Below are 144179 nucleotides of genomic sequence, written 5' to 3'. Positions count from 1 at the left end.
TATTCATTTTTCCACTTTTAGAGCTAGATATCATTCGTCACACCATTCAGAAGTTCTATCCTAGGTGTCACGTATCCTTCTACAGTCATCCGACGACGACATTTTGCTGTACACTACAAAACAGACACAGATCGTTGCCCACTCAACCCACCAGGCTATTTCGGTATAAAGAGACACATTGTTGGGGAACCATATTTTTGTCTCCGACAAACACTAGCTATCCAGGATAACGTTCTGAGTTGTATAATCTAAAAATTCTTTAAGCCACTCACACATGTGACCTATACTATAAGCTCGGATTTTCGTTAGCTACCTGCAGTGTAGCACTATGTCAAGATATGTGAGAGATCTTCAAAATCTAGGTGTTTGGTATCTGCCCGTTGCCCTCATCCATGGACCGCAGGAAAATTTATAATATTCGAACCTAGAATATGCCCCAGAATTCTGCAGGAAACGGACATTAAGGATATTGATCTATAATTTTGTGGGTCCAGCCTTTACCGTTCTTAAATTCGAAATTAACTTGCAGTGTTTTTCCATTCGCTTGAGGTTTTCTGCTGAGCTAGAGAATCACGATAAATGTAAACTAAGTAAGGGTTCAAAACCGAACTGGGATTCCATCTGCACCTGGAGACTTAAATGTTTTCATTTACTTAAGTTGCGTGTTGCCGAATGGTTCTAGGCGCTACAATTGGAACCGCGCGACCGCTACGTCGCAGGTTCGAATCCTGCCTCGGGCATCGATGTGTTTGATGTCCTTAGGTAAGTTAGGTTTAAGTACTTCTCAGTTCTGGGGGACTTATGACCTCAGATGTTAAGTCCCATAGTGCTCAGAGCCATTTCAACCATTTTGAACTGAAGTTGCCTTCCAATACCTGGGATGCTTGTTTTTAAGTCCTCCATATGGGAATTTGTGTAGCAGTCGAACTATGATAAGTATGTATGATCCTCCTGATGTTGCATGTATTACAAGACTGTATGCCTCAGGATGAACCCTTTATGTTACTAAATGGTTCATAATCAGTGAAAAACCAAAAATTAGTTTCCGGAACATAATAATTATAAAGGGGAACGAATAATTTCTTTCGCTGTTGTAAGATATTAGCCTTTTCCCTGCGGTTTTAACTGTATGTGCGATTCACATATGTGTTGAACATACTTCCTCCTCCACCTTTGTGTCCACCTCTTCTTTCCTGTGTCAGTCCATCGCACCCTCCCCGCTCTGCCTCCTCCCCTTGCTCTCTGTCTTTGACCTCCTCCTTCACTTCTCTTGGTCCATTTCCTCTACTCTCTCTTTCTTACAATGTATTCCTCCCACTCACTCTGACCATATTCTCCTCACTCTCTTTTTCCATCTCCACTTCCTCCTTTTCCTTTCGCACCTGCCCTACAGCCCTGTACACCTTTCACCTGCCTCATGCATCTTCCTCTTCTCCTCTATCTGTCCATTCCTTCTTCCCCACACTCTCTCCATCCCTCTCCTCTGTCCATCTCAACCTGTCCCCAGGCTTGCTCTTCGGCACTTGTAGTCCTTGCAATATCTCTCAATGAAGCAGGGCAATACTGCTTCCACAAAACAACTGTCATGCAGGGCATCATACATATTGGGGCCAAGAATACAGTTTTTTGCACCTGACATTAGGTTGCACAGCAAAGCAGTTTCATTTGGCAGTGCGATACTGATACCACACAATATGCATGCTGTGTAGGGCAGCCTATAGGCCACAAGCTGGAAAAAACACCTTCTGCTGGTATCATCGTTCGGTTGCTACACAAGTTCCCATATGTAGGACACAAAAAAAGCATCCCTGGCGTTGGGAAGCAACTTAAGTAAATGAGGTTATAAACCCCTCTGTGCTGATACTCATGAGGCCTACTATTTCTGTACCAAATTGTACTGAAATCGATCCATGGGTTTGGGTGCAGATCCCACATTTTCACAAATACACCTCACTGTCTGACTTAAAGACATGATTGTCTAATTTAATGCTTTGAGACCTCATTCCATACCAGCTAGAAAACGCTGTACTGTAGTATGATATGCAATATAACAAGCCTTTGTTTGTTCTACTGTACTAATATCAGCACAGTTCAGTGTGTGATCTTCAGTCTGATGACTGGATTGATGTAACTCTCCAGGATACTCTATTCTGCTCTAGTTCCTTCATCTCTGTGTAATTATTCCACCCTAGCCCCATTTGAATCTGCTTATTGTAAGCAAGACTTGGTCTCTCTCGACAGTTTTTACCCGCAAATTCGCCTCCAACTGACGTTGCCTTGCTGCTTCTGGATGTGCGATTCTTTCTTTTAGTCAAATTGTGTCGCAAATATCTTTTGTTCCCAGTTAGACTCAGATATAGATTACCTATCCAGTATACCATTCTGGTCATCAGTATTCTTCTGTAGCATCTCGGTTAGAAAGCTCGTCTTGTGAGGGGAATGGGGAGTCACTGGCCAGAAGAGGCGGCATTGGGCTGTACCATGTCTCAGAGCGCCGATCGGCGCACCTCGTTAGCGGCATGAGTCGCAGATGAGTGGCATCAGGAAGCGCTGCCAGCCGCCTGTTAGTTTAGTGCGTCAGCCGCTGAGACAATGGCGTAATTAACATGGCGCGAGTGACAGGCCGCGGCGGTTGCGGCTGCGGCTGAGGCGCTGGCATGCCTGCGTGAGCCGAGGGTGCAGGTGGCCCGGCGCTCACGGCTCCGCGCCTGACAGTCCGCCTGGGCGTATGCTCTTCACTCTGGCAATGAGAGCCATGCGATTGCGAGAGCACTGTTAGTAACCAAATGATGACTCTTCAGTGACTTAACCGGACAAACTTGTTGAATTCATTATTCTTCTACACTCTCCAGTCACATTAACGTGACTATCTGTCAAAAGTTTAAACAACCATCGTTCCCGGTACGGACGATTGCGAGACCTGCCAGAAGAGAGTTGCTTGGAAGTGCCTAAGGGGATGAGGAGCCATGCCAACCCCAGTACAATTGCCAGCTGCGCTAGGTATCCCAGTTGAGGATCCATGGCGCGAACAGCCCGATCGAGGTGAGTGCACATATTCTCTATTTCACTAAAATCCGGGAAGTTTGGTGGTCAGGGGAGTACGGTAAACTCTTTCTGGGGTTCTTCGAACCACACACTTGCACTACGAGCAGTGTGACACTTTGCATTGTCCTACTGGTACATGCCGACATGCTGAGGAAAAACAAACAGCATGGCTACCAAGGATAGATGCGTGTGTTGATATATTGCACCCTCTAGAAGGACAGTATCACCCGAGGAGTGCCACAAAACATTCCTCAGATCATAACGCTAGCTCCTTGTTCGCTTTCAGACATTTCAGGCAGTACACGCCTGCGACGATTTGCTCTGTGGAGCATAAAACGTGATTCATCTGAAAACGCCACCTGGTGCCACTCAGCTGACGTCCACTTGCTGTATCGACGTGCAAATTCCAGCCTCCGTCGCCGATGAACAGCAGTCGCATGGCTGCATGAGCCTGGAGCATACTGCAGAGGACCATACGCAGCAATGTTCGCTGAACGGTCGTTGAGGAGACACTGTTAGTAGCCACTTGGTTCATCTGGGCGACCAGTTGCTAAGCAGTTGCACATCTATTCTCCTGTAGACATCCCTGCAGCCATTGATGACAGGGGTGATCGACGGCTGTAGGGATGTCTACGGGAGAATAGAGGCTGAGCAACAGGTCACCCAGATGAACCAAGTTGCTACTAACAGTGTCTCCTCACCCGTGTCATCTGTGGTCCTTGGTAAACCACAGTTGCCTTGGAGCCGAATTTAGATGGTGCCATTTTGCCATGCTCGGTATGCTTTAACCATGGCGGCAGACACAGTATTTAAAAACTTATCTGTTTCGAAAATTCTTGCAACTTTGACTCCAAAGCCAATGGTCATGCCCATTTGGACGTCAGACAAGTGGCTCCGTTTCAGCCTAACAACGACTGCATTGTTCTCTGCGTTTCGCCGATGTGCTTTATATTCCTTCCACTGCCCCAAGGCGCTTTATATTCCTTCCACTGCTAGTGCTGCCACCTGCCGCCTGTGAGAGGTTCTTGCATGTTGACGTCAAACATACACAGTGGTCATGTTAACGCCAATAGATCGTACGTTACTAATGCACACGTCTGTGGAATGTTACTTCCACAGAGTGCCACTAGTATAACATGTCGCTGGCTGGCGTTTCAGACATATTTGATGTCACTGGCTGTACCGAGAAAGCTCTGGTGACAAAGATTGGTTGCTACCCTACTAAACAACATTTAGGGGGCAAACCAGAGAGGAAGGCTTGCAGGATACCCTCTCTAACCCCAGCCATCTGCTGCGCCTTCACCGTTGTGTCCCCCCTACCCTCCACCTCTAAACCCTTCATCTCCTTTCCCAAGGTGGCTTCCGTCGACTCCCCCTCCCGGATGATGCCCTATCTCCCTCCATTTATCCATCCTATCAACTCTGATCCTCACCTCCCACTCCCTTCCTCTGTCCTTTTCCCGGGCTCCCTCTCCCCCACTTCTATTCTGTTTTTTCCCCGCCTACCCTCTCTCTGCCTCCCTTCCCTCCCCCGAGTCCTTTTGCATTCCCCTCTCCTGTATTTCCCCACTCCCTCTCGTGTCTGCCCTGCCCTCCTTATGAGTTCGCTCCCTCTGTCGGCTCCTCCCCATGCCACTTCGTTTTCGCTCTTCTTCCCCCCTTTTTCCCCCTCATTTGTCCAGGTCACCCCACCCCACTCTGCCCTGTGCTGTGGTGTGTCATCTTCGTGCCAACTTTTTAGTGCAGTGTTTTAAGTGAGTGTTAAGTGTTGTGTGTCTTTTCCGAAGTGTTTCAAGCTGTCGCTGGGTGTGATTTTTATATATCTTGTGAACAAAAACCAGATTGTCACCGTATGTTTTTAATTGTCTGTCTACTATTTTACCTATCTGCTTCCTGTGTATTTTATTAGCATCGCTAACCCTTTGTTTTATGTTTTAACTTCCACAATTTTCCGCCATTTTACAATTTAAGTCACCGTTTTCATCGCCTGCTTTTATTATTTATTATCTTCTTTCTGTTTGTAAAATTTTCCGCCATTTTACAATTTAAGTCACCGTTTTCATCGCCTGCTTTTATTATTTATTATCTTCTTTCTGTTTGAAAAATTTTGTAGGCAGAAGAGCGGCGTACTAAGCTGCTGCGAGCCCGCCCCCTTCGGGGGGAATCGAAACACAATAAGGGAAAAAAAAAAGAAAAACTGCGGGATAATGAAGACTGAGAGTTCATCCTAACTACTAAACTTCGCCAGAACAGGCCATGGAGGCCCAACGCCACTGACAGGCTGCCGTGTCATCCTCAGCCCACAGGCGTCACTGGATGTGGATATGGAGGGGCATGTGGTCAGCTCACTGCTCTCCCGGCCGTATGTCAGTTTACAAGACCGGAGCCGCTACTTCTCAATCAAGTAGCTCCTCAGTTTGCCTCACAAGGGATGAGTGCACCCTGCTTGCGAAACCGCGCTCGGCACACCGGATGGTCACCAATACAAGTGCTAGTCCAGCCCAATAGCGCTTAACTTTGGTGATCTGACGGGAACCGGTGGGACCACTGCAGCAAGGCAGTTTGCTATATAAATAAAGGCCGTTACCACTGCGAAAGGCCGTTGGCGAGAGTTCGTCCTGAACCTAAATAAACGTAACGTACTGGACATAAATGTTTGAAGAGATTCATTTATTACACTGTAGCTGACATATTCGCCGAAGAAGAATTCTGCAACTGTGCTGCTATTTTTTTAAAATTGTATGTCATTTATTTTCCGTCTCAGTTGTACACACTTTATCGTTTAGTTTCGATCACATGCGTTGATCCTCAAAACTAGATCCAAAGTAAAATTAAATACGTACATTCAGCTACAAAAGGCGATCAAAAAATTGCCATGCAAAGACCGTACATTCTACAATCGGTACGCCAATTAGGCAAAATCGCCGACGCCTACGACCGAAGATACCCGTTTCGTAAAACATCGTGTCCTACTACATGAAGATGTCCGTTACTCCCTGCTGCACATCGTCGTCTGACAGGATGCCATCAAAGTTTTAATTAAGGGACCGAAGACGTGAAAATCGCATGGAGAGAGTAATACAATAGGCAGCATATTCACTGTACGCTGGCTGCGTACCAACTACTAATGTTAACGAACAAGACTATTAATTTATTATTTATACTATTAACAAACCAGATGATACATCCTAAGCTTTTTTTCATTTTTAAGAAGGAATAGAATCAACTAGCACAAAGAACTTTTCTAGATTTTTATTTTCTAAGAAATGTCTTGGCACCATCAGAGAGTAAATCCCGTCCGAATATATCCTCTTGCGGAGTACTCTCCATCAACGACACCAGAGGAAAGTCCTTAACTAATCCTCAAAGAGATCTGATATAATCAAGAAGAATCAGCATTTAGCGACTATACCTGGCTGTGAAAATAATCACTGTGGGCAAGATTCGCAACTTGATGGGGTGGAGGGATTTGCATTTCAGATACTTTTATGCTGTCTGGGACTGTATTTCGCACTCATCTCACTAGCGGCTCCTTTGTGGACCCAAGTTTCCTGGTATGTTGTTGCTCGACCTACCGTATTCTTTCAGCAATATCAGTTTGTGCTATTAATTATTATATACCCTGTAGGTTTATTTTGTGAAGCTGAGCACATTTTTCTTCTTTTTTCACTCTCCTCATATATAAACTGAAGTTCCCGACGATTAGCTCAGTTCTTGTTGATGATTACGGTAAAGTGTATTCAATGGCAAACAATCGTCCGAAGCATTCACTGTTGCGCGAATTTTTTGAAGTCAGAATTGCAGTCAATCAGCTCGTGCAAAGGCTGAGTGCAACATTTTGTAGGGAATTATCAGATAGCCTAAGTCATAGGTAAATCAGTTGGTTAGCTCTCTTTTGATTCACTGACATTATACTGACAGAATGCAGTTTCCAAAGGAGGACGCGTAAAGAATACTAAAATCCATTCTAGAACACTGTTTTGGTATGTGGGACTAAGACTAATATGGGATATTGAACTTATATAAAAGGGGCGGTGAAAAATGTTCCGTATGAAGGCCGTGCAGTCCAGAATCGTTATGCTAGTCAGACAAAATTGCCATGAGCATTGAGGTCATCATCCCACCGACGCACAAGGTTGAAAGTACCCGTTTTGTAAAACACTGCGTCTTGCTGCATGAAGAAGTCCTTAACTGCCTGCTGCAAACGTCGATCCATCAAGGCCTATTTTAAGCGACTGAGACGTGATAACAGCAAGGCGAGAGATCAGGACTAAGAGTAGGTTTATCACGAAGCTCGGCGCACCATTGCACAACGGTCGTTTTAAACTGGCTTGGCTCCCCCATAAACATTCTTCATTCTGCAGTGGGTGTCTACCTGTGTTAGTCCTACGGCAGCCAAGAACAGAATGAAACCACGCTCGTCCTGTTTGGAAGTCACTGCTAATAAAGTTGCCATAGTTCACTTTTCCGCATTATCACTTGAAAGTTGAAAGATACGAATGTCACACTAATTCCTTGCCTAAACGTCGGTGCTTATATACCCAAGTCGGATTCATGCTACTTCACAAGTAAATTGCGGCAGTGCCATCAAACGAAGACATTTTGATTGGCTTGTACAAAAGGACAGTACATTAATTATTACCGTGCAAGGTGGAGCATATTGTAAAATGACCTTTTTTTATAATAATATCAATATTTATATATGTGTTTGGGGAGAGAGAGAGAGATTGATTTTTGATTGAGATTTTTACTTTAAGTCGTAACTGGTACCTGAATTTTGGTTGGTGCCTGCTTGAATGATCAGCTTCTGCCCCAGTTGTTGACGTATTGCAATTTGGAGGAAGTTATTGTTCTTCAAGGTTTAAAATACGACTCTGTTAGTTACTTGGCCGTATTGCGGATAGCTTTGAGCCCAAGTTTTCGTAGCTTTTCATACCTGAGGGACCACTGCTGTAAGTAAGTAAGACCAAACAGCAATCTGCTTTTCGTGAGAAAAGGAGATTGCTTAGACACACAAACTTCCTTCAAACTACACGTCCTGCTACATCAAAATTGGTCAGTGGAGTTCAGCACCATACTATTGTACAAGAACATAATCCAATTACTGTAATTCAGAAATTATGAGAGATTGTTACTTATTGAATGAAAACTACAGAGAATGCATTTCTTTTCCTGTATTTTAGTGAACTTTGTCCACTTACAATTCATTCGATTGATAGACGGCAACGACAATGTTCACCTCCTTTTCCAAAAACAAGATATTTCTATTCTTCACTTCCAGAAAATTTGTATACATAAATGTTTGGCAACTCTTACACATACTTCACTCGGTTTTATCACTAAAATATAAATTTTCATTAAATGTAACAATACGTTCTGAGCGACGGCCAAGCAACACATCCTCTTTCCACAAGATACAGATTAATAGTCTTTTTTTTTATAAAATAAATTGTCTTTTTTTTTAGAGTCCATACTCGAAGATTCTCTAATACTATCGTTGCGGGGTTGCGGGGATTGTGCGCTAAAGAGTTTCTTGCTGTCCAGCTGCGCTTCACTTCACTTCAAGTACTTTTTGAATCACATTTAAATTTACGGTATTTACATACTACTGAGCTTCTCAGAATAAAATCAGCCACAAGTTAGTTAAAGAAAAAAAAAGCAGTGAGGCACACATAACATTAAAATATGTTTGTTATAACACATGTCATGCTACAGTAGAACATCCCAGACTGAATAATTATTGCAATTGTCGAATGCACGGTTTAATAGATTTTGTGACCAGAGGATGGTGTGAAACTAACCGAAATCCATACTCACAAGTAGAATAGTAAGTACAGCTGTACGTAATATAAAGGCCAGTCACATCAATGAGCACATGTCAAAGGCCAAAGTAACCACCTTATCCAGAACGGACTGCTGCCAGACGTGTAGGTAGAGAGTCAGTGAGGTTTTGGAAGGTACCGATTCCAATGACGTGGCCAGCTGAGCCAGGTTTCTGGGTTCGGGATCCAAGAAACGAATATTCCGATCGAGGTGGTCCCAAAGATTCTCTATTGGATATAAATTCTGGGACTTTGGTGGCCAAGGGGATGAGGTAAATTCATTCTGGTGCTCACGTAGACGGTGAGCTGTCCTGTTGACAGATACCACTGTGATGAAGAAAAACAAAGTGTATGTAGGGTTAGAGGTGGTCCCCAAGGGTAGGCGCATACCTTTGTTGACCCATTGTGGCTTTAAGACCGTAACGCTCCAGCCGGGACCCGTCCGACGATTGTTGCAAGGTGTTTCACACCGCACATGTCAACGGCCATCTGTCCGATGGAGCATAAAGCCTTATTCATCTAAAAAGGCCACCTGTCACAATTCAGTGGACGTTCAGCTGCGGTATTCGTGTCCAGATTCTATACTCCACCGCCGATGAACAGCTGTCAGAATGCGTACAGAAACCAGGCCCTACTGCGGAAGCCCATAAGCAGCAACGTTCACTGAACGGCCGTTGAGGAGACACTGTAGATAGCCTCTTCTTTCATGTGGGCAGCCAGCTGCCCAACACTCGCGCTGTAGTTCGCCCTGCACACATCTCCATAGCCGTGGTTCATCCCTGTCATCTGTTGCCTGTGGTGCGCTACACCTACCTCGGCGCTGGTTTTGGATAGCTTTTTCTGCCAGTGTTTCTTTATTTGTTATAACGAAATGGTCACGGATCGTAAGATATGGAGCGTTAGTTAAACTTTTTGAAGTATTTCTTTCCTCAATTTTGTGACGAATTCTGCTGTTTGGTATCTTTTTTTTAATTTATTGGCTTTCAGTACGCGCCTTTATAGCCATCTCAACAGTGGAAACCTGATTCCCTAGGGTCATGCTGTACCCTTGTACGAAGATACTTAGACTTATTGTCATATGAAGACCTGCAGGCGACTTCCGTGTAGTTATGACAATACGAACGTAAGGACAACACAACACCCACTCTCCGTGTAGAGAAAATCTCTGATCCGTACCCCTTCCGTTAGTAATCTACCTTGCTGTCCCGCAGCTATCGAAGCGGACTTTTCAGATAGTTTCTCTGTAGAAGGATCTATGGTCGGGCTTCAAATTAAAGGCTCTTAAACGACTGACAGAGCCACAGCTTGTGCTTGGCTCTTTGTCAGATGAAACAGTGGCATTCAGTCCCACCGCCATGATTTATTTCCAGCCTGGAGGCCATCGACACAATTGCCTCCACTCGATGTACCGTACTTGTGTCTGCATAGCAAAAAGGAAGGAATGAATATCAGAGTTCAGCGTCTTACCTACCAACAGATATAAACGATGTGACTGTTCATGTTCCAAAAATGCATCACAAAAATGGACACAATTAACACATGTAGGCAAAACAATACGGGTAAATTTAAGTAATACGGTCTATTGAATCAAACATCATTTTAAAATGGAATTTAAGTTTCCTTGGAAAGTTCTTTAATCTCGTTTAATCTTATGAACTGACGGAAAAAAATCGTAACACCAAAAAATAATTACCACTTCGGCTGCAGTGTGTATCAAACTGATACACAAGGTGACTTCCCTGCCAGGCCATGTGTATCAAATTGATACACGCATTCCAGGCCGTGTGTATAAATCGCATGAGCAGATACAATGATTTCGAATTGATGTATAGTTGTCCTGGCCTTTTAAAGAGGCCGTGAACGTTTAGTTTTGAATTTCGTTGACGGATGGTGTCAAAGTCGACTCATTGGGTTTACAGCCTCTGGTTACACTCGCGATAACCCGCACGAAAACCTTGCTAGATGTTATTTGTGATTGAACTCATGTTTCCTCGAAGATTTGAGCTTGTTTTCTTGTGAGGTAGTGACAATGTCTGTCACGGAATCAATTGCTGGTTGGTTGGACAAGGAAAGCGAATTCAGATGATCCTGGATACTCTCCTGAGAGTTCCGATCGTGATTCCGACGATTCCGTTGGAGGCGGACCGAAAAAATGAAAAAGAACAACTGTTGGAGAATCAGCAACTGTGCCTCAAAGAGATGTCTTCGGAGTTACTTAGCATGAGTATGAATGATTTTACCACAACCTGTAATTAGGGAATTGCTGGTAATGTGAAGACGAAAGTGACTGGAAGATGCGATGAACTGGATTGTTACCGATTGCTTTTTGATGATGAAGTTCTGGAAACTATTGTGGCCGAGATGAATCATTATGCTGAGCAACGAATAACTGACAGTATAGTCAATGAAAAGTGTACAGGATACGGCAGAGTACAGATATAGGTAGAAAAAATAAGAAAGAAAATCGGCTTTTTTTTAATTCGTTCTGTAAATTGATTTGGATCAAAAACCTGCACTACACAAATATTGGTCGAAGGATACACAAAAATGAAGTGAGTAAAGTTTAATCCTGCAACAGGCCTGATACGCTTTTGAATGTGCTACATTTTTCGTACAATTCTGATACAAACAACGGCAGACTGTACAAAATTTCACAATTGGTTGATCTACTAAACGATAAATTTCCAGAAGTGTATTGTCCTAGCGAGAAAGTGCGTATTCATGAAATTGTGGTGCCGTTTAAAGGAAGCCTGGGGTTTCGCGAGTGTATTCTGGGGAAACGTCGTAAATATGGGCTCAAGCTATTCAATCTGTGTTCGTGGAAGCTATTCCTGGCATTTGAAAGTGTATGCTGGAAGGCAGACTGCCCCCGCAGGACAGAACATGCCCCCGAGTGTAGTGACGGAACTGACAGGTCCATTGTTGAATGCCGGACGTACTCTGTACGTCAACAATTATTATACAAGCGTCGCCCTAGACTATAAGTTGAACGAACAAAAGTTACTATAGGAAAATGGAAGAACAGGAGAGATATCTTGTATCCGATCACTAAAGACGATCCAGAAGTGGTAGCAACTCGAGAAGAGGAGCAATCACAAAACCGTCCACAATTTTGGAATATCATAAGGCATAATCCTTCTTAGACGTGTCAGATCAAATAGTATTTTTTGCCTCCCCTTCACGAAGAGGAGTGGAGTGGTACTGGAAGACTGCACTTGAGCTCCTCAAAACACGACAGTTGCCAATGCTCATGGTATCTGCAAGCAAGTAATTGACAAAAACGTACATGTAACTGAATTTGGAGAGATAGCTGCACTAGCACTGATAACACTGAAAACCCGAAAGATGTACTAGGCTCATCAGGGACATCGAGTTCACGGAACCCTGTGTTGCAAGAAACTGGTGGCAAGAGAAACAGGTGCACATATGTTACCGACAATACTCTCACAAATTTGGACGCCCTGAAGCTATGAAGAAATCAAAGCCAGTCATCACAAACGGTAAGGGCTGCCCGTAAGAAAAGTTCATGCACTTGGACTGTTTTTTCGTTATTCGCACATTTAAAGTAATTCTAATACGTAGTTACATTTGCTGTGAATCTATAAGCCACCCTGATGAGTTAATAAATATTCTACATTTATACAAGTTTTGCTTTATTCTTCAAAGAAATAAACGTCATTTGTCCGGAGTGCTGAAACGAGTCTTGATCCCTTATTAAAGGTTGTGCATAACTCCCATACACTTAGCGTAGTAGGTACGCTACTGAAGAAATCAACTTCACAGGCCAAGTGTCTAACAATTACACACACCTGAAAATGTCCTAGACCTGGTACATAACCTTGGGTGTTTCCGGTCCGGCAGCCAAAGTGTTAATATAGAATAATGAAATTTCGGGACTACATATGTGTAGGTAACATATATAAGTAATCAACATCGCAAGATCACATGTTAATGTAAGTGCGAGATAAGCCATTGCAAATGTGAAATCCTGGTACATTAATAACCAGTGTAGCCGCCAGAATGTTGACTGCACGCATGCAGACGTGCATGTATTGTATTCTGCAGGTGCCGGTTGTCAGTTTGTGAGATGGAGTTCCATTTCTGTTGCATTTGCTCAGTCAATACTGAGGTGATTAATGCTAGTTATTGATGGTGCCGAGACTGTCGTCCGATGATGTCCCACGTGTGCTCGACTGGGGACAGATCTGGTGTTCGAGCAGACCAAGGCAACGTGTCGTCATTCCGTAGACCACGTTGGACTGCAACTGTGAGATTCCGTGCTTGATACCATGAAGAGGAAGCATATCTACTCAGCCCACAGAAATTCTAGGAGCTTGAAAGAATCGTCGTAATAGACTGCTAAAAACAGAATGACATAATTAAATCTAGACCTATAGATGTACGAATGCTGTTTCGATCTTCAGTAAATTTCCCAGAACATGCTGCAGCATATGCTCTTGTTCTACAAGAGCCTGTTGTTGGTTGTGCAACGAGCTGTATAAATGAACAGGTACTGCAGCATCCCCAGAGAATTCCACAGTGTGAACATCCTTGCCGATGCTCAGGGTCTCTATGATGATGAGCGTAGACAGTTTATACACTGAAGAGTCAAAGAAACTAGCACACCTGCCTAACATCGTGTAGAGCCCCCACGAGCGCAGAGAAGTGGCGGAACACTACGTGGCATGGATGATGATGACGATGATGATGTTTGGTTTGTGGGGCTCTCAACTGCGAAGTTATCAGCACCCGTACAGTTTCCCAACCTTTGCTCAGTCCAATGTCGCCACTTTCATGAATGATAATGAAACGATGAAGACAACACAGACACCCAGTCATCTCGAGACAGGTGAAAATCCCTGATTCCGTCGGGAATCGAACACGCGACTCCATGCTCAGGAAGCGAGAACGCAACCGCGAGACCACGAGCTGCGGACTTACGTAGAATGGACTCGACTAATGTCTGACGTAGTGGTGAAGGTAACTGACACCATAAATCATGCACGGCTGTCCATAAACCCGTAGAAGTACGGGGGAGTGGAATCTCTTCTGAACAGCAAGTTGCAAGACATCCCAGATACACTCAAACGGAAATGTTTAAACTCAGAAGAGTAGAGCCACTTTGCAGCAATTTTGGACGAGTGGCGTGTCGCATTGTCCTTCTGGAATTGCCCAAGTCTGTCGGAAGCCACAATGGACATGAATGGATGCATGAGATAGCAATGAAATTCTGACCTTTAGCTGCTTACAGGCGTTGATAAATATCAACGGGGACATGTCCGAAAGAACAGATACCATCTTCTTATAGATAAGGCTTACCGGCCAATGATCTTCTTCAGTGCGGATGCACTCACATTGCCCGAACTCTTACAGGAAACGGTGGACTGACTGCCGTGAGTAATGAGTATAGTGGGCAGGGGCATTACAAATGTAGTGTGTGGACAGTAAGTTGGAAGTGTGGGTCTCGCGGAAAGCATGCCAGAGACAAATCCCTGCAGTAGCCCTATCCTCTGTGTCCTCAGTGGCTCAGTAGGATAGAGCGTCTGTCATGTAAGCAGCAGATCCCGAGTTCGAATCACGGTTGAGGCACACATTTTCAAATGTCTCCGTTGATATTTATCAAGGCCTGTAAGCAGCTAAAGGTCTGAATTTCATGTAATTTCATTCTTCTAGAGCTGCAAGATCACCAATGGTATCTGTTCTATCGGATATGTCCGAAAGAACAGATACCATATTCATATATGAATGGATGCTGGTGATAAGACGTGTGTGTCACCTGTTTGAGTCGTATCTAGATGTATCAGGGGTCCCATATCACTCGAACTGCACGCGCCCCACACCATTACAGAGCCTCCACCAGCTTGAACAGTCTCCTGCTACCATGTAGGGTCCAGGGATACATGAGGTCGTCTCCGTACCCGTACACGTCCGTCTGTTCGATACAATTTGAAACGAGACTCTACCGACCAGGCAACAGGTTTCCAGTCATCAACAGTCAAATGTCGGTGTTGACAGGCCCAGCAAGGCTAAAGCTATGTGTCCTGCAGTTGTCAAGAGTACACGAGTGCACCTTCGACTCCGAAAGCCCATATCAATGATGTTTTGTTGAATGGTTCGCACCACCATTGAAATCTACAGCAATTTGTGGAAAAGGCGCACTTCTGTCATGTGCTCTTCAGCCGTCGTTGGTCCCGTTCTAGTAGGATCATTTCCCGGCGGCAACAGTGTCAGAGATTTGACATTTTACCGGATTCCTGATATTCACGGTACACTCGTGAAATGGTCCCACTTCACCGCTGCCTCGGGGATGCTGTGTCCCATCGCTCGAGCGCCGACTATATCACCACGTTCAAACTCGCTTAAATCTTGGCAACCTGCCATTGTAGCAGCAGTAACCGATGTAACAACTTCGCCAGACACATGTTGTCTTATACAGGTGTCCCCGTCCGCAGCGCCGTATTCTGTCTGTTTACATATCTCTGTAATGGAATACGGATGCCTATACCAGTTTCTTTGGATCTTCAGTGTATATTTCTCAACGATCTCAGGTAGGACACTGACCTGATTTTTCTCTCAGCCGAAATCAGCCAAGTGCTCAGCAAGAAAGTGAGCGTTATACCCGAGTAAATGATGAAAGAAAACGGGTATCTTTCTGGGTAAATTATACTTCAAGTTGCATGTGTTATGGTTGGCACCAAGGAACTTCTTCGTAAGCTGATAGTGGTCCCTACGCGGAATTTTCGTTTTTCTGTCTAACGGCATCCCACAAACATGGCAGTCAACCGTGTTATTGTACAAACCTTCACTCTCCTTCGATCTGGTCGCGGCAACGTTGTCGCTGTAAGACCTATCAACCTCGCATGAAAGTTTTTCGAGCTCAGTGAGAAGCTAAACCGCAGGCTTCTCCCCGACATAAGGTATGTAGCGGTGAAGACTCGAATCAAGCGACGATACAATTTGGAAAAGAGAAACATATGGTATGTCTTTTCTGTGAAGGTATCGGTGGCACTGTGGGGTCACGTTCACATGAGCAAGGGGGCATTCAAAGTCGGTGTACACAAACAACCAGCTTCGCTCCTGATTGTGAGATTTCTTAAACTTCATGAATTTGTTTCCCTGAGGAGGCATAGCACCCACTGGGTGCACGTAAGCGCAGTCAGCTTGATGTTCTGCTAAACACTCGCTTGTCGAAAAGGGATTGAAGCACCTTGGGCTAATATGCTTTTTATGTTTATGTTTACTTAATTGAGAGAATTGAAGTGGGGACATGTCTTTGATTCGAACATAATGACAGTTGCGTTCCTCAATATTTTCCTGATCGGAGAACAGCAGCATGTTTACCTGCATCTGACGCTCACCGGTAAATTATAAGAAATGAAGCTACTGATGACTATATGTTCGTGCTGCTTATGTGACTTGCGTTTCTCCTACACGTAAACATTAAACGATATTTCAGTATTCTGTGCTTCAAATTTAGATATATCCTCGAGTTTAACGGGGATCTCGATACCGTCAAAGCTATATCATCGACGAATGTCAAGGTATCTATCATACCGTGATGTGCGTTCGGGATGTACACTGTAATTTTTCTCGCAAGCCAGGACTGACCATGCAAAATAATAGCTCTGCTTTTTATTTTGGACCCACGCGGGGTAGCCGCGCAGTCTAGGGCGCTTTGTCCGGGTTCGCCGGTTCACGCGGCTTCCCCCGTCGGAGGTTCGAGTCCTCCCTCGGGCATTGGTGTGTGTTGTCCTTAGCGTAAGATAGTTTAAGTTAGATTAAGCGGTGAGTAAGCTTAGGGTCTGATGACCTCAGCTGTTTGGTTCCATATGCCCACAGGATCTTACCACAAATTTCCAATTTGTTTATTCATTTTGGACGTTAATGCATGCCCCCTTGGCTGCTGTATCTGTAGGAAGTTCTGTATAGCTTGAACCTCCATTTACAGGATCATAAACATGCATTTGGATGTCAAGATGTAGTATTCGGCTGAGTGCTTTAGCTAACCCTCTAAATTCCACCCAGTCATTGATGTGCTCCGCATTATCGCACCATAATCCCGAAGGCCCATCAGTACCAGAAACAAGTTTGAGGGGTGTGTGTAGGTAGAGATGCGGGAGGGGAGGGGGGGAGGACAGCTCGATAGACAGCACAGAGCGCATTTAATAGCGGGATAACGCAAATCATTAACAGCCTTGAGGAGCTCCGTTTCTAGAACAGGAAGGCACACTTTGAGAAACCCTACAGGGTCAGGGTACACACTTGCTGGATTCTAGATCCTAGTGAACGGTATTCGTTCCTCAAAGGCTTCCGAAATCACCAAGTATTCTACACTGAAGCGTCAAAGAAACTGGTAGGCATGCGTATTCAAATACAGAGATATGTAAACAGACAGAATACGGCGCTGCGGACGGCAGCGCCTATATAAGACGACAAGTGTCTGGTGCAGTTGTTAGATCGATTACTGCTGCTGCAGTGGCAGGTTATCAATATTTAAGTGAGTTTGAACGTGGTGTTATAGTCGGTGCATGAGCGATGGGACACGGTATCCCCGAGGTAGCGATGAAGTGGGGATTTTCCCGTACGACCATTTCACGAGTGTACCGTGAATATCAAAACATGGTTCAAATGGCTCTGAGCACTATGGGACTTAACATCTGTGGTCATCAGTCCCCTAGAACTTAGAACTACTTAAACCTAACTAACCTAAGGACATCACACACATCCATGCCCGAGGCAGGATTCGAACCTACGACCGTCACGCGACGGTCACGCGGTTCCAGACTGAAGCGCCTAGAACCGCACGGCCACAATGGCCGGCACCGTGAATATCAGGAATCCAGTAAAACATCAAATCTCCAACATCGTTGCGTCCGGAAAAGATCTTACAAGAACAGGACCAGCGACGACTGAAGATAATCGTTCAACATCACAGAATTGGAACCCTTCCGCAAATTGCTGTAGATTTTAATGCTGGACCATCAACAAGTGTCAGCTTGCGAACCATTCAACAAAAGATCATCGATATGGGCTTTCGGAGCCGAAGGACCACTCGTGTATCCTTGATGGCTTGCACGACACAAAGCTTTAGCCTCGCCTGGGCCCTTGAACGCCGACGTTGGGCGTCTCGTTTCAGATTGTATTGAGCGGATGGAGGTGTGGGTACGGAGGCAACCTCATGAAGCCATGGACCCTGCATGTCAGCAGGGGACTGTTCATGCTGGTGGAGGCTCTATAACGCTGTGGGGCGTGTGCAGTGGTGTGATATGGGACCACTGTTACGTCTAGATGCATCTCTAACAGATGACACGTACGTAAGCATCCTGTCTGATCACCTGCATCTATTCATGTCCACTGTGCATTCCGGCGGACTTGGGCAATTACAGCAGGACAATGCGACACCCCACACGTCCAGAATTGCTACAGAGTGACTCCACGAACACTGTTCTGAGTCTGAACATTATTGAGCATATATGTGATGCCTTGCAATGTGCTGTTCAGAAGAGATCTCCACCACCTCGTCCTTTTACGGATTTATGGATAGCCCTGCAGGATTCATGGCGTTAGTTCCCTCCAGCACTACTTCAAACTTTAGTCGAGTCCATGCCACGTCGTGTTGGGGCACTTCCGCGTGCTCGCAGAAGCCCTACAAGTAATTAGGCAGGTGTACCAGTTTCTTTGGCTCTTCAGTGTACTTTCTTCGTCACAATACTGTGAATATACGTATATGCTGATATTAGACTTTCATCAAATACGTAAAATATGTTGCATATTCTTTATTGTTGTTGTAGGTTATTTCGGAGAGCTGGAGGTTTTGATGCCATCCGCATCACAGTTATCATGTATGCACATATTCGTTCGTCAAATTTTATTCTGAGTTTTGTGCGTGTACGTTTTTTATATTAAATCAATATATTGCTGTTGTCTGTGATTTCGGTGACCTCGATCGATCGATCCACAGCGGCTGAGCAGGAGATCTCTTATGAACAGCATGTTGCAAGGCATTCCAGATATGCTCAATCGTAGAAAACGTCCGGTAACCTACTTTTTCTTCAACTCACCAAACCTACTGATCCATTAGCCCCATTCCGGCGGTCAGCAAGATCTCAGAATCCAGCCACTCCCTACGCAGCCACCTAAGCTATCACCTACCGCTTTTAATCAACCACTGTGGATTCCATCCTAAGTTCTACTCTGACAAACAGCTTACACCACTTACTCGACAACTATAATCTGCTAACTGTGTGTTTCTTGATCTACATTTGAAACTACAAACAAGGAATAGCAGTTATCACTGAAGCAACTGGTTTTTGGTTATACCAAGTATTTTCGTCTCCACTTTCACCTGACTGTTAATACCACTCAAAATAACCGGTTTAGCCGGCCAACGTGACCGAGCGGTTTTAGGTGTTACAGTCTGGAACCACGCGACCGCTACGGTCGCAAGTTCGAATCCTGCCTCGGGCATGGATGTGTGTGATGTCCTTAGGTTAGTTAGGTTTAAGTAGTTCTAAGTTCTAGAGGACTGGTGACCTGAGAAGTTAAGTCCCATAGTGCTCAGAGCCATTTGAGCCATAACCGGTTTATGAAACAACCGATGTTCGGATTTTTATTGCTATTAAAAACCTAACTCCGTCCGTACAAGCCTTGAATGGCCCAACGAAAGGTAACGACAGGCCGCCGTGTCATCCTCAGCCCACAGGCGTCCCTGGATGCGGATTTGGAGGGGCATGTTGTCAGCACACCGCTCTTCCACCATATGTCAGTTTACGAGACGGGAGCCGCTACTTCTCAGTTCAGTAGCTCCTCAATTTGCCTCACAGGGACTGAGTGCATCCTGCTTGGCAACAGCTCTAGGCAGACTGGGTGGTCACCCATCCAAGTGCTATCCCAGACCGACAGCGCTTAACTTCGGTGATCTGACAGCAACCGGTGGTACCACTGTGGCAAGGCCGTTGGATTTATTGCTATCACTTCCAGTAATAAACGTAGACTTTGAAGAAAGACCGAAAAATATTGCGTACACAACGTACACGCCTAATAGTCCAAGCCGCACAGCAACAGATACATTACTGCGTCTGCCATGTTGTATCGATTCTTACGTCATGTATTTGTTGCTACTTAAGAAATGTTGGAGGTATGTGCTGATCACTTTTCCCCATTTCTATTATATCCAATATTTTAACACTGCTGCTATAGTAAATTGAGATGCCGGTATTTTTTACTCGGTTATTAGTAAAAATGAAAAAAAGGCATGTTATAATCGAGAAGTACCGGTTATTCGGAACTAAAGTACCGATGTCGGTTTTAACAGGTCGGTTTTTCCCCCAACCTACTTAAAACTTGCACTTATCCAATAAACTATTTTCTCGTTACTGCATCATTTCTGTCCAACCATCAATCCTACGAATCATAAATTCCTGCCTCTTCCATCCAACCATAGATATGCCGGAAGACACTGTCCTCTCTCCACTATTATATATTTCTTATACTGCCGATATGCCTAAATCTCCTCTTCCTGTCATCCTTCTCTAGTACACCATCTTCTTGACACCCTCTCCATAGCGAATTCCAACTACCTCTTCATCAAAACTAATTTACCTTCTGGCACTACCAGTGGCTACTCACAGTCAACCTTTCCAATACGCAGGTAATAATTAGAGGGCGAGCCACTCCTTGCATGCACACCCATGACTTCTGCTTCTGTGTTTACAACTGTCCCATCTCATTAACTTCGTTTCCCCTCTATCCAACATCTGGTCGGGTTGGGGTATCAATGGTTCTTCGCCACTTTACTCTGTCTCGCCACCATTCTTCTCCCGCAATTTGGTTTCATAGCCTGTTTCTCCTCCTTAAACTCATCTTTATTTTATTAGTCCATCTTGTTTTCGGTCTTCCTCCTGGGCTCTTGCCCTCAATCTTGAACTCCATGATTCTTCTTGGTATTCTTCCCTCTCCCATCCTCTTCACATGCCCAAACCATTTTAATCTATTCTATTCAATTTTCTCTGTCAACATCTCCTCTCCAATTTCTTTCAAATGTTCATATGTGTGTGAACTTTTATTGGGCTTAACTGCTAAGGTCATCAGTCCCTAAGATTACACACTACTTAACCTGAATTATCCTAAGGACAAACACACACACCCATGCCCGAGGGAGGACTCGAACCTCCGCCGGGACCAGCCGCACAGTCCATGACTGCAGCGCCAATTTCTTTCCAAACATCTTCATTTTTCGCTCTGTCTCCCCTCGTCTTCCCTAGAATACATCTCAGAAACTTCATTTCACTGGATTATATCCTACTTTCCTCTCTTCTAGTCATAGTCCAAGTCTCTGAGCCGTAAATTAGTATGGGTGTGAAGTAAGTCTTGTATAGCACCAGCTTGCACCTCATTGGCACTTCCCTTCCCCACACCAAGCCCCTCACACACTGGTAAAATGTACTACTCTGTTGTATTCTTTTGCTAATTTCTTTCTCCAAACGATCATTCCACATTAATACACTTCCCAAATATTTAAAGTTGACCACTATTTCAATATCCCGTCCTTTAATATGAATTTCTCCCCTGCCCTCTCTATCCCCTCTGGTTACCACCATGCTCTTGCTTTTCTCCACACTACATTTTATTCCATATTTCTCGACCTTATTATTTAGGATGTCTGTGTGTTTTGGTACTTTCTTACTGCTTGTTCCCCACACCACAATATCATCAGCAAATAGCTTCATCCCCCTTCCTCTATGGGCTTCTTTCGTCTCTTTGGCTATTTCCTCCATCACCATTATAAATAGTTGTGGTGCCTGAATGACGTCATGTGTTTGCTTTACAACTCCCTTTCTCTTCAAGGTTTCCCATACCTTTTCCTTGGGAACACTGTCATATGCTTTCACTATATCGAGAAATGTCATCACCAGATCTTTCCCATACTACTAATGTCTTTCCATCAACTGTCTCATACTAAAGATTGGGTCCACTGATGATCTACCATGAAGAAAGTCATAATGCTCCTCTTCTAACTGCCCTTCCGTTTTTTCTCTCACTCTTCTTTCCAGAATCCTCACCATTATTTTTGCTACTTGGAATGTGAGTGTGATAACTCGACAGTTGTCACATACCTTCCTGTCACTCTTCTTGAAAACTGGGATTATTATTCCCTTTCCTCATTCTTCAGGTACACATTTTTGGGTCCAAATGCATCTTATTAGTCTACATGGCCACTGTAGCCCAACTGGTCCAGCTGTCGTTATCATCTCCACAGTTCTTTCATCTATTCCTGGTGCCTTTCTTGTTTTCATTTTTCTCAGAGCAAGTTCCACTTCTAACACGTTATATCCTCTTCTTCTTCCAAACCCTTGCCCCCCTGCCGTATTTCTATTCCCTTTCCATTGCCGTCCTTCACATTCAGTAATTTATCAAAGTACTCTTTCCATCTTCTCCTTATCTCCTCTGGTTGGATTAATAGCTCTCCTCTTTCCCCTTTCATTAGCTGTGTGTGTGGTTTTTCCTTCTCATCTCATTAGCTAACACAGTGAAATATCCGACTTACAGCAACTGTAAACCAATGTGATAACCACACTTACTAAACATCCAACAAAAAGCCCACAATAGATTAAAACAAAGAAAACTACTAACTGGTCAAACGTGGGGATTGCTTTTACTCAGCATTCTTCACACCTACAAAAATTTAAACGTACGATTCGTCTCTTTAACTGATGTCGCCTGGATTTACATTTCATCAAAATTTTGCAACTCCCTCCAAATTCTCGATTGTCATATACTCTGTCTCGTCTTTCGTGTCCGTCTACAACTTTCCATCAGCATCCTCTATGAACATTAACTTTCCTCTCTTCGCTCTCATTCCCACGCTGGACATCTTCAGTGTTCCTGCGCTTCCCCTGCGCTTCCCTAATCATTAAGCCTAGTACTCTGCAGCAGCTGCAACAATAGGGTACCCTCCACATCCATTCCCAAGAACATAATACGTTTCTCCCACATGACATGAAATCCGCCCAGGGATTTTATACATCGTTCCTACATTAACAGCATGTCAGGTCTGCTCTCTGCATCCTTCCACCCACTTTCCTTCTGCCCCTCGTTAACGCTTGGTTCTATGTTCTCCTTCATAATCCCTCACACTTTCCAAAACACTCCTCCAACAACACATTACTGTACCCCCACTTTTTTTTCCCCCTTTAAGAACAAATTGGGAGGAATAAATAAACTGGTTTCTCCTCCCAGTAAACAAAAATGAGTCTCCTTCGTCTTGTTGGCGAAGAAGCAATCTTTTGGAACAAAAAAAGTTTCTCAAAGCCAAAATCAAATTTCTTTTTCCTTTAAGAACAAATTGTGAGGAATAAATAAGGAAAAGTTTTTTTTAAAGAAAACAAAGACTCCGATTATACTGGTTTCTCCTTCCAGTAAACAAAAATGAGTCTCCTTCGTCTTGTTGGCGAAGAAGCAATCCTTTGGAACAAAAAAAAATTTTTTTCTTTTTTTTTTTTTCAAAGCCAAAATCAAATTTCTTTTTCCTTTAAGAACAAACTATGAGGAAGAAATAAGGAAAAGCTTTTTAAGTCGTCATGCGACTTGTAGTTAAAGTCTAGTTCTTACAGGAGCTCCTGAAGTGTATCCGCCTACAGCATTCCAGCTCGTCCAAAAGTGTCTTCTCATGGCGTAGGCGTGAGTTCTGGGTAGCAGATCTACTCAGTTCGGTTCGTTTTATACAGCTTTCAGCTTCTCAGGGCTTGGACGTTCCAGCTACTAGGTGGGTCATCGAAAGTGCTCCGTAAGAAATTAGAAAAATATTGTTTATAGCGTGGGTTGCGTATCAGGACGCAGTGACGTTCGTTGAGATAAGTCCAGTATCCTATCGTAGACCTGTCGCCTGAAGTAAAAAGATAGCGGATCGTGTGGCCACAGATCCAATTCACAGAGTTAGTTTTGGCGGAGGGATAGAAAGTCTTATCGGGGTAAAAAAGCATGTGGACGTCGATCTGAGCCGGTGTCTGGCGAGTAAGAAACGCCAAAATTCGCCGCGCAAGTGTCCAGACGTCTAGCGCTGTGCCACAGTGGAACCGGTGGACATCCGTGTCATCCACGCCACAGTGGGTGCAGACGGATGAATCGGCGAGATGGATGCGGTGCAGACGATCTCGGTTAACTTGTTTGCCATTCACGGTGATGTACCACGCTGATTGAACGTCTGATTCGAGAAAACGCGCATGGATCGCCTTCCATATGTGTCGCCACACGTACTGTGGATACTTACGTTCGATGGGGTTGGACGGGCGGCACTGCTGTAACAATTCGGAGACTGTTTTCGTAAGGTACAAACGTGGAAGTGGTAAGGACCGGTAGATATAACTGAACTCCAGGAAAAATCGTTGGATGTAATAAAAGGGGGTTGGAATGGTCGATATCAGTACTGGGGCGGACAAGGAGGCCGGTGCAAAGTTGTGAAGCAGGAGGCTAGTAAGGCCCTGCGGGCAACGATGTCAAAGTTTGAGTTGGGAGCTGACGTATAGTGCCTTGACACGAGTCGGCACGTGGATGAGTCCCACCCCGCCACGATCTCGTGGCAGTGCAAGGGATTCATACTGCACCTTGAATAACATCCCCGAACTGACGAAGGAGTCGAAAGCCATCAACAGTCGTCGCGCCAGGAGATTTGGGACTGGTAGTACTTGAGCCACGTGTGGTATACGGGAAGCATGATACATGTTCACGTATTGCGCGCGTTGGGTAACGTCGAGAGCTCGTAGCCGGTGATCTGCGAGATTTGCTCTGATTGTCTGTAGCAAGCGTCTACCATTGATAGCCGCTGAGCGGCGCAGGTCTGCTGTGAAATCAAGTCCAAGACACCGTATGGTGGCGGCGACACTAAGGGGGACAGCGTATCTCTCCGGCAAACCCTCACCAATGAGCAGGACCTTGGATTTTGACACGTTGAGGCAGCTCCCCGACGCTTCGTCGTAAGTCGCCACCCATGTCAGTGCTGCTCGTACTTCATCTTCACTGCGCAGATATAGTACTATGTCGTCTGCGTAGGCTGTACAATAAAAACGGTGGCCTTGCACAGCCATGCTTTCCAAACGTTGGCGCATGCCCTGGAGCAGAGGTTCCAAGGCGAAAGCATACAAAATCGTGGAAAGAGGGCATCCTTGCCGTACAGATCGTGCGATGACCAGGGACGGTGTAAGACGACCATTGTACATGATTTTAGAGGTTGCACTACTCAACAGGCGCATAACCACTGTTACAAAACCATATGCTGAAGAACGGTCCGTAAATAGAAGTGGTCAACACGGTCGAAAGCCTGGCTAAAGTCCAGTGAAGCCAAGGCTCCAGGGAGACGCTGATGATGCGCTAATGCTATCATGTCTCTGTAACGGCAAAGGGCCGTATGGATGTTGTTGTCGCCTCCTAGGGAAGTCTGGTCGCAGGATGTGACGTAACGTGCGACCTTCTTGAGTCGCGATGCCAGTAGCCGTGTGAATATTTTCATGTCGCTGTTGAGCCAAGTAATTGGTCGATAGTCCTGGACCCTCGATAACCCGCGCGGTTTATGTACGGGGATAATAATTCCTTCTAGAAAGGCGCTCGGGACCACTGTCATCGGTGATATCAGCTCTTGTGCGATTGCCGTCCACGTGGAAGCCAACAAATACTGAAAACTTTTATAAAATTCGATGGGTATACCGTCAGGTCCAGGAGACCTGTTATCGGAACCCGCCTTGATAGCATCTACCACTTCATCTGTGGTTACGTCGTCTTGGAGGTCATGCACAGCATCCTCCGGAAGAGTGTTCGTAGTGAGCTGAGCCACTTCTGTGATCAGTGCTGCAGAATGCGGTACGGCTGCGTAGAGCCCGGCAAAATGAGCATGGAGAGCACGACCGATGCTTTGTTGGGTGTCGTGCCGGCGCCCTTCCACATCAGTGAGGACTTGGATCAGAGCTCGTCGTCGTCGTTGTCTTTCCTGAAGGAGGTGGTACATCGACGGACGTTCTTGAGGGATTCGATTAGAAGCTCGAGAACGGACTACAGTGCCTTCCAAGTTACGCCGCATGATCAAGGAGATTTGCGCCTTCGTGCGATGGACCATCGACTGCCGGGCTGGCGAGAAAGGCATCGCCGCACAGTCACGTAGAATGGTGTAGGAGAAGTGCAGGGTATTAGTTTGCCACGCCTTTAATTCCTTCCCAAAACTCATCAGAGTCTTCCTGAGGGTCGGCTTTGCACAGGAGAGCCACCATGATAAAGTGGAGTCATAGGCTTCTCGACGATAGTGGCAGCGTGCCCACGCTTCTTCGACCATACGGCGACAGTCTGAGGAGGTCAGGTGAGCGACATTGAGTTTCCACAGACCACGACTATGCCACACTTGCTGTCGGGCGAGAGTGACGTCACAGAGGTATGCATAATGGTCTGAAAAGGCCAAGGGCCAGACTTCCGCATGACGTGTGCCATCAGCAAGGGAGCGGGTAACGTAGATGCGATCTATGCGGCTTGACGAGTGAGAGGTGTAGAATGTATAGCCCGGTTGAATTCCGTGGAGCTTCTTCCATGTGTCAACAAGTCGGAGACGGTCGATGACCACTGAGAGAGATGCACAAGGGGAATGTCGCGGGAGTTGGTCCGCGGGCTCTTGTGTCGAGTTAAAATCCCCACCGAGTACCAAATCGCCCTGCGGACCGGTGAAGAGGGGTGTGACGCTTTCGGCAAAAAAAGTTTGTCGGTCATGACGGCGGCCAGTGCCGGACGGAGCGTAGATATTAATAATACGCACGCCGAACAGTGTGAGGGCCATACCTAGCGCAGTGGGGAGGTAGATGACGTCCTCTGCAGGGAGTCCGTCGCGTAGCAGGATGGCGACGCCGCTACCGGCATCGGATGCGGGGGAAACATGGGCGTTGTATCCGGTGGGAACTAGGAAGTCAGCCACAAACACCTCTTGTAAGAGTGCTATATCCACATCCGCAGAGCAAATAGTGTCTCTCAACATGGCCAGTTTACGGGGGGCACGAATGGTGGCAAGATTCATCGTGGCGATACGATATTGCTGCGTGCGGCCATCCTCAGTATGTGCAGAACGTGCGGTGGAAGTAGCCGGCAGGTGGAGACCCGCCGGTGGTCCCGCAGTGGTGATAATTACTGGCGGGGCGCCAGCCCCAGTGTCGCCGAGGTGGACTCCTGTGCAGACACGCTGGCAGTCTGTTCGGCCCAGGAAGCTGACGACGTGGACATGTGACGGTCACGTACTTCCGGAACGGGTGTTGTGGATTCCGCAACATGAGTGGCAGGGGGACCGCCGTCATCATTCGTTGACAACGGCGAGGACACGTCCCTGGCTGGGAGAGTAGGCGTCACAGGAGGGGCTCCTGTTGCTGCCACATCGCGTGACTGGACACAATGTGGGAGATCACCGTCAGACATCAGGTCGACATCTTGTGGGGCCGTCTGAGAAAGGGCGTCATCGGAAGGCGTTCGTCGTCGTTTCCTGTGTTTGCGAGGCGACCGCTGTTTTCTGATGTGGCCTTCTGAATCAGAATGTGGTCGCCCGTCGTCTGACGCCGAACCCGTCTGGACAAAGGCAGACGTCGGCACGACACCGAGGTCGACGTCCATGGTTCCAACAGGAACATCGGTTTCGGTCTGCAAACCGGACGGTCCTGAAGCGAGCACTGGAGGTGACGCCGTGCTTGTGTCCTCGGCGCGTTGTGCTGCGGCGGGTGGCGTTGACGATGCTGCTGGCGCAATCGAGATTGGTACGACGGGGTCCTGTGCAACCTTGGCGTAGGTGATGGGTAAGGACGTGACCGTCGAAGCCTGGGTCTCTTCACGTAACGGCGTCTGTATTAAACGGCGGTGTAAGCATTCGGAACGTACATGTCCCTCCTGGCCACATCCTGCGCACGTTCGTGGCTGTCCATCATACATGACGATGGCCCTCACACCGCCAATCAGCAGGTACGATGGGACATGTTTCGTCAGCTCAATTTTTATTTGCCTGACGCCATTTAATACGGGGTAGGTCGTAAATGTTTGCCACTTCTCCGCGACGTGACCCAAGACGGTGCCATATGGTTGGAAAGCGGCAATGACCACATCCTGAGGCACCTCGAACGGGAGTTCAAACACCCGCAATGTCCGGAGACCGAATCCAGCATGGGCGACTGTCACAGCACCCATATGTCCATCCGAGTGTTTAAATTTTAGTCCGGTGGCATGACGGTGAATTATGTCATTGCAAATTTCCTCCGTCGACATCTTGATGTAGACAACACTTCCAGTGATGAAAAAATGTATGCCGATTACGTCCTGGGGGTTCAAACGTAGATCCTCACGTATGAACTGTTCGACTTCGAAAGCTCTGGGTCGTGGATGTTCGGCCTGAAACGTTACTTTGATCGTTGCACGGCGGTACGAGTGCGCCATGGTGTACGTTAGTACTGGACTCGATAGACACAAACACCGCGACGCGGAAGTAAACACCGCCGAGAGCGGAGCGTCACACGGCGCGCGGAGCAGCTCCGCACGCTAGCACGGCTGCGAGCCGACGACTAAAGCAAATGCTCCTTTTTGTAAAAGCTAAGCTTAAGTTACTCTGTTCGAAGTATATCCGCATTTTTGAGTACTTTTAATAAAGATGAACTTTTTTACATTTTTTAAAATTACACGTCTATACGTTATTAATACTGAAGAGCTCCACCGCACTGCTGCCAGCTGAAATGAAACCCTTCTCTAACTGCTTTATTAATAATAGTTATTGGTTATTGCATTTATAGAGGCGTTCCTGCCAGTGTTGCACTATGAATGACCATTGACACGGAACATTTCAAAAAATATTTAAAAACCCTTATCTTCTGCTTCACTGTCTAGGGGACGACTAGGTGTCATATTCATCTTATTAACGGTCAAAGGTTTCCATTGTTTACGCAGATTGAAAGCTGTGTCTTACAGTCTGCTTTGTATTTCCTTTAAAAATATCGCTTAAACGAATAAAAAAAGAAAAGACAGGTGCTACAACTCTCAGAACAAAATCAATTAAAACCAACTATTGAACACATTGCGCTAAAGAACAGGAACATGAAATGCACTGTCTTGCATTGACTAAAAAGAATGCCTTTGCGCGACATTACAAAGGCCATTATTTGCTCGAGAACATTCAAGAAAATTACGAAGTTTTAATTGCGTCTTTTATTTATCAAAGCGTAACTTACAGTGAAGTTACATATTTCGTAGAACAGGAAATTAAAATCTATCCAGCATGCACTGTTTTCATTTAAACGAGTACAAGTTTTTGATTTGTACATTCTCCAATTTTTTTGGTTCTTTTACATAGCGATTTTTCGATTTTTTTCAGTCAATGTCAAAAGCACTGCTTAGTTTCAACATGGAAACCAAAATCTTCAGTGTGTGGTACAAATTTTTGAAGGGCTGATTTTCAGTAACGTATCTGAAATGTCGTGTATGTGTAGGTGGCTTGCTGCAAATAATAGATAGTACTTAACGGAAATGTTCAGCACTGAGCACTGACTAATCTCTCGAAAAATATCTCAGTTTATCTACTATTGTTTTTGATTAAGTAATTAATGAAATGACAAAATTCAGGTAACACTGGCTTCATCGACGTGCTGTGTATGTTAATAACATAAAAGAAGTGGTTCTGTTGCATCCGATACAGTTTAGATAAACGAATTTGGCCGAAAGTGTCGTGAAATACATAACAAAGTGTATTGAAAAGCAGATATGAAATAGAAATTCTTCCAATCCATATGTGGCATACAGCAAACCACTGCTTAACAGTATTGGTTAAAAACACTCTTGGTTGCAATTTTTGTTTTTTGTTTTTCGACTACGCGTTTCTCCTCATTTAGGCATCTTCAGGTTATCTTAATTTGGTATTTCTTAGAAGGATCCTGTAGCCTTTTGGCTGCACTGACTAAAGGATGCTTCTAAGAAATACCAATTTAAGATAACCTGAAGTTGCCTAAATAAGGCGAAACGCGTAGTTGAAAAATAAAGAACTAAAATGGCAACCAAGACTGTTTTTAGCCCTTTGGCTACACCGACTAAAGGATCCTTCTAAGAAATACCAAATTAAGATAACCTGAAGATGCCTAAATAAGGCGAAACGCGTAGTTGAAAAATAAAGAACTAAAATTGCAACCAAGACTGTTTTTAACCAATACAAATTTGAAATGCGGTATCGCACGCTTCATCTGTGACAATTAATGTCTTTCAGGCGAGGGAATGAAATACCAGTAAGTAAAAAAGAAAGGTCTGCGTAAGATTTCCTCAGTAATACCGTGTGTTAGACTGACAACTTTTCAAAAAGTCTGTTGCCAGCTTCCACGGATCAGTAGAGAAAGTCTTACATATTAGCCAACGAGGCCAGTTACGTAGATTAATGGGAATTTACGTGGAAAAGAATGAGTAATTGTGCTTGTGCAAATCGTCAAAGCCTAATACAAGTAGATTGTGAACGGTGATCGCAGTTGCGATAGCGAATAAAGCAGACTGCGTATTGGAAAAGCACTTAATGAGTACATTGGACGGTTTAGACGTCGATAACGCGTCGGCGCGTCTTGTCGCCGGGTCTGAGGCTCCGGAACGCCGTCCGCCGACAAGGAGGCGTCGCCGATGGCGGAGAGATGAGGCCCAGCAGCCGGCGCGGAAAGGCGGGTCCGTGCGCTGTTTCCGCGTCTCCGGTCAGGCGTCGATAGCCATCTGAGGCGGCAGGTAGGCAGGCAGGCAGGCCGCAGTGCGCCTGCGCGCAACGCCCACCGCTGCCGGCGAGTTCCCATCACGCGACGTCGGCCGCCGCCGCCAACAACAAGAGGTGAACTCGTGTCGCCGCCGCTAAATACCTCGCTAATGAACACGGGCCACCGTGCGATACCTCTCCGCGCTGCTAGCGGTGCTAACAAGACAACTGCGCGGCTAATTAAAAAAGGAACGAGACGAAGGAGGTGAATTCCTCACTCCCTCTCTCTCTCTCTCTCTCTCTCTTTCTCCCCTCTCTTCCGAGGAGAGAGAAAAAAATATTTGTACGGCGACAAGTGGCTGGCGCAACGCCATTTATCAGCGTTGATGAGCGCTCCCCGGAGAGAGAGCTGTGATTGCACGCGGGCGGAGCGCCGTACAATACTCGGCGCCGGCTGCTGCTTCTGGCTGCCGCCTCTCCTCTTCCTCCGCCTCCTCCGTCCTCCGTCCCGCCGGCGGACGGTATTCGCAAATGAGAAACAAGAGTCGGTCTGCGCGGTGATGGACGCGCCGCCATCCATCTGGAGTCGTCTAAAGCGGCGCAGTGGGCGGCTGTAGTATCTTAATTGATCGGCATCTGCGTCGCCGCTCGTTGGCCGCCCCTTGTCTGCCGCCTTCGCTTCTCCGGGAGCGCCGCTGATGGATGCCGAGGCAGAACGGGTGCAGGCGCGGCCCCTGGCCGCGCGACGGACGGCGACCAATTTGTAAAAGCGCCCCCTTCCCCCCTACCCCCCTGGCCGACCGCCGGCGCGCCGTTTCATTCCTGCGGGCGGATTAGTAATTACGGGCCAGGCAGCGGGCTTTATCCAGCGCGGGGTGTACCTGCCGCGTCGGCCACTTCGTCATCTGGTCTCACACCGAGGTGCCATCTCGACTGATGAGCTGCCGCGGCCGTTTCTTGGCCGTGGGAATGTCGGGTGGGCCCGCCTTCGCTGCCAACGGCGCGCTGAAAGTGAGCAGTCAACCAGACGACTATTAATTAGGCTTCAGAACTGCAAAGCAGTAGGAGTAACTACTTCCTAAAGCCAAGCACGCATAAATATTTCTTTATTTACAACAACCGACTTCGACAGGCTCTGCTGTGATCTTCAGGTCTTCAAAAAAGTTGTTAAAAATCCCGTTCATTCCGAGTTTATAAAAAAACTTTTTGGAGATCTAAAGGTATCAGGAAGTCTGTTTAAACCGGTTGTTGTAAATAAACAAGTATTTATGCGATCTTGGCTGTAGAAAGTTTCTGCCACGTAAAACAGATGGCTCCTTCTGACTTTTCGGCATGAGAGAGTTAAAGCATTGGGAATAGACAGAAGTTAAGGCTGAGTTATGGACTGAGCCATGGCGCCCGATTTATCGCCGACGCTTGTGGCGAATGAGATGCCACAAGGTGGCATCGTCTATGGTTATCATATAAGGAGAAGACGGGAGATGGAGTTGCGTGGGTATAGAGATGCGCATTAGCAGGTGGTGCTCTCCAGCGACGGAGCTATTAGACAGTTAACAAAAAATGGTTCAAATGGCTCTGAGCACTATTGGACTTCTGAGGTCATCAGTCTCCTAGAACTAAGAACTATTTAACCTAACTAACCTAAGGACATCACACACATCCATGCCCGAGGCAGGATTCGAACCTGCAACCGTAGCGGTCGCGCGGTTCCAGACTCTAGCGCCTAGAACCGCTCGGCCACCCCGGCGGGGTGAGTTAACAAGTGGTAGTGCTTTGCTCTGCAAGCATTATGAGAACGGTGTTCCCGAAAAGAATGCTCATCTTGCAAAATTCCCTTGTGGTTACTTATTGTAGCGCGTCACATCTTTAAGAGCTACTATTTTAGATTTAACTAAGTGGAAAATAATGTTGATAATGCGAAATCCCGACAATATGTATAGTTCTCAAAGTAGAGAGTTTGCATAAAAACTTAATCTGATCGACGCTATCTGAATGGAACAATAATTTTTCGACTGATTTAATGTAATTGAAAGTATATACCTGAACTCTGTTTGATTCCTTATAACTTAATGTAAGTGAAGGTACCACATACAAACACTGATAAATACTCAAATTTATTCGTGAACACATCTACTACACTGAAGAGACAATGAAACTGGTACACATCCTTAATATCGCGTAGGGCCGCCGCGAGTACGCAGAACTGCCGCAACACGACGTGCCATGGACTCGACTAATGTCTGATGTAGTGCTGGAGTGAACCGATACCGTGAATCCTGCAAAGCTGTCCATAAATCCGTAAGAGTGCAAGGCAATGGAGATCTCATCTGAACAGCACATCGCAAGGCATCCCAGATATGCTCCATAATGTATTTGTCTGAGAAGTCTAGGGGACAGTGGTGGTGTTCAAACTCAGAAGAGTTTTCCTGGCGACACTCTGTAGCATATAGCATGTAGGGTGTCGCACTGTCCTGATGGAATTGTACAAGTCCGTGGGAATGCACCATGGACATGAATTAATGCAGGTGACCAAACAGGATGCTTAAGTACGTGCCACCTGTCAGAGTCGTATCTAGACGTATCAGAGGTTCCCTGTCACGCCAACTGAACACGCCCCTCACAATTACAGAGCCTCCACGATCTTGAACAGTCCCCTGCTGACATGTAGGGTCCATGGATTCATGAGGTTGTCTCCAAACCCGTACACGTCCAACCGCTCGATACAATTTAAAACGAGACTAATCCGACTGGGCAAAACGTTTGCAGTCATCAACAGTCCAATGTCGTTGTTGAAGGACCAAGGAGAGCCGTAAAGCTTTGTGTCATACAGTCATCGCGGGTACACGAGCGGGCCTTCGCCTTCGAAAGCCCATACCGATGATGTTTCGCCGAATGGTTCGCACGCTGACACTTGTTGAGGACCCAGCACTGAAATCTGCAGCAATTTGCGGAAGGGTTGCACTTCTGTCACGCTGAACGATTCTCTTCAGTCGTCGTTGGTCCCATTCTTGGAGGATTTTTTTCCTTCCGCAGCGCAGTGCAGCGGAGATTTGAAGCTTTACCGAATTCCTGATACTCACGGTACACTTGTCAAATGGTCGTATAGGAAAATCCCCCTTCATCGCTACTTCAGAGATGCTGTGTCCCATCGCTCGTGCGCCGACTATAGCTCCTCGTTCAAACTAACTTATATCTTGATAATCTGCCATTGTTGCAGCAGCAACCGATGCTACAACGACACGAGACGCTTGTTGTCTTATATAGGGTGGTCCATTGATAGTGACCGGGCCAAATATCTCGCAAAATATGCATCAAACGAAAAAACTACAAAGAACGAAACTCGTTCAGCTTGAAGGGGGAAACCAGATGGCGCTATGGTTGGCCCACTAGATGGCGCTGCCATAGCTCAGACGGATATCAACTGCGTTTTTTTAAAATAGGAACCCCCACTTCTTATTACACATTCGTGTAGTATGTAAAGAAATATGAATGTTTTAGTCGGACCACTTTTTTCGCTTTCAGATACATGGCGCTGTAATAGTCACAAACGTATAAGTACGTAGTATCAGCCGCGAGGGATTAACCGAGCGGTCAAAGGCGCTGCAGTCATGGACTGTGCGGCTGGTCCCGGCGGAGGTTCGAGTGCTCCTTCGGGCATGGGTGTGTGTGTTTGTCCTTAGGATAATTTAGGTTAAGTAGTGTGTAAGCTGAGGGACTGATGACCTTAGCAGTTCAGTCCCATAAGATTTCACACACATCCGAACGTAGTATCACGTAACATTTCGCCAGTGCGGACGGTGTTTGTTTCGTGATACATTACCCGTGTTAAAACGGACCGTTTATCAGTTGCGGAAAAGGTCGATATTGTCTTGATGTGTGGCTATTGTGATCAAAATGCCCAACGGGCGTGTGCTATGTATGCTGCTCGGTATCCTGGACAACATCATCCAAGTGTCCGGACCGTTCGTCGGATAGTTACGTTATTTAAGGAAACAGGAAGTGTTGAGCCACATGTGAAACGTCAACCACGACTTGCGACGAATGACGATGCTCAAGTACGTGTTTTAGCTGCTGTCGCAGCTAATCCGCACATCAGTAGCAGACAAACTGCGCGAGAATCAGGAATCTCAAAAACGTCGATGTTGAGAATGCTACATCAACATCTGTTGCAACCGTACCATATTTCTATGCACCAGGAATTGCATGGCGACGACTTTGAACGTAGTGTACAGTTCTGCCACTGGGCACAAGAGAAATTACGGTACGATGACAGATTTTTTGCACGCGTTGTATTTAGCGAAGAAGCGTCATTCACCAACAGCAGTAACATAAACCGGCATAATATGCACTATTGGGCAACGGAAAATCCACGATGGCTGCGAGAAGTGGAACATCAGCGACCTTGACGGGGTAATGTATGGAGCGGGATTATGGGAGGAAGGATAATTGCCCCCCATTTTATCGATGGTAATCTAAATGGTGCAATGTATGCTGATTTCCTACGTAATGTTCTACCGATGTTACTACAAGATGTTTCACTGCATGACAGAATGGCGATGTACTTGCAATATGATGGTTGACCGCCACATAACTCGCGTGCGGTTGAAGCGGTATTGAATAGCATATTTCATGACAGGTGGATTGGTCGTCGAAGTACCATACCATGGCCTGCACGTTCACCGGATCTGACGTCCCTGGATTTCTTTCTGTGGGGAGAGTTGAAGGATATTTGCTATCGTGGTCCACCGACAACACCTGACAACATGCGTCAGCGCAATGTCAATGCATGTGCGAACATTACGGAAGGCGAACTACTCGCTGTTGAGAGGAATGTCGTTACACGTATTGTCAAATGCATTGAGGTTGATGGATATCATTTTGAGCATTTATTGCATTAATGTGGTATTTACAGATAATCACGCTGTAACGGGATGCGTTCTCAGAAATGATAAGTTCACAAAGGTACATGTATCACATTGGGACAACCGAAATAAAATGTTCAAACGTACCTACGTTCTGTATTTTAATTTAAAAAACATACCTGTTAGCAACTGTTCGTCTAAAATTGTGAGCCATATGATAGTGACTATTACAGCGCCATCTGTCACAAAGTGAAAAAAGTGGTCCCACTAAAACATTCATATTTCTTTACGTACTACACGAATATGCAATAAAAAATAGGGGTTCCTATTTAAAAATACGCAGTTGATATCCGTTTGACCTATGGCAGCGCCATCTAGCGGGCCAGCCATAGCGCCATCTGGTTTCTCCCTTCAAGCTAGACAAGTTTCGTTCTTTGTAGTTTTTTCGTTTGACGCTTATTTCGTGAGATATTTGGCCCGGTTACCATCAATGGACCACCCTGTATAGTCGTTGCCGATCGCAGCGCCGTATTCTACCTATTTATATACCTCTGTATTTGAAAAAGCATACCTATACCAGTTTCCGTGGCGCTGGAATTTCTAACAACATAAGATTCAGCTACGAAAACTGTGAAAGTTCTGCTTATTGAAATACAGGTGGAAGATTAAGTGGGTAGCAGTGTTCCTCCCACATCTATGAATTTACTACTTGTCCACTTGATAGGTTATGCTCTAGTAAATTACAGTGGTAAATGAAATCTATATAATGCTGTAAATTCCTGAGCGAAGAAGTGACTGGTAGTTGGTAAGTATTCACATTCAATGCAAGTGCGGTGAACCTGAGTCAGGAGATCGCCTTGGACCATGAAATCGAATTGAGCTACTCTGCTTGTACTGTGAATTACGCTTACTGTAAATATGACTGTGGTACGCCGATATATACGCTGCAGATATGATGGCTTCATAGTGAAGTCTATGTCGTCATCGTCCTGTCGCATCTCGTAGATGTTGCAGGCTCAACCGTGATCCAGCACCAAATCGAACCGCCCTCAATTGCTACCATAGCCGGATTTGATACAGGCAACCCGCTGGCCAAAGCGCAAGTCGATGCGGACACCTCCGTCTCGTAAACCGTACTCGATGCACACACCTCCGTCTCCTAACCCCAAGCCAATGTAGACATCTCGATGTCCAAACCCCTAGTCGATGCGAACACCTCCGCGATCAAACCCGCAGTGTCTGGCACGAACTCAAGTCTTGCTAATTTCTTCCCGCCAAACAATGCCAGGTACCAATTTCAAAATTAAGAAGCACTGCGGTCCAATCGCGAGGTTTCCCTGCAACTAGAGAATCTCGCGAAAGTAACGCGTCTCTTCAGTCGCCAAATCACAAAAGAAGAATCTCTCCTACTACCAAATACACTGACTTCATTGCTGCGCTCCTAACGTCACTATGCTAATCGACGTTTTTCCGCAAACGCTGTTAGCCTCGCAACTGAGAACCTGGGAAATTAAAAAAGATCCACTACGGGGCTAGACTTTGATTCCTGTAGCCCACGCTTTCTACAAGTATAAATGTTTTTCTTCAAACATGGTCCTCGAAACACCCCGACTCCTGCTCTCGGCACCACACTGCTCTCCAACTAGACACTAGGCTGTGGTGTTGTACAGATGACCAGAAGCTTGCCACCCTTGGGGCGGCCAGGCCGGCCTCAGTTCTAAGAAACCACCAACTAAATCGCTGATGTCTGCTCCTAGCCGGTAGCATTTCGTAGTGGTATTCCCTGCTCGCTCGTCACAAACCCAATGCACTGTATATTCATGTGCCCACCACAAACATTCACAAACGACTGAGCCTGTCACCATTACAATAAAGAAAAGAAATTAAAATCACCTAAAGCGTCGTACTGCCCATCACTGTGATTGCATATCATCAACAAAAGTTCTCATTCCGATCTGCCCTGTTGTCAGTCTTTGAATTACAAAATCACACTCTCATTTTTACGAAAAATGTTATGGCGTAAAGTCAAGCGTGCCTCCAGTCCTAAACAAAAGATCACAGAGGGCTGTGAAGAAGAGGTCAGTCAATTTCACGCTGACCGACCCTTCTCCAAGACGACAACGCGACAGCAGCGCCCTACGAAGAGGACGTAAGAGCCGCGCCGAATGGTCGCGGGCCTTTCTACAGCTGCATCAAGATTAAGCACTTCAAGACCAGCGGCTTAGGAACTGTATATAGTGAAGAGATTTCTTATTTGCTCGTCGCCCTTCGCTTGCAACACTTCTGTGATATTGTCAAAGTTAAGCATTGTCAATTATTCATTTCGTAATAAAACTCTTTAATACTATTTGCTTGAATTACTGTCTAGCAATCCGAGAAAGCGGGTTTCCTAGACACCCAACATTTGACAAGTAGTCAGGATTCAACATTGATGACTGGTATTGCAAAGAACCCAGTGCCTGATGGCTACGGATTTTCTTTTGTGTTTTGCTGGCGCCTTAATTCTACTTTGACTTTATCGTTGCAGGGGTACGTTTACATGCTTTAACAGTACCTCTTATAGTGTTTTTTGCTGATCAGTGTTTTCAGGTGGGCGTTGCAGAATTTTTCTTTGCTTTTGTACTTACTTTTTGGTGCTTGCCTTGTCTGTTTATTACATTTATCTCTTCCAAAATCAACAACCCACCTCTCCCACACCCTTCTCAGGTAGCTCAACTGCAAGCGATAGATGCAACGCAGCTAACACAGATGTTTCAGTTTCAGACTCAGCAAACTGATCGCTGCTAAATACGGTACAGCAGCTACTGACCACTCAAGCTACTAACGCAGCATTAACGACAACTACTGTAGCTCTGAGTGCCGTACCACCTTTCCGCCAGTTTAATGCACAAGAGGAATGGCTCGAGAGGTTGCAACAGTTTGAAGATGATGTAATTGCTCACAACGTACCAGGTACTGTGAAAATACGTTACTTTCTGTCAACAGTAGAAAGTGTAGTGTTTCGCCTCTTTCAGAAATTATTCCCTAACTCAACTCCGAGTGAACTTTCCTACGATCGGGTTGTAGTTTCACTAACTATTATGACTAACAAGTGAATGTGGTAGCAGCTCTGTTACCAATTATCTAGCCGGCCGCGGTGGCCGTGCGGTTCTGGCGCTGCAGTCCGGAACCGCTGGGCTGCTACGGTCGCAGGTTCGAATCCTGCCTCGGGCACGGACGTGTGTGTCGTCCTTAGGTTAGTTAGGTTTAAGTAGTTCTAACTTCTAGAGAACTGATGACATCAGAAGTTAAGTCCCATAGTGCCCAGAGCCATTTGAACCAGCCAAACAGGCAAACGGAATTAAATCATGCCCTCGATGCTATTCACGGCACAAACACAGTGTTACACTTGCGTCAAGAAAGGTCACATACAACCCGTATATTTGCAATGAAACAAAAAGAGGAATTCTGCCCACTCACAAAAACCTAATTACAAGGCCCATTTAATCAATGCAGTGTATTCAAAGCCTGCTGAAGGCATTAGCAAAACTAGCAAGCGAACACTTTCTTCAGTGCTACAGCAGTCCAAAAAACCTTTTGTTCATTTGCATCTCAGTGGAGAACGTGTGAAATTTCAGTTGGACACAAGTGCCTCTGCTACATTGCTGAATCGTAACACATATGAACTGTTAGGCTCCTCACACCTGTCTAAAAGTAGGACACACCTGACGGCATATAAAGGACAAGACATCCCCATTCTTGGAAAATTTACGTGGCCTGCCCTGTATCACTCACATACGCGAACTGTAACATTCACTATGCTCCATTCACGTGATTGTGAGAACATATTTCGTCTTCATTCATCTGATTTGTTTGGCTTTAAAATTCACGACAATCTTTTGTCAGTGACAGCATTCAGTCCCAAAGACAGTGTAGCTAGCTTGCTGAAAGAATTCCCTGAATTCTTTTCTGAAGGTTTGGATATGGCTCACAATTTTGTTGCACATCTTACTATGACAGACAATGCTCAACCGAAATTTTACAGGCCCAGAACTGTTCCAATTGCATTATGGGACAAAGTTACTGCTGAGATTAAAACATTGCAAGATAGCGGAGTTATTGCGCCCATATCAGCTAGTCAATGGGCAAGTCCAGTGGTTTTTCTCCCCAAACCTTCAGTTAGAATTCGCCTCTTTGTTGACTTTCAGTCTACAGTCAACCCACTAAATGTGATTGATGCTTATCCAATGCCACACCTAGAGGATCTCATGGACAGATTAGATGCTGGTCGCTTCTTTGCGCCAGACCAAAGGCCGTATGGTGGGGTACAACTGGAAGCCTGACGTCCCCTGCAGCCACATCTTGAAGTCCCTCAGAGCAAAATGGTTCAAATGGCTCTGAGCACTATGGGACTCAACTGCTGTGGTCATAAGTCCCCTAGAACTTAGAACTACTTAAACCTAACTAACCTAAGGACATCACACACATCCATGCCCGAGGCAGGATTCGAACCTGCGACCGTAGCGGTCGTGCGATTCCAGACTGTAGCACCTTTAACCGTTCGGCCACTCCGGCTGGCTTCCCTCAGAGCATCCACGCTCCTGCCACCCCCGACGTTGTCGAGCCCGCTATACGACGATGGTCCGTTGCTTTGTGGTGGGAGGGGGGGGGGGGAGGGGGGAGGAATGTTTCGAAGTGAAGTCAAGCGCCGGCACGCCAGTCCGAAACCAGAGAGCACATAGGGCTGTGAAGAAGACGTCAGCCAATTCCACGCTGACCAACCCCTCTCCAGGACGACAACGCGACGGCAGCGCCCTCTATGTGAAGAGGACATGAGCGCCGCGCCGACTGGTCGCGGCCCACTTGTACCGCTGCATCAAGATTAGGCACTTCAGAACCAGCAATTTTTGAACTGTATATACTTATGTCTTATTGTCTAAGTTAATTATTATCATTGATTCATTTCGTAATAAAACTCTTTCATACGATTTGCCTGAATTGTTGTCTAACGGTTCGAGAAAGCCATGCAGTATTACCTGCCCCATTTTAAGCTGTGTTTCTGGGTTTGGGCTAGTGCATGACAGGACAGTGCTCCATGGACTGCAGTTGATAGCCAGCTGTAAGCAAGAGGGCTGCCTCCTGTCAAGGAGCGTGAATTCCTTGGGACGGATTGCTACCCAGTGTCACGGCGGAAGGACTGACGTCTACAGTGATGTATCTGGGAAAAACCTTTGCGAAAACGACATGGCAGTTGAGCAGTATATTCAAACCTACACTTAGTCATGCTGAGGTTCCTACGCTGGTGTTGGTTGGTTGGTTGTTTGGGGAAGGAGACCAGACAGCGTGGTCATCGGTCTCATCGGTTTAGGGAAGGAAGTCGGCCGTGCCCTTTCAAAGGAACCATCCCGGCATTTGCCTGGAGTGATTTAGGAAAATCACGGAAAACCTAAATCGACATATTATCCGTTTCACCTAGAGAAATTACCAGCCTATATCATCGTGGTTCCCAGTCTATCGTATGGTATTTTATTTATTAAGGGTTCACTGAGAGCGCATTGTAATCTAAGCTGTACTGAGAGTAATGTGTAACATCAAGAAAGTGTGTCCTCTACATTGCACGTAGACAAGCGTTGCTGTGTAGTGCTGACCCATATGACAGGCGAATACTGTTACCATTAAGCTACGGTTACGTACTTCTTTGTATCTGGCCTTAAATTTCCTGAGCCATTGAAAAACTATTTCAAGCAAAATATTTTAAACTTTGTGGCTCATTCAGCTGTGGCCGTTGTGTAATAATTTAAAGTTTCTCTTCAAGTTTTCAGTACTTACGTCTGTTATTTTATTGTACATCTGAGTCACCTGTATTTATTATGCTTTTTTGTGTTACAGGTAGCTTATTTATTGTATCATTAAAGTCTTGAAACTATAAGTGGTTATGTGGAGGCCGTGGCGCACGCTATAGTAAACAAAGGTGGTTCGTTGTAACCCCATTGCCACTGGGGTATTCACATTGTACAGTAGAGCTTGCATAGCCACAGGTTCTGGAAATAGCAGTTATAGACCATCTATATTGTTTTCATTAAAGAACGTTTTTAAGCATCGAAGATTCATGCATCATCATTGAGTTTCAAGAGTTTTAATTGGCTGCCGAATTTCTTTAAATAACTTAGATTTTTTAATAGTGAGTGTCCGCCTGCTTAGCTGAATACGCTGGCACGGTAGCTGAGCGTGTTTGGTCAGAGAGCTGGTTGGTCTCTGTAATAAAAAGACTGAGTGAAGGAATCGACAGCGAACTTCCACGGATGTCATGTGACGTCCGTTACGACCAAATAGAATAAAAATCGTCGTAACATGTTTGCCTAACCTGCAGCAAGCCTCGGTTTGATCCCCGGTCGGTTTGGAGATTTTCTATCGTCGTGGATTGGATGTTCTGTTGTCTTCATTACCATTTCATCCAGTCGTCCAATGTGACGTCCCTTAGGTAAGAGTTGCAACTCGGCGGCCGCACTTCCCCGGATGGGGCGTTATAGCCATCAATGCCACAAAACCACTTTTTTTCCTTTACAATGAGTTTAATAACTGCTTTTGGTTGATGTTAATTAAATTCATTTTAATCAAAATTATTATTTTCTGATATACATTGTGGACTTGGTGTGTTGAAACTGTGTGTGCCGGCCGCTGTGGCCGAGCGGTTCTACGCGCTTCGGTCCGGAACCGCACTGCTGCTGCGGTCGCAGGTTCGAATCCAGCCTCGGGCATGGATGTGTGTGATATCCTTAGGTTAGTTAGGTTTAAGTAGTTCTAAGTCTAGGGGACTGATGACCTCAGATGTTAGGTCCCATAGTGCTTAGAGCCACTTGAACAATTTTTCTTAGAGACGTTATGGAGGCTATCGAAGTATACAGGGAGTAAGTCGACTACAGTCAGGAAAACGAAACGTGGACATTCAAGGTAATCTTCGCCATACACTGTTCAGTAGTTTGCATACGATTTACATGGAAGTAGATATATAGGTACAATTTAAAATATCTATAACAATAATAAATAAAAGACAAAACGAAATCTTTAATATTATAAGGTTCTGCCAACGCAAATTTTATTGCAGTTGGTCGAGCAATGAAGCAAGAGACCGAAACTTCACGATCGAAAAAAGCGATATAGGGAAGTACAAAGTTTATTAATTACAAAAATAATGAATATTTCAGGTCTGTTGAGTGGTTTTCGATGGATACTGGGAACCATTACGATAGAGGACCATCCGAAAAGCAGTAGCAGTTAAGGCAATGGAGAACAACGATTTAACTGAGTAACCATGAGCAAGGTGGAGAGTTGTTGTTGTACGATCTCACAGAAGTGGAGCGTGCAGATTGTTTCCTTGGAGGAAATAAGGGAGATTAAAGTCTGCAATGAGGTGAGGGGGACAGACTTCTTTCGGAGGAAAAAATCCACCGTGTCGTTATCAACAGACTCATCTCAACACTGGGCAGAACGGTGGCCGGCCGGGACTGGACCTTTCTTGGAGATGTCTGGTCCAGTTTCAGAGAGACATAAGTGTTGATGGGATGAGAAGATGCTACATCAGTGATAACCATCACTCCCTTGCTCTATTATGACTGCAGACGCTGGGTGTCGTTTACAGGAGCCAGTAAGTACATTCATTTCGCTAATTCTCCTGATAGAGAAACCAATCATACGTAGCAACAGCGACACTACTCTTACGCCTTCTTTACGATACATCTTGCCGACTTAAGCCGGGCGTAAATGTTTCATCTAAACAGTGTGCCGTTATAAAATGGTTCAAATGGCTCTGAGCACTATGGGACTTAACTTCTGAGGTCATCAGTCCCCTGGAACTTAGAACTACTGAAACCTCCCGCACCCGGGTTCCCGGGTTCGATTCCCGGCGGGGTCAGGGATTTTCTCTGCCTCGTGATGACTGGGTGTTGTGTGATGTCCTTAGGTTAGCTACATTTAAGTAGTTGTAAGTTCTAGGGGACTGATGACCATATATGTTAAGTCCCATAGTGCTCAGAGCCATTTGAACCAACTACTGAAACCCAACTAACCTAAGGACATCACACACATCCATGCCCGAAGCAGGATTCGAACCTGCGACCGTAGCGGTCGCGCAGTTCCAGGCTGTAGCGCCTAGAACCACTCGGCGTGCCGTTATAAGATAGGGCCCTGGAAGTACAACCGTATGCATTGGTAATTTTCCTTACCTTAAGGACGATGCTGACTGAAGATGGCTATATTTTGCTTTGGCTAATTAAATCAGAAAAAATTTACGTATATTAGTATTTAAACCATCGATAAGTATTAATTTTCCAAACTGTATAAATCTTCTGACATGAATTTCTCCTTCTGTTACGGAAGATGAAGTACATCTCAGCAAGCGAATACTGCGGTCGTTTCTAGGATATGATAGATTCTTTCTTTCATTTCTCCTGAATACGTGCAAGTTGCGTTGACAATATTATGTACCAGGCGATCTGAAAGTTCCCGTTTGAAGGACGTTGCTGCATCGTATAGGCAGCCTAGCGCGACTACGATGCGAGTGTGTAAGCACCAACATGTAGACAAGCGATTAGTGAGACGTTCGTTTCTTCCGAAGTGCGGACGGTAAATGCGTGAATGTGAATTATGGCGATGTTAGAATCAAATGTGTCCAAAGAGGATCAACGTGCTGTTACTCTTTCCTTGGCCGCTAAACGACAAACACCGACGTCTCCCCATCTGACTCCCACGATCTCTGTATCTTAAAAACGACCTTGAAGGGTTGACAATTTCTGTCAGTCGAGGATGTGCACCAGGAAGTTACAGACATTTTTTTTTATACAGCAGGACACGGTGTTTTTGGGTAAGGTGGGGCTTTACAACTGTCAAGTAATTGTGGAACTTCACTGTAGATGACCATCAGCTGTTTATTTTTGTGCCCAATGCTACCGGTTTCGATCAGTAGTGCTGTGTCTTCCGAGCAAGACAAGGCCAGGTAAAAGTGCCGCGGGCGGCGCTGAAGATGAAGATACCGACTTCGCCTCGGCCACTTGCTGGCCGAGTACAATCCGCCAATGACCGAACGACAACTTACAGAAGCCTACTCGGAAGATAGAAGAGCAACACTAGCCCACTTGGTTATAGATCATTGCCCGGGGCTGCCTTAGAAAGCGAACGTTGTTTAGTGAACTATAACTGAACGCACAGATGTAAATTGCATTTGCTTTGCACTGTGAAGTTCACGTACGGTTAATTCCACTTAGCCATTGAGGGCCTTTTTTGTGTTATATTACATGCAGTGTTGCAGACTTCATTATTCGACAAACCACAAAAATAAATAAATCTTTTTAAATCTTTTGTGTGACTTCGTTACTGAACTGATGGAGTGCTGTAGAACTTTCGTTCTCCTACCCTGTTACCTGATCCTGGGGCATAGCTGTGTAATAGTGGCAAGGAGAAACTGTCTTCGATCGACTGACTTTATTGACTAAAAAAGTCATCAGAAGATCAAAACAAACTGCAAGACTATTTAGAAAAGATATCTGAATGGTGCGAAAAGTGGCAGTTGACCCTAAATAACGAAAAGTGTGAGGTCATCCACATGAGTGCTAAGAAGAACTCGTTAAACATCGGTTACACGGTAAATCAGTCTAATCTGAAAGCCGTAAATTCAACTAAATACCTAGGTATTACAATTACGAACAACTTAGATTGGATGGAACACATAGAAAATGTGTGGGGAAGGCTAACCAAAGACTGCGCTTTATTGGAAGTGTAACAAACCCGCTAAGGTCCTGTTTTAAAATACTGCTGCGCGGTGTGGGATCCTTACCAGATAGGACTGACGGAGTACATCGAAAAAGTTCAAAGAAAGGCAGCACGTTTTGTATTATAGCGAAATATGGGAGAGAGTGTCACAGAAATGATACAGGATATGGGCTGGAAATCATTAAAAGAAAGGTGTTTTTCGTTGCGACGGAATCTTCTCACGAAATTCCAATCACCAACTTCCTCCTCCAAATGCGAAAATATTTTGTCGACACCGACCTACATAGGGAGGAGCGATCACCACGATAAAATAAGGGAAATCAGAGCTCGTACTGAAAGATATAGGTGTTCATTCTTTCCGCGTGCTATACGAGACTGGAATAATAGAAAATTGTGAAAGTGGTTCGATGAACCCTCTGCCAGGCACTTGAATGTGATTTGCAGCGTATCCATGTGAATGTAGATGTCTTAGCGGTGTACTGCTCCAGAAGCCGTTTCACTAACTCACAAACTCGGGCTACCGTAATAAGAGAGGCATCTCGGCCTCCAACGTAGTAGCGACGAGGCCTTCACAAAACTGGCGACGAGGGTTTACAAAAAGGAGACAATTATGAAGGCAAAGCGAAGAGTAACCAGCTTGCCGCTACTGCATCGACGTTCTTTACTTCAAATATTGTAATGACAAGCTGGTTACGCATTGCTTCGACTTCATAATGGTCTACTGATCGGAACCGGTGGCACTGAGCATAAAAATAAACGGCTGATGGTCATCTACAATGGAGTTTCACAGGGTGTTTCATCAAAAGAGTATCTTCAACCTCGTACGTCGGTCGTGACCGCGGCAGTTTTGCCAGATAGGTATACAGGTACTGGACTGTATGGCCTTCGAACGGAAACAATAATTTATAACAGAAGAAACGTTAAACAAGGACTGGTGAACAATACTGAAATTATTGGGAAATCAGTTGACTCGAACACAAAGCTTAGGGGTCAGTGAACTAATCTTGTATACACTAAACCATTTTAATTCTGCTTACTAAATGATGTTATGCTCCTGCCATTCTGATATATTGTCAAATCGATGTCGTTAGTAGCCCAGACATTAATCTCTGTTGGAGTATTCACCAGAGAGGTGAACAGTAATTGTTACGGCCGCAGTAGTTTATTCCCTGAAGGCGATCTTCATGCTATTATTCTCACATCAGCCGACGCTAATAAGGAGGCGTCCTGTTCCTTGAGTGGTTCTTTATAAAGGTGAAAGCACCTCGGAGCGGCCACAGCAGACGGCTGTAGAGCCAAGAGCGCCCCCAACACCTCCACCTAATTTTTTAAATCGGGAACAGGGATGGCTAAGGGAGCAGTTACCCTTCTGTTTACAATCATCACCGAACTGTTCCGAAGTTATTTCATTTTTTTTCCCGCTTCGTTGCAACCCCTTCCCACCCTTCCCCTGCTGCAAATGAAAAATGATCCAATCTACTTGTAATGTCTCTTTCTCGACGCTTTGCCGCCTCCCGTGACTCGGAAAACGACTCGACAAATGAGGCGAATGCAGGTGGTGGGAGTGCGGAAAATTACGGGCGACCGAACAGGTCGTCGGTGTTGCGCCGCAGTCGCAGTCGGCGCGGTAATTGGGATCCCTGACGGATGCCAGGGCAATCTGTCATGGCGGCGGGGACGGCGGCGACGCCAGCGCTGAGTCATGACCAGCGCGGGAATCCGGGCCCCTTCCGGTCCGCGGCGGCTCCGTGAGCGGTCAACAGAAACTGGTCCAGACTTCGCTTGTAGAAGATGAGTATAAAAATGAATATAAAACAGTCTTGACCGGTATCGAATATTTATTTGCAATGGATACCGGTCTCGATAATAATGTGACCATTATCAGAACATTTATACCACGACGGTAACGCGATGGCGATGAACAGAGCACGTGTTTTCTCTCCAAGGATGTCAACTGCTCAACAGTATAACATTAATCTGATTGTAGTCCAGCCAACATACGAAAACCTAGGGCAATAACCGTGTATTCGTAAAATTTTTATGTTAGGAGCAGGGAATATAATGATGTTTTTTTTCCTTTTTGAGTCATCAGTCTTCTGACTCGTTTGATACGGTCCGCCACGAATTTCTCTTCTGTACCAGCCTCGTCATCTCAGAGTAGCACTTGCAACATTGTAACCTCCCAACAGAAAAATTCCGTAACCTCCCAATAGTAAAAATAATATATCATTCACATTTAGTATAACATACAAATAATAAATTCCGTAACCTACCAATAATACAATGTGACTAACCTCTCAATAAAACTGCAGCTTACTTATAACCTTTCAATAATTAACTGACTGTGAATCTAAACTGGTAAATTTGGACGTCAGCAGTGATGCGTCATGGCCCTGAAAGACCATACTGACTAAACTGAAAAATCTTACCTCATTAAAGTCGCCGGATAATGCGTATATATCTGCTCCTATAAGAAATTTTTCTGACACAGCCCAGTGCAATGCTGGCCGATAGACTTTCCATGTATAAAAAGAAACGACCGATTTTTCTTTACAGTAATTGGGATGACCATGGATTGGAGAAATTAGCAAATTCTTTAAATTGAGATGAATGATTGTCAAAAGTTAATTTTCATAAGAAATATTATTATTAAGAATTTTTTACGTGGGACTTGATATAACAATAGTACATATGCACGAGGCTGCTTTTACCTTATACTATAATGCTCAGGCACCGCCATCGCTCCCCACGACCGGCCCAGCAAACTCCATATACACGACAGCTCGCTACTCCTTACTCCTACTACTACACAGTTCGTACTGCATACAACACTGCTCTTTGGTCTGAGATTCTCTTATAGCTTACATATCGCAGGCAGCGCGTGAGCAATCCATCGAAAATACATCTGCTCGAGTGCGCTAGCAACAAATTCCTTAGTCATGGACCTCTTACAACATACATCGCCAATTATTTGTTGAATGTATTCCAGTCCGTGTCTTCCTCTACAGTTTTTACCCTCTACAGCTCCCTGCTCCACCAGGGAAGTTATTCTTCTTGTCAGTATTTTCCACAAATTCCTTTACTCTCCGATTCTGTGCAGAACCATCTCATTCCTTACCTTATCGCTCCACCTAATTTTGAACATTCGTCTGTAACTCCAGATCTCAAACTACTCTATTTTATTTTTTCTCCGGTTTCTTCATAATCCCTCCTTCACTAACAAGTAATTCTGTGCTCCAAACTTACAGTCTCAGAAATTTCTTCCTCAAATTAAGACCTATGTTTGATACTAGTAGATTTCTCTTGGCCAGGGATCCCCTTTTTGTAGTGCTAGTCTCACTTTGATGACCTCCCTGCTCCGTCCATCTTGGTTATTGTGCTACCTAGGTAGCTGTTATCCTTAACTTCATCTACTTCGTGACAGTCAGTTCTGATGTAAAGTTTCCCGCTGACTTCATTTGGGCTACTTCTCATTACTTTCGTCTCTCTTCGATTTACTCTCAATCCACATTCTATACTGATTACATTCTTCATTCAGCAGGTCACGTAATTCAAGAAATGCTGAGGGGTACAGCCTATCAGCAAAACGAACATCGGCCAGCAATCGTGTCGAGGGAAGTTACCTTTCCTGGAAGAACACTACGGCAGCAGTACAGGATGAGTCAATCTCCTCTTTAGCAGTGAATAACAGCGGTCAGGGATTTACGTGTATTCTTTTCATGTACCTTTCTTGCGTTAGTATCATTAGCAACTCATATCTGTGTTCCATGTACCAAAGCAGTTAGTGGGAACCCCATCTCCGCCGGGTGCGTCTGAGCACAGCGTCGCCAGTGCGGAGGTTCGGCACAATTTTGTGAAACATCTCGTAGTCGCTTCCTGTAACGTAGTGCGGGTAGACAGTGTGGGTACTGACCTGCTTTCTTTTTACCTTGCAAATCCATGAAGCTGAGAAGTGCATGACCACAGTATTGCGACCCAGGTACCTCACGCATCTACCCTGCATCCCCCCTCCATCCACTCGGTTACACCCTCAGAATACACTTTATCACTTAATACGTCTCTACCGCACTGAAATGTGGTACGCACGATTCATATTTGTTGTAATCCACCTGACTTAAAACTAAACGGTAGTTTTATACCATTACACCACTTCAGTAATCTACGATTTGTAAGTAGGCAGCTTAGGTTCTTATGTTGGTGACGCCATGTGGCGCTCTGTATTAAAATTGCTGATTGCGCTGTGTGCAGTCTGTGGCTAGTTGCACTCATTGTTGAATTATTCGCTAGTGTAGCGTTGGGCGTTGGACGTGAATAGCCCGTAGCGTTGGGCAGTTGGAGGTGAGGCGCCAGCAATGGTGGATGTGGGGAGAGAGACGCCAGAGTTTCGAGATGGTAATATGAGCTGACAATCTGAACGTGTGTCCGTCAAGAAAAGGAAATTTGTCAGAACATATGTCAAGAATATATATATATATATATATATATATATATATATATATATATATATATACTACTGGCCATTAAAATTGCTACACCAAGAAGAAATACAGATGATAAACGGGTATTCATTGGACAAATATATTATACTAGAACTGACATGTGATTACATTTTCACGCAATTTGGGTGCATAGATCCTGAGAAATCAGTACCCAGAACAACCACCTCTGGCCGTAATAACGGCCTTGATACGCCTGGGCATTGACTCAAACAGAGCTTGGATGGCGTGTACAGGTACAGCTGCCCATGCAGGTTGAACACGATACCACAGTTCATCAAGAGTAGTGACTGGCGTATTGTGACGAGCCAGTTGCTCGGCCACCAGTGACCAGACGTTTTCATTTGGTGACAGATCTGGAGAAAGTGCTAGCCAGGGCAACAGTCGAACATTTTCTGTATCCAGAAAGTCCCGCACAGGACCTGCAACATGCAGTCGTGCATTATCCTGCTGAAATGTAGGGTTTCGCAGGGATCGAATGAAGGGTAGACACACGGGTCGTAACATATCTGAAATGTAACGTCCACTGTTCAAAGTGGCGTCAATGTGAACAAGAGGTGACCGAGACGTGTAACCAATGGCAACCCATACCATCACGCCGGGTGATACGCCAGTATGGCGATGACGAATACACGCTTCCAGTGTTCGTTCTCCACGATGTCCCCAAATACGGATGCGACCATCATGTTGCTGTAAATAGAACATGGATTCATCCGAAAAAATGACGTTTTGCCATTCGTGCGCCTAGGTTTGTCGTTGAGTACACCATCCATCGCAGGCGCTCCTGTCTATGATGCAGCGTCGAGGGTAACTGCAGCCACAGTCTCCGAGCTGATAGTCCGTGCTGCTGCAAACGTCGTCGAACTGTTCGTGCAGATGGTTCTTGTCTTGCAAACGTCCCCATCTGTTGACTCAGGGATCGAGACGTGGCTGCACGATCCGTTACAGCCATGCGGATAAGATGCCTGTCATCTCGACTGCTAGTGATGCGAGACCGTTGGGATCCAGCACGGCGTTCCGTATTATCCTCCTGAACCCACCGATTCCACATTCTGCTAACAGTCATTGGATTTCGACCAACGCGATTAGCAATGTCCCGATACGATAAACGACAATCGCGATAGGCTACAATCCGACCTTTATCAAAGTAGGAAACGTGATGTTACGCATTTCTCCTCCTTACACGAGGCATCACAACAACGTTTCACCAGGCAACGGCGGTGAACTGCTGTTTGTGTGTGATAAATCGATTGGAAACTTTCCTCATGTCAGCACATTGTAGGTGTCGCCACCGGCGTCAACCTTGAGTGAACGCCCTGAAAAGCTAATCATTTGCATATCACAGCATGTTCTTCCTGTCGGTCAAACTTCGCGTCTGTAGCACGTCACTTTCGTGGCGTAGCAATTTTAATGGCCAGTAGTGTAATTTGCTAACTATATGCGTATCAGTAGTTAGTGGCTTCAGTAGTTAGAATCTTCTATTTAGCTGGCAGTATTGGAACTCGCGGTATTCCAGTAGTTCCAGTAACGAAGATTTTGGTGCGGTAAGTGATTCATGAAGGATAGGTTATTGTTAGTCAGGCCTATCCTTTTGTAGGGATTATTAAAAGTCAGATTGCGTTGCGCTAAAATATTGTGTCACTTTAGAAAAGATTAGAAAAAGTAAAGAGAAAACAGTCTGAGTACGTTCAGTTTTACTCAGCTGTTTCTGTATCAAATAACGTAGAAGTTTACCAGCAGAGTTATTCTTTACATTCAAATGGGAAGTTTCAGATTTTTCCATCTCCTGCAACGCCAAACTATTAATCCTAGAGAAAAAGTTAATTGAACCTTTTTGTAGGAAAACTAGTGTGAATTAATTGTGTCTGAGAAGTATTTTCACCAGAAGCTGCAGTTTTTAAATTATATATTTGTTTGTACTTTTCGCGATCAAATAATAACCCTAAGAATATTTCATGTCTCTATTGTTATTTCATTCCTTACATCACTCTGATTAAATTATTTAATTCCTTTTGCAAGGCAGTAGCACCTGGTACTCATAAGACTAGCATTGCTGATTACAGAAATATCTTGGTGCTTTTAATCGATCGATAGCTCAGGTCGAACTACTTCTGTTCCGATCAATTAATTCAAATATCGAGCATTTCTTAGCATAGTGACTTTTCAGATTACGGAAAGTAAGTTTGCCTCGAGGTTCCCAGGCCAACCGCTGTTTCCACCTCTTGCTATTAAGCTCCGTGACAACGTTACATTACTAGGTCACAATCAATATACCATTTCAGATGCCAAAAGAATCTCCGTTCAGTTACGTATGCGTGTCTGTAACGAATCATTCCTGTGGACAGTCAGATCGCGTAATAGTATTAATTCCCTTGTATTTTATTCACACTGCATAGAATGCCACTTTAATTAGGGCAATTTCAAGTGGAATGTTAATGTCCATTTTTCTCTATTGAAGAATCCAGTACATGACAGCATACATAGTAATAGATTAATGGTCTCGTTCCCAACTATGTAAATGGCAGGTCGAGACATGTTATTGTTGCTCTCTTGACGATTGCGCTTTCCTCACATGTGACATGCAAATTGGCAGCACCGAAAAAAAAAAAAAAAAAGAACGCGCGAGCCTCAGTTTTCGGCAGTTAGGGTGCACCTAGATATACGTGGGGGTTTGAAAAGTGTGGTAAAAAAAGCAAGAAAAAATGTTTATTCGCAAATAACTCAACTTATTTCTCGACATAGTCTCGTTTGAGGGATATACGAGTAAACATGGTACCGCGATCCTCCAGCTATTTCGTCCATCGGAAAAATAGATCTGTCAAACTCTGCAATATATTCGTTGTTGCAAATATCCTTGTTTCATGAAAATTTCGTCCCAGCAAACCAAAGTTTCGACTTAGGGAATAGGAAGAAGTATTTCGACGCTAAATTTGGCGAATAGGATGGATGAAGAGCCAATTCAAAGCCCAATTCATGCACTTGCTCTGAGCACTATGGGGCTTAATATCTGAGGTCATCAGTCCCCTAGAACTTAGAACTACTTAAACCTAACTAACCTAAGGACATCACACACATCCATGACCGAGGCAGGATTCTAACCTGCGACCGTAGCGGTCGCGCGGTCTATTGCCGATGAATGGGATGCTGCATTATCTTCTTGAAACTTCACTTTCTTGTGTGCCAGCTTTGGTCCTTTTTCAGCCAACGCAAGTTCCGAACGATCCAACAATGATGCATAACAGATTTCAGTTGCGGTTCAGCCTTTTTCCAAGTAATCTATGAGGTTTAGTTCTTGGGAATCCCCTCCAAAAAAAGCAGTGGCCCTCACATCACCAAATGACAAAATAGCTGTTATCTTCTCCAGTGCACTCTCACCAGCCTTTGTTAATTGTTTTAACTGTCGTTTTCACCCTGATTTGTACTGACGGATCCAGGTCCTATTAACAGCTCACAACCGGCGCACAAAGTCTTGCAGATTTGCGATTAAATATCACCAGACATTGTAATGAAATGTTGTACCGGATGCGATTTTGATCAACTGTGAGCAATCGTGTCGCCCACCTCGTCCACAGATTCTTCATATCCCATTCTCTGCGTAGAATATTATGCACTCGCTCACTTGAGATGCTTACAGTCTCTGGAGTCTCACGAATTTTTATTCGGCGTTCTTACGTTGCCGTGTCATTGTTTTTATCAATGGTTTCCAATGCGGTGACCCCACTTACAAAGTCCGAGCTTTCTCCGTCTTCGTTGGTTGTCCGACCACGTTCAGATTTATTAATCTACGAAGTAAAGGACCTTCAATGGCGGTGAAGAGTCCGCGCAAACTTCATCCATTTCTGTTTTGATTCGTGCGGCAGTCCAACCCTTCAAATGAAAATGTTTAATAGCAGCACGAAACTTGGTTTTCATGAATTTCAATCGCAGTCAAGACACTGACCAATTCAGACGGCTATCAGCTGTAGATCGTACACTGTAGATTGTTGAAACTCTTTATATGCTCGTTGGAATAACCAAGCTTACCAACCAACAAAAATGTTTCATTCTTCAAAAAAATTTACCAGACTTTTGAAACCAATGTATATTAGGTGCAGTGATTACCACATACGTCATTTCAAGGGAAGCTGATGAGCCACGATTACGTCCCAACACAAACCTAGTAGCCAAGCGTCATCTAATAGAACATTAAGGTGACACATATTGGCGACACTAAACCCAGAATGTCACAGAAGGTTGTACTAATTCGCAACCAGTTTAGTTGCTATCATGTTTAATATTTATGACTGCCGTTTGAGGCAAGGAAAGCACATCATTTGTTGTGTTCACAACAGCGTTTTTCGATTCCAACCGCGACGTCTTCATGTAAATATCCTTATGTATTAAGGCTGCAGCTTTGGGGAACTGCTACTTGCGAGTGGTAACCAGTTTCCTGAAACTGGCCAATAACAGAAAGGAGTTGCAAGCAAGACCGAAAGAAAGGCGTTTGAGAAGATACAGAGTCGTCTTCTTGTTCTAAAATAATTGCGAAGTTCCATTTACGAGAACGTATTCCATAGGAATCTTGTAAATCTCGGCCGTCATTCAAGTAAAGAGCGAGGTGAATAAAGCCTTGAGTGATATAGGCTATAACGGTGGAACGTCACAGGCGAAGTAGTAACCCCATTAGTTGATAGGTTAGGGCCGATTACTAAAATGTCATTAAGCGATGGTGCGACTTCTTCAAGAGTGGATCATCAATAACAACTATCCATTTTGTGGTTTTCATTCTTTATTGACTAAGTGATGTGGCAGATAAAAGGTATCAGAATACGCATAAGAAGGAACTAACCCAACGTGGTCTAGTCAGATTATTGTCACATCTGAGCGCCGTAACTGTGTCTTAGCTAGAAGTTCTTAGGTGATGGCCTCGAATGGCACTAAACGTCTTTCTGCATTTCGAAAGTTATTAGAAAGAACGAAAGTCGACTTACGTGGGAGACACACTCCCCATTGCACATCTTGCATTGGACTTTCTCGTGTTCATTGAAGATATCTGTTCAGAACTAATACCTATTGATTCCAGATCCCAGAAACCGATATCATCAGTTGGCTCTTATGATACGCGTTTGATAAGGTTAACAGCACAGTAGTTGCTGAAATTTTTGGTCATCTCTGGTACGTACCCAGACTAACGTCGAGGAAAATAAGACTACAGACGGAAATACTGAAATGGACGATGCGTAGTGAACAATTCGCCAGTGTTGTCGACTTCTGTACGTATGTGAAAGGGAAGGTCTGCAGTTTTGTGAACAGGGGTGGCTGGTGAGAAATGTGAACGTCAAAGACGTTGACTCTAGTATGCTCGCAATTCCATATACTTCTTAAGTTCAGGCGAACAAGTCTGGGTGATTCGGCTGTGGGTACTGTAGGCTCAAATTCGTCTATTGTCAGGGCAACGACTGTCAGTCACTTGTATACAGAGACTAGTATTCAAATTTGGACTGGCTGCCAGCGTCCAGAATGCAGTATGTAAGTTTCCCATCGCCAATGGGTCGTGTAACATAAATGTGTCCTGTCTGCAGGTGTATGCGGGTGGGGTATTTACAGTGTCCGCTGAGCTAAACCCGAATGCGCGTTCTACAACACCTACATGTCTTGCAGTCACACATAGATTAGTAATGGCCGCCTTTACAGAACGAGCAAAAAACTCGGCCTCTGCTCATGCAATTTTTAAAACTATGGACATTCTTCAGGCAATGGAAATAAAGGGTGAGACACTCCTGCACCTCTTGCACGGTTTGATATGCCGGAGCTCAATGATTACATTGTGCGTAGAACACGCAATATTGTTCTCACATCCGTTTGCCACTGGGTTCATAACAATTTTGATTAGACTGCTTATAATGAGCTGTAACGGAAAGTAGCACGTTTGAGTATGTATTTAGTTCTTCGCAGACCTCCTGATCGATGGACATTCTGTTCGCGTTTTCCACTAGACACACAATTAATTTTAAAACATCTGCTGTAGAAAGTTAAGCCTTTTTAATTGAATTACATTCAGCGGAGACAGACTCCCACTGGGAATGCGTACAATATCTCCAGAGCTAAGACTCTGCCGGGGCATTGAGATCCCTCTCCCCCCCCCCCCCCCCTAATGATTTAGTGCCTGTATTCTTTGGTTACGTTCTAAGAATGTTACATTATGATTTTGCAGAGATACGAATTGAATAGATATAGTTGCTTGAAAATAATTTACGTGCGCCTTAATAATTCTCTTACTGTCTCTGTATTGTTACCGCAGTCGAGATGACAGGCATCTTATCCGCATGGCTGTAACGGATCGTGCAGCCACATCTCGATCCCTGAGTCAACAGATGGGAACGTTTGCAGGACAAGAACCATATGCACGAACTGTTCGACGACGTTTGCAGGAGCATGGACTATCAGCTCGGAGACCATGGCTGCGGTTACCCTTGACGCTGCATCACAGATAGGAGCGCCTGCGATGGTGTACTCATCGACGAACCTGGGTGCACGAATGGCAAAACGTCATTTTTCGGATGAATTCAGTTTCTGTTTACAGCATCATGATGGTCGCACCCGTGTTTGGCGAAATCGCGATGAACGCACATTGGAAGCGTGTATTCGTCATCGTCATACTGGCGTATCACCCGGCGTGGTGGTATGGGGTGCCATTGGTTACACTTCTCGTTCACCTCTTGTTCGCATTGACCCCACTTTGAACAGTGGACGTTACATTTCAGATGTGTTACGACCCGTGGCTCTACCCTTCATTCGATCCCAGCGAAACCCTAACCGCACACTGCAGGTCCTGTACGGGCCCTTCAGGATATAGAAAATGTTCGACTGCTGCCCTGGCCAGCACATTCTCCAGATCTCTCACCAACTGAAAACGTCTAGTCAAAGGTGACCCAGCAACTTGCTCGTCACAATACGCCAGTCACTACTCTTGATGAACTGCGGTATCATGTTGAAGCTGCATGGGCAGCTGTACCTGTACACGCCATCCAAGCTCTGTTTGGCTCAATGCTCAGGCGTATCAAGGCCGTTATTACGGCCAGAGCTGGTTGTTCTGGGTACTGATTTCTCAGGATCTATGCACCCAAATTGTGTGAAAATGTAATCACATGTCAGTTCTAGTATAATAAATTTGTCCAATGAATACCCGTTTATCATCTGCATTTCTTCTTGGTGTAGCAATTTCAATGGCCAGTAGTGTATAACGGCTTCGTACCGTTCGTTCAGTTTCGTCGAAAACTCTTACAATTGACAGTGGAATAATGCTTGTGACCTCAGAAATTTTTCTGTTCATACCACCATCTTCCTCAAGTGCTACATTCCTGCAAATTTCACACGAAAGTGCTTCTTGATGCACAGAACAACGAATCCCGTCTGTCTATCGCTGTAATTTTTCGCTCTAGTATCGTGTCACAACAAATCTGCAGTACACATGGCTCACGTTAAATTCTAATCCCTCTGCTTTATCATTCCCATCAGTTTTAAACACTTGTGTCGGCAGCTCGCTACATTGCCCCTTTTTGTGCAAACAGTCGCTGCATCTGTCAACATCCTCCGTACCATTAACAAAAAGCGAAAGGTATATAACGCAGAAACTCGATTCTGCCGAACTGTAGCAAATTGTGCAGACCGGAAAAAGTCACGCCGCCGTACTAAATGGAATGTCGGACTATACCGAGTACTTCCGGGAAGGAACCAGAGAAACCAATAAAGGCCTTGGCCCGCATGAGACCCACGCGAAGTTTGGCAGGCCGTCGCCGGCCCTGGACGACATCATTCATACGTGAAGTTGAGTTGGGTTCAGAGAGTTTCCTTTCGATACCGTACGACACGATGAAAACGGCACACTTTGCATCAATATAATCCTCACGTACAAGAATACCAGAACTGTAATCCTCCTCCGACAAAAGATCATGCATTTCATCGTTCAGTAGTAAAAGGTCATTTGTAAGAAGATTGTATAAGAACTACGATACATACAGAAGATACATTTATAGCTTGATGGAACATATCTCAAAGTTTATAACTTACAGTACAAGCGCTCAAAATGGTCAACATTTGTGACGCAGCAAATCTCCATACGGGAAGAAAAGCACTTGTGTGGCATTCAGTGACGTATCTGCTGCTGATACGACAAACAGCACACTTTGAATATCTTTTCATTAGGATGCCTATCTGCAGGGGCAAACACATTTTATGGGTCAGTACGATGAGTATGATATGTTTACATATTGCTACATGCCTGGGTCCCAATGGTGTGCTCTGCAGCAACGCCACAGCATGTACTTCGAATCGAAATTTGGAGAGACGCTCTACCCTGTGAGTTTTCTGCACAGTCTTCTTCTGAAACACTGGAGGCACTTACGAATATCCCCGTATAACAACTGACTGTGCGTCCTCCAAACGAGCCTTGTAGTATCTGTATTCAGAGAGTGGTGTCTTGGCTGTTCCTCGGACTATCAGGCGGTCTATGGTGCGTGGAGACCACGTTCCTCTGACGTCCCAATCCACGATGGCAGCAAACCCCGTAGCTCCCTCTAAATGACGCCCTCAAGCTGCACAGTCCTCCCATCAACCTCTCAACATATCAAAATCCTAGGTGGACGTACTAACTTGATTGTTCTAGTGCGAAATTAAAATAAAAATACAAGATGACGGAAGTAGCCCATTTGTGCCTTGCGCCCCTTCCCCCTCTCCAGCCTCTCACAGTAAACTATTAAAATGAGGCAATCAATCAGAATTTAGCTGCAAGTTTTTGGTACGAAGTTCAAACATATGCGTTATTTCCGAAACCTTTACTTGAAAGTGAAAGATACTTGTGTAAAACTGCACATAATTCAGTTACTTGAACAGCATATAAATGACGTCAAGTCGAAAGAGATGCATCATCAACGACAAAAATACGTAAATTTCACTTGAACGGCGCCAAAGAGAAAGGAATTTATATAAAATAGCGTAAGATATTTCCCTCTGATTTGCACACATGTCCTCGAACCCGCGCGCAGTCGCACACGCACACGCACACACACACACACACACACACACACACACACACACACACATACAAACACACACACACACACAGAGAGAGAGAGAGACACGTGAATTTGACGCTTTTATTAGAACTATTCTCTTTAACATTTTTTTCAGTGTGAAGAGATGTATACAAGTGAAAAATTTTAATAAACATTTTTGGAACAGTGATCAAAAATTTTAAAATTTTTCTTTTTAAAATTCAGTCTTGATCACCCCACGTATGTTACGAGAACATAGGTGACCGGTTTCAGTCATATCACCAGTTGACTTCACAGCAGCTGAGAAGAGTGCTACACCTACCATCTTCGAAGGATGTCATAGGTCTTATGATGGTCATGTGATATGACCGAAACCGGTCACCAATTTTCTTGTAACATACGTGGTGTGATCAAGACTGAATTTTAAAAAGAAAAAGTATAAATAACTAAAATACTGTTCCAGCACAAAATTTTCTCTCTCTCTTTGCAGTATGTTACAGGAGGGAGAACTGGGGGATGGGTGAATCAAAACAAAAGACACTTTCACTATGAACAGATATGTTCAGAGTTTCAGTTGTGCAATGTTCTCACTTTCAATGTTTTACATTTATCACACATTTATGATAATGATGCTACACATTATTGAACAGCAGTAATACGCATTCGTATTGGTGTGATAAGTATACTTCCAACTACCCACTTTCAAAGCCAGTCCAATATTATAGTGACTCCAAGCTAGAACATTAACTTTGTGTTGCAGTACGAAATGCTTATCTTCTGCTGATAACGGCAAATCGCAACACAGTGAAAACTACATGACACTTCGATTAAATAGCAAACTGAACATAAGATGTCTGCCATTATCCCAATCACGGATGACTGTCATTACCCCAAATGCATGGTGGACACTATTTGGGCTGGCCTTTGTGGCCGAGCGGTTCTAGGCGCTTCAGTGTGGAACCGGGCTGCCGCTACGGTCGCAGGTTCGAATCCTGCCTCGGGCGTGGATGTGTGTGATGTCCTTAGCTTAGTTAGGTCTAAGTAGTTCTAAGTCTAGGGGACTGATGACCTCAGATGTTGAGTCCCATAGTGCTTAGAGCCATTTAAACCATTTGATATTATTTGGGTAATGAGGATTAGTTGAGACAAAGTCGATATTCCTCTCAGAATGAAAGTATGCTCATGACGACTGGGTGAATTATGACAAATAGATGGTACACTATCTGATCAAAAGTATACGACCTCCTGTTAGTAGACATTGTGTATGTCCACATTTCGCCTTCATGGCTGCGTGAATTCTACTGGAGACGTTTTCAATGAGGTGTATGAATATCTCTGGAGGATTGGAAACCCGCTTTTTCTCAAAAGCAGAAATCTAAGAAGGCAGAGATGTTGGATATTGGGTTCTGAAGCCAAGTCGATATTATAATTCATTCCAAAGGTGTTCCATTGGTTTCAGGTCTGGATCCTAGACACGCCGATCCATTTGAGCAATGCTGCTTTCCAGAAACCATCGCCTCCAAATGCTCTTTTATTAGTGGGTTTACCTTTATAAAGACACAGTCATTGTCTCCGGATTGTTCCTCTACTACTGTGGGCAGCAAACGAAGCTGTAAAGTGAGTTCATATCGTTACGTATTTAGCGTTTCTTAAGCGACAAGGACTGACTCATCACATAGAAAAGCCAAAACAACCTTCTGTGAAATTAAAGGAACGGTAGTAACATTAGGAGTGCAATGGGAATTCTGTTGTTAAATGAAGATGACAGAGAGAGAGAGAGAGAGAGAGAGAGAGAGAGAGGGAGAGAGGGAGGGAGAGAGAGAGAGAGAGAGAAAGAGAGAGAGAGAGAGAGAGAGAGAGAGAGAGAGCAGATAGGAGCAATGAATACACACATCAAAAAAAGTTACGCATAACCCCTGTTCCCAAAACTCCTGAAGATAGACGTTGATTGTGGATATTGTATCACAGACACAGTGCCTTTAACTGTTCTGAGATGTCGCTAAACCCGCCCAAAGACGTAAACAACCATGCATGAACAGCGCCTATTAGACATAGGGGGACAGACAGCCGATCAGTTCCAGTCACTCCACCAGGATGGACGTACAGGGTTCGTGTTGTCTGTAGTTTAAACATGCCTACAAGGTCAATACCGCAGTTGGATCGCGTTCGCATTGTTATTTTGTGCCAGGAAAAGCTCTCAGCACAAGAAGTGTCCAGGCGTCTCGGAGTGAACCGAAGCGATGCAGTTTGGACATGGAGGAGATACAGAGAGACAGCAACTGTCGATGACATGTCTCGCTCAGGCCGCCCAAGGGCTACTACTGCAGTGGATGATCGCTACATACGGACTATGACTCGGAGGAATCCTGACAACAACGCCACCATGTTGAATAACGCTTTTCGTGCAGCCACAAGGGGTCGTTTTACGACTCAAACTGTGCGCAATAGGCTGCATGATGCGCAGCTTCACTCCCGACGTCCGTGGCGACGTCCATCTCTACAACCACGACGCCATGCAGCGCGGTACGGATGGGCCCAACAACATGCCGAATGGACCACTCAGGATTGTTATCATTTCACCGATGTGTGTCCCACATGCCTTCAACCAGACAATCGTCGGGGCCGTGTTCCGAGGCAACGCCTTAGACACACTGTCCAGCGAGTGCAGCAAGGTGGAAGTTCCCTGCTGTTTTGGGGTGGCATTATGTGTGGGCCAACGTATGCAGCTGGTGGTCATGGAAGGCGCCATAACGGCTGTACGATACGTGAATGCCATCTTCCGACCGATAGTGCAACCATACCGGCAACATACTGGGTAGGCATTCGTCTTCGTGGATGACAATTCGCAACCGCATGGTGCACATCTTGTAAATGACTTCCTTCAGGCTAACGACATCGCTCGACTAGAGTGGCCAGCATGTTCTCCAGACATGAACCCTATCGAACATTCCTGGGATGGATTGAAAAGGACTGTTTATAGAAGAAATAGAGCGTGCAGCATTAGAATCAGAATTTAGCTTTGGAAGACTTAAGATGAAGTAAGGCAGAAGTGATAAGTAACATTCCATCATAATTCCTAGAGGAATTTGGGGAAGTGGAAACAAATCGATTATTCACGTTGGTGTATACAATATATTTGTCCGATGAATACCCGTTAATCATCTGCATTTCTTCTTGGTGTAGCAATTATAATGGCCAGTAATGTACTTTCTACCAACAGTGCTAGTTTAGTAAGTTTCGCATGAGAAATTCTGTGAAGTATGGAAGATAGGAAGCGAGGTAATGGCAGAAGTATAGCTGTGAGGACGGACCGTGAGTCGTATTTGTGTAGTTCACTCCAGCGTCACGAGTTCGAGTCTCGGTCCGGCACAGAGTTTCGATTAGCCAGGAACTTTACTTAGATTTTAATTATCTATGTTAAACTGCATGTGTTGCTAAATGAGAGGCCACTGTGGAATCAGGTTGAACGCCGCTGGCCATAAAATAGCAGGGAGTCCGCCCACAGTGCTATTTGAAGAATCGTTATTCACGTCCTTGTGTGGCGAGAAAAGTGAGGCAGGTAAAATCGACCAGAGCTGTGGTTTTTGAGCGGTTGTGAGAAAAGTAAGCAACATGGGCCCCAAGTTTCTGACATGTGCAGGACAACAGAATTTATTTTTAACAAGCCGTGTCCATGGGTTGTGTGCCGTGTAACAATCAGTTCCGTAAGGAGTGCTGTTATGGAGGGAAAGAGCATGAAGTCGAGCTTCACCAGAAAAACTGCGATATTAAGATAACGTCTTAAAAAGCGGAATGAGAAGAGAAAGTAGGAACTTCTTTGTCGTGCATGAGACGGTGACACTCGACAGTGATGCCAAATTCAACGTTTAATGAAACGTTAAGGCCGCTGCTATTGGTTCGTATAAATAATCTAGAAGTGGGAATAATAGGTGCGACTGTGCTTACATACATCCAACCATATTTGCCATAGTACGAAGGTAGGCAAAGAGAGGGAGTAAAGCATAGACATATTTGAGTTCCTAGACCAACAGGGTTTTATCTGGTTCACTACATAAAACTCGAGTAGTTGAAGGAGGCCAGTGTCTTGTAAAACAACATGTTACTGGTCGGCACTAACGAGAATTAGTATTCTGTCAATTAAAATTACGCAATGCCTAAAATCTCAGAGCTCAAGGTTTTCCACGAGAGAGGCACTTTGCAGATAGTTACTTCACTTTCAGATTTCATCTTCTTCACAGCCAGGCTTCTTAGAAAATTCTTACTATCCAGGATGAAAGACTCACAGAGCAAGGCTAAGTTTTAGTAAGTACTTTCAGTAATTCAACTCTTCATTTCGCAGACTTATTTGTAGGTAGAATTTCAACATGCTTTCTAATCTGGCAAAAGATGCACATGCACATCTTTCTGAAATACTAACCCCTGGGAGTCACGGTACATGCTGCGAAAATGTAAATGTTTTATTCGCATACACATTAACTTTGAATAACCACTGCAGATACTTTATCTGAGTTTGTGAGGACACTACTTCATTGATTTAAGTTATTGTTTAAATTAATTTCTTGTGAAATCTGATTGCTTATGAGTAATAAATTGAGTACATTGAGATCATTGTTTGATTTAGCAGTGAGATGGATTCCTTAATCATTGATCTGACGAGTGATAATTTACTTAAATCGGATATTACAGGACTAAATTAGGTATAAGCTTATATCAACAACATTCGACTTAGGCAGCTTGAGGAGGGTTTAAATGTCTCATGATTTGTTTCTCAGTTGACATCTAGCGACTAGACCACGTCCTAAGCATCCAGAACAGCTCGTTCTGTTGTTACTTCTTCACAGGAAACATAAAATGGCTCTGAGCACTATGGGACTTAACTTCTGAGGTCATCAGTCCCCTAGAACTTAGAACTACTTAAACCTAACTAACCTAAGGACATCACACACATCCATGCCCGAGGCAGGATTCGAACCTGCAACCGTAGCGATGGCGCGGTTCCACACTGTAGCGCCTAGAACCGCTCGGCCACTTCGGCCGGCGGAAACATAATATTCTCCGCCTTCTCTTACAATGGCGGGTTTGCCTCTCATAAGTTTTGCATTACACACGGGCTTGGGTAATTTTGATCACATAGTGTACATACTTTACTGAAATTACGAAACCTACACCTTGCTGTATTACCTACCCAACTTTGTTTGCAGAACATAATGCAGTAAATCATTATAATTTTATATGTGTGCTTTGTCTATTCCTTTGGACATGTCTGAAAGAAAAGACATCACATACATATACAATTAAGAGCCAAAGAAACTGTTACACCTGACTAATACCGTGTAGGGCCCCCGCAAGCAAGCAGAAGTGTCGCAGAACGACGTGGAATGGACTTGCCTAATATCTGAAGAAGTGCTGGAGGGTATTGACACCATGAATTTGGCATGGTTGCCCATAAATCCGTAAGAGTACGAGGGGAGGGGGAGGGGAGGGAGATCTCCTCTGACCAGCACGTTGCAAGGCATCACAGATATGCTCAATAATGTTCATGTCTGGGGTGATTGGTGGGCACCGGAAAAGTTTTAACTCAGAAGAGTATTCCTGTAGCCAGTCTGTCTCAATTCTGGAGATGTGAATGTCGCATTGTCCTGCTAGAATTGCCCAAGACCGTCGGAATGAACAATGGACATGAATGGATGCTGGTGATCAGACAGGATGCTAACGTACGTGTCACCTGTCAGAGTCGTATCTAGACGTATCAGGGGTCTCATAGCACTCCAACGGCAGACGTCCCACACCGTTACAGAGTCTCACCAGCTCGCAAGTCTTCTACTGACATCCAGGGTCCATGGATTCGTATCCTCAGACGTATATCCACTCGATAAAATTTGAAACGAGATTCGTCCGACCAGGCATCATGTTTCTAGTCACCAACAGTCCAATGTCGATGTTGACGGGCCAGGCGAGGCGTAATGCCTCGTGTCGTGCAGTCATCAAGGGTACGCGAGTGAGCCATGGGCTCCGAAAGCCCATATCAATGATGTTTCGTTGAATGGTTCGCAAGCTGACATTTGTTGATGGCTCAGCTTTGAAATCTGCAACAATTTGCAGAAGGGTTGCAGTTCTGTCACTTTGAACGATTGTCTTCAGTCGTCCATGGTCCCGTTCTTGCAGGATCTTTTTCCGGTCGCAGCGATGTCGGAGATTTGATGTTTTACCTGATTCCTGATATTGACGGTATACTAGTGAAATGGACGTAGGAGAAAATCCCCACTTCATCGCTACCTCGGAGATGTTGTGTCCCACCACTCGTTCGCCGACTATAAAACCACGCACAAACTCACTTAAATCTTAGTAACGTGCCATTGTAGCAGCAGTAATCGATCCTACAACTACGCCAGTCACTTGTTGTCTTTTGTAGGCGTTCCCGACCGCAGCACCGTATTTTGCCTGTTTACATATCTCTGTGTTTGAATACGCCTCCCTATACCAGTTTGTTTGGAGCTTCAGTGTAATTAAGGTGAGGATGATCAACTGGTCACCTCAATGGAGATGCGTACCACATTCGAACTGTTTACGTGATTCGGTTCAAAGCCGCGAGTAATGGGGATGGTGGGACGGGACACTACGTTAGTAGAGCGTCAATAAGTTGAGAATTTGGGTGTCACAAGATCCGTGCTATGGAAGTCTGTGCAGTTGCGAGGTCACTGTGTCCGGATGGCGCAGTGTTCAGTACATCTGCCTCTGAAGGAGGAGACCCGGAATCTAACCTGGTCTAGCACATATTTTAAACTTCCACATTGACGTAGATCAATGCCCACTAGCATTAATGCCATTAATTCCTTTGTGTCGCCACATTCACATCAGGATTGATTCCATGGGATAGCAGATGCGCCGAGCGACTGTATTTATTTTAAGTAGTGAAGAGTACATCAACCAGTTTGCAAATAACGTTTATTGCACATCAAAATTTTGGTCACTATGTGGACATCTCCAGTGCAGCAAGTGTAAGTTAGAATATTAAAACCACTTGTAGAAGCATACTCAACCTTTGACATGGATACTCCAGTAGGGCTATGTGCATGTATGAGCGCTTTTAATGTTTTAGCTTACATTTAGTGCACCGACTATATTCACACAGTGACCAAAATCTAGATATGAAATAAACATTATTTACAATTGATTGCTGTACTCCTTACTATCACCGAACGAGGTGGCGTAGTGGTTAGCACACTGGACTCGCATTCAGGAGGACGACGGTTCAATCCCGCGTCCGGCCATCCTGATTTGGGTTTTCCGTGATTTCCCTAAATAGCTCCAGGCAAATGCCGGGATGGTTCCTTTCAAAGGGCACGGCCGACTTCCTTCCCCGTCCTTCCCTAATCCGATGAGACCGATGACCTCGCTGTCTGGTCTCTTCCCCCAAACCAGCCAGCCAGCCAGTCCATACTATCTGACACTCACATCAGTTTTTCAGGTGCTCGGTCGCACAGTAGATGATACGCCCACATATATCTCGCGTAATGATCACAACGAAGAGATCCGAGAAATTAGAGCAAATACGGAGACTTACAAGCAGTCGTTATTCCCACGCACAATTCGTGAATGGAACAGGGAAGGGGGGATCAGATAGTGGTACAATAAGTACCCTCCGCCACACACCGTAAGGTGGCTCGCGGAGTATAGATGTAGATGTAGATGTAGATACTGAGTGACGGCCCAGATATTATAGGCCAAAGAGTAACATGAAATAAATTTTAACACATATATTAATAAAATGAATTCCGACGCTTTTCCCCCTTTCTTTACGAATCAACAAATGATCCATTTTTTCTATAAACTCGTTCGTTTTGAATTAATATTTTCCGGAGAATATAAGAATCGGATATAACTGGACTGTTTCAGGCCTTTTTTTGATCTGCACCCTGTGTGTAATATGCAGCATGCGCAGCAGTCACGTACGGCTTGGGGGTTGAGAGGAAATTTGCGTGGGAGTAGGCGAGGTGGTCCGCCTGTCGCGGAGCAAAGGAGACGTTGGCCTAACGGTGGTGAGGGGGGCACCAAATTATAGATGCCAGCGCGTTATCTCGCGGGATGGCCGCTAAGCCGGCAGAACAATGCGCCATACAGAGATGCGCACATGCGGCGAGTTGCACGCACACGGCAATTACATGGCCCCGGTCCCGCTGATGAATATGCCCACAAAAAGTAAACAGGGATAGCGCTTCGGGCCGCGGCAGGTAGGGGCGTTAATGGCACAGGGGGCCCCGCTTTCTCGCGCTCGAAATGTCACGAGGAGGCCGCGGCCGTGTCGGGACATCTCACCTGCGGACGTTCACGCCCGGCCGTAAAACGGCGCAGGCGCAGTGAAGCCCCTGTCGCCTCGCCGCGACGCCTACTGGAGAAATCTCGCCGCGACGCCACGCTCGCGGCTCGACCTTTTTCTCTGCGCACTGACCTCTATCCATATGGAACTGAGTCAACATGCGCATTCTTCGCCTGCAGAAAGCGATACGGGCCTTTCCGCCATTCTCTGTAGGAAATACCATACGACTTGCAATTATTCACTCGCTACTTATCGAACAGCGAACTTGGTGTCCATACACGATCCACTCACATTCATGTGACCACTGCCTATATTCGACGTCAATTTGAAACGTCCCGTTAGAAAAATTAATGAATTACTGTGCTGGTAAATCCCTTACGTTATACAATTTTCAAACAGCTGAGCATAAATGAACGTACGCAGACATTTCTCACTTTACTTATTCTGATCATCACTAAATTGACACACAATATTTTTAGCGCAACGCAATCTGACTTTCAATAATCCCTACAAAACAATGGCCCTGACTAACATTAACGTATACCTTTCACAAATCACTTACAAAAATCATCGGTACTCTAAGCACTGCAATACAGCGAGCACCACTACTGTCAGCTAAATAAAAGATTCAAACTACTGAAGGCACTAACTACTGATAGGCATAGTTAGCAAATGAAAGATTTTGACAGAGAACAAACAATATATTTACCTTAATAGTGTTCAAAAGTCATAATTTATATAGCAGTTCATGACATCCATTCTTACAAATGAACTGTTTCTGATGGACACACGTCCAGATCATCCGCTCTCAAAAATCCGCCATCTCACTTCCCCACATTCACCACTGCTGGCGGCTCACCTCCAACTGCACAACGCTACGCGCTGTTAACAGCCAACAGCCCACTACAATGGCGAATATTCCAACAACAATGCCAACCAGCCACAGACTGCACACAGCACAGCCAGTGATTTTCATACAGAGCGCTACGTGGCGTTACCAATATAAAAACCTAGACAGCCTACTTACAAATTTGAAATAACCACTTACAAACTGCAAGTGGCAGCACTAGCAGTGGAGGGTATATAAAGGTTGTGGAGGAAAGGGCAGGCGCGGAGGGGGGAGGGGGGGACGATTAATCAAACGCCCAAAAGGGCAGAACCATTGGCTTTCGGACTTCCGGTGGAAGCATTTTCGCAGTGGCTAAATTTGTAAATTAGTCGCGGATCGTCGCGGTTAAAGTGCACAGAGGTGAGAAAAAGCCATAGGTTGCCGTTATACACATTTATGGATGGCGGTACTATCTCGTGCACAGCTTTAAAAGTGTAATTCATTGGCGGAGCTGTGATTTTCACTCTGGTGATTCATCTGAAAACGTTTCCGATGGCCACACGATGGCAGTTAACAGACTTTGAACGCGGAAGGGTAGCTGGAGCTAGAAACAAGAGAAAAAATGGTTCAAATGGCTCTGAGCACTATGGGACTTAACATCTGAGGTCATCAGTCCCCTAGAACTTAGAACTACTTAAACCTAACTAACCTAAGGACATCACACACATCCATGCCCGAGGCAGCATTCGAACGTGCGACCGTACTGGTCACGCGACTCCAGACTGAAGCGCCTAGAACAGTTCGGCCGGCAAAAATGAGAAATTCCAATTCGGAAATCGTTAGGGAATTCAATGTTTCAAGACCCAAAGTGTCAACAGTGTCCCGAGAATACCAGATGTCAGGCATTACCTCTCACCACGGACAACGCAGCTGCCGACGGCCTTCACTTAACGACTGGGAGCAGCGGCGTTTGCGCACAGTTGTCAGTGCTAACATACAAGGAACACTGAGTGAAATAACTACTGGATCCTCTGGTCCAACAGAACCGGTCATTGACTGTAAATGTTTACATTCGGCTGCTTGGAGACCATCTGCAGCCTTTCATGGGCTTCATGTTCCCAAAGAGCGCCATGTCATCGGTCCACAGTTGTTCACGATTGGTTTGAAGAAAGTCCTGGACAATCTGAGAGAAAGATCGGGGCACCCAGATCGCTCGACGTGAATCCAGTAGAACATTTATGGGACGTAATCGAGAGGTCAGCTCATGCACAAAACCCTGCACCGGTAACACTTTCCCAGGTATGGACGGCTCAACAAGGTAACATGGTTGAATATTTGTACAGGGGACGTCCAGCGAGGTTTTGAGTTCATGTCTCGTCGAGGTGCTGCACTACACCGGGCAAAAAGAGGTCCAACACGATCTTAGGTGTCCCATGACTTCTGTTACCTCATTCTATACCGCGCATGCCAAAATAGCGCCATTCAAAACCGGCGCAGAGGCAAGTTCAAATGGCTCGAAGCACTATGGGACTTAACATTTACAGTCATGGATTGTGCGGCTGGTCCCGGCGGAGGTTCGAGTCCTCCCTCAGGCATGGATGTGTGTGTTTGTCCTTCGGATAATTTAGGTTCAATAGTGTGTAAGCTTGGGGACTGATGACCTTAGCAGTTAAGTCCCGTACGATTTCACACATATTTGAACATTTTTGAACTTAACATCTGAGGTCATCAGTCCCCTAGACTTAGAACTACTTAAACCTAACTAACCTAAAGACATCCCACACATCCATGCCTGAGGCAGGAATCTAACCTGCGACCGTAGCAGCAGCGCGGTTCTGGACTGAAGAGCCTAGAACCGCTCGGCCACAGCGGCCGACTGCAGTGGCAAGTGTGGTGCACCATAGACCGTAGATGACTGGGGTGAACGACGTCTACAGAAATGTGTACGGGCAAATAGACAACCAGATGAACCACGAACCTACCAACAGACAGCGTCTCCTCAACGACCATTCATTCAACGATGCTGGGTATCAGCAACAGGTGGTGGTTCATGCACCCACGCTGTCTGCTGTTCATAGGCGACGAAGGCTGGAACTTGCACCCCAGTACCACAACTGAACGTCCACTGAGTGGTGACAGATGCCCTTTTTAGACGATCACGTCCTATGCTCCGTCGGGCAGATGGCAGTAGACGTGTATGGCGTGGAATGTCTGAAAGCAAATACCATGCGACAATCGTCGGAAGCGTCCAGGCCAGAGGGCATTGCCTGGATGATCTCGTCATTCTGGATGGTACACTGGATCAACACATAAGCATGTCAACACCTGTATACAGTGTTTTTATTCGGGACAATGGCGTCTACCACCTTGACAATCGAGCGTGTCACACAGCTTACAGAATACTTGCCTACGTCGCAGAGCACCAGGACGAGTTATTTTACTCCCCTGCCCATGAAACTCCCCGGATTTAAAACCAATAGAGAATCTGTGGGGCCACTTCGACAGGGCTGTTTGAACCGTGAATTCACAACCGAGAAACCTAGTACAGCGCGTCAAGGCGCTGGAGTCGGATGGTTCCACGCCCCTGTTAGTACTTTCCAGAACCTCATTGAGTCTCTTCCTGCAAGTCTCACGGCGGGCTGCGTTCCACAAGGTGGTTGTTCAGGCTTTTGACATGTGGTCACATTAATGTAGTTCTCCATATCTTCACCCGTCAACATAATACATTATTTCCAAGGATGAGTGACTTGACAGAGAGTTAGGCTGTGCAAGTCTATACTTTGGCTGTACAGAAAAGGCGTCACATGGAAAAATTACGTTGTTGTCATTCTATTAATTGTTACAGCGCAACGATTTCTTCAACCGGCGCAAGAGGAAGAAGTGACGTTGCCTTGTTAGGAGAATCCAGGATGAAGCAAAATTCGGTAGGTTAAGGAAGTAGCATTTCTTACTGAGTCCTGTGCAGAGTGAGATGGGGGTTTTCGTGAAACAAACCATCCACTCGGACGGCTTCCTGTGACGCATCGTCTTGATAGCTGCCTTTAATGTAGACAGGAGATTTCAATAACAAGCTCCCGTTTCGGTTTGACCCTTAAGAGTGCGATCTAATTGTGTGGTGATGAATTCACAGGTTTCCTCCTTTGTCTCGTGCTCATAGTGAAACACTCAGCATCTGCTCATGGTGACTAAAAAACGGAAGCAGAAAGTAAGATTAAGGTAGAACACCCCACCAACAAAGGTGTCATTAGAGGCCAAGCCTAAGCTCGGTTTAGGGAAACATAGGGAAGGAAATTGGCTGGGCCCTTTCGAAGAAATCATTCTAGTATCTGTCTTAGGAAATTTAGGAAAATCTTCCAAAATGTAAATCTGGATGGTCTGACAGGGATTTGAACGATCTTCCTGCCGAATGTTAGTCCAGCGTTGTAACCGGTCCGTCACCTGACTCTTCCATGGCTATTTGGTGGTGGGAGGTGTGGCGGGAGGGTGGGGGGGGGGGGGGGAATTTGGTCATGCCCCTTTCTCAAAAAACAAACTGTTTAAGCTTTGAAAGACTTATGATGCAACTCCCCAACACTGGTCTGAACAAACGACGAATATTTGCCTTAGCGGTCAGCGCCCTGTTTATAGCCGCACCAGGGTATGAAGCGTGTGACAGCCGCTCTGCTCCTTATTACTCGTTCAACACCAGCCATTGTCTCAGCACTCGGTCAGCCTTCTGGCAGAACTGGCACATAACACTCTGTTGAGAATTCTCTGTAAGTCCATCTTTGTCCAAGATAGTCGGTGAGCTTCAGCTGTTCAATATATGATGTAAAATTAGAAACACTTCCTGCCGTCTATATTTTGAATGTAATTTGCTTATGCCATCTATTTCGACGTTTTGCTACGCCATCTTCACGCTCCCTGACCAACGTGTAGAAGGAATCCAGTCTCATGTCCAATCGAAATAGGGGCCAGCAGTAAGTAACTCGGATCCGTAGAATTATGGTTTCAACAGAACGATCCTTTCGTACATCAACTGAAGACCTGCTGGGAAATGGCTCATTGTTTTCACCAAATAGCGTGCTATGTTTGCTCGCTTTCTCCCTGAATTCCCACATACCTGAGTACGAAACATAGTGGTACATAAGCGACCATCCAACCACTTCCGGTACTGGAAAAGGAAAGAGTCGTATATATATTTTGGTTTATTTTGTCTCCGAGGTATATATGAACCATGTGCAGTCTGCTGCACTACAGTTCATCTTCAGTGAAATGTTTAAATGTGACCTATCGATTGTAAGTGACCTGTACCATGTGCATCTAATACATACAGAACACCTCGGTACATCATAACGTCATAAACATTAATGTATGTGTAAAGAATACATAAACATATATTTATAAATAATTATACAATCTGCCAATAATCCCTAGAGCACTCTTATCAGAATTTGTATACATATTTTTTTCTATATATTACAGATCACTGAAGCTGCTTTGCACTACTTGGTGAAACATGTTTGGTACACACACGAAAACATTTCGTTATAAAAGGCGGATTTGTTCTTACCATCTGACAAAGCGTAATAGACGTACCAACTGAGCAAAATGGCTGGGAATATTTTTAAAAAATGTTTCATCCGTGTCGGTCAATAGAGGTGCGTACCAACGGCAGCAATTAATTCATTTTAACGCCTGTGTCTTACTTGGATTCGATTCTGATTCTTGTGTAGCATTATGTAAGACGACTGTGTGTGCCTCTGAGATACCATGCGAGCAAGACCACGTCACTCGTGTGCTTTTACACACAACAAGGACGGGCTCCTACTGTCACTTAATACGTTTACTGACTTAAAGCAACATAGATAACTCATATTCCTAAACATTTAAGTTAAAAATATATAGTTTAAAATACGTTTTGCGTATTACAGCTATCCAGTGTGTTTTTTTTAGTGGGGTAATGTCAAGAACCGCCCGCCTCCCCCCCCCCCCCCCCCCATGAACCATGGGCCTTGTCGTTGGTGGGGAGGCTTGCGTGCCTCAACGATACAGATAGCCGTACCGTTGGTGCAACCCCAACGGAGGGGTATCTGTTGAGAGGCCAGACAAATGTGTGGTTCCTGAAGAGGGGCAGCAGCCTTTTCAGTAGTTGCAGGGGCAACAGTCTGGATGATTGACTGATCTGGCCCTGTAACACTAACCAAAACGGCCTTGCTATTGTGGTACTGCGAACTGCTGAAAGCAAGGGGAAACTACAGCCGTAATTTTTCCCGAGGGCATGCAGCTTTACTGTATGATTAAATGATAATGGCGTCCTCTTGGGTAAAATATTCGAGAAGTAAAATAGTCCCCCATTCGGATCCGAGCAGGGACTACTCAAGAGGACGTCGTTATCAGGAGAAAGAAAACTGGCGTTCTATGGATCGGAGCGTGGAATGTCAGATCCCTTAATCGGGTAGGTAGGTTAGAAAATTTTAAAGGGAAATGGATAGGTTAAAGTTAGATATAGTGGGAATTAATGAAGTTCGATGGCAGGAGGAGCAAGACTTTTGGTCAGGTGCATACAGGGTTATAAATACAAAATCAAATAGGGGTAATGCAGGACTAGTTTTAATAATGAATAAAAAAATAGGAGTGCGGGTAAGCTACTACAAACAGCACATTGAACGCATTATTGTGGCCAAGATAGACACGAAACCCACGCCTACTACAGTAGTACAAGTTTATATGCCAACCAGCCACTATTAGCAACTGATGTTGAAGATACAGCAACTAAGATATGTACTATTTTTACTGTTTTATCTTAGATGTAGAATAAATTAATATATGAATTCTGTGTTCATGGACAGCATCTGTTCCTCGCCCCTGTATCCACTGAAGAACCAGACAGCTTGAAGTTATAACAGGGTGAAAGCAATTATTTGTTACAGTCTTATTATGTACCAGTTCCCACGCTTTTTACACACACACAAAAAAGAATAGCTTCGTTTCTTTCTCTGAGACCCGTAAACAAGCACCTGGATGATAGTTAGCTGCTCTCTCCAAGGCTATTTGCGATCCGCGGTGACCAGCGAATGTTGTGCCACTGCGATGTGCGGGAGTTTCGAAACACCTTTTCCTCTCTCTCACATCACAGTCTTTTGCTGTAACGGTGGCGCAACAGAACATACTATCCAAAACAACTTCAGGGAGAGTAAACTCTATTTCTCTTTTCACATTGTATAAGGACTGAAAATAAACATCATTCGTTATACATTTTGCTTATTTACTCTCTCTATGTCATCAGCAAAGAGTGAAATTCGTAAGATCGAACGAAATATAAACAGCAGAGACATTCATGCTTCAATATCTATTGTGTTGGCCGCCGGCCGGTGTGGCCGAGCGATTCTAGGAGCAACAGTCTGGAACCGCGCGACCGCTGCGGTTGCAGGTTCAAATCCTGCCTCGGGCATGGATGTGTGTGAGGTTAGTTAGGTTTAAGTAGTCCTAAGTTCTAGGGGACTGATGACCTCAGCAGTTAAGTCCCATAGTGCTCAGAGCCATTTGAACCATTTTTTATTGTGTTGGCAGTAGCCTCAGTACACGATCATTCAAGAAAATGTTGGCTAACTTAAGTACATGCATACATCTCTCTCTGTATGATTTCATTTATTGTTGCTGCAAGGTCTGAGGCGCCTTGCCACCGTTCGCGCGGCTCCCCCTGTCGAAGGTTCGAGTCTTCCCTCGGGCATGGGTGTGTGTGTGTTGCCCTTAGCGTAAGTTAGTTGTAAGTTAGATTAAGTAGTGTGTAAGCTTAGGGACCGACGACCTCAGCAGTTTCTAATTTCTAATTTATTGTTACGTTTTCGCTACTGATATATCAGGTATGAAACGTCTTTGTCTTGCACAATAACTTTCCTAATTCATACAAGCGTCGTTTCTGAAGATAGCATTTTAAGATGTAGCAATGGCTGAACGCTTTTTCTAATATAACATTCCCAACTTATATATACATTATCTCTCTTGCATATTTGGGGCCTTAACTATTTGGTTATTTTTGTGAAGTAAGGGTATACTTGTTTTCCAAACACGTTTGTAGGTATCTCCTAGATGTCGAATACTTCCGGTTGTTTGTTTTTCATCTGGTGTACGGATTAATCTGCAGGAAATATATAGTGTATCGAAAAAGAAGACAGAGAGCTCTGAACAAGACAGAGGTCATTTAGAACAAAGTACAAGATAAGGTGGTAAAAGTATTGCGAAGAAGTAATTTCGGTTTGTTTAAATAATACGCCTCAAAAACAGAATAGGAGATAGAGAAGCGCTAGAATTAAGAAAAACATAATGCAGGCTGCGGTCTTTGTTCTATGCTGTTAAAAACTGAATCGAAGAAGAAATGGACGATATCAAAGAGACGTTCAGAAATGAAAAATCGGGATGAAAGCGTATAAGTGATGAGATTCGTGGGTGATATTGCTAGCATCAGTCACACGAACAAATCGGCAGACAAAAACAGATAGGCACAAGAAATCATGTGAATAAGAGTGTCAGAATTGTAAAGAATTAAGACACAATGCACAAGGAGGACTTTTATCAAACTTCGTGGAGATGTCCATCACATAGAGGATATTAAATGATTACACTTCCATTTCATTCGGAACTGATATCCAACATCAACATCAGCTGTTGTATCACCGCCATAGGTACAAATACATTCTTACATTCGTTACGGCATGTCATCTTGAGAACATTTCTTGTAATACTTAAAATGCGTTTTGTGTCCCTTCATAAATATTGGTGGCTTGGTGCTTGTATGAAACCAGGCGTCTTCCCATGGCATTCGACGCATGCTCTTTGAGCGACAACATAGGGGAGTCGGCATACCCGACCGGTACATTCTTCTAGATGTTTGTGATCGTAACTACAGTGCGACGTGCAGTTTGGTATCCTGCTCCCGAAGGCAACGACCAAACGGTTTATCTGTCTTGCCACATACAGACGAGCAGTCATACCCTTTACGCAACTATCACACCAGTCGCGGTGCCATATCCAACACCTCCCCCATTTCAGAAGTTAGAGAGATATACGTATCGAGAATCATTTGTATCACCACGTCGCCTACGGACACATTGGCATAGATCTGATCACCACAAACGGAAGATAATTAGGTACACAGATCATCTGAACGACATTCAGATAATGTGGAACGAGACAATTTACAGTATATGTATATAATTAATTTTAAAAGTAATGAACATATTCTTTTTCAGTCCTATTCATGCCAGAAAACTAGATTCTTTTTTTTTCCTTCTCTGGGCATGGCGGTGGCCGAGCAGTTCTAGGCGTGGAGTCCGGAACCGCGTGACTGCTACGGTCGCAGGTTCGAATCCTGCCTCGGGCATGGATGTGTGTGCTGTCCTTAGGTTAGTTAGGTTTAAGTAGTTCTAAGTTCAAGGAGACTGATGACCTCAGCTGTTAAGTCCCATAGTGCTCAGAGCCATTTAAACCATTTGAACCTCTGGGCATGATTCACACCTGAAACATTCCACTAGCGACAGCGGCTACCATATAGTGTAGCAACGGCTTTTTCTGTATCGACAATAAAGTTACGCAAAGATGAAAGTTACATCAACAAATGGAGCAGGTACGGAAGTACTGGAGTATCTGTTTCGTAGCGTTCGGTCAGTTTCCATTTCCGTCAATGAATTCTGATAATTACTGTTCTAACGTTGCTGAAAATTTAGTTTCTACATTTGTTTGTGGTCAACGTTCTACAAACACCGCTACCATTTTGCTATAATTTTTTTCATAACTAATTCTTAATGAGAAATGTACTCTCTTCTACCTTCTCATGTATCTGTGGCGTCACCTTCGATATAGACTTCTCTTTTTCTTGAAGTACAGACATAGAGTTTGAATTTACTGATTTTCTCGAAATGACTGTCTATTCATTTAAAAATTCGTTACAAGTCAGTTTCGATGGTTATATCCCTGCCGTAGCAATCAATCATCTGGTGTTAGAGCACAGTATATGTTCATAGAGTCGATAATGGGCTCGAGAATTGTGCCCTGCCACGCGGCGATTGTCTGCCTGAGAAATGACGTAACCATCGAAACTGACCATTCTAGCACATTTCTCAGTAACGGCGCAAAAATTTAAGTACGTTGAAGCATAATTTGAGTGACAAACAGGAGCACCACATCAGGCAAATTAGGCGGTTATATTAATCTGGTTCAACATGTTCGTCTGTGGAGCCAAGTTCTGTGTTGATACCTTATTTTCAATTCTGCCAGAGGAGAGGAATATCTGCACTTCCCAAGGTGGACACAAGAAGTGAGTGCTGAACAAGCATTTTCATTTACATACCGTCTCTTCCAAAATATATGTATTATATGCCAAAGCAGAGGAAGTTGTTATGATTTATGTGATAAGGTTCTACATGCTTTCAATTTATCTTAAATGATGTGTTATTAGTTGCGTCCTGCTGCAAATACCACAACCCGCTGACGACCTCCAGTTGCATCTAAGTACAAAACCTATAAACCTGGAGACAGCAATCGAGAATCTCAATACCGACCTGTCTGCACTATCAAAATGAGCTCAGGATGTAGGGATAAAGCTCAGCTCATCCAAAATCCACGCTAATGGTTGGTCATTCTAGGTTAATTAGCCCGAAATATCGTGAATCACTACTATCGTTAACGCTAAATGCCACAAATACTAACTTCTCTAGTTCAGAAAGAAGGTCAAGGAATAATAATAATAGACGAAAATCTAAACTGGACTGAACATGAAACTGTAATGTACAGAAAATATGGGGTGAATGGAACTGGAGGAAGGAACATTTCAGGCCGTCTCCCTGCGCATTCGTTGGTCTGAGAGGGCCCATGTTCACACAAACGCCCATAAAGGGTTTGACATGTTGTGTGTGTCGTTGGTGTCTGAGAGGGTACTTGTTTTGGTAGAGCCGAGCTACCTCTAGACCGTTTCCATCTGCTTGGCCGTACACAAACACCATTTCGGCTTGTTCTCGACATGAATACCGGATCATCCTGCTGCTTACAGTACGCTGCGCGAAAGACACAGCCTACAACACACAAGGAACACACTGCGCCTGGTCAGCGCCGTCTACGTGGCAATGATGCATCTCCGGACACACGTTCATAGGACCTTTATCCTTCATTTCCAGTCAGGAGTCCGCCCCTGCAGTTTGACGGTTTTATTAATGTTCACATTGTATAAAACGTTCTTCCCGCTTGACTTGAAAGTGGAACTTGTGCAAACACTTATACGTCCAGTTACTGTTAACAGCGATATTTGCGTGCAAGGCCTTTTTCAGGAAAGCTCACGCAGCCTGGAACTGGTTATGAAAGATTGCGTTGTTATAGTTAGTCAGTCAATTAGGTTCGACTCTTTGATCACATTTCACTATCACGTGTACAGCTATCCTGGCTGCGTCCAAACAAGGGCACAGATTTCCATACTCTCTGTCTTCTCTACTGTCTTATCAACGTATACAGTCCCTCATATATCTGCTCGAGCTTAACGCCCTTCTTCGAACAACACTGCAGGAGCTCCCGTCCCAATTAGAGCAAAATCATTTCTGTCCCGCTCTATCGTTCAGCCACTTTCTCAAAGTCCTTCTCAGTAGCAGTAATCCCACTCTGGAACGTCCTCCCACATCAAATTAGAGAACTAAATTGCATCTTCTGTCTCAGAAGACAAATAATGACGTGTCTACTAAATAAACAACAGAGGTTGCCATTGCCCCTGAACGCACTCGTTGTCCTCATATACGCCTCTTTCCTACCCGATCCACGTCGCTTCCCAAAATTCTTAGCCGATGCAATCTCCTGAAATCTTCTTTTCCAAGAACTTGCTATATTAGATAACATCTGTTTCGTACAACTATAGATTCTTTTTATCTGCCACTATCATTATTGTTACTAATGTCAAAATTGTTGCCATTATTATTATTATTATTATTATTATTATTATCGCTATCAGAGGCGCCAACTGCAGCCGTATAAGTAATGCCAGCTATAACTTTGTTAGTTCATTGTCAGTATAATTTACTCTCACTGCCACTTCAGAAACTCAAACCATATTGATACTAGTTATCATATTAAAACTGGTATCTCTTATGTGAGAAGTTTGTGGCACAACTTGACTAGAAGAAGGGATCGGTTGGTAGGACATGTTTTGAGGCATCAAGGGATCACAAATTTAGCATTGGAGGGCAGCGTGGAGGGTAAAAATCGTAGAGGGAGACCAAGAGACGAATACACTAAGCAGATTCAGAAGGATGTAGGTTTCAGTAGGTACTGGGAGATGAAGAAGCTTGCACAGGATAGAGTAGCATGGAGAGCTGCATCAAACCAGTCTCAGGACTGAAGACCACAACAACAACATCTCTTATGTAACTATATGGCAATATATTCCGCATTTGTGAAATCCTGGTCTTAGGTAAGGGAGGGCCAGATGACGCTTATCGGATCAGGTTAAACAAATAACTAAATAAATGAGTCTGTTGCTAGACCATTCTCCGAATAAGTTTATAAATATTTGTTTAATATCATTAAACATCTTTTCTTGCTGCCATTTATTCGTTTATGTTCAAGACGCGTGTCCCACCAGAGCCTACGTTTCCTCACGCGTCGTCATAGAGCGCGCACTTCCAGTTCGCATTGGTATGTTAGACGTCATCTCATTTTTGCTTAGATAAATAACGTGTTAAGTTTATTTGTGTCGAGAGACACCACGTGAACAAACAGTACAGTGACAAATATGGTTCAGTTCTCGTAAGATTAATCTGAAATTTTTAACAGATCAGTGCAACGACAAACACTATTCAATTCTCGTAAGACAAATCTGAAATTTTCAACAAATCACCAGTGAAGTGGTTCACATCAATTGGTTAACGAAAAACTAAGTGTGAAAGCTACAGAACAAAAAGATACAGTGGTGAATACGCTCTGATTTTGCATAAGTGAATCGGTCCGCTGTGAAAAGGTCTCAGTCAGAATTTTGGAGTACCTAAGTCCATCGTCTCTGTTTCGTCACCTGCACTAGTTTAACGTCTGAATATCAACTAATAGTACAAAATAACATTAAGCATACATTGGCTGTAATACTGGATGCTTTTTAAAATCGAAGACAAGTCGTGTGAGAATTACACCTTTTCCTATTTTACGCGAAAGTCTCTCAACTGGAGTAAGGGCGTCCACTAAATGGTTTGCAGGGGCAAGTCTAGACCAAGAGGTATCGAATATTTTTAATATTTTGGAAGACGAACAGCGAATTGTAAGTAGCCGTAAAAATGCTTCCAGCTACGACCCATTTAAAAACTTAATTAGAATTTTAAACCATTATCTTCAAAGAAAAACACCTGAGTGCGCTGTGCGTTTTCCGATGCCTGACTCAGAGGGGGAGGGGTTCGGCGGTCCCCTGGCTCCAAGCATGGGCGCCCTTGAGTTGGTTTGAGGCATTTTTGGCGTAGATTGACTGTGTAGTTGAAGTGCACCCGTAACCCACGAGCAGATAAGAGGAAACGTGTATTTTGGCGAAGCAGAAAACTCAGTAATCCACGGAGTACGCCTTTAATGCGCCCCTGGAACACACAGGACATGGGATACAAGGAATACGTCCTAATATCTCGTCGGATCTCCTTTTGCCAGGTGTAGTGCAGCAACTTGACGTGGCACTGACTCCACAAGTTGTCAGAAGTCCTCTGCAGAAATATTGAGACGTGCTGCCTCTACAGCAGTTCATAATTGCGAAAGTGTGGCCGGTTCAGGAGTTTGCGCACGAACTGGCCTCTCGATTATGCCCCATAAATTTTAGATGGGAATCATGCTGGGCGAGGTAGATAGCCAAATCATTCAGTCGAACTGCCCAGAATGTTCTTCAAACCAATCGCGAACAATTGTGGTCCGATGATATGGCACTCTGTCACCCACATAAATTCCGTCGCTGTTTGGGAACATGAAGTCCATGAATGGCAGCAAATCGTCTCCAAGTAGCCGAACATACCATTTCCAGTAAATGATTGGTTCAGTTGAACCAAAGCTCCCAGCAATCCGGTGTGAACACAAACCCTGCACCATTATGGAGCCGCCACCAGTTTGATAACTTGGTTTCATGGCTTCGGTGGGATCTGCGCTTCACTCGAACCGTACCACCAGCTCTAACCAACTCAAATCGGGACTTATCTGACCAGGCCACAGGTTTCCAGTAGTCTAGGTTCCAAACAATACGATCACGAGCCTAGGAGAGGTGCTGTGGGCGATGTCGTGCCCATAGCAAAGGTTCCCACATCGGTCGTCTGCTGCCGTAATCCACTAACGCCATATTTCGCCACACTGTGCTAAAGGATACGTTCGACGTACGACCAACATTGATTTGTGGGGTTATTTCACACAATGTCACTTGTCGGTTAGCACTGACAACACTATGCAAATGCCGCTGTTGTCGGTCGTTAAGTGAAGGCCGTCGGCCACTGCGTTGTCCTTAGTGAGAGGTAACGCCTGAAATTTAGTGATATCGGTACATTCTTGACACTGTAGATCTCGGACTTTTGAATTCCCCAACGATTTCCAAAATGAAATGTCCCAGGCGTCTGGCTTCAGCTACCATTCCGCGTGTTGAAAGTCTGTTAATTCCCGTCGTGGGGCCACAATCACGCCGGAAACCTTTTTACATGTATCGCCTGAGTACAGATGACAGCGCCGCCAACGCACTGCACTTTTATACCTTGTACTCCGATACTACCGCCATCTGTATATGTGCATATCACTATTCCACGACTTTTGTCACCTCAGTCTATATAGCGGCGACAAAAAAGCACTTCAAGTTATAGAGCGAACAGTTACGATTCAGTCTGCATATCATTGCTGTGACCAATACGTTGCCAAAACGATATAGCATTTAATGAAAGAAGGAAAGTAAACTTGTGTTTGCTCAGATGTGCAGCTGGCGAAAACGCCACGGGAGTGAATGCGCTCGTCAGAACATTCCAGAGAATGGATGGGAAGCGCGGACCCCGCCGCGTGCAGCGACCCCGTTCAGTGGCCGGGCGAGCCGGGGCAGCTCCCGGGCAGGCGACCGCACGACGGATTACTGTCGCGGCGGGTCCGAGGCGCGCCGCCTGAATATTCATGCGGGCAAACAATGTGAGGTGGCAGGCGGCCACTTTCACGGGGACGGGACTGACAATGGCCACCGGCTGGCGCGAGGTAATGACGCCGCCATTGTGCAACCGACCGCTCGCGGCCCGCTCCTTGCGTAAACAAGCAGGTGACAGGGGTACGGGGGACTGCAATGCGCCGCTGAGGGTGCACCCAACTAGACGATGGGCTTGTATCTGCACATAGCTACGCGACAGGGGTAACAAAGCGATAACGGACATGGAAGCACCCACCCTGATCTATAGGGCCTATCGACGTAAATCAGATGAGTATGGTACTTCAAAGCAATGAGAAAATTTGAACGATCGGATGGAAAACTAGTTTTCCTCAAAGCTTCATCACGGAAAAAAAATTCGTATGAGACTTAGCTTGCTTCCTTCACGCATCTTGCAAAAATAGATGCAGGTCTACAGATAGATTTTGTCTTCTTTCTCTTCCGAAACGCATTAGATTCTCTACCATTCTGTCGAGTGGTAAACAGAATACGGTCATAAGGAGCGTCTTCGAAAATATTTGATAGTGTAAGGGTCTACGTACAGTACGTAACACGCGCTCACCAACAGACCTATCTGGAATGCTGGCAATTTGCTTGGTCAGTACACGTGCGTCCGGCCGCAGTGCGATGCAGGGAGTAAGCAACTGGCGCCGTATTAACTAGCGTGGCCTCGGGAGCGTCTATGTCTCTTTTCTTAGCTCACCATGGAGCCTTTCGATACGACGATAATTAGGATGTCGGACACAGTGGTGATGGGTGCGCATAGTGTGTGTGTTTTATAATCAGCCTTTGTTAATAAAACTGATCAACTTACTTCTAGGTGTTCGCCTATTGCTGTACCTCAAGGACCCACCGCTTACAAATCCTGACAAAATATTTCGTTCAGATGGTTCAAATGGCTCTGAGCACTATGGGACTTAACATCTGAGGTCATTAGTCCCCTATAACTTAGAACTACTTAAACCTAACTAACCTAAGGACGTCACACACGTTCATGCCCGAGGTAGGATTAGAACCTGCGACCGTAGCGGTTACGCGGTTCCAGACTGAAGCTCCTAAAACCGCTCGGCCACATCGGCAAGCAAAAAATTTCGTCTGATTATCATCTGGGGCAATAACACAATCAACCCCCTTAGGATAGCTCCGAGGAATTTTTGGGTAATAAAACGTAGTACGTTATACCGGACGTACAATGTATCACTTACCGATAGTAACAAAAGTGTGCCGAAAGTAAGCGTAATGGGACATCTAACACATTGTCCACGTAAATTTATGTGACCACCCGTCAAACCAAATTTTCCAGCGCGGACGTTCAGAAAACGGCCAACGAGGTTCTGGAAGGTACGACAGAAATGTGGAGCCATGCCGATTCCACTGCCATGGCTAGCTGTGCAAGGTTCTATGGCGCGATCGAGGTGGTTCCTCAGACTCTCGGCTGGTTTTAAATCTGGAGAGTAGGGTACCCGAGGAAGAGGGTAAACTCATCCTGGTGCTTCTCGAAGGATAAACATACACTGCCAGCTGTGTGTCATGTTGCATTGCCCTGCTGGTCGATACCATCATGCCAAGGAAAAACGAACAGCATGTAGGGGTCGACATGGTCCCTAAGGATAAACACATGCTTGTGGTGATCCATTCCGCCTTCCAGAATGACAATATCACCCAGGCAGTGCGCTGTATCACATTGATTTCGCAACGGGTAAATAGCCGTTAAGAGTTCAGTGTTTGATTGAAACAGTTACACCTCGGTGAATCATTCCGGATTCAGAACGAGAATCTGTAAGCTCTGTCTTTGAAAATGGGAACTTAGTTTGATGAATGAACGTTCTACAACAAGTGTGGTAGCTCAAGAACGACGAACTATTTATCGATACTTAATAATTGTTTGTATTGTAATGAAAACAATGACTGCTGTCAATCGTGAACTACTCCCTGTTCAAGTTTTCAAAGTATCTACACTGTCTGATCAATTGTAACTTGACACCCCTATGTAACACTTTTTTGCCCACTGGATGCCACCAGGGGTGGACCCGCTAGTATAAAAGGAGATGGGCAGTACGGTGGTAGCAGCAACAGTAGACTGGGTCGGTCGGGAGATGTCAGTGACTTCGAACGTGGTCTTGTCCTTCGATGTCACCTGAGTAACCAATCCACAGGGACATGTCAACCCCTCAAAAGCTCCCCAAGTTGAGTATTCGTGATGTAACTCTGAAAGGGAAATGCCAGGGAACAATCGTAACTAATGGAACACCAGGCAGACCTTATATACTGACGGACGAGGACCGTCGATCATTGCCGAAGGCGGTTGTGAAATATCGCATGAAATCTGTGAAATGAATTACTCGTGTGTTTGAGTTCCAAATGGTTCAAATGGCTCTAAGCACTATGGGACTTAACATCTGAGGTCATCAGTCCCCTAGGCTTAGTACTACATAAACCTAACTAACCTAAGGACATCGCACACATCCATGCCCCAGGCAGGATTCGAACCTGCGATCGTAGCAGCAGCGCGGTTCCGGACTGAAGCGCCTAGAACTGCTCGACCACAGCGGCCGGCTGAGTTCCAAAGTACTACCAGCAGTCCACTGAGCGTAGAGAGTTAAAAAGACTAGCGTACAATGGTCGAACAGTTCTTCATGAGCCAACATTTCTGTAGTCAATGTCCAGAGACATCTGAGGCGGTGCAAAGAGCGACGCTACTGGACAGTGGATGACTGGAAACGAGTGATTTGATGAATCACGAGAAATTCTACAGCAAATCGATGTGGCTGTTTGGATTTGGCAAGTCCCTGAAGAATGTCTCCTGCAACTACGTGTAGTGGTAACAGTCAATTACGGAGGAGGTCGTGTTATGCGAGTGTTTTGCGTGGTTAGGGTGTGTTCCCCTAATTGCGCTTAGCGAAACACTAAATGAGGCAGGATATGAACCCAAACTGTGTGCACTATAGGAACATTTCGGAGAGAGTGTTTGTAAGAGCATGACAGCGCACCCCGCATGAAGCAGCATTTTTGTGGCATGGTTTGTAGACAACAGAACTGGCATGTCCAGAGTCACAATCTGAGCATAATGGAAACTTTTTTTGGGATGGAATAGAACTACGTTGACATTGCTCCAGGACCCAATGTCCAACTTCACTATCTCCCCTTGTTTGGGCTCTTGGGTACAATGGACTGGCAATCCTCCACTGTGTAAGTAGGCTGTTTAGGTTTTTTTTATTGGTAACACCACCTCTGTATGAAAATCACTGGCTGTGCTGTGGGCAGTCTGTGTCTGCTTTGCATTGTTGTAATACTCGCCATTGTAGTGTTGGGCAGCGGCAGCTGGATGGGAACAGCGCGTAGCGTTGGGCAGTTGGAGGTGAGCCGCCAGCAGTGGTGGATGTGGGGAGAGAGATGGCGGAGTTTTGAAATTTGTCATGAACTGCTATATTTATATATGATGATATCAAGGTAAATACATTGTTTGTTTTCTATTAATATCTTTCATTTGCTAACTATCCCTATCAGTAGTTAGTGCCTTCCATAGTTTGAATCTTTTATTTAGCTGGCAGTAGTGGCGCTCGCTGTATTGCAGTAGCTTGAGCAGCGAAGATTTTTGTGAGGTAAGTGATTTGTGAAAGGTATAGTTTAATGTTAGTGAGGGCCATTCTTTTGTAGGGAATTTTGAAAGTCAGATTGCGTTGCGCTAAAAATATTGTGTGTCAGGTTAAGCACAGTCTTGTATAATAGTTCAAAGGGGACGTTTCAACTGAAATACAGATATCTCGGGTACAATGGACTGGCAATCCTCCATTGAAATACAGATATCTCATTGAAAGTGTCCCCAGAAGAGTTAAAGGCATCATAAAGGCAGAGAGTGGACTCACTGCATATTAATATCCACCAATATATGTTAGTTAGGTTTGATCAGGTAGTGTATGTTAGCACACACAAGAGAGTTGTTGATGTTATTTAGTAAGGGACCGTTTGCAACATCAAATACATAGTGTCCCAAAAAGAAGACTCCACTATATTGCAATTACCTTGCTTCTTCTAGCAAAATGATCGCAGTACCACAAATAACTCATTTATTTAGACAAGACCCATACCAGTAAATGCATGTCCTTATTTATCCTTAAACCTTGGTATCTGGTATATCCCTCTTTAGTTTATTATTTGCGAAGAAACTTATGGGCGACCACAAACTTTCTTCCACACACAGCAGAGAACGCGGAAGATCGTTCTCCTCAAAACAAATGAATGTCTCTTGATTCGTACATTTTTAACCCGAGAGATCTCTCAGGTAAAACATTTGTACCTGTGTAACGGCTTAATACTAGGTGTTATAAATTATTGCTCTTATATAAAGGTTAACGATTTTCTAACGAATTTTCGAAAGCGTTTAAAATGTAGCTTCTCTGTCGTCTCGTTGCCCCGTGTTGTGTACTACTGGCAGCAAAACTGACATTTGCAATATGGCTTTCAGTACAGACGCAGACGTAATCGAAAGTACAGCTGTAACACAGCTGCAAAATGTTTTACTTACGACAGGTACTAGTTAAAGAAACTGTAGGTCACATAAAACAAACAAGTAATACGAACCCGTATCCGCTTATTGCAAAGCAGTTATGTTATAAAGTTAAACGTTTTATTGTCAAATATAATGAACACGCGTTCTCTTCAGATGACGTCATGATGCGTCACTCGTCGCAGCTCATGTGGTTACGTTTCATGTAGGACAGTTGGTATATTACTCCGTCCCATTACGCACTGGGATAAGAAAGAACTTCTAAATAGTTAACTCAACTGTTGTCCTTCGTATTTAGGGTGGTCCATTGATAGTGACCGGGCAAAATATCTCACGAAATAAGAATCAAACGTAAAAACGACAAAGAACGAAACTCGTCTAGCTTGAAGGGGGAAACCAGATGGCGCTATGGTTGGCCCGCTAGATGGCGATGCCATAGGTCAAACGGATATTATCTGGTCTTTAAGAATAGGAACCCCCATTTTTATTACATATTAGTGTAGTAGGTAAATAAATATTAATGTTTTAGTTGGACCACTTTTTTCGCTTTGTGATGGATGGCGCAAACGTATAAGTACGTTGTATCACGTAACATTCCGCCAGTGCGAACGGTATTTGCTTCGTGATACATTACCCGTGTTAAAATGGAACTTTACCAATTGCGGAAAAGGTCGATATCGTGTTGATGTATGGCTATTGTGATCAAAATGCCCAACGGGCGTGTGCTATGTATGCTGCTCGGTATCTTGGACATCATCCAAGTGTCCGGACCGATCGCGGGATAGTTACGTTATTTAAGGAAACAGGAAGTGTTCAGCCACATTTGAAACGTCGACCACGACCTGCTGCAAAAGATGATGCCCAAGTAGGTGTTTTAGCTGCTGTCGCGGCTAATCCGCACATCAGTAGCAGACAAATTGCGCGAGAATCGGGAATCTCAAAAACGTCGGTGTTGAGAATGCTACATCAACATCGACTGCACCCGTACCATATTTCTATGCACCAGGAATTGCATGGCGACGACTTTGAACGTGGTGTACAGTAGGCACAAGTGAAATTACGGGACGATGGCAGATTTTTTTCTATTTAGCGACGAAGCAACATTCACCAACAGCGGTAACGTAAACCGGCATAATAAGCACTATTGAGCAACGGAAAACCTACGATGGCTGCGACAAGTGGAGTATCAGCGACCTTGGCTGGTTAATGTATGGTGTGGCATTATGGGAGGAAGGATAATTGGCCCCATTTTATTGATCGCAACCTAAATGGTGCAATGTATGCTGATTTCCTATGTAATGTTCTACCGACGTTACTACAAGATGTTTCACTGCATGACAGAATGGCGATGTACATCCAATATGATGAATGTCCGGCACATAGCTCGCGTGCGGTTGAAGCGGTATTGAATAGCATATTTCATGACAGGTGAATTGGCCTGCACGTTTACTGGTTCTAACGTCCCCGTATTTCTTTCTGTGGGGAAAGCTGAAGGATATTTGCTATCGTGATCCACCGACAACGCCTAACAACATGCGTCAGCGCATAGTCAATGCATGTGCGAACATTACGGAAGGCGAACTACTCGCTGTTGAGACGAATGTCGTTGCACGCATTGCCAAATGCATTGAGGTTGACGGACATCATTTTGAGCATTTATTGCATTAATGTGGTATTTACAGGTAATCACGCTGTAACAGCGTTCTCAGAAATGATAAGTTCACAAAGGTACATGTATCACACTGGAACAACCGAAATAAAATGTTCAAACGGACCTACGTTCTGTATTTTAATTTAAAAAACCTACCTGCTACCAACTGTTCGTTTAAAATTGTGAGCCATATGTTTGTGACTATTACAGCGCCATCTATCACAAAGCGAAAAAAGTGGTCCAACTAAAACATTCATATTTCTTTACGTACTACACGAATATGTAATAAAAAATGGGGGTTCCTATTTAAAAAAAACTCAGTTGATATCCGTTTGGCGTATGGCAGCGCCATCTAGCGGGCCAACCGTAGTGCCATCTTTTTTCCCCCTTCAAGCTAGACAAGTTTCGTTCTTTGTAGTTTATTCGTTTGACCCTCATTTCGTGAGATATTTGGCCCGGTTACGATCAATGGACCACGCTGTATACATGGTCCGCAAGGATAGATACATACTTCCGTTGATCCACTGTGCGTCCCACAATGACTATTATCACGCAGGAAGTGCCACGACAACATTTCCCAGATCTTAACGCTCCCTCCTTCGACCGCGACGTTTCTGACGATTGTTGTTTTATGCAGATGGAGCATAAAACGTAATTCATACGAAGAAGCCACCTGTCCCCGCTCAGTGGGCGTCCACTTGCGCTATTGGTGCACAAAATCCAGCCTTCGTTGCCGATGAAAGCAGTCATCACGGGTACAAGTACCAGGCGGCTGCTGCGGAGGTCCATATGCAGAAACTTTCGGTGAACAGTCGTTGAGGAGTCGTTGTTGATAGCCCATTGGTACACTCGTCAGTTGCTCAATAGTGGCACGTCTATTCACCCATTCACATCTCCGTAGCCTTCCTTCGCTCCTGTTATCTACGGTCCGTGGTGCAGTACAGTTGTCTCAGCGCCGGTTTTGGATAGCGCCATTTAGTCATTCACGGTATCATTTAACCACGGCGGCACATTTACATTAATGTGACTGTACCGTGTAAATAAACGCTTTAGCAGACAGGATAAGAAACGCTAAAAGAATGTTCACTGATGATGCTGTTGGGGACAAGAAATTATAGCCTTTGGATGATTGTAAGGAAGTGCCAATTCTTAGAACAAAATTTCCAGTTGATGTATCGTAATGTAAATAAATATAATATCACACCTATAACAAAGAGAACCTGATAGAACCTTGTTTCAAAGCTAGTAGTGGATATTTTAACTATGCCAGATCATATAAGTAGAGGTAATGCTAAAAAGCGATATTAAATGTGACGATCATGTGAAATCAGTGTTAGGGAAGGCTAACAGCAGATGTAAATCAGTTAAAGTGTTCTGGAAAAATGGAAGCAGCGGTGAGGAAAATAGCGACTTTCTAGAGTATTTACCAGTGTTTAGAGTACTTACATGTACGCACCATGACAGATGTAGAACGGATTCACAGACGTACTCTTAGGATCATGATCGGGTGGCTTACCCCGTACGAACGTGTAACAGATATACACGAAGGATTTAAACGGAAATTCTTCAAACAAAGACGTCCCAGTTCACGCGAAATGCAGTTGGGTAATTTTAGAGGACCTTTTACTTAACGAAGACTGTGCCAGAATACAACATGTCATTCTCAGCGCTCAAAAGTCTGCAGACGTAAAAGTAACTTCCGACGTACCCCAACGGAGTGTTATAAGAACATTACTTATCGTAACAGTCGTGTGGTCAGAAGCAGTATGTAAAGCTTGTAAGGTTGTTGCAGATTAGGTTGTGCTGAGAAATAGTTACTAAGAAAAAAATTCAGTAAGTTACACCTTTTCCGACTTAATTAGCGTTGAAGTTATCCAATCAGGCGGCTACGCTCGGAAATGCAAGCAGCCTGTCAGAGACGGTGTCGCCAAATTTGTACTTCGTTTGGTTTCCTGAAACCGAACGACCGAGAGATACAAAAGTTGAACATGGGATGATAATAATGATCGAAACCAAAGGCTGAGCAGTCTCGTGCGCTATCATCTACACTACGAGAACAACTGACATTAATATTGTATGTGGTGGGCAAATTGAATTTGCACGCCTAGATTCTTGATTGGCTATTTAACTCGGAAACGTTGCAATATATCGAATCTTTTTCTTAAAAATTATTTCTCAGCACAGACTACCTCGCAACACTCTCACTAGTTGCCGCGTGGGGTAGCCGTGCGGTCTGAGGCTCTTTGCCACGGTTCGTGCGGCTGCCCCCTGTCGGAGGTTCTAGTGCTCCCTCGGGCACGGGTGTGTTGTGTGTTGTCCTTAGCGTATGTTAGTTTAAGTTAGATTAAGTAGTGTGTAAGTCTAGGGACCGATGACCACAGCAATTTGGCACCACAGGAACTTACCACAAATTTCAAATTTTCTTACAAGTTTTCAGACTGTTTCTGACCACCCTCTACATATATGACCTAATCGACAAAGTCGGAAGTTTCAGGAGGTTTTTCATGGATTCCGTGTATAGAGAGAGGTGGCGACCGGCTAAAAGTGTAGCGAAATGCGGGAATACCTGCACAGGATCGACGCTTGTAGCAGGGAGTGGCAACTGACCCTCAACATAAACAAATGTAGCGTATTCCGCATGCATAGCAGAAAGACGCGTTAGTGTATGATTAGGCGATTGCTTTTCGTTGTTTTACCTTATAGTCGCCACTGAAAATTTTCGTCTGATATTATCAGCCTTGGATGGGAATTTGAAATTGTCTAGGTTTTGACCACTCAGCTGAAACTAGGGATGGCGGTTATCACTAAAATAACTGGTTTTCGATTATACCGTTTTCTTCTTTAATTTTAGTTTAACCTGATTGTTAAAAGCTCTCAAAATAAATGGTTTCTGAAATAACCGATTTTCGGTTTGTTGTTGCTTTCGTAAAACAATGTGATACCGAAGTGCTTGATAATGGCACTCACCCAAAATTACCTAATAGCAGAACACAGACCACAACGAACAATATATTTTTTATTAAAGACTGAGACATTCCAAGGCTCCCCCAGACGTTTGTATTATACATTTCAAGATACGTAGAATCCAAACAACAAATAAAAGAGGCAAATAAACAAATAGGTAAATCAATAAAAATTCCACCAACGGTTTGCTGCTTTTCTCGAAAAGTGATAATTGGTTGAATACTTCAAAAAAAAAAAAAGCGCTAGAGTTCTCCTATTGATTCAAATTTTTTAAACCTCTGCTCGAAAATCTTATTCAGAACGAAGATGCCACTAGTTTTGCATTACGAATAGTCAGCGCATAAGGGTGAAAACTGTGGTTAGAGAACTCAACTTTTCGCGTTATGTTGTCATTGCCAAGGGCTACAAGCAGATGAGGACGTATAATATCGAAACAGACAGAAGATGAGAGACTTTCTATTTTTATTGAGTACTAAGAATGGACTGTTAAGTTTTAATTTATTGCTGTTGCTATAACCTCCTCTTTTATAATTTCATAGCAATAATGGACAAATAGTAAACTTCTTCGTAAAATCTGTAGAGTTCTTTTTCGTTAATTATTTCGAGTGTAAAATCCATTTTACTCAAATATATATCTTTACTTTTTAATACAATTGATCTTCTACTGACGAAACCAAAAATGCTCTCTCAAAAAATTGAAATAAAGTATTAAGATAGTAGGCAAAATTTAACAAGTACCATGAAGTATCACAATACAACAGTCACAATTTCATTAATGAAGTAATCCACTGCTCAATATTTATTGTCTGATCTGTTCATAAATACTCGTTCTGTCATGTATTCATCCGTAAGTTGACTCCTTTCATCCGACCCCTCATTAAATCGACCAAGACTTACACGAATAATTGTAAGAACAGTTATTATTATTATGTTCTTTAAGTTTGTTTTTCGGTTTTCAGAAATACTGTGGGAAGAAAGTTTATTTATGTTGCAGATAACGTGGAAGACGTTGTCCAACGATCACCACTAAAGTTCGACGTAGCGGCAAGTGGGCAAGGAATAAAACGAATGCTGCAAACTACCGCGAGCCATAGAAGAGCCTGGGCCGCGAGGGCATCGAGCTTCCTAGGTAGTTGTTGGACAACGTCAAAGGAAGAGATATCCTGCTTTCTCTTTGTAAACAGATCGATCGAGGCTCGAAAGGTTCATGTAAAACGTATAGGCAGGTGACACATTAGGTGGGACCCGATGCCTGTAATACTTCCACAGTTAATCAAAATATCCACGGGTGTACTACCGGTCTACAGTGTCCAACGTGCCCGTTGGACAGTGTAGACCGGCAGTACACCCGTGAATATTTTAATTATCAAATACGCCGGGAGAAACTCAAGAATCACAATTCCACAGTTATTAAAAAATTGTTAAACGGCAAAACCAATAGTTCATCATTTATATAGATAAAAAGTAATAAAGACATAGGAAAGGAAGAGTTGCGGCGTCAGAACGAAAAGTGATACATCGCTCAGCAACGAAGAAGGACGTAAACAGCGGGCGTTACGTGGTGAAACAAATCAACTGATAAAATAGTAAGTCTGTAATTAAGCATAAAGCCACGTAACACCGCACATTCAAAGACGACATCAGTCTTTGGGAAGCGGCAGGTTTCTTTAAAAACAAAAAACTGTAGAACCACTGCTGTGGCAGACTGATATATCGGCTTTATATACGGTTAATAGTGAAAAAGAAAAATACCTGTTATAACCGAGACGAAACAAATATCGAAAAACACCGGTTATTCAGAAATTCAATACCGGTGTCGATTTTAGCCGAGTGGACTTTCCCATACCTAGGCGAAACTATTATCCTCAGCTATTTTAATTAGCGACTGCACTCTCTGACGTAACAGCTACAACTTGGGGCTAGTTGGGGCCAGGTGGTTTAACTGCAAACGGTTCCAGATGCTCAAAACCAACGCGTTTCCGACGAGTGTTTGGTTGGAAAATTTTGCCCACTTCGACGTCTCCTATCCTGCCTGTTCCGAGGTTTCCACCAGGTTTATTTTCTCCATCCTTTTATTGTCCGTGCACAGCATAAGGCGATCTGAATTTAACTGGTAACCGGTAGGTTATTTCTAACGTTCGACACGAAACGTGGGCAATGTGGGACGCCAGTTCCAGCAACGTCATGACACCAGGAGCGGCGCAGTCGGCGGAAGCGAACGGCAATCGCCGGAGCACAGAGCCCGCGTGAGATCTGGATTAGCATTCGCCGCAGAGCAGTCCCGCAGATGGGAGAGCGAAGCGTCTGACGTGCACTTAGCGCCATCAAACGTACGTTTACAAAACTAATGATTACCTTTGTCCCACTCCCCCTTCCTCCCATTTTTTGTTCTTTTCTACTCCCTTCCTCGCAACCGCTGCCGTTAACTAGACCATCGCAAAAGGAACGGTGGGGAATATCGGCGACGTTAAAATCCCATCATCGCGCGCCGCCACATTTGCTGAGCGCGGCCGCCGCCACAAAGGCAGGTAAAATATTTGTTGGCGGGCCGTCGTTATCGGACGTCACGCCTCACCTCGGCCCGGTCGCTTTCAATTATATTCGTATAAATCACCGCCGTGGCCGTCGCGTTGTTAGGCGACCGACGGCCGGCGTCCGACAGCCGCGCCCTGCCCCTCAGCCGCCGCCACCACCGCGACGCCAGTTTCCGCTCTGGCGCTCCGAGAGGCCTGCAATTTGTCGGTCAGCACCAGGCTGTCCTGCTTACTCACGCTGCGCACCTTTGTGGAGGTCGCCTCTCCCACTTCAATTCCGATACAAGAGCGCGAGGCGAGAATACTTCGCTGCCTCACAGACCACTATGCTCTTAATTTTGGACATAGTCTCATCTTAGATCAATTCACCTTTTTCCACGGACTGCAAATAGACATTGTCATTGTATGATGGCTTTTCAAACCCACCACTTCTTGAAGGTTGTCGTAGGTGTAGTAGCGGTTTTATTGATTCGTCTACCTTTCTTACAATGATACTGGACAAGGTATTGTAAAGGGACAAGCCATTTAGCAAATTCCTTTTCATTTAATATGAAAATCACTCTCTACTAATGGAGTACTGAGAAGCGAATTGGACTACGGTGAAAGTACTGATCTCTCACGAACTTTACGTCTTACCTACCTTTAACACTGTGTGGGTCTTCTTTTTCTTCTCTTCCCGAGAGCGCGCGGCAGTGGGGTGCACGCTGGATTTGGGATAAGCTAGACAGTGGTGGACCCGATCAGCCATCGGGAATTCTAGCATTCGCATAGGGCAGGTAACAAAATAGGCTGGTAGGCTTAGAATCCAAAACGGGAATAATTCCTTCAAAAAGTTTTATTGTTTTAATGGTTTGATTTGTGGCTTAATAAGTTTACCCTAAGTCTCCACCGGCGGAGTGGTGCTTAAGTGGTGGAGTGTCTAAATGCTCCTCCGGAAGGGGTATTTTCGCGTTTTCACAGTTATATCTCGTGAAAGACTACAATATCGAAATCATGGTCCGTTAGAAACTATAGGACATTAAATTCTGCATTGAATGAAACTAGACATGTATTTTTTGGGCCACCCAAAAGTGGATTTCATGGACCGCCCGTTTCCGTACAGCTCCGCCTTAAAGTTGACCGAGTTACATTGTTTGTGTAGGTTGTGGGGAAAAGTAGGGATCTTTTTTTTCTTTTTTTTTCAGCCTCTTTCGTACTGAAGTTTGCTAAATGGTAAAACATATTATTACAGCACACCATAGTACTAGTCTTGTACTTAGTGAGTATAGTAATGATATGTAATTAAAATTTGGAATCTACAATTAATTTTGTTGCTGGTTGCAAACAAGCAGATGTAAAAATGACGGATCTGGTCCTGTGTCTGAAAAGACCATAGAGGAGAGTGAGGCAGTGACTGTGAAAGCAAGAGGAATCAGAGCTTTGTTGGAGTGCAGTAGGGAGACACATGATGGAAAGAATGTTACGGAAAGAATGCTCTTTTTAAGACATGTGATTACGTAACGTTTAATGTCTCTTGTCATAAATCTTACAGTACGGAGAAAAAAATTTGTCTGTTACAGAGAAAGTTAGTGGAAGACGAGTTGCACGTTAAGCCCGATCAGGTCAGCCAGCGTTCAACTTTCAAACATTTTTTTAACACGTATACCAATGATGATCTCATTCCAAGCAGTTAAGACTGAATGCCCATCGGCGGGTTGATGTCGATACTGTAGCCACTAGAAAATTTCGAGACTGTGTCTTGGAGACTGCGTTGCTCAGAGAGAACAGTGGGCGGAAGAAATCACATCCTGATTGAGGAAGGATTTGATTGCTGATGAAGCGAGGTACCATCAGAACTGCATGAGAAAATTTTTCTTACCTACACTTTCTACAAACACCAAAGGTGCAGCCCAGGATGAAGGCAGCTCTAGAGAATTACAGTATGTTTGCAACTACATTGAGGGTTTGGAAGATGAGTGCCAGTTTTCTTTCAAAGACGTCCCGAAAGATTTCCCTGGACCAAAAATAAATGACAAATCTCTGAAGCAAAGGTTGCAATACCATCATGGGAGTGACATCATCCTATCAGTTGGTCAGCACCGAGAGACAGCACTCCGGTCCGCAATACTGGTTACAAAATCTTTCCCTGGCAACGGTATAAATCCAAACAAGGAAATGAGAAGGAAGAACACCTCCGACTTGTTAGAGCAGCGGCTAACATAATCCGAGAAGATATCCTTTCAAAAGTGTATCGCCTTGACAGTTACCCGTATCCCAAAATCTTTTTGGATAATTGGAAGGAGGATATTCCACAAAATCTACAGATGTTGCTGGATTCAGTCATAAACAGAGACAGATGAGGCCTATGGCAGAAAGACAGAATCAAAATAATTTCTACTGCCCGCGCTGTAAGGCCTTCCACCAAACCTAGCTCTTTTCATTCATCCCTCCAAGTTGGGATTGGAACCCTCCCATCGAGGAAATATGGCTCAAGGGAGCTAATACACATAGCAAGTGGACTTGGTTTCTGTTGTTCCTACGACGAGGCCAAGACGTTTGAGATGTCTTGTACGAACCACCCTCACAACTCTAACCACCCAAATTCCTTTTGTCAATGGGCAGCAATAATTTCCATGTCATGGGTGGTATCCAGTGTGTAACACCAGTAATTTCTACGCCTTCAAGTGGTACAGTAACAGCTAGCAAAAGTATTGTTCCAAAAGCCAACACAGTTGGAGAATTCTGTGTAATTTTCAGTTACAACATTGGAACACACTGTAACACATATGAAGAGCATCATGTTCGAGAACCTGACGGATAATTGTTCTAGAGTCAACATTAAAATGACTGATTTCAATTTTGATTTTGGGTATCTAGAAATAAGTTGATCTTTCAGGATGGAATGGCTTCAGGGAGCAAATAACGTGCTCTGAAACGTACTTGACGTCACAGGCACTGTTCCTTTCACTATCAGTGCACCTCACAGCAACTATGAATTTGTGTACACTTCACCTCTCACTGCAGTAAACAAACGCAAAATTTTAACAAAATGTCTGTTTTTACATTTCACTGGTCTCCATCTTAAGACATGTGAGATAGTGTCCCTCCAGACTTCGATCTGGGCATGGTCTAGTACGTTTGGGAGGGTTTCATCTTTTCATCTTATTCTTGGGAGTCACAGGCTATAGTATGAGTGGAAATGGGTTGCAAGAGCTGTTCTGTGATGCTTATGTTCAGGTGTCAACATAAAAAAATTATAGCTGGTTATGCTTATTCAAGGGCAGCTCGTGTACATATTCTTTGCAATTTGGCTCTTTCACATATCATCCACACAAGAATGAGTGATAATGAGAGAATAGATTAGCACCTTGAAGAGGCTTCTTCCACATCAAGTCCCTTGGAAGCCCTTGGTCATGAAACTTTGAAGCAGATGTTTGCACAGAAACTAGAAGAACTAGAGCTAAATGGTCCCATTGCCAAGTCATGGATTCTCTACTTCGACATGTCTATTTCGATGGGAATTCATCCAGACTGAGAAGAGTAGCGAGTGGGAACTGCACCTCACCGCCCTATTTTCATGCCAGCAGTCATTTTCTGTATGGTAAGTCTGCGCGGCTCTGTTTACAAGACATGATGGGTCTTGAAAAGAAAATACGTATATGGTTTGCGTTCAATTAGTGGTTCACTGTCAAAAGGTTAGATAAGTTTTGGAGTGGGTTATGGTCTGATATGAAGACTGAGCAGACCCTAGTGTGCTTGTTGAAAAGTACCAGAGGGCTCTGTCATGGTCTCGGCATTTAAGACAGTACTCTGACTAGATGGAGTCTGGCGATGCCAACTAATGCTACAGTGACCCAGCAGGTTGTGTGTGGTATCATTCACTACCTCGAGACAACACCTTGATGTGAGGTGTGAGGGATGCTAGAGTTTGTTGGTTGGGTTTGGGGGAGGAGACCAGACAGCGAGGTCATCGGTCTCATCTGATTAGGGACGGATGGGGAAGGAAGTCGGCCGTGCCCTTTGAAAGGAACCATCCCGACATTTGCCTGGAGCGATTTAGGGAAATCGCGGAAAACCTAAATCAGGATGGCCGGACGCGGGATTGAACCGTCGTCCTCCCGAGTGCGAGTCCAGTGTGCTAACCACTGCGCCACCTCGCTCGGTGGATGCTAGAACGCAGTGTGACAATGCAGTCTTTCAAAAGCTTATTGAGTGATTTCAATCCCATGATCCTTATGTCCATCAGCCAGGGAATCGTTGGAGATGACCCAATCAACTACCAAATAGCCTTTGAAATCAGCAATTCGTCAATACCTGCCCAGATTGGTCAAACCTTTGACAACATCAAGTTTGTCCGAAGAAATAGAGAATGAGCATACAAGGATTGAAATCTAAGGTGAGCATTCATTAGGAGGATTTACTAGTGAAACCTTAAACCATATTCCACTAAATAGCAATACTCAAAAAATCCAATGAACAGCTTAAAGAATTTTTCCATTATGAGCTGGCACCCTATCCCCCGTCTCTGTTCGACGTAGCCGGAGGGAGGAAGACTCCCAAGTAAGTGTTGTATGACTTGTTAACACCACTGAATGAGGTAATCTTAGAAGGAGCAGCTTTTGTCATCGATGGTGGACTTCTTCTCCACTAGGTTGTGTGGGAAAACGGTGAAACATTCCAATTAATCCTAACTAAATACGTTGACTAACTAAAAGGTACTACAACCGAAGTGCGAAAAGTGTGGTATTTGATGGCTACCCAGAAGACCTGCCCACAAAAAGCATCAAATACGCTGAGCACCTCCACCAAAGCCAAAGAGACACTACTCCTTAGGTCATCTTCACAGAGTTAATGGTGGTGACCATGACTCTGGAGCAAATCCTTTCCAGTGGCAGAAATAAAACTCGTCTCATTAGCTTGCTTGCTGACAGGCTTGAAGGTGGAGGTTTCTCAGTCAAGCAAGCTAATGAAGACGCAGACCACTTGATTACTGCCATGGCCCTTGAGGTATGACAGGGGCATGAGAAGGATCTGATAATTGGTGAGGATACTGACTTTCTCATCAGCTCAGTGTTCTTGTCACACCACCAAAACACATATATTTCTCAAAACCTGGTAGAGGGACGACCCCATCAAAAGTATTTGTCCCAACAGCTTCAAACTGCCAGACAACATCAGAAGGCCGCTCATATTTTTCCACGTCACAAGTCAATGCGACACAACTTCAGCACTCCTTAATCAGGGCAAAAAGAAGGTGGCCAAGCTGTTAGTCAAAAATAAATGTATTCTAGAAGAAATCAAACATTTCTACGAGCATGGCGCTCATGCTGAAGCTATTGCTAAAGCTAAACTACAATTTTTAACAACCCTCTACGGAAGTACTGCAAGAGATAGTTTAGATAAACTGCGGTTAGGCCTGTTTTCCAAAGCCCTTGTGAAACCCAAATACAAACCAACATCCGAAGTAGTCCACCAACAGTGTTTAGGAACTTATCTGCAAATACAAATCTGGATAAGACACCAGATGCATCCGTCCTCTAGGGATGGCAGAGATGGCAGACTTCCAGGTTTGGTCTTGACACCGTTCCTGCCTCCAAGGAACCGCCTCCACGATCTCTTCTCTTCACAATTTTCGGCAAATGCAACAAGGGGAGTGCAGGTGGTTGTGGGTGTCGGAGGGCTGGGATTAAGGATCTCTGATCTGTGGCAACTGCAGGGGGAACTCTTACACTGATTCCCTCCAGCCAGATGAAACTGACGAACCACAAGTTGACAAATTTACAGCCTTTTAGGAACCGAGTGATAAGGCGACCAACTCCGAATCGGATATTACTGACTTTGAGGAGCCGAGTGGCCAAAAGACAGTCTGTGAAATTTGTGTACCTACCCATTATTTTTCTCTCTTTTCATCTCCATACCCTTAACTACAAGTTTTGTTCTTATGATCCTGCATGCAGCTCCGTATCAGATGACTGGATCTCATCATGTTCTGTAATGAAACCATTTTTTAATATTATCTTTTATGTATTCCACGACTTCAATATTTTAATGTGTTACTATATTTACTAAGTACAACACTAGTGCAATGGTGTGCGGTAGTACTATTTTTTATGCAGTATAAATGACACTTATTGAAGACCTGCTGTTTAGACAGTCGTCACTGATGACGAGAAGTGGTCCGACTTTAAGATATAGCTGCATGGAAATGGGTAGTCCAAAAAATTCACTTTGTGTCTCATTGAAGGCCGAACTTATTCTTTTGTATGGATGACTTTATTGATAACGGGTTTTTTTAGATGATATTACCAAAATCTAGAAGCTAAACGAAAATTTTTCATAAAAATTTAAAATTTGTCCGGCTTTGATGAGCACTATTACGGCTGAAAGCAAGGGGAAGCTACAGCCGTAATTTTTCCCGAGGGCATGCAGCTCTACTGTATAAATGATGATGGCGTCCTCTTGGGTAAAATATTCCGAAGGTAAAATAGTCCCCCATTCGGATCTCCGGGCGGGGACTACTCAAGAGGACGTCGTTATCAGGAGAAAGAAAACTGACGTTCTACGGATCGGAGCGTGGAATGTCAGATCCCTTAATCGGGCAGGTAGGTTAGAAAATTTAAAAAGGGAAATGGATTGGTTAAAGTTAGATACAGTGGGAATAAGTGAAGTTCTGTGGCAGGAGGAACAAGACTTTTGGTCAGGTATTTACAGGGATATAAATACAAAATCAAATAGGGGTAATGCAGGAGTAGGTTTAATAATGAATAAAAAAATAGGAGTGCGGGTTAGCTACTACAAACAGCATAGTGAACGCATTATTGTGGCCAAGATAGACACAAAGCCCATGCCTACTACAGTAGTACAAGTTTATATGCCAACTAGCTTTGCAGATGATGAAGAAATAGATGAAATGTGTGATGAGATAAAAGAAATTATTCAGGTAGTGAAGGGAGACGAAAATTTAATAGTCATGGGTGACTGGAATTCGTCAGTAGGAAAAGGGAGAGAAGAAAACATAGTAGGTGAATATGGATTGGGGGGAAGGAATGAAAGAGGAAGCCGCCTTGTAGAATTTTGCACAGAGCATAACTTAATCATAGCTAACACTTGGTTCAAGAACCATAAAAGAAGGTTCTATACACGGAACAATCCTGGAGATACTAAAAGGTATCAGATAGATTATATAATGGTAAGACAGAGATTTAGGAACCAGGTTTTAAATTGTAAGACATTTCCAGGGGCAGACGTGGATTATGACCACAATCTATTGGTTATGAACTGCAGATTGAAACTGTAGAAACTGCAAATAGGTGGGAATGTAGGGAGATGGGACCTGGATAAACTGAAAGAACCAGAGGTTGTACAGAGTTTCAGGGAGAGCATAAGGGAACAATTGACAGGAATGGGGGAAAGAAATACAGTAGAAGAAGAATGGGCAGCTCTGAGGGATGAAGTAGTGAAGGCAGCAGAGGATCAAGTAGGTAAAAAGACGAGGGCTAATAGAAATCCTTGGGTAACAGAAGAAATATTGAAGTTAATTAATGAAAGGAGAAAATATAAAAATGCAGTAAATGAAACAGGCAAAAAGGAATACAAACGCCTCAAAAATGAGATCGACAGGAAGTGCAAAATGGCTAAGCAGGGATGGCTAGAGGACAAATACAAGGATGTAGAGGCTTGTCTCACTAGGGGTAAGATAGATACAGCCTACAGGAAAATTAAAGAGACCTTTGGAGAGAAGAGAACCACTTGTATGAATATCAAGAGCTCAGATGGAAATCCAGTTCTAAGCAAAGAAGGGAAACCAGAAAGGTGGAAGGAGTATATAGAGGGTCTATACATGGGCGATGTACTTGAGGACAATATTATGGAAATGGAAGAGGATGTAGATGAAGATGAAATGGGAGATATGATACTGCGTGAAGAGTTTGACAGAGCACTGAAAGACCTGAGTCGAAACAAGGCCCCGGGAGTAGACAACATTCCATTAGAACTACTGATGTCCTTGGGAGAGCCATTCATGACAAAACTCTACCATCTGGTGAGGAAGATGTATGAGACAGGCGAAATACCCTCAGACTTCAAGAAGAATATAATAATTCCAATCCCAAAGAAAGCAGGTGTGGACAGATGTGAAAATTACCGAACTATCAGTTTAATAAGTCACAGCTGCAAAATACTAACGCGAATTATTTACAGACGAATGGAAAAACTGGTAGAAGCGGACCTCTGGGAAGATCAGTTTGGATTCCGTAGAAACACTGGAACACGTGAGGCAATACTAACCTTAAGACTTATCTTAGAAGAAAGATTAAGAAAAGGCAAACCTACGTTTCTAGCATTTGTAGACTTAGGGAAAGCTTTTGATAATGTTAACTGGCATACTCTCTTTCAAATTCTGAAGGTGGCAGGGGTAAAATACAGGGAGCGAAAGGCTACTTACAATTTGTACAGAAACCAGATGGCAGTTATAAGAGTCGAGGGGCATGAAAGGGAAGCAGTGGTTGGGAAAGGAGTGAGACAGGGTTGTAGCCTCTCCCTGATGTTATTCAATCTGTATACTGAGCAAGCAGTAAAGGAAACAAAAGAAAAATTCGGAGTAGGTATTAAAATTTATGGAGAAGAAGTAAAAACTTTGAGGTTTGCCGATGACACTGTAATTCTGTCAGAGACAGCAAAGGACTTGGAAGAGCAGTTGAACGGATATAAGATGAACATCAACAAAAGCAAAACGAGGATAATGGAATGTAGTCAAACTAAATCAGGTGATGCTGAGGGAATTAGATTAGGAAATGAGACACTTAAAGTAGTAAAGGAGTTTTGCTATTTAGGGAGCAAAATAACTGATGATGGTCGAAGTAGAGAGGATATAAAGTGTAGACTGGCAATGGGAAGGAAAGCGTTTCTGAAGAAGAGAAATTTGTTAACATCGATTATAGGTTTAAGCGTCAGGAAGTCGTTTCTGAAAGTATTTGTATGGCGTGTAGCCATGTATGGAAGTGAAACATGGACGATAACTGTTTGGACAAGAAGAGAATAGAAGCTTTCGAAATGTGGTGCTACAGAAGAATGCTGAAGATAAGGTGGGTAGATCACGTAACTAATGAGGAGGTATTGAATAGAATTGGGGAGAAGAGAAGTTTGTGCCACAACTTGACTAGAAGAAGGAATCGGTTGGTAGGACATGTTTTGAGGCATCAAGGGATCACAAATTTAGCACTGGAGGGCACCGTGGAGGGTAAAAATCGTAGAGGGAGACCAAGAGATGAATACACTAAGCAGATTCAGAAGGATGTAGGTGGGAGATGAAGGAGCTTGCACAGGATAGAGTAGCATGGAGAGCTGCATCAAACCAGTCTCAGGACTGAAGACCACAACAACAACAATTACGGCAACGGGTGGTCCAAAAAATATGTTTCTCATGTCATTAAACGCAGAATTTAATGCCATTTAACTTTAAATAAGATCATGTTTTCGATATTGTGAGTCTTTTACGAGATATAACCGTAGCACCGTAAAAAACCCCTTCTGGCGTAAAAATGTACTCTCCTTCCCCACCGCTTAAGAATAACTGCTCTGAGGGGAAAACCTAGGTCAAACGAAGCAATTAAAACAATTAAACTTTTTGTAGCATTATTTCAGCACGTCTACCTTTCTTGGTCTTACACCACTGGTCCATAATGTGTATGACAAGTTGCAATGCTGGGCGAGCCTCGGAAGACTAGTGCTATTGTTGAGTTAGGACTCGTCCCGAGCTTAGCGGCTTAGCAGTGCTGCGGGGAGGAAATTTTATCAACGGGAGACTGGCGCCCTGCCGTGTTCTGAGGACTTCCGTGACCAGATAACAATCTAGCGCTTTGCTAAAGAAATACGATGAGTCACAAAATAAGAGCCTAGACTCGAGCGCAAATATTTTACTTTATGAGTACCTCGGAAACGAGGCTAACTGCTGGGTGTGAAAATGCACAGTTGATAAAAATGCTTGTGACATTAGGAAAATGGATCATAAGCAGAAGTTTTCTGGTAGAGAGAGTGGATCGAAAAATGACTGAAGTTCTAATGTGATGCGTTTTCGTGGTAGGGCTATGGGGAAGAAGCAATCACACCACTGGCTAGCTGAGTGCTCTTATACAGCGATTGGCGGTCAGTTCTTGCTTGGTGGGAAGCAGAGGGCAGGCTATACAATTTAGCTAGAAAACTTGGAGTTCCTTCGGGTCGGAGGAGAACGCCTGTGGAGGAATTAGTTAAGAAACGGAGACGACAGTAGGTCTAGGAATTCGTCCTAAGTTTAGGGTTCGTATTGACGGAACCAGGTCCCTCGTCCGGTACCACTGACAGGCAGTTGCGACGGCAGCACTCTGCACGTCACATCACATGCTAATAATTCACCGTAAGCAATATTAGCAGCGTCAGTGCCTTAGGACAATCCTTGATCACAGTTTACTCAGATTAGTACAATTATCTGCTTGATAGATGCATGTGTTTTTCAGTCCAATGGCAAGGTCAAAAGTCATGGCGTAATCCATGCACTGTAGCTTTGTAATATTAACTTTTTTTTTAGATAGTCAGATGCATTTTACGTTTGTGTTTTCAATTCAATAAATTAATGAGTTCATTTTAAAATTATGCAACTTTCTACTTTATGATCCACCGCTTGGCCCATAAATTCTTCATATCAGTTAATCCGTCTGCGCACAGTAATCCAACTGGTGTTTTGAATGTGTTCATAAATTTTTTGAGTCAGAGTGACTTTTCCGGAGCACGCTTGGGGTTTTGCAGCATGGTTAAAGAAAAAAATGATTCATGTACAATACTAAAGTTACATTTGTCACCTCCAATGCAATAGATTACGTATTTTTATATTCATTTGCAGATATATGTCTGCTGCGCCAGTCTACAATGAAATTTCCACAACTTGGCTGGCCAGAGCACTTTGGGACTTAACATCTATGGTCATCAGTCCCCTAGAACTTAGAACTACTTAAACCTAACTAACCTAAGGACATCACACAACACCCAGCCATCACGAGGCAGAGAAAATCCCTGACCCCGCGGGGAATCGAACCCGGGAACCCGGGCGCGGGAAGCGAGAACGCTACCGCACGACCACGAGATGCGGGCTTCCACAACTTGTCATAGTAGCACGCCAGTAGATGAGTCAAAAGTAAATGGCGCTTCCATTTGATATAGTAGAGGTGGTATCATCTATCGTCGTGCTACGGTATCACGGCCCGGTGATTTCAATGTGCATAACCGAAAAAAATTGAAAATAGACGCCGAAAACAAAAGAAACAGTTGAGCATCATTTCAGCTGTCCAATAGTGTGCCATATAGTCTGGCTTGGCTGTGAAAAATCTGAGGGAATTTGAGACACGAAATTTTGGAACACCACCGTATTTACCATTTTTCGCACACTTGGCTTCTATTTGTCCTCACATCCCATGATGTTTGTGGCCATAAAATAGTTGTCATCCAATATAGAGATTATGGTAGACATGGAATCAGTTTTCGCACAGTTTCTAGAATCACATCTGCCTACTCTCAAGGTCAAAGTTCATTATTGCAATAGGAAACTACGAATCTAATGTCTCTCATTTACTTTGATGGTACAACAGATACACTCAAACAGTCACACAGGCAAATAGAGCAATGTTTCAACAACATGTTGTCATTTTGCGACATAGTCCCCACCACTAGTTATGTAGTTTTACCAACGATGAAGAAGAACCTGTACGTTGCTTCACTTCAACCTCAACCGGCTGAGGTATGTCATTGTCTTACATCTATGATGAGGATGTGTGAGCTGAGTATGGGAAATGTGGGCCAAGCAGTCCGACTTAAAGAAATGGTTCGATGGGTGTGATAGTACAGTCCGCCAAAATTTGCCAACGACTTCAATGATCGCAAAACTGTTGGTCTGGCCTTAGCATGTAAAAAGCGACTAGTGACTATTATCCTTTAGCGTTCTTAGTTGACAGTTGGTTTAGGCTCGGCGTCAAATAGCTACACCCGGCCTATCCCAGAGGACGCGTACATCACTCTGCATGCAGATGATTCTCTACAGGGGAACTGTTACGCCCCCACACCGCGAACTCTCTTTTCGATTCTTGATAGTAGTTATAAGACCACATCATGTCTCTTGTTCAGAAAACTGCCACTTCAACCTTATGGTTTTCCAATAGTTCCAGAGAAATTTGCATTGAACGAGTTTTTTGATATTGCACAGGATGCGGCCTGAAATTTTCTTATTATAAAAACTTCTAAAACAAGAAGTATTGGAGATATGAATTTAATTCTCCTTTCTTTACAAAGAGGTAATTTAAAGTTGTATTTCATTAGGTTTTGAAAGCAATATCTTAAAGCTGATCTCCGATTTGCCCTATGCATTTGTAGTATCGAAATCTGAATTTTAGGGTCCACTCTGTTCAGCATGTCTCTGTGCTGGTAATAGCAGGACCAAAGTTGTTCCGCAGCTCATCCAGGGACCGTGAACGATAGGTGTACAACAAGGATTTAAGATAGCGCCATTAGAAAATGTCTCAGGGATTAAACAAGGCGAGCGTGCTGGCCACTCAAGATTGCCCCTCAAAGAGATGAGGGAGTCGTGGAAGCGTTCGCGCAACAGCCATCAGCTTTCGTGCGGTGACTCCGTCTTGCAGGAACCACACACACGCATATTCTTCTCTTGAAGTTCGGGAAAGAAAAACTCCTCAGTTATCTGGACATAATGCTCAGAAGTGACCGTAGCTGCCCTATCGTTCTCATCGATATACCAAGGGCCAATAGTGCCAGTTGTGCATAATGCTCTACCAAACAGTCACACGTCCTGTATGCAGGGACTGCTCACGAAGCTCTTGGGGCGTCGTGGCACTCCATTATCGCATGTTTTGTTTATTCAAATGGTTCAAATGGCTCTGAGCACTATGGGACTTAACATCTGAGGTCATCAGTCCCGTAGACCTAGAACTATTTAAACCTAAGTAACCTAAGGACATCATAAACGTCCTTGTCCGAGGCAGGATTCGAACCAGTGACCGTAGCAGCAGCGCGGTTCCGGACTGAAGCGCCTAGAACCGCTCATCCACAGCTGCCGGCTTTTGCTTATTCAATTATCCAGACAAGCGAAAATATGACTCGTCGCTGAAGAACACCAGGGCGTCATGAGGCAGGTTTTCGATCACTGCAAGAGCAGCTGCATGTTTGCGTTTAGATCGCTTGAGGGAATTTAATATCGCCAGCCTTACTTTCTCATATTTTCTGGTGTCCTGGTGGTAATTTGATGGTCCTGCTTCCTTTTTCTGCACACTGCCTTATCCATAAATGTCCAATCACACAACAGTCGATTTATTATCAGGAACACGAGCCGCATGCGCAATATTAAACTGTTGCCTGAATGCAGGTTGGATTGTGATGACCGAACGGTCATTGCAAATGTAAGTCGCCACGCCTCTCTCGTCCACCGCCTGATTACTGATAAACTTACCATTAAAAATGATAGGTCCTTCCTTCCCTTTCGAATGTGCGCAACCCCACATAACAATGGGTAACGGTCGCCATGTGGCGCATGTTTCAAATAAGGAAGTTCCCGCGCTGCAGCGCCGACGGGACACGTTTCTCATACATCTTGCTTTAGGCAATGTTCTTTACCCTCCTATGCAAGACATTAACTGAACATGCTAGCTAAGTGGGGACCCTGTAAAATCCTGTAGAAGGTCTGGTCAGTGGGGTCAAAATGTTGATTGTGTGCGATGAAACCGAAGGAGGAAATGGTGCGAATCTACAACCTAGATTATTTTACCTTCCAGTTACATGAACAGAGCATCCGAACCGCACTAATTCGTTGCACATGCAAGACTAAATGGCTAAAAGGATTGCGAAGAAGCGCTGATTCAGCGTGGTTCTTAGTGATCCATTGTGTCGTCTCTATAGGCAACACAAGTAAGGAGGCAAATAGGCCGATTAAAATTACTTGATAGTTCCCGTCTGTCACTTGCCGCTAGAGTGTTGGCACATCGGCTGCCGGCTACCACTGGCGTGTGGGTGATATACAAACGGGTCACAAATGCTGTTAATGTGTAACGCAGAGCAATGCTGGAAGTGTCCGCCGTGCGAGTTGCTCTGTCGACAGTTGATTCTAAGTGGCCAATGATTAAGCTGCGGTAAACGCGTTCTATAGCACTGAACTTATATCCAGGGTTAACCACAAGGGTGAAATGTGCAATGTATCAGAGAAAACGGAGGTCAGCAATCTGCGGCAGAACTGAAAACACGATCGCTTCGTTCACGGCCATTAAAAGTAACCTCTGCGAACAAACTCAAAGACAGAAGGTACTCAACTTCAGTGCTGAAAGTAAACTGTAAATTCTCGCTGGCATTGGTTACATGAAAGTGTCAATTTGGCTACTCAGTCTGCCGCGTTACCAAACGTTGGTTACAGATTATAGGCGACAAAGGCAAATTCCAAACGAAAACAGAGTGACAGGAAGAAAAATAAGAGAAAATTAAAAAGCTAGTACGATGATGAAAACGACGAGACGAAGTATCAGAAATAAAAAACTACGTTTCAGCCATTTACGTGAACACAAATAATAAACAAACTCTTCTGATTAGATTTACGAATGAAAAAAGCTTCATTACATTTGCCGACGTTCGAAACGACGCTTTTCTACACGTTACATCTATACGATAACCAATGCGCTATGCCTCATCATTGAGTTCTGTAGCTATGTTTGTAATTGCGGTGACGTAGTTGCAACGATGAATAACAGCCTTCAAAAATTCGGCACCACGCAATGTCGTGCGAAGCTTGTACAATGTAAGCCTGTCTCTTTGACTATGATAACTGTATACGTGGCGTTGAATCGCGCCTTGTGTAGAAGTATCCAGTAGCGTTTGGTTGTTGTTGATTATGAAACGTGTGTATTTCAGTGGCGTCGTTGTGTGTGTGTGTGTGTGTGTGTGTGTGTGTGTGTGTGTCTGTGTTTTGTTTTTGGTGTGGTTATAATGTGTGATAAAATACGAAATAAAAGTGCCAGGTCCATGATTCTGGATCCAAACACTTCAAGCAAGAATGCCGGAGAAGCAAGTGGAAGTTAACTGACCAATTGTTGTGGCAGTGTGGCAACGGCGAACGGTTTGGGCGTGACACTGAGAGCTCTGACTGGAGGAAACCGACTCCAACGCGTGAAGTGTCAACTGTCAAGTAATTTTAACTGGACTGTAGTTTTTGAATAACCTTCGTATGCAAGGTTTTCATCCAAAAAACACAGTACTACACAGTCAGCCTGTGACTTTGCAGAGATGTGGATATAACTATTCCAGCGGGGGCACAGCAGTACGAAGCCCTCCGAGAAAGGTTGGCAATACCAGCAGGTGCTCGGTAAGGTGACAGGGACAGCGACCACGACGCTGGTCACCTGCGAGGCGGCCCCACAATGGGACGGATCGGTGTCAGGCCAGGCAGGCGCGGCACTGATATCGTAATTTGCGGAGGCGCCGAGTCACGGCCGGGGCCAGAGGGCAGCTAATAGCCGCCCGCCGCGAGTGCGCCCGCGCCATTAACTCGAGGTAATTAGACGCAACCCCCTTGTCAGCCGGCCCTCACAATACGCCCCATCACGCCTCCACTTTGTTTGAGGCGCGTCCGGGCGGCTTCTCTCAGCCGGGTCGGCATGAAAAGGGTACCTCCTCGAATTCTTTTGTTGCTAAACTTTCTGGTGGTGCTTCCCACTCCCGGCCAGTACTGTTCTTTCCAGTTCGCTACTCTGTTTTGTGCCTCCGCACCGGCTGCCATCTTAACAGCATCGACATCAGGCTGGAAGAACAAAGCGCTCTCCTGCACAGTCAGCACATGTTATACCTACATAAGCACACCATATAAAAAGTTATTCACCCTCTCCCGCATCCACATCTCACCAGCAGACGGAAATGCTACTACAATGGCAAGTTATAAAGATGTAAGCGAGTTTGAACGTCACGTTAAAGTTGGCGCACGAGCGACGGGCCGCGGCATCTCCGAGGTAACGATGAAGTGGGGACTTTCCCGTACGACCATTTCACGAATGTACCGTGAATATTAGGAATCCGGTAAAACATCAAATCTCCGACATCGCTGCTGCCGGAAAAATATCCTGCAAGAACGGGATAACGACGGCTAAGAGAATCGTTCGATGGCACAGAAGTGCTAACCTTCCGTAAATTCCTGCAGATTTCAGTGCTGTGCCAACAACAAGTGCCAGCGTGCGAACCATTCAACGAAAAATCATAGATATGGGCATTCGGAGCCCTTGTTGACTACACGACACAAAGCTTTACACCTCGACTTGCCCTGTCAACACCGACATTCGACTGTTGGTGACTGGAAACTTGTTGCCTGTTCGGGCGAGTGTGGTTTCAAATTGTATCGAGCGGATAGACGTGTACAGGTATGGAGTCAACTTCATGAATTCATGGTCCGTGCATGTCAGCAGGGGACTTTCAAGCTGGTGCAGGCTCTGTAATGGTGAGGGACGTGTGCAGTTGGAGTGATTTGGGACACGTCTAGATACGACTCTGACAGGTGACACGTACGTGAGCATCCTGTCTGATCACCTGTTTTCATTCATGTCCATTGTGCATTCCGAAGGGCTTGGGCAATTCCAGCAGGACAATGCAAATAGCTACAGGAACACTCTTCTGAGTTTAAACACATCCGCTGACCACCAAACTCCCCAGACATGAACATTTTTGAGAGTATCTGGGATGTCTTGCAAGGCGCTGTTCAGAAAAGATCTCTAGCCCCTTGTATTCTTATGGATTTATGGACAGCCCTGCAGAATTCATGGTGTCAGTTCCCTCCAGCAATACTTCAGACATTAGTGAGTCCATGCCCCGTCGTGCTGCGGCACTTCTGCCTGCTCGCGGGGGGCCTATTCGATATCACACACGTGTACCAGTTTATTTGGCTCTTCAGTGTATGAAGACCAGAATCTAAACAGCACACTCATCATGATGATGTAGGGGTAAGTACAACAGTTGGTTACCGAAAATGTTGAAATAAATAACCTAGTTCACGTTCACAGCAACCTGTATAACAGGAGCCAGTTCACTGTCCGAAAAGCATCCCCAAAACATCATGCAACCGCCTTCCGCCAAAATTACAACCTCCACATCACGCTGCAGATTAAACGCTATATTACCCATCGGTGATGATGGCTCACTGGATCGTTAGCCCTTTGATAACCCATGTCACTCCTGCGGAAAATCTACTTTCGTACCTCGGTGAATAAAGAAGTTTCGACAATTTGTCACTCTATATACCTGCCTCTTTCTGTGCTATTCTTTGCAAAAAAGTTTATCTTGAACCGTTCTTGAAATAAATGTCTGTTATGACCACATGATTCCCGATGCGCAGGGATGGAGTTCGGCACGCTGTGCGACTGTGCGCTGGATATAAAAAAGAAAAATAAATAAATAAACAAATAAATTGAGAACTAAATGAGATCTGCTCTGCTCTATGTTTTCAACAAAATTTCGGTATCTTATCTACATTTCATACACAGTAACGTAAGAGGTAAAATCAATCATACAAAACGTTTACCTCTGCAGATTCTTTAAAATTTTGTGCAGTACTCTATTTAAGTTGACACAGCACAGTAGCTAACACAAATAAAGAAAAGAAATTCAGTCCTTTATCGATCGGGATGCAAACATCAAATTTTTCCACCGAATAGTTTTTTAAAATCGGATTATAAGTACTTCAAAAGTCGCCAGAACGCTGTATCTCAACACACGTAGCAACGTAAGGCAAGCAGTATAGTAACAGCAACGCCACACTCATCAGGGAATGCAGAGAGTATATCTTTAATTGTCAAAGGTATAGAAACTAGGCAAAGTCGCGACTCATCGCACCACGCTACCAACCTTTAGTTAGCTACTGGTGAGTTTCTGTGTTCTTCCCACTGAAGACGTGCAGCTTTAAGTGCCGTTGTGAGCAATGGACTTCTGGCTGGTACCCAACTCCAAATGACCACTGAAGGCAGCTCCCTTCGCAGCAATTCGTGATTGCAGCATACTTTGGGTTTAGGGCAGCCACAGCCTGGATTCATCATTTAGAAAACGTAATACCACTTCAGTTATAAGTCTTTACTTAAAGACAAGACTTGCTCCATCGCGTACTAGCTGAATCATCAGGTGCAGTCAAATAATGCTCCGACTGAGAAAAGACAATCGGATAACATGGGATGACATAAAATGGCATAGAACGCTCCCGTGATTCGCTTCCATGTTACCATACTGTTATTTGTGGTACCATGGGAGAGTATCACGGGAGCGTTATATTTCATTTTATGTTACTTTATGTTTGACAACCGCTACTTAGAGGGAAGTTGCTGGCTATGGCCGGCCGCTGTGGCCGGTTCTAGGCGCTTTAGTCCGGAACTATGCTGCTGCTACGGCAGCAGGTTCGAATCCTGCCTCGGGCATGGATGTGTGTGATGTCCTTAGGTTAGTTCGGTTTAAGTAGTTCTAAGTTCTAGAGGACTGATGACCTCAGAACTTAAGTCCCATAGTGCTGTGAGCCATTTTTTTTCACTTTGTCATGTCTTCAGGTCAGCCCATCTTACTGTGTTGATAACATATCACTGATTGACACATTCACACCAGTTCGCTATCATAATTTACGTCAGCAATGGAAGGTCATGTGGCCACCTGGTAACAGTTCTCTATCATCCGTAGCACACCAAGTTACCGCTGCGTTCCCTTATTAATAGTTGGTGGAGTAATCTTACTTATAGAGGCGCAAGAGGGAGGGGGGGGGGGGGGGCTCAATCGTGTTAGAGTAGATAACTCCGTAGTTTTCACCCGACAGAGGATGCTTTGAGCTCATTTAGAGCAAACGAAGTCTGTGGGAGTGGGTAATTATACGGCGAAATTTAGAAAAAATAGTAGACTCTGCTGGGAGTATAGAAAGAGTTTACTTGACTGATTTCCTACAGCTTGTTACGACACTGAATACAAAAAGAAAATACAAACAAATCTAATCAGTTCACGACCACTCTACTGGTCGTCACAAGGTGGCTCTTTCCCCAAGGTACAGCATATGATCGATAGGTATGAAGGTGATTGAACGTAATAGTAACTCCAAATGATATATTCGTCCAGCCATTGCTCAAAGAATATAAGAAGCACAGTCGTAAAAACGTACTTAAGAAACGACCAATAACTATTTCCGTACATCAGTTAATACTTATAGGGGGCGATCAAATTTTTTTCCGTTTGATGCCGTTGTTGCAGCGCATACGAAAAACAGTGCGAATCCGATTCGGGTATATAAGCACCAACTTGTAGTGTAAGTAGGCTGTTTAGGTTCCTATAATGGTAACGCCACGTAGTGCTCTGTATGAAAATCACTGGCTGTGCTGTGTGCAGTCTGTGGCTAGTTTGCATTGTTGTCTGCCATTGTAGTGTTGGGCAGCTCGATGTTAACAGCACGTATCGTTGCGCAGTTGGAGGCGAGCCGCCAGCAGTGGTGGATGTGGGGATGTGAGATGGCCGATTTTTGAGAATGGGTAATCTGGAGGTGTGTCCATCAGAAACAGTACATTTGTAAGAATGGATGTCATGAACTGCTATATATATTATGACTATTAAGGTAAATACATTGTTTGTTCTCTATTAAAATCTTTCATTTGCTAACTATGCCTATCAGTAGTCAGTGCCTTCCGTAGTTTGAATCTTTTATTTAACTGGCAGTAGTAGCGCTCGCTGTATTGCAGTAGTTCGAGTAACGAAGATTTTTGTGAGGTAAGTGATTTGTGAAACGTATAGGTTAATTTAATCAGGGCCATTCTCTTGTAGGGATTACTGAAAGTCAGACTGCGTTGCGCTAAAAAAAATATTGTGTGTCAGTTTAAGCACAGTCATGTATAATTGTTCTAAGGGGACGTTTCATATGTCGACCCTTAGCCGAGGACACTTCACTGGAATCTTCTGATTTTTACTTGTAGTTTGTGTAATTAGTGTAGCTTTTGTTTATTGCTAGCGCGTAATTGTAGAGAGAATCTCCTTAGTAGTTGCAGTCTTTCATTGTTGTACAGTAAAACAGTTGTGGCATGCATGTAGATTTGCACCAAGTATTTTGCAGCTGCGCTTGCAATCAACGAGATATTATTTTCAATGGTATGTTAATGTGTTTTCTTATTTTGCTCTTCAAATTGTGCTTTTCTGTGTTGTTGTGTGAAATATTGTGACAATAATGGCATGTTAAAAACGTAACACCAGGCTCCAAAGTAAACTGAGAAATAATAGTGACGACGAGTGTAGTTTATCAGCGCCGCCGAGTAATGAATTAACTAATGTTCAAAGTAGTAACTTGGTAATCGTGCATAGGGAAATGGAGTGGGCTGCAAATAATGGTGTAGGCAGTGAAACAATTAGTGAACAGGGAAGCATTATCGATCGATCGGTCGGCAACGGCTCGCCTCAGGAATCCGAAATGACAGGACACAATCTTGCAAATACTGTAGATTCAGGTTTTCCGTCCTCACCGTTTTCTCAAATAAGTCAAGACACATTTTCTGCTTGTGAAAATGTGAATGTTGCCGGTGCAAATGCACTGCCGAAAAGCATAGAGGAACAGATTCAAGGCACTAATACATTATTATTGCAATTAATGCAACAAATGGAGCAAAATCAGAGACAAACACAGCAAAAGCTTCAAAAGTTAGACACAATGGAACAAAAGCTTCAAAAGTTAGACTCAGTGGAACATACGCTTCAACAAAAACGTGAAGATTTAACTACTGAGTTACATAAAATCGAATCGAAATGTCAAAAAATCTGTAATGACGTAAAAACACAAATTTGTGAGCACTTCCAACCTATTTTTTCGCGGCACGAAAATACATTACAGAATCACGAATTAGCCATAAAAGAACTGCAAACTATTGTTCATGAAAATCATGATACTTTGCAAGCTAAAATTGACTCAGTTGCATCTACCGATTCGGTTACGCAACTTTCAAAAACTCAGGAAAACTTAAAGGACACAGTAGATACGATTTCAAAACAAATGGACACTCTGAAATTTGGTTCAGAAAAACACACTGAGGAAATAAGTACACTATCGGAGAAAGCAGCCGAACTTTCGGATCAATTCACTAACTTATCTGCAAAGGTAGATGATGATCTGAATGACACAAGACCTGTAGCCATCACTGACACAGAAGAGTATGAACAAACTAAGAAATTCAAACAAAATCAGAATCAGATTAATACACAACATAAAAGAGAAATCCGGGAAGTACAAGATCAGTTGGCACAAGTAATACAAAAATTACATATTTCAGAGGACACTCGCGCTCCAACATGGGAAGAGGGACTTAGAAATACGGAAAAGCCACAAAATAATAACACAGGGCATTTCGGAAATTATGAAAGAAATTGGCAAGGTGCACCGAATTTTGAGATGGAACCGCCGACACGACGTAACAATGACCAATATGCTACTCGCCGACACGATGATTTTGACTATAAGCTGTCCAATGCTACACGTAAATTCAAAACATTTAAGAATTCTGGCAACGACATTCATCCACAAGCGTGGCTCCATCAATTCTCTCATTGTTTTCCTCCCAACTGGTCATTAGAGCACAGATTAGAATTTATGTGGGGCTACTTAGAGAATGAACCAGCTGAAAGAATGCGATCGTTCATTCATGATTGTCACAGTGAAGGAGAATTTTATCATGCCCTCCCCTCAGCATATTGGTCTCAAGCTACACAAGACCGAGTAAAACATAGCATCATAATGATGAAACATTTCGAATAATCTGAATTTTCCAGTCTTGTTAAATATTTTGAAGACATGTTGGACAAGAATCAGTACCTGTCAAACCCTTACAGCCCCTCAGAACTCATCTGCATTTGCTTAATCAAATTGCCTGAACATTTACGACATATTCTTTTGGCAGGACGCTGCAAAGACGACATTGAAGCTTTTCATGGACTCTTACAAGAATTGGAAATTGACACTGACAACCACGGGACGCGAAAACAGGAACACAACAATTACAGGTCACATCCGTCACAATTCCGCGATGTAAGAAATGATAACTGCACACGACAAGGCTATTGTTACAACGTAAATCGTGACCAAAACAGACACCACCCGTATGACAACCGTTGGCAGAATAATAGTTACAGAGAAAGATCGTATTTCCGTAGTAATGAATATGACAGAGACAATCAGAGAAACAGACAATATGGGAACCAAAATAATTATTATTACGGGAGACAGAATAACTTCAGACGCAACGGTCCACCGTGCAGTGATAATTCAGGGAGAAATTCTCCACCACTTAACCGACAAGAAAGAAACTACAGGAACTACCGACATGACGACAGACGATATAATCGCAACGAAAGACTTGAATTGCATCAGAACTGGCGAGATTCAAACAGAGCAGGGCACTCTCGACAAGGTGTATTTGTAGAAGTTAGGTCTCCTAATCCCAATAACGACGCGCGCCAACAAAGAGGCAGACAATGACTCGCACCGCAGGCAGCCACGTGCGCCGGCTGGCTCAGCGAAAAATAATGTAGACGCTAACCTTGAGGAAAATTTTAGCATTCCTTACCGACGTATACTACATGATAATTGCGTTGAAGTTGAAACTCTGCATACTAGAAAGGGTAAAAGATTGCACCACATTTCATATGTAAAACCGCTTATTGAAAGATAATCTGTTTTTTAACTTAGTCTTTGCCATAAAACTTTTCACTTCACGCTACTAGTACAATTTGTCACACGGAGAAACTGTTAACATGCAACAATGTTTTGAAGTTAACTATCCAGCCTAGAACCTAGGGAACATTTTTAAACAGAAATTACGGATACATTGTTATAGTGAACAGACGACACAGTGTTGTTATTTGTACATTCTTGCTTGTTAGTTGCGCGATTACTTAACGACTATAAGGCTCACATACTTAGAAAATGTACCGGTACTGCTAATGAGATTTTAATGCAACATTTTGGTTTACTTGAAAATACATTCTGGATTTAAAGTACTTTCTGTGAGATACCAAATGATGCAGTGGTTAGTTTATGTGACAGCTACACGATTTGATCACGACAGTACTAATGAATGACCATTTACAATGTTGCTTTTGAGGTGTTTCTGTTTTATATCTGCACAGTTCTTCTGAATTCTTCTGGAAAGTAAAACATGTTTTAGTAGTAACTTTTGTGGTATAGCTACAATGAGACAGCCTTTTTCGTAGCACAACAGTACGTTACATTATAGTGCTTTCTTGATCACGGTAAGGTAAGTAATAACTACGATATCTATACTCAAAGCATTTCATTTTCGTTTGTGATGAGGTAAGTACATTGATTTCAGCAGAACTTTGCTTACAGAGGACGATAACTACGACACTTCCACAGAGATTATCTTACAACAAGACGCACAGTTTAGCCCTACAGTACACGTATTTGAGTGATTAATTTTGTACTTAAAACATTTATTTTTAAAGATTTTTGAATTACAAAGAAAGTTTTCCGTGATACATTTCATTCCATTACTGTAATCTGAAACACCTGAGGGTATAATTACATTAATCCTCAGGGGGGCTACACGCTTACTTTGTGTACCATGTGTTTGGCAAACACAAGGAGCCCTAGCTAATATGGTTCAAATGGTTCAAATGGCTCTGAGCACTATGCGACTTAACTTCTGAGGTCATCAGTCGCCTAGAACTTAGAACTAATTAAACCTAACTAACCTAAGGACATCACACACATCCATGCCCGAGGCAGGATTCGAACCTGCGACCATAGCTGTCCCGCGGTTCCGGACTTAGCGCCTAGAACCGCTAGACCACCACGGCCGGCAGCTAATATGGTATTTGCTTATACAACTTTACACATCGGTACCATATTTCTGTAACACAGAATTACACAGCTATCTGATTATTTGACGGAGAAACAAACATTCTTTTTCCTACGTCAGTGACACATGTTTACGCAATTACACAGTTGGACAACTTCACACTTATGAAATTGTATTTTGTCTGTAGTTTGTGAAATGTTCATATTTTTTTGGAACCATTGTGATACTATGAGAGCTTTGAAAGATGTATTTGGTATGGGATCATGATTTTTAAAGTATGTTTGAGGTAGATGACACTATTGAAATGAGCAGAGAATTTTTTTTTAGGTTTTGGAATTATTTGAGGAAGCTACGACAATTTTGAGAATTGACTGAGATGTTATGATATTATTACGACGGCAATATGTATTATGCTGTTGAGGTATGTTTATGATCAATAAGATGATGCTACCGTATATGAGGAATTTGATTATGCTACGTATTTATTATGATGAAATATTGAAGAAGTGTCTACGAATATGTATATGTGTAATAAAGCAAGGAATAATGAGTAGTGGTTAGGGACTCTGGATTGTGAAAAAGGATGTTGGATACCAAGAATCATACTTTAAGAGTTATGAAATGTGTGTAAATGCGTGAATGTATCACAATGCCGCCGAAGTTGGGCGCTAATGACCATAGAAGTTTGGCGCCCTAAAACCACAAACAAAAAAAAAAAACAAAAAAATGCTGCCGAAAATTTTTTGCACACTTATATTAATAGGATTTTGTTTCTACACATTTGTAACGTAAATTTTCGACCTGTGAGAATTTTTATATGAGACTGTCACTGTAGCGAAACTGCTGTCGTAAATATTTCAGTAAGAAAGGTAAGTGACCTTGACATAATGCGTTTTGGGCGCCCAGCTGAGAGCTAGTCGTCTGACAACAGAAATCCATTAGGTGGAGAAAAAAGGAGGCCATTTTGCTCGCTATTGACAGTTCTTTGTAGAAAGCATCGCAAATACGACACCATCAAACTTGAAAACATGATTACACTGTAGAGTTGTTAATTTATGATATTTACTGAAATGAAATGATGAGAAACATTTCATGTCTATTGTCTTGCTAGTTGGAAGATTGTTTACTGCATAATGAAATGCCTTATGGCTAGCGAATGACATTTCACGCCTTGCTTTGCCTATTTTGTTTAATATCTAGTTTCTAGCTGCACTGCAGCATTGGTTAAAATAAAATTTAATAGATGTACTAATATAGTTATTTTATGCCTTCAGATCCAGTAAAAAATAATTTTATGTTCTACTTCCAAGAAAATGAGGAAACGTAAATAGACATTTCCCTTCACAGGAATTGCATAAATAATTTTTTTACAATTTGGTAACTTGTCTGCTAGAGTAATTTCTCGTGATGCATCACTCTAGTGTTAAGATGTGACATAGGTATTAAACATGGCCATTTTTACTGTAATATTTTTTCTGCTTGAGCTTTGTCATGATTAGATATAAGTTATAGCATTTGCTGCTGCTATTTGCCAGGCATAGTGTTACTGAATTTGACTTTGTATTACTCTGTTAAGCCAGTTTTACTACGGATTTATTTTTCTTGTTTGCTCCACAGTGACTTATATTGGTTGTAATATTGCAATTGCTTTGCCAATTTCCATTTTTTTGTCATTGCTGTTTGTGTTAATTGTTTTGTGCTGCTGCATTGCCTCGTCCCTTAGTTTAGCATCTGAGCTCAGTAGATTTAAGTTAGCTTAAGATGGGGTAGACTATATAAGCGAACGAGTTGTGATGAATTGGAAGAAATGCATTGAGGAGCTATAAGAAAATGGTTTGGCCAAAAAAAAAGGATTTTGAAAGAGGACGTGAGCAAAAAGTAGGGTTTAGGGAAAACAGGTTTAGGTAGGATTTTCTTGGAAATAAATGATGAGGTAAGATAATGGAAAATAAATAACGAGGTAAGAAATATGTTAACATATAAATACAGAAAGCGTGCTTGGATAGGATTTTTTTGGTGAAAACAAATGTTGAAATAATACGAAAGATCTATGGAATGAAGTTTTGTGTTGGACTGCAGTACCAAATGTTACCCTGAAAACGAGCCCTGTCTTTCTTTTTCTATTATTCCGCTATGCATTTATGTATCCTTGTGTATTTGTCTTTTTCCTGTCTTTATGTGTTTAGTTAATAAGATTTATGTTGTAGAATTTTTCAAATACTATGTTATTTTCTTTGTAAAGATGTTTAGACATTATTTTTCTGTTCTGTTTTAATGCTCATGTGTGAAATTAATGTTTCGAAAACTACTCTCATTATTTTATATATTCACTTATGTCATAATTCCTGTAACACTGATGTATCTGTTTATTTCTATTCTTTTGTAAAGCCTGTACTACTACAAATTTATCTGTATTGTTATGTTCTTTAATAATGTATTTTGTACATTTGTTATTGTATTCTCATGTTACAAAATTGTAATTGACACCAGTTCATCAAATTTCTGATGGTCAGAGTATATGCAAAATATGTGAGAAGTTGGGACTGTTAGTGTTTGGACATGTGTTAATAATTCAGCAAGGGACTGATTAACAGCATTGCTGGCTCTAAGGACAATTCCAAAAACTTTGTGAGTGCACAAGTGGTGGTTTATGGACTTGCTATATTGTCTGCAAGACTTCTAAGGACAATTCCAGAAACCTTGTGAGTGCACAAGTGGTGGTTTATGGACTTGCTATATTGTCCGCAAGACTCTTGGATGGTGATTGTGCACCTGCACAGTCGCAGCAGATGGCTGTTGGCCATCTCTACAAGGACTATAGTGGGTCTACACCTTTGATGATCCATCAATACCATTATTTCTACAAGGACTGCAGTGGGTCTGCACCTTTGGTGGCCCACCAATACCATACTCTCTACCAAGACTATAGTGGGTCTGCTCTGTGATGACCTACCTACCAATATTCTTCAAAACTTCGACTGACTCTGCTGTGGGTTTGCTCTGTTGTGGCCCATTACCTGCCTGCATGTCAAGAGTCAGCACTGTCTTTCCGTTAGAAGGACAACACTACTTCTTCAAGACTGCATGGAAATCCACTACTTCCATGTGCATTTTCTTTTAATGCTCAGACTTTGAGAAAAACACTGCTATTTTACTGTGATGAACGATCAAGACTGTCTTTATAGACTGTGAGAAAATATTAGCTTTTGACCAGCATTGTATCAATAAGTGTGTGCCTTTGATTTCTTTGTTATTGTAATTATGAAATTTTTTTTCAAATCTGTATTGGTCACTGCCCAAAACAATTTGTAAAATTTTTTGTGGGGAGCATGGGGGCTATGTAAGTAGGCTGTTTAGGTTCTTATATTGATAACGCCACGTAGCGCTCTGTATGAAAATCACTGGCTGTGCTGTGTGCAGTCTGTGGCTAGTTTGCATTGTTGTCTGCCATTGTAGTGTTGGGCAGCTGGATGTTAACAGCAGTTGGAGGCGAGCTGCCAGCAGTGGTGGATGTGGGGATGTGAGGTAGCCGATTTTTAAGAATGGATAATCTGGAGGTGTGTCCATCAGAAACAGTACATTTGTAAGAATGGATGTCATGATCTGCTATATATATTATGACTATTAAGGTAAATACGTTGTTTGTTCTCTATTAAAATCTTTCATTTGCTAACTATGCCTATCAGTAGTTAGTGCCTTCCGTAGTTTGAATCTTTTATTTAGCTGGCAGTAGTAGCGCTCGCTGTATTGCAGTAGTTTGAGTAACGAAGATTTTTGTGAGGTAAGTGATTTGTGAAACGTATAGGTTAATTTAGTCAGGGCCATTCTCTTGTAGGGATTACTGAAAGTCAGATTGCGTTGCGTTAAAAAAAATATTGTGTGCGAGTTTAAGCACAGTCATGTATAATTTTTCTAAGGGGACGTTTCAGTAGAAAATGGATTACTGCGGCATTCTTGTCTTTCCGATGTGCATCCGGTAAGTACGGAAACATTAACTATGGCGAAATTATTACCAAATGCGCCCAAACAGAACCGACGTGCTGTTATTCTTCTCTTGGCAGCTGTTAGACATCCATCGGTGAATGAAGAATGTGTATGGGGTGGCACGCCTGTCGAAAACAACTACTGTGGATTGACGCACCAAGTTCCGTGTAGGTCGCGACTCGACACACGACTGCAGTCGACCTGGGAGGCTGGCATGTCCGTGTCGAGCACTGTCCTATAGTACTAATCTCTTGCCATCCGATTATCACTCCTTCGGTGCCTTAGAAAAAGGCCTTGAAAGGTCGAAGGTTCCTGTCGGACGAGGATGTGCAGCAGACAGTTGTGGAATTCTACACGCCGTAGGACACCGGTATCTTCAACCTAGTGCGTTGGTGGGACGACAGATACGGCAAGAAAGGAAGAATGAATTGATTGTTGGTGTTAATAACGATCATCCTCCTTTACCTCCTCTGCATTACTACAGATGACGTGTCACCGAGCACATTTGTTCTGTGCATGCAGTACACCTGAGGCTCCTAGTTGTTTCCACTGCACTGTGTGGATACGAAGGTTCTGTTATAGTTCACTAACCTGCTGTCTTCAAGTTGATGTCTCCAGCGCAGAAAACAGCACGCAGGTCGTAGGTTCTGTATCTTGAGGCTGAAACTGACTTTTGGCGAAGTTCTGTTCTGAAATAATGTATGACTTCTTTGGTATGCCACTCGTGAATTTTAATATTACCACACGAGAAGACGAAATGATCTTAATACAACACCTTCTGATACAGCAAAATACATGATCAAACACAATATTTACGAAAATGTATCTTTACACCATTTTTGTGGCACGTGTGTGTGCCTCATGACTACCGGAGTGAATCTTTTAATACTGAATACTGGCATACACATCCTGCCACAGGCAGCATGACTGTACATCTCGACTGCCTAATCCAGAGTGACGAACAGGAACTTAGATAAACATTGGAAACACATCCTACGACAGACAACATGTCTGTTCTTCTCGACTGCCTAATCCAGAGTGACGAACAGCCCGAAACACTTCGCGCGCCATACCAGAAAAGTCGTGACCCGAACGCTTGCGAAGTGCTTCGTGCGCAATTTCGTCAGTCTTTTGTTTTTGATTTCACTTGCTTTTAATAATTCTAAAATGACTGATTGATAGTCAGCTCTTGAGAGATATTTATATTAAAAAGTGAAGTCATTCCAATGAGTAGTTTAGCTAATAGTAATAACTATACTTCAACGTTTCGGCGCCAATCACAGAGCAGTAGTATTATGCAGGGGATCTTTCTCACGGGAAGGGCACCGAATCTAACATCTGTCACAGGCACCTCACACCACATTTCGTCATCTATATACTTCTTGCATCTCCACTGCTCTGGGAACAGCTTCTTGGAGCCTAATATGATGGCTGACTAAGCCAGAAATATTGCACTGACTCAATGTTCACGGCTTGTTTGCTTGATTGGCGTACCGGTTCTGGACGGTACAGCCTTCGAAAAGAAATTTTTAATAACCTCTTATACATTCAAAAAGAAAACGATAAGTGGGGTCACCTGTTGCTTAATTTGCGAACAAATCTACGTCATTTAAAAGCATGCCCCAATTGGTAACAAACAAGTATTAGTTTAGTAAACAGTATCCCAGATATACTGTTGCACTGACCTTACGCAACTGCGTTTCATTCACAGTAATAATTAGTTCGCTGATTTTTTTCAAAGCCGATGAGTGACATGTAAGTAATATGGGTCGAAACTATCGCGAAACTACAAAAGAAGAAAGAGGAAACTGCATCAGATTGTTTTGAAAAGCAAAATCTTTTCAAGAAATGAGGGAAACCACTTACAGACCTAATTGTACAGTGAAGATTATTTAACATACGTTTAATAAGAACAAAACATACGAAAACCAATCGCGAGGCTGTCGTCTTCCAGTTCTGTCCGAGCTATTTAGACAATTGGAAAAAAAATCGAAACTAACCATTCCAAAAGTTGCTACTGCGTTTTAAATGCATACAGGAAAGTTTATTCCAGCACTGAATGTCAAATCTGCTTTATGTAACAAAACAAAACATAAGTAAAATCTACAGAAGAAAATGATTTGCATTTGCAACAGAACATAAATACGATGCGTTTGATTTCTGGGAAAAAGCATGTAAAGGGTGATCAAAAAGTCAGTATAAATTTGAAAACTTAATAAACCACGGAATAATGTAGATGGAGAGGTAAAAATTGACACACATTCTTGGAATGACATGGGCTTTTGATAGAACAAAAAAAAAGTTCACAAAATGTCCAACAGATGACGCTGGACAGAAAAACTGCTACCGTGACGGGTGAGAGGTACACCGATATGCTACAGAATCGCATCATCCCCGCCTGGCTGATAAACACCTGCTGGAACTTACGATGTTTACGCAGGATGGCGCTCCACCCCATATTGCTAGAAGCTTGGAAGATCTCTTTCGCTCGTCGTATGGTGATGATCGTGTGCTCAGCCGCCACTTTCGTCATGCTTGGCCTCCCAGGTCCCCAGACCTCAGTCTGTGCGATTATTGGCTTTGGGGTTACCTGAAGTCGCAAGTGTATCGTGATCGACCGACATCTCTAGGGATGCTGAAAGACAACATCCGACGCCAATGCCTCACCATAACTCCGGACATGCTTTACAGTGCTGTTCACAACATTATTCCTCGACTACAGCCATTGTTGACGAATGATGGTGGACATATTGAGCATTTCCTGTAAAGAACATTATCTTTGCTTTGCCTTACTTTGCTATGCTAATTATTGCTATTCTGATAAGATGAAGGGCCATCTGTCGAACATTTTTTGAATGCTTGTATTTTTTGGTTCTAATCCCATGTCATTCCAAGCATGTGTGTCAATTTGTACCTCTCTATCTACATTATTCCGTGATTTACTCAGTTTTCAAATTTATACTGACTTTTTGATCACCCAGTATTTACTCACGAGAGTCTGTCTGAGCTGTTTAAGTCAAATGGATGAGTAACAATGTGAAGAGAAAAGAACTGTGAACTTGAAGAGTGAAATATAACAGTCGCTGTTGAACATGGAGGAGCTTCAGTACTTGTCTGGTGCTACATGCGTGCAAACTCAATGGTGCCTTTGTGTTTTAGTGATAGAACTAAGGCCTACTATTTTTCCAAAAACATCCTTAAAACACATCTACCCAAAATTGTCAAAAATATGTGTCTTTCTGGGGATTATATTTTCACTTAAGAAAATGACCCGATACATACAGTTCTAGAAGCATGGCTGTGGTCGTTGTATAACAATACTCGCAGGATGTCGACACCACCGCAGTCCCCAGACACTACTCCAGTGCAGAATTTATAGAGTGTACTAGATAAAATATGAGAAATCATCAGATGTCCAACAGAAAAAGAACGCTCTACCAGAGGAATGGTGTAAAATTACAGTGCAAAGAACAGAATATCTGTTGAAGTCCATGCCAAGAGGTTCAAATGGCTCTGAGCCCTATGGGACTTAACTTCTAAGGTCATCAGTCCCCTGTAACTTAGAACTACTTAAACCTAACTAACCTAAGGAAATCACAACATCCATGCCCGAGACAGGATTCGAAACTGAGACCGTAGCGGTCGTGCGGTTCCACACCGTAGCACCTAGAACCGATCGGCCACACTGGCCGGCCCATGCAAAGAGGAAAAGATGGCCTATTTAGTACGAATTGCTAACACTTTGTAGCGAATTTCGGAAACAACAGGTCTCTACTACCATAATATTCAAAAATCTCGCTTAACAGTTTCCAGAGTGTTGTCGGCGGAGTTCAGGTTCACCTTCTACGCTGCGTGAAGACGATTCAATTAAAGTTGCATCATTAACTCGTAGCAAGTATTTTATTTGTCATAGTTATCACAATATCTCAAAATTGATTGACACATCACACTTCATTCTAAGAAGGTATGCCGGCCGGTGTGGCCGAGCGGTTCTAGGCGCTTCAGTCTGGAACCGCGCGACCGCTACGGTCGCAGGCTCGAACCCTGCCTCGGGCATTGATGTGTGTGATGTCCTTAGGTTAGTTAGGTTTAAGTAGTTCTAAGTTCTAGGGGACTGATGACCTCAGATGTTAAGTCTCATAGTGCTCGGAGCCATTTGAACGATTTTTTAGTGTTCAGAGCCATTTGAACCATTTTTAAGAACGTATCTTCTTGAGTTGTGATATGATTCTGCAGTTTCTCTTGGCGTAATATTTGATAGAGCAATCCAAGAGTGAAGTGCCGTTTCATAGCATTCGGTGAATACAACATTATGACGATGTGACACTACGTCAGTGTCAGGTGCACTGACGAAGTAACTTCCTCTGGCCGAAGTACACTGAGGTGACAAAGGTTTTATTATATATATATATATATATAGGCAGCAGTAGTACCGCTTACGCAAGGCATATTCGTGAAAGGTCGGTGCATCGCCGAAGTTGTCATTTGCACCTACGTGATTCATGTAAAAATGTTTCCTACGTAATTATGGCGGCACGACGGGAATTAAGAAAATTTGAACGTGGAATGATAGTTGGAGCTAGACGCATCAGACATTTCATTTCGGAAATCGTATGCCGAGGATACCATATTTCAAGCATTAACTCTCTCCACGAACAATGCAGTGGCCGGTGGCCTGCACTTAACGACAGGAGCAGCGGCGTTTGAGTATAGTTGCCAATACTAACAGACAAGTATCAATGCGTGAAATAACCGCAGAAATCAATGTGACGTCCGACGAACGTATCCGTTAGGACGCTGTGGTTAAATTGGGCGTTAATAGCCTGTGGCAGCAGACGACCGAAGTGAGTGCCTTTGCTAACGGAACGACATCGGCGGCAGCGCCAGAGCTGATGGAGGGTTCGAGTGTCGCACAGACCCCACAAAGCCATGGATCCAAACTGTCAACAAGACACTGTAAAACCTGTTGTGGGGGAGGGGGGTCATGATGGTGTGGGCTGTGTTTACATCGAATGGACTGGATTTTTTGATCCAACTGAGGCGATCAATGACGTTCGGTTACTTGGAGAACATTTGGGAGCCATTCACGGACTTCATGTTCGAAAACAGGCGTTGGTACATGGCCACAGTTGTTCGCTATTGGTTTAAAGAACATTCTGGATAGTTCAATCGAATGAATCGGCCACCCAGATCACCCTACGTGAATCCCATCGAACAGTTATGGAACATAATCGGGACGTCAGCTCCTGCAGCTCAATAGTTATGCAGGGGCTTCCAACCGTTTGTTGAGTCCGTGCCAAGTCGATCAGCTGCAGTACGCCGGGCAAAATGATGACCGACACGATATTAGAGTGAATTCCAAGATTTTTGTCACCTCTGTGTATATAATCTCTCCTCCGCGCGCCGCTGCGTACTTGACCCACTTCCAAAGGGTGCGCAGTACCCGTTGGGGGTACTGTGACCGATGGCGCACGGTAGGGCACAGGGCTGCATCCCTGTAGACGTAGACACTCGGTCTGCCTTGCACGCCACTTCGCTGCGACTCCTTTCTTCTCCTTAATTAGACACAGCACTAGTTCCCAAGCGTTGCTGAGACTATAGAGGAGGTCCAGATTAACGAGATTGTCACTGGTGCGTGCATCAACCCTATGTGCTGCTGATGTTGTCAGGACATACCTTCGATGGCGTGGACTTCTTGTCCTTCTTACCACATTGGTACCGAATCTGATACACACCGGCCTTCCGTAAACCGGGGATATCTTTGACCCTCGTCAATGATGCCTGTGTTTTATTGGGCGGGTAGAAGACAGTTTTCACTTCACGCTTTTTTGTGAATGTTCCCGATGTTTCCCCCTAGGACGCCGGTGTGCCATATAAATAAAGGCTTTCTCCGTAACTTTGTTCGTCTTCACACGATGTACTGCATTAGTGGAGAGCAGAGCGCGCCTAATCTGCCATTCTGAGAAACCGTTTTCCCGGAACACCGTTCTGAAGTATTCCAGTTCCCGTGAGAAACTCTTTATCATCTGAGGTGGTGCACGCCCTGCATACTAGCGTTTTCAGCACTCCATTCCTCTGGGTAGGATGATAGCAGCCGTCTGCGACGAGGTCAGTGTGCTGTTTCTTATGATACTCCGTGGCCCAGTGCGCAAGCCGCTATCCTCTCCAACACAGCATCCAGCGATAGTGGTCTTCCCTCTGCCTCGATCTCCGTAGTCGGTTTGATGTTACAAAATAGGGAATTTGCACACGACAGGAAGTCTTGGAGTTTGTCTCTTCCGTGGGCCAGATGACGAACAGATGTCCACATACTGGAACAGCAAGTAGATTTCTACATCAATAACTAAAGTCAGGAGATTTTTCTCTCTGACAAGAACTTTAAAGACAGCAAGCTGTTAAAACGGAATTTCAAGTTCCGAAATTTTCTATTTACAGACAGTGTCACTTGATGCAACTTTATGATGTCACAGTGTAAAAGTTGTTAATTATGATAATTTAGTCGTTTTCCTTCCGTTGTTAGAGTTATAGTTATAACAAAGGGTTGCTCACATCCTTCGATACGATTCTCGCGTTCATCGTGACACGTTTTACTTCATGTGGAATTCTTACAGTGAAGGATGACACACGTTTGATTGTTTTTGTTATGCTTTCTGTTAATTTAATTATACTTCTGAGCAATGACTTCTTCCAGTTTTTCATCATATTGATATAATCTATTTCTGTGTCGTACAAAACCGAATATTTTGGTTCTTATGATTTTCAGCATAACAACAATATTTGGAAGCAATAGATCTTGATATAAGACTGAAGTGGTTCATTTAGCTTCTCATCATTTTAAACGAGTATTTCTGAGTTCCGATCTATTTCGTTAAAATCCTTAATTTATGCAAGCTGTTAGGCGGTAAAAATTACTAAAACCTGTTATGCATTCTTATGACACATTTGCCTAGACTTCTACCTGAGCGGAGGACAATCTGAGACTGTCATTAGACGTACGTGGCAAGCATTTCACGGACTGCATCGTTAAGTTGTTCCTCTAAGATTTCATCTAGTATTGCAAGTGTTCCTTGTACTTCTCAAAGAAGCTTGCTGAAGATAATGAACCAAACTAATGCTAATGAAATGAATTAAGATGAAGTTACATTAAATGCTACTGATAACCGATTGGAATGCTGAGCCACCTATGGAAAGAATACGTAATGAAGGCTGCGAACTTTTGCTAGATCGGCACTCGAGCATGGAATTCCTATTTTTTTCGAATGGGTGCCTTAACAATTAGGTTCTCTGACGAAGTGAAGGTAAGCCGAAAGCTCAAGATGAGCAAAAACTCCGGGTAGGATCACGAGTCAGAGACAGATTTTCGATGTGCACTTCTTATGAACTAAATGCAACCTTTCAGCAAATATGTCATGAAACATAGTGGACGATATCCGATATGACAATAGTTTTTCAGTGCAGAAATGTGACTTGCTTTCACAGATTATGGAGCTACGTGTGAAGAAAACCCTTCAGTTTGGGGTTTTCGCGAGTAATTTGGTAAACCCTGTCGTTTATTTGGATACACTGAAAAATATCTGACTAGAGCACAACATGCCTTCGAACAGAATCCGCAGTGCAACCTAGGACAAAGACAGCTCGACGCCAGCGAAAGTTAGGTGCGAGCGGCTGTTAACGTAATACACACAAAGAGGTTACAAAATTCATGGGCTACCTCCTGATATTGCGTCTGACCTCCTTTCGCCCGACGTAGTGCAGAAACGCGGCGTGGTATAGAGTCAGCAAGTCGTTTGAAGTCCTCAGCGGAAATATTGAGTCACGCTGCCTCTTTAGCCGTCCGTAATTGGGAAAATGTTGCAAGCGCAGGATTTTGTGCATTATATGACCTATAGATTACGTCCCATAAATGATCGATGGAATTCATGTCCGGCGATCTAGATGACCAAATCAGAAACTCAAGTTGTCCAGAATGTTCTACACGTCAATCGCGAACAACTGTAGCCGGCTACCATGGCGCATTGGCGTTCATAAAAATTCCACAGCTGTTCGCGAAAATGAAGTCCGTGAATGGCTGAAAATGGTCTCCAGGTAGCCGAACATAACAGTATCTAGTCATTGATCGGTTCAGTTGGACCAAGGGACCCAGTCTATTCCATACAAACAGCCCACACCAGTATAGAGCTGATACGCGAGACTTACTTTAATTAAGGAAACCGTGGAACGGAGGACCACCAATATAACTTTCTTTTCACACGATCTGTTTATTTAACAATACATAAACTGTGTTTTACAGATAATCAAAGCATTTAACCATAAAATTTTCTTTAACAAAATTAACAAATTTGCCAAATTTTTTGACCTTAATCCTTAAGTTGAATAAGTTTTTAATCTTTGCAAAAAAATCTGAAGTGCTCTATTGGAAAACAGCAAACAATATGACAATGATTACAAGACGGCCACCGAGCGAGGTGGCGCAGTGGTTAGACACTGGACTCGCATTCGGGAGGACGACGGTTCAATCCCGCGTCCAGCCATCCTGATTTAGGTTTTCCGTGATTTCCCTAAATCGCTCCAGGCAAATGCCGGGATGGTTCCTTTCAAAGGGCACGGCCGACTTCCTTCCCCGTCCTTCCCTAATCCGATGAGACCGATGACCTCGCTGTCTGGTCTCCTTCCCCAAAACAACCAACCACCCAACAAGACGGCCGGACTTGCAGCCCGCCCGTTATCGGGTGAAACAGCGGTGTTTACTACCGCGCTGGACACAGTCTGTCTTATAAAATGCCCTTCTGCAACACATGAAAACTATATAAGCACCAGATGACAAGAGTGACTCGAATACTCAAAACAGTTTACTTACCTTTTAGTTTGAAAGCTGTATGTCGAAAGGTTCCGGGTTAAGATGCGCACCTGTGCTTAAAGGTTGAACAGATTAGCAAACAATATGACAACGATAAGGCTTACTCCAAAGCAACCAACCTCTTAATTTCAATTGGCAACCAAGGTGAAACTGGATCAAAATCCGTCCCTTCTGACAATTTTATTTTAACTAAAGCCCTGGTGACAGTTGGCTGTTAATATTTTCAAAGTTAAACTGAGTGTCCTATTTATTAAGACCGGTCTGAAGGAACGTCTTAAAACATTACTTGTTGACACTTATTACAAGAGAACTCACTCGACAGAACCATAAGATCCAGCTAAAATACACCAATAATGACCATGTCTTTCAAACACAGAAACGAACAGCTTAGTACAACAGGTTGTTCAGCTTATAACTAATGACTGCAATTACAGTCAACTTTGCTTGGTTCAAATTGCTCTGAGCACTATGCGACTTAACTTCTGAGGTCATCAGTCGCCTAGAACTTAGAACTGATTAAACCTAACTAACCTAAGGACATCACACACATCCATGCCCGAGGCAGGATTCGAAAATGCGACCGGAGCGCCTAGAACCGCACGGCCACTCTGGCCGGCCAACTTTGTTTAACGGCAACCTGTGCCTTAGTACAATTGTTACGGCTGTTTTTACGACCAAGAGCTGATGAACTAGAACATTAATTATCAGGTACAGACCAGAAAGGAAAGGCAATTTAATAGCGGGACAAATTTTCAAATGACAACTAGTTTCTTAGTACAATACTTCTGCCTATATTTACGACCAATGAGCCGACCGAGTAAAACTCTGAGAGTCGGGTACAAACCAGAAAATAATAACGAGGGCAGATAGACAATGAAACAAATCACCACGAGGATTACAGAAAGTTACTCCCCTTTACCAGCGAGCTGTTCCATGGATCCACGGTGCGTCACAGTGGTTACTGAGTGGTGCCGGAAGCCAGGAAGAAGAGGGCAGCCAGGCCATGAGCGGTCGTCCAACACGAACGTTGTCCACCAACCAACGGGATGTCGGCGTGCTGCTTGTAGTTGACGCTGACCCCGGTGAAGTACTCTGGTATCTTCACTCTGCGCTGGCCCTCCTTGCTCAGCTCGTGGCTTCGGCCGCTCGGACCTCGTGACCACCTCTTGTCGCGACGCTACCGCCAATCCCCAAACTTCGTGCTTCTCTCTCGGGCCAGCGAACCCCGTATATATATATCGGAAGAAAAGTCCTTCTAAGGACAAAACCCACAGATACCAACTTTTCCTCATAGATATTGGCAATGGGCCCGCAAGATGGATAGTCGATACCATACCTGACCCAGTAACGCCAGACAAAACAGTCTACTAATTCAGTGGCGCCACGGCTCATGAGCCACCAGCAGCTTGCCTACTGTGTTGTTGATAGCCTGGGTCCATGGCTGTGCACACTCGACCCCCGCCATCAGCTCTTACCAACAGAAATCGGGACTCATCTGACCAGGCCACAGCTTTCCAGTCGCCTAGGTTCTAATCGATATGGTCACGAGCCCAGGACAGGTGCTGCAGGAGGTATCGTGATATTAACAAAGGCACTGTCGTCTATCGACTGCTGCAATAGCCCATTAACGCCAGATTTCTCTGCACTGCCCTAACGGATACGATCATCGTACATCTCTCACTGATTTCTTGTGTTACTTTACGCAGTATTGCTTGTCTGTTAGCACTGAGAATTTCACGTAAACACCGCTGCTCTCAGTCGTTAAGAGAAGACCTTCGGCCGCCAGTGTTGTCTGTGGTGAGAGATAGTGCCTGCAATTTGGTATTCTCGGCGCACTCTTGACACTTTGGATCTCGGAATACTGGATGCTCTAACGATTACCGAAATGGAATGTACAATGTTAGTAACTCCAACTACAATTCCATCTTCAGACTTTCTTATTTCCCGTCGTGCGGTCGTAATCAAGTCGGAGATCTTTTCAAATGAATCAACTGAGTACAAATGCCGGCTCCGGCAATCCACTGCCCTATTACACATTGTGTACACGATACTGCCACCATGTGCTATTCCACGACTTTTGTCACCTCAGTGTATCTGTTCCGTTCGTACATCACAATTTCCCCTTGTTTAATGATAATCTTATGCATTATCTGGTCGAAAGTATACGGACACACTTACGTAGTGGGGAATGGACCACTAAATATCACGGGAGGTGCTAAGCGACTTTTGAGTTGATACAAAGAACGAAGCCACTGGACAATGGCTGGCTGGAAATGAGTCGTTTGAAGAATCACGCTATACCCTGTGACAGTCCGATGGAAGGAGCTTGGGTTTGGCGAATATCTAGAGAGTGTTACCTGCAACTGTGTGTACTGGTAACAGTCAAGTAGGGAGGAGGTGATGTTACAGTATGGTTATGTTCATTCGTATTTTGGTGAGGTTGTGGCCCCCATATTGCTCTTAAGAAAATAAGAAATGATGAACGATATTGAAACATTTTATAGCATAGCTTACCGTGTACAGTACAGAAACAGTTCGGAAGCGATGACTGTATCATCATGTCAGTGCATCTTGTCATAAAGCACGACGCAATGTGTTGTGGACAACAACACTCCTAAAACGGACTGGCCTGCCCAGAGTCCCGACACGAACCAAATGGAGCACCTTTAAAATGAGTTAGAACGACGACTTCGCTCCAGACCCCAGTGCCACTGCAAAAAAAGTTCAAATGTGTGTGAAATCTTATGGGACTTAACTGCTAAGGTCATCAGTCCCTAAACTTACACACTACTTAACCTATATTATCCTAAGGACAAACACACACACCCATGCCCGAGGGAGGGCTCGAACCTCCGCCGGGACCAGCCGCACAGTCCATGACTGCAGTGCCACTGCAGGTTTTGGCTCTTGAGGAAGAATTGGCTGTTATTGCTCCAAAGACATTCAGACACCTCACGGTAAGTGTCTCCAGCAGGGTTCTTATGGGCGAAATGTGGACGCATCCTCATATTCATGTCCAGTGATAGGCGTCCGCAAGCTTTTCGTCGGACCGTATGCGTTACGCACTGAAGTACAGTTAACAAACAGTCCAAAGTATGTACTACTGTAATGTAACACCTCTGATATAGCATTACATTTTATATGAGATGTCAGACTTTTAGAGACATTCTCAATGTTGGTAGAAAGCGACATCCACTTGTCTCTAGCATTGGATTCGTCACCTCGACACGGTGTATCGCTTGTTGTTGAAGTACATCGCAGCACGATATTACAAAACATCGACAGGGCTCAAATAAATGCTTGCTCATTAGAAAAGAAATCGTTTGACACTGAATTTAAGCATTCCAGTTACGACACCATTACTGAATTGCTATTTTTCCTGTGCTTTATTACCAGCAGAACTGCCGATAGTTAAACAAAACTAGTCTGCCACTTATCTTTCCCGCTAGTATTTCGTGAATGTAAGAATATTATTCTTTTCAGTTGCCCTATTCAAGTTTATTGCAGCTGGCACAAGGATACATTCTTATAGATGGAGAGAGTGCATTACCAGTGTTCTGACAATGGTCCGAAATTCGGACATCGCAATGGGCATAGAACTGTTGGTGAGAGGCTGTAAAATATTATGAAGGCCGGATCACTCACCTTGTTACTACCTTCGTTAACACCCGTTGATCATACTAAAGAGCTGAGTAATGTGCATCTCAAGGCGGCTTCAAATATTCTCACACGAAGGTAGTTCAGCAGCCTCTATATACCGCCACTGGGAAAGGAGAGAATAGAGAATGAAAGGAAAGGAAAGGGAGGATCGAACGTAATTACGCTCTCTGAAAGTGGCTATGAAGGCAATAGCGTTGCGTACCAAAGCGAGATGATACAACAGCTGGAGTTAGTTCGTCGTATGGAGTGACCGTTACGGACTTGAGAACCAACGCATAGAATACCGCAGAGGATTTCACGTAGCTGCGTGATTACTTTATTACCTGCAATGCTCTGCGCCTGCACGTAAGGAGGTTCGCACGATGAGTCGCTACTTTGCATACAAACTTTATTACGGCTTCTTTTTTGCAGCACAGTGCTATACACATGTACGCCGCACGAAGGTACAAGTTTACTCCGCGAGATTGAAGAGAAAGTTCAAGTCCTTGAATCACAACTGAAAACCATTTGCTTATTAAGCACTTTAGCAGAGGTTTAATCACTTGTTTATTACAGCGTAAATGATTAGTGATTTACCTTCTCAAATTGTAGTATTAGTTACCAGTATAGACAACAAGAAGACCTCGAAAAACTGTTAAATGCCGGAACGACTAAAGACACGCAGTATCGTCGCAGGCGGAGTAACTAGGGACCGGCGGAATACTTAGGGGTTTAGCGCACCTGTATCCAAAGGCAAAGGAGAAACAGGAAATAGTACGGAAATCCTTGGAAGTAAATAAAATTGCTGGTATACACTTAATACTGTGCGAGATGGCCATTTCTTTTCCAAAATGATTTTATAGATAAATGACTTCTCCTGTCGGATCTCCGATCTCTGCATGGGACCGTTCTGGAAGAGATTGTTAGGGAAAAATTCAATGTACATAATGGACTGTGTGTCCACTTTGCAATAACTGATGTCTCTACGTTTCGGAGAACGGGGATTTGTGGACAGATAAAGATGGACTCATGTCATGAGTACTGATAATTACAAACGAGGAAAATGTAGATGAGACGTAGAGCTTAATTTGGCTACATTAAAAATAGATGAAAAGTTTAATTATGAAGATAAATTTACTTCGTAAATGTAACTCTCTTATTTTTCTCTAATTATATCGATCACTGTAACGTCACCTGTAACAGGCCAGATTTATCCAAAGTTGGAGAAACCAAATAGCAGTAAAAGTGCCCACAAATAAGCAAAACAGTACATGTCTCAACACTGAACGTAGTATTGCGCTTATGAGTGCGCTAGAAAATGAAACGCAGTACTGCCAAGATGGTGACGAACTCTTGGGAAAACTTTTATGAAAGTGCATTTTTGGTCCTATATGTCTTGCTCTATAATAACTACTATAGCATGGCGAGGAGATGCTTTATATAACTAGTGCCAAACTAAGTAAATATTAAAACCAATTATAGATCCGGTTTCTTTGTTTTTCCTGGGTACGATACATCAGTTAGGTTGGATCGAAAAGCAGATATCCTAGGTTGAATCGGATAAAAAGAAAATACTAATTCTATAACGACACCCGTACTCGACATAGGACAAAGGAGGGGGAGGGGGGGGGGGGGGGGGCTCTATAGAGTTCTAAAAAGGACTGACAGCAAAGCTTAGAGTATGACTCTAAGGTGTTTGTTGGAAGACTAATCCCCACCCTACACGTCGATGCTTATTTACCCGCATTGGAGTCGTGCTACGTTGCATATACTCTACAGTAACAACGTCAAACGAAACGTTTTTGATCGCCTCTTGTATGATAGGGATTATTCCCTGAAGTCTTAACCTATGTCCTATCATCCTGTCCCTTATTGTCAGTGCTCTATATAAGTTATATCCTTCACTGATTTTACGGAGAACCTTCTCGCTCCTTCTGTAATCAGGAGATTTGTTTAAATTCTTTATGCCAATGGCCTCGTCGAAGTATTCGTGGGAGCGAACAGATATTCAAGGCACTCTCTTGGACTTACGGTGCAGAACTGTCCCTAAAACGCGGAAAAATCAGAAATTATCACTGGTATGAGAATGCAGAAGGTAATGGAAACCATTGATTAAAGTCACACAATGTGTATCCCCAGAAAACGCTGCCTGTAACTGAAAAAGTGTCATGATGATCTCTCAATCGGCAAAAGTTTCCGGGCTAGTCCCCTGTTCGGGCCTCCGGGAGATGATTGCCAAAGGGGAGGTGATCTACAGAAAAAGATGGAACTACCAGGAAAGGATAATATTCTACGAATCGGGCAGTGGAATGTAAGAAGTTTTAAAGTGGTGGGAAACCTAGAAAATCTGAAAAGGGACACGCAGAGCCTCAATCTAGATATAGTGGGGGGTCAGCGAAGTGAAATGGAAAGAAGACAGGGATTTCTGGTCAGACAAGTATAGGGTAAGCCTGAAGGCTTCACTGTTTTTCATAGCAGGATCTTTTGGTTGTCATCCATGGCACACTTACGGCACAGTGGTATGCCGACGATATTTTTTGCCCCGTTTCGTTGCCCTTCATGGCAAAACCATCCTGGTCTTACATTTCAGCAAGATAATCCCCGTCCGCACACAACGAGAGTTTCTGTTGCTTATCTTCGTGCTTTCCAAACCCTACCTTGGTCAGCAAGTCCCCCGGATCTCTTTCTTTGAGAACGTTTGGAACATTAAGGGCAGGGCCCTCCAGTCAGTTCGGGATTTTCACGATCTAACGCGCCAATTGGACAGAATTTGGCACGATATCCCTCGGCACGGCAACCAACAACTGCATCAATCAGTGCCAAGCCGAATAACTGCTTGTATAAGAGCTAGAGGAGGACCAAGGCCGTATTGACGTGCTCAATTTTTTAACCTTTTTCTCTTGAATAAATCATACAATTTTTCTGAAATTGGAATTATTTGTCTGTCCATGTGCATCACGCCTACTGATTTCCATCGATTCGGATGATCCCTTCGTGCTGCCTCGTTCTTTTTGACTTCGAGTGTTTTTTCAATACTGAGAATCGACTGGTGCGCCGCACATCCGTTCAAGTCTTACACCCACCTCGTTGGCGCCCGATGAAGCTCGTACCTGGAAACTTGTAAGTCTCAGGATCGTATCTATGATTTCGCCGTGGACATTTTCATTCGGCCACTAATTTAGCTATCACATATCAATGACTTAGTGGGTCGCCAGGAATGACACGTGGTAAGGATTACACGTCAAATTACATGTCCCCTTTTCCCTGTTGGGCAACTGGGATATATTAGGGGAAGACAAGCCGCCGAAACAGCGTCCAATTGCAAGACTTGCATTCGGCCTTTCAGCCACTCTAAATTATTACTACCTCTATCACTACATGCCAACGGCCTTGTCGCAGTGGTAACACCGGTTCCCGTCAGATCACCGAAGTTAAGCGCTCTCGGGATGGGCTAGCACTTGTATTGGTGACCATCCGTTCTTCCGAGTGCTGTTGGCAGTGGGGTGTACGCAGCCCTTGTGAGGCAAACTGAGGAGCTACCTGATCGAGAAGTAGCGGCCCCAGTCTCGTAAATTGACATATAGCCGGGAGAGTGATGTGCTGACCACATGCCCCTCCATATCCACATCCAGCGACGCCTGGGGGCTGGAGATGACACAGCGGTCGTTCGGTACCGTTGGGCTTTCATGGCCTGCTTGGGCAGAGTTCAGTTTAGTTCTGTCACTAATTACAACAGACAACATCCGTCCAATACTGCGCTGCCGTGGCGCTTCGGAAAATCACAAAATACGTTTGTTGTATACGGGGTGACACTAAAAAAAACCGACAAACTATTGGGATTTTTTCCTTACTGGAAATGGAGTAAAAGAGATCCTATGAACATATGTTCGGAAATGCATCGTTGCCACGGTAGATTACGTTGACGAATGACTGTTCCTCTGACCACGTGCCACGTGTTCCTCCCGTGTTGAAGGCTGTGTGATTGAGGCAGCGTACTGTAAGCCGCAGAATGGTCCGGTATTCACGTTGGAAACAAGTCGAGATGGTGTTTCTGTACGGCCACGCAAAAGGAAATTGTCGAGAGTCGGCACTGCTATAGAAAAACAAGTACCCTCATAGACACCAAGCGCATCAAACTACATTTCAAGCGCTGTCTGGGTGTTTAGTGATCGTGGGTCTTTGCAGACAGACGAACGTGCAGGGAGACGGCAGACAGTATGTGCACCAGATTTGGAAGACCTGGCTCTGCAGGATATTGTGCAGAAGCCTAGCACAAAGTCCAGGCAAGTGGCCCGCCAACATGTTGTTAGCCAATGTATGATTATGTGTATCCTGCATGACAACCGCTACTATCTCTATCACGTGTAGTCCACTGAGAGCCACTTTTAACACCTGTTGTCACTTGGATGTGATGCAGCTGTGTAATGTGTTCCTGGACGATTTGTTGTCATTGTACGCACACCGTCAATTTCCGGACACACGTTCGTAGCATAATTTTTCCTCGATTTCCCGTCAGGGATCCGGCCCTGCAGTTTGTCGGTTTTGTTAATCTTCACCCTGTATATTACTACTAAAACTATGCATTGCAACACGTGATATAACTCATGCTACTCTCTGACCTTCCCGATACGTTAGAATATTCCAGTTATACTGATATTCACATGAAAATCTTACATATTATCTATCGTCGATCGCAAGAGGTCTTTCCAGTGAATAAAACTTGTATTAAGCTTGTCTCTACCAGAAGTATTTTACACCAAAATTTCGCCAGCTTTTACATGAGGAGCTTGCTTTTTGTAAGACTTCAATTATTATTTATTCATATATGACTATCATTAATCAGTCACAACTAGTGTTACTGTCATTTAACTAGCTAAACGGAACAACAATTACACAGCTACAGACAGCCATTCTGATTTCATGCCCCGTACTGCAGCCAATATTTTTGTGTCCCTAATTATTTCTTACTTAAGAGCTTTTTCAACATCAGAATATACTTTCTGGCCCATTATTCAAATTGTATCCACTTTAAAAAATCTCATACGAGTATTGTCTCTCAATAGAGTTGATCATGCGCTGTTAGTGGTATTTTGCGCCGGCCGGGGTGGCCGAGCGGATCTAGGCGCTACAGTCTGGAGCCACGCGACCGCTACGGTCGTAGGTTCGAATCCTGCCTCGGGTATGGATGTGTGTGATGTCCTTAGGTTAGTTAGGTTTAAGTAGTTCTAAGTTCTAGGGGACTGATGACCTCCCAAGTTAGGTCCCATAGTGCTCAGACCCATTTGAACCCATTTGGTATTTTGCTTGTTATGATAACTTAAAGCACTTTGAAGTTAATAATTTTTAAAGAAGAAGCGTATGGCTATATTTTTCATAGTGTGACGCGTTTGCATTCCCACCCAACCCGTTGGTCGTGCTATTGAGAATCAGGCGTTCAAGTCTCGCCATTAGGCGATGGAATCGGGGTGTTTGGCAGCGCCACTCCGAACTTTGCTCTCGCTGCGTGACGCTGGGGTTGGCTGTTCCTGTGGTACGATTTGGAAGCAACAACAACCTCAAGGTAGTTCCAAGTCCCGGGGCAGCAGCGGCGGACAGGACACTGCGTGCTCTGCCAGGGCATTCAGGGAGTCCCGGGGGGGACTTGTTAACCCCTGGAATCGCTGCTTCCAATATTTAGCCACCGAGCAGCGGATACGGCTGGAAACTGGTTGCAGGGAGGCTGTAGCAACTGGACTTGATGTCGGCAGTATGCTGCGGAGATCCGGGAAGTCGCGGTCAGGCCTTGAGTTCGACGCCAGTGTGGCCTATTGTGATGGGTCGGCAATGTTTATCTTCGATATTGACTTGGCTGGCCAAGGGATTGGCCGCAGTCGTCAGACGAGGCTGCTGCAGTGGAGTTTGTTTACTCCCGAGAAAAGATGGACCCTGTAGAAGCAGACATTTCTGTTGAGCCGAAGAGACCGATGGGAGCATGAGAGCTGTGGGACTACAAGTCAGCTCGGGGCGTGGCTGGTTGTCAAACGGACAGCGTCTGCCTGCCAGAAGATACGGCAGCTGATTTCTAGGGAGTAATTGTGGAAGAGTGTTAGCGTTACGACGTTTCAAAAATAAAGCATAAGAGTGACTTGTACTTTGTTGGTAGAACAGAACTTTCATGCAGGTATTGGAACTGAGGAGGCATGGCGAGGCCATGGCGTGCTGTGGTTGTGTTATAACTGTAATTGAATCAAGAAGGCACGGTAAGGCTATGGTGTGTCTGACAGTGTCTTAGAGATGAGCTTTGTATTTCTACCAACAGCTATGCTATGTTACCTTTCTGTGTCAGAGTGGGTTGTTCACTTGTGTTTTCTGGCTGGTAGGGTGCTAAGGTGTTAGTTGTAGATGGTTATTTCGTTTTCTGATAAATTATCTGTGTTAGGCGGTATTATTTTTGTACTCCTCGTAAAGTTAGTTTCTGCGACCAACGCAATGTTTCTTATAAACGATACACAATGTGATCAAAAATATCCGGACACCTGGCTGAAAATGACTTACAAGTTCGTGGCGCACTCCATCGGTCATGCTAGAATTCAGTATGGTGTTGGCCCACCCTTAGCCTTGATGACAACTTCCACTCTCGCAGGCATATGTTCAGTCAGGTGCTGGAAGGTTTCTTGGGTAAAGGCAGTCCATTCTTCACGGAATGCTGTACTTAGGAGAGGTATCTATTCGGTCGGTGACACGAATTCTGCGTTCCAAAACATCCCAAAAGTGTTCTATAGGACTCAGGTCAGGACTCTGTGCAGGCCAGTCCATTACAAGGGTGTTATTGTCGTGTAACCACTCCATCACAGGCCGTGCAGTAAGGAGAGGTGCTCGGTCATGTTGAAAGATGCAATCGCCATCCCCGAATTTTCCTTCAACAGTGGAAAGCAAGAAAGTGCTTAAAACATCAGTGTAGGCCTGTGCTGTGATAGTGCCACGCAAAACAACAAGAGGTGCAAGCCCCCTCCATGAAAAACACGACCACACCATAACACCACCGCCTCCCAATTTTACTGTTGACACTGCACACGTTGGCAGATGACGTTCACCTGGCATTTGTCATACCCACACCCTGCCATCGGATCGCCACATTGTGTACCGTGATTCGTCACTCCACACAACGTTTTTCCACTGTTCAATCGTCCAATGTTTAGCCTCCTTACACCAAGCGAGGCGTCGTTTGATATTTGCCGGCGTGATGTGTGTCTTATGAGCAGTCGCTGCACCATGTAATACAAGTTTTCTCACCTCTGCCTAACTGTCATAGTACTTGCACTTTGAAATTTCTGTGTGATGGTCTGGATAGACGTGTGCTTATTACACATTGCGACCCTTTTCAACTGTCGGCGGTCTCTGTTAGTCAACAGACGAGGTCGGCCTGTACGTTTTTGTGCTGTAGGTGTACCTTCACGTTTCCATTTCACTATCACATCGGAAACAGTGGACGTAGGGATGTTTAGGAGTGTGGAAATCTAGCGTATAGACCTGTAACACAAGTGACACCTTATCAACTGATCACGTTCGAAGTCCGCGAATTCCGCAGAGCACCCGATTCTGCTCTCTCACGATGTCTAATGACTACTGAGGTCGTTGATATGGAGTACCTGGCAGTAGGTGGCAGCACAATGCAACTAATATGAAAAACGTACGTTTTTGATTGTGTCAGGATACTTTTGATCCCATAGTGTAAGTACACATGCATCTTAGTTAAATACTGTTGTTGGTCCCGTACCTTCTGTTTATTCAACTTTTAAATGGATAAATTTTAATCAGTTCGGACGAAACGAGCAGTTCTATGCTTGTAGAATAAGAGAGGTGCTGGAACAATAAATATTTAAATATTATTTTAAAAGAAATTCTTTATTGTGCTAAACACCAAAGATCACGAACCTCAGTAATACCAGTTCCAGAAACCTCTTGTAAATTTCATTAGAAAACAATGACGGTTTTTAGATGCAAATAAAATGTTGCAATGAATGAAAACATCAAAAGCTTTCGTAACTTTAAGTTTCTTTAAGTAAAACTTTATACTAAATTAAAAAAGCGCTGAGACATTTCAAAATTTAAAAGAAAAATCGCTTGAAAGATAAGCAATAAAATCTCCAGACTAGCCCAACCCCTTTGACAGCAAGTGGAAGTAAGACACCTCGTATCCAAAGTGAGGGCGTTTACATGCCAGCATTAACGTTACACTGAGCTCCCTGCTCACAACATCTACACATGGATACTCTGTGTCTGCCTAGTGAGCCTTACATCAATTCCATGATACAAATTTCAGAATATAGCAATAGCTCCAGCGGCATAAAAGCTGTTAAGCACTTACAGTAGCTAGGAAACCAGAATGAGCTTACGATATTTTAATGATTAAAACGCCAGAGCTTGGCTTAATTACCCGAGACTTACTTTATTTAATTTCAAAGAAATATTTTAAGCAACCAAGCATATGAAGTCATTTTGACTATTTTTCGACCGTGACTATCTCAAGAAATATGTAAAGTTATTTTTAAATTCCCGCTACCAGTCCCAAACTTTATCAACTATTGTAGTACTTATTTATTTAGCGACATGTTTCGAGGGAATACCTCGTCTTCAGGATAAATGTCATTACAAAAACAACTTTACAATAGGGTCATATTGGTGATACATAGTCTTTTCGTAAATGCTGTGGTCATCCTGGGGAAGAAGAGAAAACTTAGTAAAAGGCGATGTCCCTTTGGAAGCTGGCCTGATGTTTGCACGAAAATGTTTTGTAACGGTCACTCACTTTGTTCTTCTGGTGTGGCAGTCTCATTGTGATGCGCTGAGCTGTTTCCATTTCCGTGGCTCTCTTGGATTTCTAAACATCAGTCCAGCTTCTAAAGTGACATCGCCTCTTACTAAGCATTTACGAAAAGACTACGTAACATCAATATGACCTTATTGTAAAGTTGTTTTTGTAATGCCATTTATCTGAAGATGAGGTATTCCCTCGAAACATGTCGCTAAATAAATAAGTAGTACAATATTTGAGAAAGTTTGTATCTGGTAGCGGTAATTTAAAAAAATAACTTTACATAAACCAGGAATACTTTATTAATCAGTAAGTAAACGAGCGGAAAATTAAGTTTAATGGTTAATTTAATCACCAGAAGTATCTTGTGCGTCACCGGTGCTTTAATCAACAGTTTCAGCGAACTGCTTTAGCTGTTACAAGCAGCACGTCAGCAGTAACCAACAGATGTCACCTAACTAAACAATAGCAAGAACTAGCGAATTTAAATGTTGTTCAAAAATGGTTCAAGTGGGTCTGAGCACTATGGGACTTAACATCTCAGGTCATCAGTCCCCTAGAACTTAGAACTGCTTAAACCTAGCTGACCTAAGGACATCACACACATCCATGCCCGAGGCAGGATTCGAACCTGCGACCGTAGCAGTCGCGCGGTTCCGGACTGAATAAATGTTGTTAATTAGCATCAGAATCGCTTGGCACTCTGCCCTTTTTGGGATCAATGAATCGTCTCTCTGACTCGTTACTACCCAAACACCCAAACAATAACTTAACTCGAAAAAGCGATAACTGGTAACCAGGATTGTGATCGTCACACAGGTTTACTACAACGCGTATATTTGGAAAAGGGTAAGTGCTTACCAATAATGAAATTGTCACTGCGTCCTTCACCGTTAGCGCAGCAGTTATATTCCGCATTCATCAGCACACTTAGAGGCCATGTAAAGCTGGTTGAGTTCCACCCACTGTCGACAAAAACTTGTTCCACAAGCAGCAGCTGTAGCGATGCCTTCAATAAGGAATAAATACCTACATTTGCCGAGAATCGCGATCCACTCTTGTAACTAAGCCAAGATAACACACACCGAGTGCAGACATGGAGACACTGTGAACTTAAGGGGTGTCCAACCCGCGGGCCGCATGCGGCCCAGGCCATCGGAGCGGGCCCAAGAACTGAGGATCTGTCACAGAAAAAAAAGTCATAAATTTCATTTACGTGAAGTTGTGATAAATAGATTATTTTCAATTTGAAACTCCTGCCATACTATGCTATTCTGTCATTGGTCTAACTCGTTTTCTTTTTTTATCGTCTTAGGCTATTTGTTAGTGTTAAGAATATTCTCGTCTTCTTCCAATGTGACCCAGTTAATCTGAAAGGATGTATGCCTCTGGATATCCAGA

This window comes from Schistocerca piceifrons, chromosome 3, assembly GCF_021461385.2.
Source record: "Schistocerca piceifrons isolate TAMUIC-IGC-003096 chromosome 3, iqSchPice1.1, whole genome shotgun sequence".
Lineage (NCBI taxonomy): Eukaryota > Metazoa > Arthropoda > Insecta > Orthoptera > Acrididae > Schistocerca > Schistocerca piceifrons.
This window is presented reverse-complemented; position numbering follows the sequence as displayed.